Genomic DNA, 140,796 nt, shown 5'->3' on the forward strand with positions numbered 1-140,796 from the left:
CGTTTATATTTAAACGTGTATGTTCTTCAGACAAAAACCTGATACTAATTAGAACTCAAAGTATGATACTGGGAATTGAAAGTGAAATATAAATACTACTTCTGAAAGTGGAAAAGGTACTTCATGTCTTTAGTCCAGAAAGTTTCAAAGGCTGTATGCCAAAACAGGTATAAAGCTAAAAAAAGTCAGAGCACACTGTTTCAGATCAGGACACGTCATGGAGTGCTAGACTACGATATGATAAGTAAATGCTAGATTGCGAAACATCAGTTTCAAACGCTATGATGGACCATATATACCGTGATGAAATATTTCATATGGGCGACAATGCGGTGTCAACGGAACCACGCAACCCGCTACCTAAATTATATTCACCGATACTTTCGTGAAATCATATTGGTCGCTCCACATCCACCGTGCGCGAAGCGCGACAAAAATTCTGAGCTTACTCAACTTTTCTGAAAATTAAATGTTGATACTCCGTGAAAACAGCCCCGAAATTCCTCAGGCTATCTTCCTGATTGGAAGATTAAACTACTTCTACTTGACAAACTGAAAATAGCGAAAAGTAAGTAAGTAGTTACCAAAATATTATGAAGTAGAAGTAGCGAAAATTAGTTCTACTTGAGTAAGTACCAGAAGTAGAGGAAAACTACTTAAGTACTTCAAAAAAGTAGAAGTACTTCGTTACTGACCACCTCTGATTAGGTGTTATATCCCAAAGCGCACATCGTGTGAAAATCGAAGAAGGAGGCACTGTATATTACATTTGATTGAGAGTGAGAGCCCCTTATACATAAAATAAGTTTTGAAGCTTTGTGCACGAAATGAATAACTAAATATACTTGTATTTGAGAGCCACAAAATTAAATCGTCACAATAATTCTTCATCGTATCATAAAGGATGATACTATCTCGTGTTGTGGCTCACAACCTCACATGAACGTTATATAATATGAGTTGCTTCGTTTGGAATACATTCATGTTAAAATTAATAGCTGGGTACAGTAATAAATTCAATGTGAGCAGATATATGCATCCCATCCTCATTTGACTTACTTATAGTTACACAAAGCACTAAGTCAAAATCCAATACCATTAACTTCCCCATATTGCGAATCGTCGATGTGAATTCGGGAGGGTTCGAACCACAGGGTCAGAGAGCGTGCCCGATTGTTGTTATAACAACCTTGATTTGACCCTGAATATACCACACACAATAATTATATGGTTTATTAGAGTCGAACGGTCCTCGAGCGCGCTATTAAAGCGCGAAATATTTTCAATACCGAAGTCCCAAAAAGACCGACTGAACTTTGACCTCTTACCAAGACCGAAACTGCTGCAACCTAAACCCCCAATCGGTTAGCTCGAAGGGTCCCCTAAATTATTTCGGTGAATGAACATAAATTAAACACCATGTTTTGACGACTCCCCCACGGAAGAATACGCATAATTATAGAAATATAAATAGGCATTTCGGAGTCGGCCATTACTACGCCACGATGCACGAAGACATATGAAGTTCCGGGCAAATAACATCCATCAGAGAAAATTATTTGCCAGTAACAAAATACCAATTTTGAATCGTGTGCTTAGTTCAGTTTAATACGTTTATGCGTTTCAATATATTTTGACTATATAGCGGAGGAGAAGTAACAAAATAACATATAATGATTTAATTGTACCAACGGGCACTCCCGAATATGTTCAATTATTAATTACGTGGCCTTCATTTTCTAATACAACAGCTCACTCAACGCTACTGGTAAATCAGATTAAGTGAGCTAAGAGGATAAAAAGTTTATAGGGACATATATACAACCTATTTCATTCATGCATTATAGAAAATTTTGGCTTCTAGAGCGACCAGGCCCCATAAACTTTGCTGACCATCGAAATCACGCGACGGGGTTCTTGGGGGCGAAGCCCCCATGAGTTTGGTTTATCACGCTATGTGTGCCCAAGACAATCGTTTGTTTTAGGGGGGCTGACGAAGTGCTGTTGCTGCCCTCCCTCTCACACATTGTATTTGTTACAGTCCTTACAATATGAGGGGGCGCTGGAGCACGATAATTATTGAAAGGGGGCGCTGGAGGTTAAGAACCACTGGTGTATACCGACAGGAAAACAGACAGTTATGCAAAAAGTGTGTTTGAATTCACACTGTGACGCCATCTGTTCGCGCTCACGCTGTTGTTCACAGCGAACCTTCTGTAAAGTTTCGGTTGATAAAGATTACCGGTTTGGATACGTGATATGTGATTGTAATTTGTCAGAATGTGGAAAATCGGGTTAAAAACGTATTTCTTTTATCGGAGACATGTTGAAATTTTCAATTTTGACTGTATAAGTGATTTGAATTAGTCATTCATAAGACCAGTTGAACAAACATATGCCCATGCCGTTATGGTATTTGATTTTAGGTTATCCCATTAGGTGCCGCTCCTGCACCCCCAAAACTAGTTCTATTCGAGTTTCTGAGCGTATCAGGTTTCCCGAAAGCGCCAATACAGGCAGTTACTCTCTGCAGACTCCATCATGATGGGGAAGTCGTGAAAGTTGGGAGATGACTAAAATATCAGTTCCGACGTATATTTGCGCTGCAGCGTATATAGCCAGGGGCCAGCCACGCATTTTCGTGCGATCTTTGTATATGACCATAGAGTAGAATATTTCGTGGCCGATTTACTTGACCTGATATTTTTCTTAGCACTTCGCGCGATTTAGAGTCACTATATCATTCTTGCTTTTAGTATTGGTAGGCCCCTCCAGAAAATTAAAAATCAAAAATACCCCCATCAATTTACAGAATCGAACTATATTCGCAATTATGAGACAGCGTGTCGTCCAACATGCGACTTCGCATGCACTCACTGAAAGATCGTCGGCGATGAAACCTTTGCACAAAATGATAGACGCATGTTCACCGAAATCTACGATATCGACGATATGTATATAAAATCCATTGTCCAAGCGCCGAATAATCCTGTCCTTGCCAAATGAGCCCAGAGGTATACAGTACAGAGGCGACCCGCAATATATGCAAGAAACATTAATATTTACCTTATTCAATCATTGACTCTAGGAACACCAAGTGGCTTATCCACGCATTTTTATTTTTGAATAGCTGGCATTCAGTCAAATCTTGCGCTGTTCGGCTGAAACTTCCTGACAATTATTTATTTTCAATAGACAACCTTCCGCTGGACTTCCATCACTCGTATATTACAAATAAAAAAGTTATATACAGAACTACCCAGAAATACCGACCGGCTTTTTGACGCAAAACGTTTTTATCACGCAAGGCATCGCTGTTTAATATTCTTACCGCTGGTTATGTAGGCCTATGTGTCAAGCGTAGAAAACTTGTTTGCTACTTGACTATAGAATCGATAACCGTTGTATGTTGTAGGTCGCCCTGTCGCAGATCATACACTTATAAGATATACCATCTCATTATGGTACATTACCCATATCTGCATATCACGTGCCTTCGTCTTTCTTCTCGTTATCACGTGATTCGGCACTTACAAGCCCGTGTATTTCAATTATATAGAGAGCAACAATTCCTCCATATCGTAATGTATATTCAATCCATTCGACCAATATATATCTATGAGGCATAGTCGTCGCATTCTCATTGAGTTATTAGTAGGGCGATTTTTTTTTACCTAAGAGAAGGAAAATTTTGACCAAAAAAATCAAATTTTTGACTTTTTTTGACCTAAACAAACCAAAGTTTGACCTAACGTATGCAAATCAGGTATTTTCCCATATAATGTTAAAATTGTACCACTTATTTCCATTTCTGGTTGGAGCTGGCTGTCCTAACGAAGTAGTTATGGATCTGAAAAAACGTTTTTGGTTTAGAAACAGGCAAATTTTTACACGAAAAAGCTAACGAAATCTGGCCCTATGAAGAATTCCAGTAGTTACGATACGTATTATGGTGAAAATAATTGAAATTTGTTGAAATACAATCAGTGATACTTTCCTACATTCTTGGGTAGAAAGTGCATGTCCTTAACCAGAAGCTTGCCAAGAATGGAGAAAGAACGTTCAAAAAAGAAATTGTTGACTGACAACACTCAAGTTGTGACACACCGTATTGCTTCATTCTGACAATGTTGTCTACATCACAATTTTTCATCATGCACTTCTTAATATAAAAATGATGCAATGCCAAAGAAGGCTTTCTTCAGTTAGGATATTGCCGTACGTTGACCGTAACACTATAGAGCAGTGATTCCCAAGTGCGGCCCCCAGATAGCCTTCTTGCGGCCCCCAAGATATATTAGGAAATCGATTTATGACAAAAAATAAAATTTATATTTATAAAATACTTTTGTATGGCTTGACCTCTGTAGTTTTTAATTATAGAATTGCAGGAAAGTTGTGAGTTTAGACTGCTAACGTTACATCACTGCTGTTTCAATGCAATGTGCCCTAACTTTCCAGTTGAACGAGCAGTAGCTATAGATATAAATAGGTATTGATAACTTTCAAAACCGGAGGAAAATCCTGAAAAATGGTAAATTTTTTTCCACTTCGTGGTCGCTTGACTAAAAAAGAAAAAGAGGCTCAACTCCTGAAAAATACAGTTTTTCTTTTACATTAACAGGTAGTTGACTGAAAAAAAAGGTCAACTTTCCGGTCCAGCTCCCGAAATAGCCGCCGTAGCGTTACTACAGTGCCGACTTAATGTATATGGATCAGTCGAATTTGGCCCTATATGTAATCAAAATCCTCAAAAAAGAAGACATTTGAGCGTCCTCCGAGGTCACTTTAAAAAAAAAATCAAAAAAGAGGACAAATCATCTTAAAAGAGGACGTATGGTAACCGTATGATAACTAGATGTGCAACACGTCACTCACGGTTGAATACGCCGAGAGGCATACTGCTTAGCAGACTAAAAGCAGCATAATTGGTAGTCCTATAGTCAGGGCCATAACTGCCGCAACCCAAACCTCCCATTGAAGGGGCCGAGCTCGAAGGGGACCCAAAATTATTTCTTGAATTAGCATAAATTATAGAGTATTTTTTGAAAATTCATGTAACTTTTTCAAAAAATTTTCGCGCTATACGCGATTTCAATTCGCCACATATCTTGATTATTGGGTACTATTCCCCAAGAAAAAATACGCAAGATTTATAGAAATGCTTTTATGCTGACCAAAAACTTCGAAATACCAAAAACTTTGTTATACATGCAAAATACATATAGGTTTAATTGTCCATAGGCGCCTAAATGACTGGCGCCGAATGTTCTTGTCTTGGCAATATGAACCTCACAAGACAAATAGCACCCCACAGGAAAAAAAATTATATGCCAGTGACGAAATACCAATCTGAAATCGTGTGATCTTTCAGTTTAGTAGGTTTAGGCAATTCTACATTTTTTGATATAGCAGACAGGTGGTCACGAAATACCATCATGTAAAGAAGTCACACCTAGGGGTCCGCCCGCCCGAAGATGTTTAATTTTACGGGGTCTGCAGTTTCAAAGACACCTCTCACTCAGCTCTACCGTTAAATCTGATTACGCGGGCAAAGAGGACAACCATGCAATTCCGGATCTTATTCACCGATTTTATCGTGAATTATCGAAATATTCGCGCGTCGCGCTGCCTCACTAAACAGTCCAACTTTAATTTCGTGGCAAAAGCGAACAACGTGATGCGGGGTCAGTTTATCACCCTATGGGAGCACGGGGTCCTGACGAAGTGCTGCTATGTTCCTGCTAACGGATATATCCCCGGAGATGTTTAATTACTATTGAGGGGGCCCATACCTTTTCAAACACACCTCACTCAGCTCTACCGGCAAATCAGAACACGTGAACAGAGACAGGATGAAAATTGATAGCAATACATGCAATTCCCGATCATATTGACCGATTCAGTCATGAAACTAAAGAAATTTCTCGCGCTTCGCGCGTTTAGGCGAGAAAAGCTGATTCACTCAACTGACACCCAATGCAGCTGATAAGTAGCGGTAAACAGCGTACGGTTTTGAAATCTCGCCAGGGCAATAAAACTACTCCGAAATAGCCATGGTGACTGTTTGGGTCTGTTTCATAGCCGTAGTATTCGTGCGGCCCGACCGTACTCTGAAATTCTAAATTTGGCCCTCACACCGAAAAAGTTTGGGAACCACTGCTATAGAGTATGACTCTATAATACCTCTATAGCAGGGGTGGGCAAACGTTTGAGCTCGCGGGCCGCATTCAACATCTGAATCCATTCGCGGGCCGCACTATATAAAATTGGGATTAAAAACCAAATTGCAATATTGGTGTTTGATTATATAGTGAGGACAGCGAGATAATATATGTGCCGAACATTGCTTTTGATGATATTGTACACGCGTCAGCAACATATTGGCGAGATTTCATAGGCTGGTTGACGTGAATAACCAATTTGTCAAAACTTTCGAGATGAAAGTCGATTGTCCCGATTCTTAGAACAGGATTTAAATTTAAATCTGTGAGCACTGAGCAGCGATCTGTTCATAGATTTACTAATTCCACTTTTAATTCAGTTCCAGGACACACAATACTAGCAGCATCATACCCATCTTCAAACACGCTTTTACTATGTGTAGATAAAATATGAATACCCCAATTCTACGCATACAGAAAACAAATCTACCTAAGACACGCGCTAATCGTTTTTTTATAAGCATATCACTGAAATATTTAAAACTGGATTGACCAATCTGAAATCACACTCGTGAATCGAATTATGTCAATCTCCTATAGGATTTCTGTGATGTTTAGCAGTTGAAACCTTTGAAACTGCGTGGGCCTTGAAATCGGTCTGTTGCGCCACAAATTAAACATAAACAATAATATAGGAAGTATTTTACCTTAGAATAGTGGTTCTCAAACTTCTTAAGACACGCCCGGCCCCCTTATGATGGTGAAAGATTTGGTGCCCCCTTATCGTCATATCACAAAACGCAACCAGGATGCTAGCAAACCTAACGGATAGCTTGGTGGCATGGAAGGTAACGACTGTTGATAATATATTTTTAAATATGATATTCAGACTATATATACAGAGTAGCAACCGTAAATTGGAAGTAAATCGCGCCGAGCGCGAAATTTTTTTTCAGTTGAGCTCAGTTTCGCACCCCCGTCAGATGCTTTCACGCCACCAAGGTAGGCGCGCCCCCACAGTTTGAGAACCACTGCTTTAGAATTGTCATGGTGAAATATACTAAGAAACAGTTTAACTCAAGTCCCTGCATTATTTCGATTTTTAGAACGCATTTATCAATATTTTTAATAAGTTTCATTAGACTCTCGCGGGCCGCACAGAACGGTGTTGCGGGCCGTAGTTTGCCCACCCCTGCTCTATAGTAACACCATGCCTACCTATTTGTTTCATTTGACCAGAGGTGGTCAAAGTAGTCAAGAAAGCTACTCAAGTAGAAGTAGAAGTAGCGACGCAAAAATCTACTCAAGTACGAGTAGAAGTACTTTTTACATGAGCAACCTAAAACTACTTGAAGTAGAAGTAGAATTGACTGACTTAAAACCTACTCAAGTAAGTAAGTAGTTTTGAAAACGGTCATAATACGTTCGCATAGACTCTCAAAAGCTGCAAATTGAGATATGCGGAGGGTGCAGAGAGCTTCATGTCCAACGCATATTGATGCATCCCAGAAGGTATAAATTCCCGACAGCATGAACATTCGACCGAATCATGAGATGCAAAGATAGTTTTGCTATGGAAATGAGATAGTAATCTTTTGTTTACTCGAACATCCCGTTTTAGAAAATGTCATGGCATGTTCCCTCACGCATATTACGGCCTTTAGTTAGTCGAAGAGCGATACGGAGAAGTTGTATGGATACGATGTTAACACTTTGCGCGATTCTTATACGATGATAACAAAATAGGGCATAACGTAAAAATGCCAAAGTGTAATTGTATTTTAGGAAAATACACGGCGATGCTACACTTGCTTTTAAACTTAAACATGTATGTTCGCCAGACAAAAGAACTGAAACCAATTAGAACTCTCAATGATACTATGAATTGAACGATAACTACAAATACTACATCAGAAAAGCGGAAAATGTATTTTATGTCTTTTGTCGAGACAGTATTAACGGTGGTCTGCTAAAACACATTTAACGCTCAAAAAGTCAGAGCCCACATTTCCAGAATTGGACACGCCATGGGCTGCTAGAATACGATATGATGGGTAAATGCTAGATTTCGAAACGGTAGTTTCAAGCGTTATAATGGGCCATATTTACTGTAATGAAATATGTCATATGGGCGAAAATGCGGTGCAACGTGCAACCTAAATAATATTCACTTTCGTGAAAACGTATTTGTAACTCTATTTATGCTTAATGTGAAGCGCGACGGAAATTCTGGGTTTGACTTAAAGTTCCTTAAAATTAAAAGTTAGAACTCCCTGAAAACAGCCCGACAATTCCCCAGTTTCTCTTTCTAATTGGGGGATTAAACTACTTCTACTTGACAAACTGAAAATAGCGAAAAGTAAGTAAGTAGATCACTATATATTACGAAGTAGAAGTAGCGAAGATTCTATCTACTTGAGTAAGTACCAAAAGTAGAGGAAAACTACTTGAGTACTTCGAAAAAGTAGAAGTACTTCGTTACTGATCACCTCTGCATTTGACCGTTTATGATTCACAATGAGCCGACAATAGGCCGTTTACAACGGTACAAGCTGCAAAATATCAAATGATAAGTTTACCGACAGTGCAAGATCTACGATACAAACGAAATGCAGGCTGTAAGAAAATTTTGACTTCGTTAACAATTTTTACCTAACGCTACAATTTTGACTACATCTTTACAAATTTTGACATGTCAAAAAAATCTCCCTAGTTATCAGATCTGGGACTAAACGCAGGAACGTGCCACTGCAAGCTATTAGTATGCTGTATCTACCTGGTCACGACATACGTGGAACTCAAGCTACAACCCAGCATGCCTTCTACAATATGCTTCAAATTAGACCTCTTACCTTCAATTCGCTCTCCCTATCCCGTCCCACACAAAAACAATAGTAACAACGATATTTGTGCCATATGAGTTAAAAAGTGCATATTCAGAGAAGACGCTGTTGAAGATGTTCAAATATAATCTATACATAGTACGGAGGAATCGCACACAAACTAACAAAGGCGTAAATATACCCGATCACCATAAAGGCAAGTGCAAGTAACTAAAAAAACGAGCAACTCTGTTGCCACTCTCTAAATTGTGATGGCATATAGAGGGTAGATATATGCCTCTTGTTGATTTCAAATCCAAATAGCTTAGATGATCGGTCATCAATGAGGGCCAGTGGAAAACAAACTAAAACATATCCCGGATAAATATAATAGATATATCAAGAACAGTACATACTAGGACACACAGTGGTTCACTAAAATTATTAAGGTGTTGAACAGTATTAGGTGAGCACCAGTTAAACAAATTTAATATTACAAATCAAAAAGGTCACAAGTTTGTACCACAGTAACTGATAACATTCATCACACATCATGGATGCACTGACGATAGTCCTTGACTGCAACAGCAGGAACGAGCAGAAGCAACTGCTCACAAGCAATTGAACTTGGCAGTACCATAATAAAACATGATTCCAAGGGTAATCCGTGTATGGCCTGGCATGTGCGCAGCACTAGAGGTGATTCAAAGGCAGGTTTCTGGGCGACTACTAATTACACGTAATTTGTCGATAGTTAAAGATTGTCGAAATTGCTGGGCGGCTCAATTTCACAAAAAGTAGTTTCTGCCCGAAAGTTTTCTGAGGGTGGTTGACTTTGAAAACCTAATCACCGTAGCAGTAATTTACCGCCAATAATAAGCAGGTTCGTATATATACACACATTTCAAGGATGTAATTTTCAATCGAACTAGGGTAAGCACTAGGGAAGCGGGTGAGCCACAGCCTCAATTCGCAATAACGATCGCGAGTAAATCAGAAAAGAGCGAAGCACCATTCACTGTAACACGCAGACTCTGCTGTTTTTGCTCGCGTTGTCAGGCCTAACAGAGCGGTGATTCGGCGACCTCCCGTGCCCATACTCGCGGTCGTTAATCTCTCTCTGCTGCTCGTCCAGTTGCTTCTTCAACATCGCGATCTGATCCTGCAACCAACGCTCCTGCTCCAACTTCTCCTTCTCGTGCCTCACCTGCAGCTCCCGCATCACACTCTCGTTCCTCTCCTGCACCTCCCTCAACCGCCTCTCGGCATCTTGCTTTTCCTCCTGCAGACGAGAAACTTTTTCGCGAAGCGTGGCTGTGTTGTCGGGACGCGCCGGTGAACGGCTTGGAAGCGGCGATTCCCGGCGACCGAAACGTCCGCGACCAGCTACGCCTGGTCTGTTATGGCTGAGATTGGTTTGCCCGGGGCGGGCACGACGAGGAGACGCCGAACGAGGCTTGCGGGTCGCTTTTTCGGGTACCTCCAAAGCAAATTGATCTGCGGGTTGGCGTGCTACGGAACCATTGCTCGAACGCGAACTGGACACGCGGGATGCGCTTTTAGGAGCAACCTTCCTTGCTTCCGCTTTTGATGTCGCAGACGATGGTTTTTGTTTCTGACCGTTTTTCGCCGTGGCTGAACTGCTGGCAACAGCGTCCAGAGACTTTTTCAATTCCTCTCTAATCCACGTGGGTGCGGTACCGAACGAATCCGAATCTGAAACCTCGGAGGTCGCGGCTTCGTCGACCGGGTCGACGAAACCTCCTGCCGATTTTTTGGCGACACGCTTAGGCACCATCAAATTCAAGCAGCTAACCCGCGTATCGAGACGCTGCGCTCTCCCCGCTTTACTCTGCGTGTCAGTCGCTTTTATCGCAGCCGCCGGCGCATTTGTACTCACCGACATCAAAAAATTGCACCCGCACGGACTCAACGAGTCCAAATACACGGCAAACTCGGCGGAAGGCACGTCACTTGCTACATTCGGCCCGTCTTCCAAAAGAGACCTGTTCACGTCCACAAATCCCAACGAACTGTCCGGAGTTGAGTTGGGGGTGGGTGTTGTAGCGTCAGACGATGGTCCATGAACACGAAGAATAGGCAACGGCGAATAAATCACATCGGTAACACGGAGATCGACAGACGACGTACCCGTGGTAGCCGCGCTCATACCGCCTTCTTCGATATCCGCGTCTCCGTCAGTCCGAGAGTTTTGGCGTTCCGTCGCTGTAGATTTAATGTCCAACGCACTCGACGCGTTGCTCTGCTCCTCCGACGTCATCATGTCCTGGCTCACGCTGACTGTGCTTCTACAACTGATCGTGCTCGTGCTGCTAAGAGTACGGCGATGGGGCGGACGCACCGCAAGATTGTTGTTATGTTCAATATTGTTGCTTGCCTCTTCCAAGGACGCTAAGGAAGGGTCTTCCCTTGCTAGCAAAGGTGATAGATACCGTGTACCCCAAAACATCAACGATCCGTCGTTGCACCCGACCACAGTGAAAGTGTCTCCGCAGACCATTGTGTTAATGTCACAGTCATTCAAGGACTTAAACTGGTACGGGGCGCCGATAACCTTAGTGTCGCCTGTTCCAAGTTGCCCTTGTTTATTGTTACCGAACATATACAAATCCCCGTGTTCCGTTAGCACTGCCGTGTGGCTTTTACCCATCGCTACATCCACAACCCCCTTTACCGTACGGACCGGAGTGGGCGTCTTCTTACATTCAACTTCGAATCTCAATCGGTTACCCAACATCGACAGGAAACCACGCCGTTCGTTAAGACCAAGCTTATTGTGTTTGTTATTTCCGCAAGCCAACAACGTCCCGATGTCGGTAATAAACATGGTACCGTCCACACCACACCGTACGTCCCTGATGGTAACGCCTTCCCCTATCGTCACAGGCGTAGGCAGTTCTGTAATCTCAGTATTTCCGAGGCCAAGACGACCGTCTTTACCATCGCCCCACGCGAAAACCTTGCTATCTCTACTCACAGCCACGACGTGTTTGGCACCGCAAGTGACAACAGACACATCAACGCTTAACAAGGACTCGATTAGTCTCGGGCGTTGCGATGACACGAGATCACCATGCCCCAGACAACCATACCGACCATCTCCACACGTCATTAGAATACCGTTGTCGGAAGCAAACACACTGAAAGATGCCCCGGCGGATGCAGATATTACTGATTTGCCTTTCAACGCCTCAACCATTTTCGGTTTGACGACAGGCTCCATATTGCCGTGTCCCAGTTGCCCGTGGTCGTTCTCACCCCACGTAAACACGTTCATCTCGGCAGTCACGGCTACGAAATGATTTTCTCCCACTGCAACCTGCCTGATTTGGATACGCAACGGAAATCCGTCTACAGGTGAGATGGTCATTGTGCCAGTGTCGTAAACGTACAGCACAGAGCGTCTCTCATGCTTTGTCGCCGATGATACGTTTCGATTTTTGGCAGTGACGCCGCCTGAACGATAACTGTCCTCGCTGCCAGCGAATCTATCGAGCAGATCGGGAATCCGGATGAGATCGAGCATCTGCGCCGTGGGTCTCTCCGAAGGCTCCCTGTGCAGCATGTCGTGCACCAGTTGCCGGAATTCCGCACTGTAGCCTCCCTTGATAGGTGCGATATTACCTCTCATGATCTTATTCACGAGAGCCGGTAAGTTTGTGCTTTCAAAAGTTTTCTGCTGCGTGGCCATCTCGTGTAGGATGCATCCCAGGGCCCAGATGTCCGATTTTTCGTTGTAGGGCTTGCCCTCGCAAATCTCCGGCGAGATGTAGTACGGCGTCCCGAGGACGGTGTTGGCGCCTTTCATGTGGGAGTTCATGATTTTGGACACGCCGAAATCGCCGATTTTCAACAGGCCCTCTTTCATCATGAAAATATTGGCGGTTTTCAAGTCGCGATGCATCACCTTCTGCTCGTGCATGTAACGTATCCCGCACGTGATCTGTCCGAACATGCTCAAAATAGCGGTTTCCGACAGTGGAGCGTCCTGTTTCGCCAGAAACTGCGCAAGAGTGCCGTCATCTGCATATTCCATTTCGATCATTAGAACCCCGTTCTCTTCGAAGCTGTCATAACAGCAGATTATATTCGGATGATTCAACATCTTCAGCACCTTGGTCTCGTTCATCGCCAGCTGCCTTTCTTGACTGTTCAACTCCGACATGTTAATTTCCTTCAAAATAACTAGTGAATCGTCATCTTTTTTGCGGTATAGCACCGCTGTGCCAAACGCGCCCTTGCCTACGGTACGTATCTTTTCAAATAAGTCCAACGTTTGGTAAGTCCCGTTGGACCAGTTGCGGATTTTATCGGCAGTAAAATATATATCGCCTAAACTTTGAGTGTCTCCGGTTGTAGAAAAAGTGCGACCGGTGCCAAGTTGTTCTTTTGAATACCCGATTAGTTTAGCACCAGTGATCTCGAGTAGAGTATCAAAATGTTTGTCGAGCTGATTGACTACGGCGCCCCCGAAAAAATCAAGCCTACACTCCCGAGTCTTGTCAGCAAAGTTATTGAATAGAAGTCTGAAAAACTGTCCAATCCCGGCGGTTTTAATGACGGTCGCGTTGGCGCTGAGAACGGAATGGTGGTCTTGCGAGTTGAGCATAAAAAGACCGGCATGCTTGTAGCTGCCGATACATCCGACAGCGACGACTTTTTCGTCGCCATTTAGAGATGCCGACACCAGCGCTAACAGTGAATCGAACGTGTTATTTTCGTAATTGTACAAGATCGCAGTAACATTGGGTTTGACCGCTTTTTCCAGTAACGCGCCGTATTTACAACGGTTTGAAACTAGCAGCAACTTTCTCACAGTAGAGGATGAGTAATTCGTGTCTGAGAGTGTGACTTTACCCTTCGTTTGCTTGCTTTTACCGTTATCATATCCATTAACCAGTGGCTCTTTCTCGGAAGAGTTCTTTTTCGATTTAATAGGACCCACGGCTTTCTTACCGGCGAACCGACTTTTGTTATCATTGATCAACTTGGCCGTGAGTTTGTTGCTCATGCCCGAGTGTAATTCATTGTTGTGTATCGGTCAGAAGTTTTCCGCATATCTGCAAAATCGCCATCGGAGACGTCTTTGCAGCAAAGCATAAAATAAGACTCGTTTTGAGTGCTACATCACTAGAGCTATTGAGAAAATATCTGTAAAACCACAAGTTACAGATCAGGTATTGTATGACGAGTAAACATCAAACATTACGTTTCAGTTGGAAAATTGTCAGATGCTCTCGAAAACACAAAAGGAATTGTAGCATGAATACATGTCATTATTTGTAAGCAGCCATTCACACCAAATTACATACCTTATGTCAAACCATCCTACCAGAACATGAACAATTGAGAGACACTGTATCAGGCATATTTTGGTAGGGATCCGTAACACACAAAACAGAGTGGTTAAGAAGTCTACGTGACTAACAGTGCCTGCAACACCACTCATGAAAATCAGCGCTGGCATGTGATCATTGTTGGCAAAAGAACAATAGAGAGTATATCAAATAACACGGAAACACTGCTTTATCTCAAAGGATTATCTCAAGACATGAAGCCAGTAAATAGCACTGAACTATCCACTTAACCATACCCCTCAATAGCGAACTATAACACATTAAGGTACCACCAATGCAACGCACTGATTGCACAAAAACCTAATAATTACATAGCAGCATACAAGTTTAGCATTATCTTTGACAGTTTGTCTATTCTTTCATTCAGAAAAGTGGCATATACCGCATCCAAGCAAACACATTGACAATGAATGTACTAAGAGCACTGATATTGCACTGCTGCAGTTATATAGCACAAGTTAGCCAAAGATGATGATTCTCCAGCAGAAAAAACCAATTAAATAGCAATATGAATTTCAAGATAAGCTCCTCTCATGGCCAACAAAGGCAGTCAAGGGGCACTTGAGAATTCTTGAACAAACAAAATCATCAGTTTTCACTGATTGATAAAACAACCGAATCGATTTCATCTATAGCCTCTCTAGAAAGCAAATACAAAATCTCCAAATTTGACCTAAAAATACCGTCTGTTTTTATTGTACTTCCAAATCGACAGTTGTGTCACATAAGAGAATTTCTCTCCATTCCAAACACCCAGGTAGGCTAATCATCCCTGTAGCAATACCATTGACAATGCGGATCGTAAAATCTGCATCTCAGATTATGCATTATTCCCAAGTTCAATCAGTATCTTCGTCCTCTGCAGAAGTACGGATGCAAAGTTTCCCGCATCTCGGACAAGATTGCGTCGCCGAAGAGCATCCGGCGCACATAATGCGATACGCGACTTTGACGTTCTTCTTCTCGCATTTCGTGCATTTGCTGGGTTTCGTGAGAGGCTTATACTTGTTGTACTTGATCTTCCAATCGATGAGTTCCGAGCATTTACCACACAGACCGTTGCGATCCACTTTGTTTTGCGTTATCAATGCATTTGCCGTATTGGACTTCCACGCGGTGTGGTTTTGATGCTTTTGCGGTCGGCTCCTTTTACAGTTGCCCTTTTGGCTGCTCATCCTCACAAGAATTTATCAATTACCGATCTATATTATCACAAAACCCTGAAAATATAACGAAGAGCATGGTGAAATAGACACGTTCGAGACATTATGAAAGCAATCTCACATAGTACCCAGTTTGTCCCTGTAAGCTACAACACAAACATACATACAGTACACGCTTGAATATAGAAGATTAGAAAGGGTTTGCTGTAGATTTACACCAACATAGGAGCATTCGCACTTTCGAGACTGGCAAAAATCTCCCCCATTCTAGGTGAATATTGCAACCGTTTGCACATGCAGGCAAATCTAATGTAGCAGCAATATCAAGAAAACTACACCCTTTTATTCCTCTTCATCATGTTCCAGATTGATCTGATCGCCGAATTTCGCTTTTAACTTCACTTTCAAACCGTCCATAACAGATTTGATCTCGGTGGTTGACTTTTCTAATTTTTCGATCTCTCTCTGCAATTTTGATTTCGCATTTTCTATCAGCTCCTCCGTTTCCTCCATGCTGTGACTTATGAACACCTCTCCAATTAGGTACGGCACGGGTCCCGAATCATCGTCAAGCATCATTAAATCATCAGCGGCGTCTTCAAGATTCTGCATTTCTTTCTTTTTCTCTTTAATCTCCTCCATCAGCTCCTCAAGCCTCGCATTTTTCCTTGCAAACATGTTGATCTTTTTCTGATCTTCATAAGTGACCGTGCCGCTGGCTGGGGCGTCTTTGGCCATGATTCGGGCAAATTTAGATTGCTACAAAACTACTCGCTACAAAAATAAATCAATAAATGGTAGGTTATTTGCGGCGCAAACACAAGTATTCTGACGAGGTTGCGGGTTAAACATTCTCCCAGAATGATAAATGAGTAGCCTACATAACCATGGTAGTAAAACGACTAATCTAATATCAATCACATAGAAAGTAGCCGACACATCATCCATTCATCAGGTGAAAATAGAAACAGTTTAATGACCAATTATAATTATATTCATATACTAAGATTTTGAAGACACATTTACAGAGCCAGCGTGTGATTTTGTCAAAATACGTGTAGGCTACCTAACATGGGCAAATTTCCAACTTCAGACAGGCCTTTTTCTAATCAATAAAGCCAAACCAACAATCCCTAAGGTTAAACCAAAGCAACACCTTCTTTACGAACTTGTCAAGACAACATTTAATTTCAAAAGCCGTCTAGCAAGTTACCTTTATGCGTTTTTGTTGGTAGTTTTCTCAAAGGCGGAATGGCGAAAGATTTATTAACAGTGAACACCGAAGAGCTTCTGCATATTTGTAAGGAATAGCAAACAGGAATGATTGTTTTGAGAAAGCCAGACATGGTTGATTGTAAATAAAGTGATAGAAAGTGAAAACCCGCTGACATACAAATACCACAGCAAGGTCCCCGCTCATTACATTAACATTTTGCTGAATACCAAAGCAGCCAATTCCGGGGATTGATCCACCAATGCATATTACTACAAATTCGTTTGGCAGCCTTTTAATCGGCTTGTGTGCAACCAAAATTACCGCAACAGCAACTGAATCAACAATTTTACCAAAAACATTGCTAAATTATCAAAAAACGTTAGACAGAGTAATAGTTTTTTAAACTCAATCACTATCTTAATGGGAATATCCATAACTCAGAGAGGACAATTTCATGAATAATCATACAGATATGTGTTTGGTATTTTGTAAGAATTAGGGGACAAAGCACCATCACAATGACATTTGATGATCTATGGCCATCCTCAGTATAGTCTTACGGAATCATAAATACATTTGAACTCGGAATGAAAATAGGTTGAAATATTTGAGAATGGAATAAACCTATAGTTTACGTCACACACCAGACCTCGCATGAAAATTGATTTATACGTAACAGATGCCAATGTTAAATATACATGCTGAATAACAGCATACAATCCCTGTCCCAAGAACTTGAGCTTATCGATAGCAAATTCAATGTAAATGTGTCCAGAAAGAGAGGGGTTTTATAAAAAATGCAAAAATGGGTCAGACACAGAGGTGGTGAGTAAAGATAACTTTATAAATTTATATCCTAATTATAAGTAGAATTAATAATTGAAGACTTGAAAAGTTCTCATGTTTATAAGCAATTTCACAACATCGACCTGGTCAAAGGGTCGCAAACTTTTCAGAGTTAATCGGAGGCGCGTACTTTCAAAATGACAGATTGAAATATAGATCTGAGCAATTTTCAAAAACATATTCAGCTAATATAGGGTCGATTTTGTCCAGACACCATGACAATTTCACTCGCAGCAGTGACACAAGCCTATCATAAAACTACTTTCTAATTCAAGAAGTCCAAAGTGTAAAATTTATATAGTTTTGCTGTCAAGTAGAAGAGGAAGTAGCCTAATACATAACCAATTGAGCAAGCAGTACGAGTAGGCACATCTACTTGAGTATTCGGAAAAAGCAGTACTTTACCACCACCTCTGGTAAGATACAGCCACACTATTACAATATTTGCCGCCTGATAATTAAAATCAGCATTCAATGCCGTACTTCTCACTAAGATTATCCAACGACGAACAACGCTCCGGCAATGAAGTTCTCAAAACGGAAAACAGCGTTTTAACCTCGGATTTCTCTTCTCCAGACATGAACATAACAGCCATTTCAAAGCGGCGAGTCTTTGAGAATTGCAAAACGTAGTTGAACACTAGATCGTAATCAGTTGACAACGCGAGACATTTTAGAATTGGAACTAATGTTTCAGTTTCCAGTTGCTGTTTCAGCAAAGAAGGAATGCTTTCAGGAGTTATTTGCATGAGATATTCGTACAGCTTATTTAGGTCGCTGCACAACGATTTGACATGGGCCTGAAACTGAAATGATGTAGTCGGGCGTTCTGGAATCGCGGATTTATGGGATACAGGAATGGGACTAGCTACACGACCGTTAATCAATATCTTTTTTTTAGGTTTATCGTTTTTGGAAGGTACTGGCGAGTCACTTTCCGCGCTTTTTGATGAGGTGACGACTTCCTCTATTAAATTGATACTCTTGCTTTGAGCCGTAACTTCGTTTGTTCTGGACTCTTCTGTTGTTTCCTCCACGATGCGTGGCGTCGACACGTGATCTAGATTAGAACGCAGGTCTTCTTCGAATCCAATTTCTTCCACTTCCACTCGCATCAGCGGCTTTGCAGACCTTTCCTTCGGTGGTATAAACACAGGATAAACGTACCGAGATTTGTCCTCGGTTCTTTTCGTAGATTTACAATCGTCTTTCGCCACCTTTTTCAAACCCTTTTCGGCGTCCTTGATTTTTTTCAACTCCGCCTTTGCCTGATTGTTGTACGGCTCCAATTTCAACGCGTCCAAGAAGTCTTTTTCGGCACTGGAAGTTTTACCGAGCGCGACTCTAGCCGCACCGCGTCGCAAGTACGCCTTCACGTAGCACGGATCGAGAGACAGCGCAAGAGTGCAGTCCATCTCGGCCTCGGAATGCTTTTTCGTAAGTAAAAACGCCATTGCTCTGTTTGCGGGAAATACCGGGTTGTTAGGGTCGGCTTCCATTCCTGTGGTGTAACATTCGATCGCAGCTTCGTAGCCTTTATTCTTGAAATGTTCGTTCCCTTTTTCCTTCATTTCTATCGCCACCAGCGCTTTCCTTTTTTGGTCCAACTTCTCAATTTCGACTTGGACTTCGGTATCTTCCGCTGTCTCTTCTTCATCTACCTCCTTGCACATCTTATCAATGTCAAGACGTTCCCACCTTCTGTAATCCGCCGATTTGATCCTTTCTTGTTTCGGTTTCTCCTTGTCAGTGTTTCTTCGGTTTTTTACTTTCTCCGTGACCAGTTTCGTACGGATGGGAGGCATGGAAGAGACGGCTTGTTCGCGAGGTTTCATCGTCTTCAAGGTTTTGTCTTTCTTCTTGATATCTGTCGTCCACGAATCCAGTTCTTGTAGGAAATCGCCAACTTCACGCTGATTCTGACGGACTCCCAGTGTTAACTCTCTCATTTTGTCCATGATTAATTATTGACTGTAACTAGAAGAGATTTTAGAAGAAATCATATACCGGTATACCGTACTAGTCTTACGAAGTTGAGAGAACCAACTGAAACAGATATCTCAAGTTTAAAGGGAATAGCCTGCGATATACGTTCAAGAGTACAGTCAAACCAGTGGTCTACATTTTAATACAGCAGCAATAAGACACATAAATGTCGCAATGCAACGCTGACATATGTGTTCCCGGAGAAGCCATGTTCAGAAATGTATGAAGCTGACAGGACATTAGGTATAAGATAGCCTATGCTATGCCGTAAATTGAAATTGAAACACAAGTTATGTGTAGTCTCCTGAACTGACAAAATATTATTTGACTGATGCAACATGAATAAAGATAGAAGCAAGATTTGCTTTTCTAAGTCCCTGCTTGCACTATATTATATAGAATTTAAGCAAAACGTTAATCACTACAGCTATATCAATGTCAGTGATAACACAAATTCAAAGCATTTGTTGTTATACCTTACCTAGAAGAGCAATTGCACAAAAAGTCAATGCCATCGAGTATTATATGATAGACCAGTGGTTCTCAAACTTTTTTAGACACGCCCCCTTTATGATGGTGAAAAATTCTGTGTCCCCCTTATCGACATATTACAAAATGCAACCAAAATGCTGGCAATCCCAACGGATAGTTTGACGGCATAAAGGTTATAACTGTTGATGAGAGATTTCTCAAATATGAAATTCGGACTACACACAGACACAGAGCAATAACTACGATTAAAAAGTCAATCGCGATGAGCGCTATAAAAAATTTCAGTTGACCGCAGCTTAAGTTCAACCTGTTTGAGAACCACTGTGATAGAGGCTGTGGTGAGGTTAGGACTCAGAAAGAGCACAAAAATGGAGTTTCAAAAGCACACATCATTTCACTCACAGCATATGGGTGGATGGTAAAAAAATTGTAATAACGCTTTAAGTGAACCATAAAAATTCAAGGGCTCACAAGGTAGGACTACTAGTTCATTTTCAATAAAAATTTGATAATGTAGACGAACTTGACACCTCACATTAGTTAAGCCAACACATCATACTTATGATTGAGCAGAACATTCATATAACAACCAGAAAAAGAGCAGCATCAATCTTCCAAGGCCTTTTTATCTTTCAAAAGTTGCGCTTCCGTGTAGACTACCATAGGTTTGGCAGGGTGTATTTTTCTTCCGTGACGCCCATCTTTCCTATGCCATTTCCCAGAACGAGGACGGATTCCATAATCCCTACTTTTTTGTGCACAACCCCAGATTTCGTCGTCATGTTCAACATTGGATACTTGCCCTACAACGGCGACACAGTCGGGGTGAACGCTGACCTCTCTCCCAGATGGTAATTGTAATACGACATTATTTTCCCCTTTACGGATCACAATTGCATAGTTCCCGGCAGACCTTGCTAATTTAGAGCCCGCCCCGGGGAGAAATTCGACGGAGCAAACTTGTGTTCCCTGGGGGATCAATTTTAACGGAAAGGCGTCACCACTTTTCCCGATAAACACTCCCACTTCGGGTTTGGCAGAGTTTTTTATTAAAGCGCCCTCTTTCATTTCTGTGGTCGCAAGAACCCAGCGGCGTAATTCTGGGCCAGCCACTAGCGCGATATATCCAGACCTGTTATCATCCGGCTGCATTTTCAATATTTTCTCGAAAAACAACCTTCCATTCGAGACGTCGTCTTTAGATAATCTGCGATGTTGCACCCAGTAAAATTCTCTGTCCAAACCCCCACCCAGCTTCGCAGTCCATTTAAGACCTGGGGTTTTCTCCGGCCCAGCCGGTAATCTTCCGCCAGTTCTCCATACCTTCAACGGGTCTGTCGTGTAATCTTTTTGCTCCCATAACTTGATTAGTCGGTGTCCATATCTTCCTAAACAGGGCTGCGAAGATGACAAGGCACGTATCGATACAGTAGGATAAGTTAAGAATTCAAGCGTAGCCCTTCTAAAAAAAGTAGCTCCGATCATCTGTAAAATCAAAAGGCATGGTGGTACAACTGAGTTACATGCAGTTCTTAGACCAGAGAGGGCTGTTATGTCTCGTGACCCAAGCAATTCAGATTTGTTAGTGTGTATGGTTTTCTGGAAATACCATGGAATTAAATATCATTAAACAAGACTGGTCTCGACATTTGGTACGGTACTATGATTTCTTGTACAAAATAGTGAGAAAAGCATTTTCTCATCGATTTGCAACCTAGTACCTATACTCAGGCGAATGTATTCATACTTCATTTTCTCTGATGAGTACACAGTAACAAATTAATTTGAGGTTAAATTTTAGAGACGGCAGAGTTGTATATTGTAGCCTATAGATTTTTCCGGGTACGTTATGTGCTCAGCTCTGTCTTGACTATATTCTACTATATTTCCTTCTCCACTGATAGTCTTCTGGTACTGGTACCACTAGTCTTTTTCGGTAACCAGTTTTTCTACATTATCAACAAGTAAATCTATATAGCTTCAATTTTTAAATACCTTACCCCTGCTCGATTCCTAGATCGCGAAAGCCTTTTAACAAATGCGACGTGTATAGTATAGCCCAAAGACGAGACTGAAAACGTGATTGTTTTCGTTTGGCAATAAGTTGCGCGTGACAAAAGGGTTTCTTGCAATAGAATAATTTTAGGTACTGTAATTAAACAGAAAGTGTCACAGGACGTTGCCATTAATTTCACTCTGACGAGTGACCTAGCCTTAAATTCTAAAACGAAATGGTCAAATGAAATCCAAGCACCCTTATATTGAAATAATGGGCTTTGATTTTACACCACAAGATAAACATAATGGTAGTGTAGTGGTGGTAGAGCGTCCAGTGGTGGTAGAGCGTCCAGTTGCTTGTTCAGTATGTCACATGCTCACTCCAAGCGCAGGGTAAATCCTAAGATTTTATTGTATACTGGTACGGTACCTGCGGGTGCGGCTTCCCAGCTATAAGAAATCGGTCCTCTTCGCACCGAGACTATACACTATCTATTAGTAGCTTCAAAACATTACCCATGGGCCATGGCCATATCCCAGGTTGGAATCCCGGTACGCTTAGCGCAATATCTTTGGTGTGCCAAGGCGGTTCTCGGCGTCACACCTGTGTGCAGTCAGTAGAATCTTTGGTGTGCACGAGACACCGATTCCATATTGGGCCATATCACTATATCAGTAAGCACTAAGCGGAACATGGATATTCCGGTACCAATATTAGCTAGATAACCTGGATTCAGAACAACAACAACAACAACGTTTTGTAGTCGTTGGAAGCGAAAAGTATTCCCCGAAAACTATATAACATAACAATCAATCGAGTACAAGCTCTTCACTATTCGAGGTTCGTAGTTCGTTGCTGTTGCTGTTGGTTTGGTACATGAATGATAGGACCTCATTTGTTTTCTATGATTTGTTACGCATGATCGATATGTAACGGTAGGTCGTAGGTTCTTCTATAAAACATATCAAATTGATTATTAGCAATTTCAATATTTTCAGAGTCACAACTCAATCTCACTTCCATAATTTTGACTCGAGTCAAGTCAAGTCATTTTCAATTCACCGCCGAGTCAAGTCCAAGTCCACATAGCGGGTCGAGTCCGAGTTATCGTGTTTTGACTCGAAGTCATCATGTTCACTGTTCAGTTCAGTTTTCAGTTCAATCCGGTCCAATCCACGATATCAACTCTGTTCGAGTGATATAGAATGGCTCGCATTCATAATATAGTAATTTTCCTCAATTTCTGGCCCTATTTTCCACTCAATCAATCAATCAATCAATCAATCAATCAATCAATCAATCGTCAGATTATATTTTCCTCGGCCCAAGACACACACAAATGTACAATGCGATATACAAGACACACAATGTGATGTAATGAACAGATAGGGGGATGGCGAACGACCAATCAGTAGGGGTCTCTTGCAGGGCTGTGGAGTCGGAGTCGGAGTCGGTGGAGTGGGCGTCGGAGTTTGGCTAATTTTCACTTAATGGAGTCGGAGTCGGAGTCGGGGTCGTGAAAACTATCATGGCTGGAGTCGGAGTCGGAGTCGGGGGGAAAATACTGACTGGAGTCGGAGTCGGAGTTTGTGAAAATGACCCTGACTTCGACTCCGACTACGACTCCGACTTCTCTATCATAAAAACAATTGCTTTCAAAGTATTTTCAATATATTTTCCATGTAGGCTACCACCTATCACTGTTATTAATAACCATACAGATCAGGTGCGGCCAACCCGTGGCACGCTGGCCAAATTCTAGACTGCGAGAAGCTTTTGTGTGGCTTGCGAGGTAATTCTCGAAATTATTTATAACATCAGGTAAAATTGCAAGGCCAACCAAAATTTGATTAGCATGACCGCGAAATTTGATGATGACTAAAACATCAGTTCTGACGCATAGGCGTTTCCATGGACCAACCACATTTATCGCAGATCTTCGTGTAGTAGGATATTCCGCAGCAGATTTATTTGACATGAAATTTTTCTCGGCACTTAGCATGATTTATTGTCATTAGATTTCTTACATTCAGTATTCTGAAAATTATAAATGCATGTTATTTACAGAATTGAGTCTAACTATATTCGCAGTAAGGAGATAACGTGTCGTCCAACATGAGGCTTCGCTTGTGCACTCGCAGCGAGATCGTCGACGACGAAACATTTGCACAAAATCATAGAGGCATGTTCACCGAAACATTCGTTATTGCTATGTCTAAACATCGAATAATCCTGTCCTTACCAAATGACCCCAGTGGTATACAGGTGCGACCCCCAATAGATGTTAGTAACATATTTATTGATAGAATTCAGTCATTACCTTTGAAAAAATTTCGCGCTTGGCGCGACCAGGGTGTGACTGCGCACAGCTCAATTGCATGGCATAATTGTTATCAATTTCAGTACGTAGTAATATAAGTATTGTTTGCAATGTTACCTAATTCGGGTCGTTTCTATCGGAGGAATGAAAATGGCAGGGTTGTAATGACTCGAGTCATGACTCTACTCGAGTCCGACTCGAGTCACGATTTTCGGATGACTCGACTCGACTCGAGTCATTTTCTCAAAATACGAAAATGACTCGACTCGACTCGAGTCAATCTGTGTATTGACTCGACTTGGACTCGAGTCATTGCGCAAGACTCGAAGCAAGTCATTGACTCGAGATTCAGACGGCTAAGACCGACATTTCATTGTAATTTGGAAGCCAACACACTATTGGGATTTCGTTTGTTGGTACTGGTGCTTGAAAATGCGACCAGAAACTGCTAAAAGTGAGGAAAATTGATATGTTGTAAATTCGAACCATTGAATATCATCATCATTCATCATTGGTTTATTAGCAATTTTATCAGTTCAATACACCACAAAAATGCGATACAATGAATAGACAGGAAGATGTCGAAGCGACAAGGAGTAGTCTATGGAATCTGACACCCACCTTGGCCTAGGCGATGTAAAGAGGAAGCATGCACACTGAGTGAAAGTAAAGAAGATAGTATAGAAAAAGAATGCGACAAGAAATCGGGCGGCATGTCATGGGAAGCGAGATCGATAGGTCAGTCGTGGTCCGGTAATCTTGAGGATGGACTGTATTTATTTAGTAGTAATTGCTTGTATTTCGACTTGAATGTGGACATGCTCGTCGACTGTCGGATGGCCGGCGGGATACTGTTCCACACATCAGGTCCGGCATATTTGATGGAGCGATGATCACCAAACAGAGTTAAAAAAGTGGGTTTAGGAAGACTTTAACTGGAAACTGAGCAGTCAACACAATGACTTGGGCTCCGACTCGAGTTATAATACCATGACTCGGACTCGATCCTCTGTTCGCTGACTTGGACTCGGACTTGACTCGGTGGGAATTGAAAATGACTCGACTTGACTCGAGTCAAAAATATAAAAGTGAGATTGACTTGTGACTCGGAGCCTTGTGACTTGGTTACAACCCTGGAAAATGGTTATCAACATCCCAGCCCGCGTAATGGTTCCTAAATCTCATGAGCCTTTGGCAGGAAAAGTAGGCCACCCCTTATATCGATCAAATTAGACATAACTTGCAAATTACAATTCGTTGCATAGAGGAAGAAAATCGCAATATGTATTTTTGCCATGCAGTCAAAATTGATGCAATTTTTGGAATGATATATATTTGTGGTGTAGGCTTAGATGTTTGGGTCGAACAAATGATTAAGAAAGACTGCGAGTCCTAGTCCATGAATACTTGACTAAGTACATGTAGACTAGACCAGTGCTCTTCAACCGGGGTTGTCGTACACCCTAGGGTGTACCAGAATTTGCAAAGGGTGTACCACTCGGATGGGGTGTACAGGGGTGTACCAGATCCGAATTACAATGAGCCGATGGCTAGCTATCACAAAGACCGGTTTATGGGTCAGTACAGGTTGACGCACAGGTTAATGAGCAATATGGTACGATGTTATCTCAACCTCAAGTGTAATACTGTACACCGCTTGATTGTGATGTCATAAGCAAATATTTCTCGTATTTATTTAGCCGTCGGCGATAGACCAATGGTTCCGTTTAGTGTTGGAAAGTATGCAGTTAACAAACATGTGTTCACTGAACAGCTAGTCATTTGTCTTTTAGTGATTTTTGAGGAAACCGCCGCGATAGCTCAGACTTCTTGAATCGATACTTCCTACCCGAAGTTAATAAATACCGCAATGCACATAAATGAAGTGACGTAGCCAGCCAGGGTCGAAACAGCTTCCATGTTGAAATCGAAACCCTTTTGTTTTAAAATGCCGATTTTATGTCCAATATTTCGCCATACATTTGCAATTTAGTATTTTATTATTAGTGTGCAAATTAGCGACAATAGACTGTGTATAGCGGCATACGATCTGAGGTTACTGACATCTCTTGCAGCCCATGTGCTACTATCGACTGTGTGTGTGTGTGTGGTGTGAGGCAGGCCTGGTACGCAGTAGGCTGGTGCGCCTGCTATCATCGCTGATCAGAATTACCGCTTCTGCAGCAGTAGCTTTACCTACTCTCTCCCCAATACTGTTACATTTAGGTTGATTATCGTTCGTAATGTCATGCTGTTTTGGGGCTGACACGAAATGAATTCCAATTTGCGTGGCGGGCGACCTAACTGGCTGCGAATAGACTCTGTGACCAAATACTATTTTATTCAAATCCAAATTTTTTGACGGCAATAACTCCGCTTCTACTGGTTGGAATTGAGCCAAATTTGAAAAACATCATTTTTATAGACAACCTAATACTTTCATGGGGTGAACAGAAAAATTTCACATTTTTTGTTATATATTTTTATATTATAAATAGAAACTTTCTTCTTCCGTAGCCATGCGGCTACTGGTTGGAATTGAACCAAATTTGGTGTGTAGGCTTAAGTTAGGTAACCTAACAATTTTATCAAGTAGCCAGTACGATTTGAGGAAAAAAGTCATTTTTGAAGACCCCTAATGAACAGGGGTGTACGAGTTTTGAGCAAACGTTAAAAGGGTGTACCACGTCGAAAAAGGTTGAAGAGCACTGGACTAGACAGACATAGGCTATAGTATTTGACTACTTGCTAAATTTCATTTATGACTAATGTCTATTAGTAGTAAGAGTGTGTGTGCTTGTAATCGGTATAGTGTGTAATGAGAAAATTAGTAAGTTCAATCTCTGTAATAGTTGCTGACTCATACACATATGCAAGAGCTACACTTGGATTTTTTGTCTACATTTTTATGATGCAGGATCGGATATATGTCGTATTTGAATGATTCATACATATTAGGATATTACAGAGTCCATGTTATAAAAACTTATAATATATAAAAAAGAAGGATATTAGCAAATCATTCTGTCATTTTAATTGCATAGTGGATAATTCGCGAGCTGTGCCACAATGAAACAATTTTGCATGCCACCGTTAATCACATGTTTGCGTATGTTTAATGGTTGTATGATAATAGTCATTCAACCGACAGTGTGGCATATAATTTTCGAAGTAAATTGGTAATACTGTTGGAGTCGGAGTCGGAGTCGGGAGTCGGAGTCGGTACGTTTTAAGACTCTGGAGTCAGAGTCGGAGTCGGAGTCGGTACGTTTTAAGACTCAGGAGTTGGAGTCGGAGTCGGTATATTCAAAATGTGTGGAGTCGGAGTCGGAGCCGGAGTCGGTGGTAAAATTTACCGACTCCACAGCCCTGGTCTCTTGAACTGGCATCCACCTCTACCTAGTGCCCGAAGTCACAGTCTTCTTCGATGTTATTCTTTCTTCGTCTGTCCTTTTTTAAGAATCTTGTAGTTGTAGCTCTATGGCGCCACTAGGGGGTGACGACATCGCAGGTGCTTCGGTGCTTCGGTGATCGCGTCTCGATTCCGGACTGCAAATCGCAGGGTGTTGTGGAAAAACTTGACACTGACACTCAACCCAGATCCTTGGTTATCAGAACTGGGCGTGGCACCTTCAGAAGAAATCGCCGAATGGTGCGAAGATACCAGACGGAGAATGCCCCGCAAGAAGGCGTCGACATTACCGCCAGTGAGGCAGCTTAATTCTTCAAATTTCCCAATCAGGGAGGAGATAACAGTTCGAGCGCTACTAGTGTCGATCGCGGTGACCATCATGAGGCGGCGATAGTCCGACGGTCGGATCAGAACAGAACCGCACCTCGCAGATACATCGAGGAGTACTGATGTAGTTATAGGAGTAGTGTGTGCAAATATGTTGTGTTCTTCATTCACCTCTTGCCTGCCAATTCCTTCATACCTTTGTACCGCTAACTGCCTCAATTCGGATTGTTTATTGTCTTCATCCTGTGCTTGCGTTGTATATGTTTGTGCTGCTTATAAGCTTTTGTGCTTGTCCCGAGAAAGGAGAGGTAGTGGTAGCTCTATGGCGCCACTACGGGGTGACGACATCGCAGGTGCTTCGGTGCTTGGTCGTCACTGAATACATGGCTGCTTGAGAACTACACGTCTCGTATATTAGACAGACCGTCAGTCACGCTACTAGAAATCTATTCCTTGCTCTTTTTTCTTTCTTTATCGGTTCTTTTTTTCTAGGCTTTTTCTCGCCGTAAGAACAGCGACAGGGGAAGAGGAGCCCACAATAACTTCCGACGGCGGGAATCGATAGACGGTAAACCAATAATGTGGTAACTTTGCTATTCTTCGAAGTTACAATGAAAAGACTGCCTTGGCCGTCCTAGTCTTGAGTCATATGTCTTGGTTCGATTCATGCACAATGACTCGAGTTTATGCAAGTCGAGTCAATACTAAAATTGACTCGTCGAGTCAAGTCGAGTCATTTTACGCATTTGAAAAATGAGTCGAGTGTAGTCGAGTCACGAAAAAATCGCAAATAGCGTCGGTCTCGAGTCGAGTTGATTTGTAAAATGTTCAAGAAGACCACGAAAGGCGTGAAATTCCGGCCGACGGTTATTTCTAGCGAGTCAGATCTGAAAAATTGCATTTAATTCATTTTTAGTGAACCGAATGATTATATTAAGTGAAAGCAGGTAATTCGGGAGCCGAATCGGCTTTATTGTTACGTACATTGACAGAGCGGAAAAACAATTACCATGAGGCACAGATGAATTTGCCTCACTCATTGTTGGGTAGCAATCCAACCATCGCAGCGCAGTGGTACTAAGCGATATCGACTCGCAAACCGTCACTGTAGTATTAATTGTGAAGTTGCGATGGCCAGAATTTATTGCAGAGCTAACAGATTCTTTTACTGTTGTTCTATAATTTCCATCCACGCCTAACTTCAGTTCTACATATAGTAGTGTTGTTGCCATACGTCCGGAATTTCTCTGTTAAAACTGCGTCCAGGAGGAATTTCTAAAATATGCCTAAATGTCCGGAATTTTGAAGGCTTGAAGTAAGGTCATAATTTTTTCGTAAATCAACATAAACAAGATTATTTTTGGGCAGATTTATGCTACATGAAATTTTTCTTCGCGCAACGCACGATTTAGTACAGGGCTGGCCAACCTTTTTAGCCAAAGGGCCATATTCGACTGACGAACTATTGTGCGGGCCACTAGCCGCGCGAAGCGCGAATTTTTTTTAAAGTTTGATAGGTCAATAATATTGTCACTTGACTATATTGCGGGCCTGTTGTCTATCGCTGGGCTCAGTTTGCGAGGACTGAGCTATTCGGCGCATGGACATATCGATATTGAAAGCTGCGACCAACATGCGTCAATCATTTCGTGCCTAGGTTTCATGGTCGACGGTCTTACTGCGAGCGCAAACGCAATGTCGCATATGTTGAACGACGCTTTGTCTCGTAATCGAGAATATAGTTAGACTCAATCTGATACATCAGGTATTCTTCCATTTTCACAAAAGGGCAACAATATTAAAAACAAGAAATCGAGTGACAACATCTTGCACCAAGCTTGTAGAAAATTTTTACATTTGATAAATCTATCGCAAATTATTTTGCTTTATTGTAGTGTACGAAGATATACCAATATGTGAATGGCTGATGGATCTGTCAATGCGTCGGAACTGATATTTTAGTCATCACATCTCAAGTGTTGCGGCCAGACTAATCAAATTTTTGGTTGGCCTTGCAAGTTCACAATCCATTTTGATGATATTAGTAATTTCGGAAATTATCTCGCGGGCCACATGTGGCCCGCGGGCCACGGGTTGGCCGGCCCTGAATTTTAGTATCATATATTTTGGTTTTAATATGGGTACTACCACCCGCACAAAAACTGCGATCAAAAATGAATGAAAAATAACATTCATTTACAAAAGAAGTCTAATTGTAATCGCAATTACAAGATAACGGTATAGTAATAGAGTCGGTTTAGTCTTAATTCAAAGATGGTGCTTCTAAACCAGGGGGTAGTTTGCCTTTATTCTGCGGTTCGCGAAGATGCTGAAAGTAATTAGCTTCCAGAATAGGCCGTGAGTAAGTCTGGGCAAATGTGCTCCATCACAGGCCTTCATCAAGATGTAAACACGCGAAAAAAGCATAATTATCATAACAGACATGCCTGGCCATGCCCATGCCCGTTTACTCAATAATATTGCAATGTTGCAATCTGCGTTTTGCTTTCAAGGTTATTATCATTTCAGTATAATTTATTGAATCGGGCGACTTTTTGTGTGTGTCTTATCAATAGCAATATCATACCGGGTCTACATTACACAAAATGCTCTTTCCGCTTGCCCCTTGTTCGATAACTGGCAATATAAAACAAACACGGAGCACTGCCGTCGCGGCATTCAAGCAATCACGCGAGAAAAATGTTTTGGAGATGGGCGATGGCCGAATTCGTTGAGATACGCGACCGCTCAATACCAAGAATGCGATCGACGATCGACGGAGATTGTATACAAAAATAACAAAAATTTGGCTTGCAGTGGTCATTTACATCGCATTGTGTCTTATCGCATTGTACATTGTGTGTGACTTGTTCAGATGACAAATATAACCCAACGATTGTTTGTTTGTGACACAATTATCATCATTGGTTTATTAGCAATTTTCATCAGTTCAGTACACCACAAAAATGCGATACAAGGAAACGATAAGAAGATGTCGAAGCGGCTCGGAGTAGTCTATGGAATCAGACACCCACCGTGGCGTAGGGCCTAGGGCTAGGCGATGTAGAGAGGAGGCATGCACCGCACACTAGGCCGATATTGTCAATCGTTTCCCGTGCTTACCGATTTGTAACATGGCCTAATTCTAGGCTGTTGTAAGACACGGATCAGATGGCGAGGAGGAGCCTAGATAAACTTCCAACACTTAGGTAGGAATTCCGGAGTCAACCTCGGTTGTTGTGGACTACGGATTGAGAACACGGAACGTGATCACATGCGGCTTGCGGCTAAACGCCCTAGGACTCACCGATATCTCATTATGCGTCACAATCAATTTGATATTGCAATGTCGTACAGATGTCGCGATTGATACTATTTAGTCTGTCTTCCAACAGCTTGAAATTAACGAAAACTTTCCAAAAAAAGCTATATTGTGAAAGGATAATTATTATTTCATGTGATATACTTTTAGTTTTATTTTAAACACATGAAGAGCCATAGCAGATGCATATGGTTGTTGACTACTCTCCTGGTATACGTTGTTGCTGATCTCCTATCTCGACGGACTGGCCCGACGATTTGTTTTCTACAGTCCCCGCGACGTATTGTCTTTATTGGTAAATTATCTTCATTATTAGATCCAGATATCCGTGATATTTTATTTGGAATAACGCATATCGCGTCACATTCGTGACAATGTAGCCTCACGCTTGTCAAAAAATGATTGGTTGCGAATTCCACCCTGTCTGTGAAATCAAAATATTCCGCTGTTGAATACAATCAAGTTGTGCTGAAAATTCGGTCGTAGGTAAGGACTTGACCATATTGCACTCAAATATATACCATCCTATAGATTTTGTTAGTTTGTGACGTTATTTGAAGTCTGTCCTTCTTTTTACGATCTTCTGCGAAACTTCATCTCAGAGAAGCGCAGGGCGTAGGTGGGATCAGCCCACCAGATTCCCTTCTCGTCTGTTTTGTTGGAGTTTCCATTTAGATTGCTGTAAGCGCAGAAGGTGGTATACCACCAGCCTCCTTCGTATTGAGTAGAGCACTTCGATGGCCCACTATCGTGATCTGCGTCTTTCGATGAGAATTGTGCATTGTTCTGAGCTGAGAAACCATCGTTGGTTGCATTCCCGGAGTATCCGGATAGGTGCAGTCTGTACTTGTCGGATCCGGGTCCGATGCGGAAATTGCTAGAAAATAACATAAGGATAGCTATAACGTCGAGATGTCGATATGGCTACGTATTGAAGATCACTCAGCTTTACGTAATATATTGCTAATAATGTTAAGAGTATTATCGGCGCATACACGTGGACGCGAGGGGCGCAGTTGTTTAAACACTGCAGTCACGAGAGATGTGGAAGTAGGTTCGAACCCCGGTTCTGTCCATCTTCGAAGTGTCGGAGGTTTCTCTGGGCTCCTCGCCGTCGATCTCACCACTACGGTGGTGCATTGAAAAGCCCTGACTGAAAGTGAGCCGCCCCAGAAGTAAGCGGCAGAGGATACGATGGCGTCGCATGTCAGCGACAGAGTATGACGATTGTCTGAGAGAAGTGATTGAACGTCGTCCCCAATATTACGAACATCGAAACCCAATAGCCATTACAAAAATTCATTCCTGGTCCACATAGCCTAAAAAGGCGGTACGCGTCACTGTGTTATGCAAATAGTAATACTAATATCTCAATATGTGTGTTGATTGATGAATAGACACAAAGCTTGCCTGTATTCAGCCACCCAATGTGTCCCGGCGTCTTTCGTGATCATGTCGATTTTCAATTCCATATCTCGCTCCTTCGTCATTTCGTGCAATTTCTCGAGCCCTAGACAAAAATGTTGTGAAATTATAGAAGGCTACGAATCGCAGAATGACCTTTATTATTACTCCGATAAGAAGATCGACAATTTGCAGGAATGAAATGAAATTCAAAACCTTCCTACCGAGCCAAAAATCTCCTTCATGATTTCCGAATCCTTTCTCGTAATCTGTCCAATTCCGGTAGAAATCCACGTCCCTGTTCACTCTTCGTTGGAAAACCTGCAACGAAATTGAAAAGCAAATCTCCTCATATCTCATGAATTATCTTCTCTGAGTCCACGTTCAAGATTTTGATTCAAAATTTATGCTTCCTCGGTCTTATTTTGAAATTCCGTTCATCTTAAATTCAGCTTGCTCACGATGTTGCAACGCTCCAATCCTTGAATTATTTCAAATTCTACTCACAGTCCAACCCTTGTCTGCAACACGCTTCTTCTCATTTTCTGCTCTGAGTTGGAGTTCCTTCTGCATCACCGACATTTTTTTCAGACCCTTCATGAAACGTATACATAATAGAATATTCAGTAGTGATGTAATACCACTTTTATACCAACCCCACAATCTTCATTTGAGATCCATTTACCATTGACGTATCTTTTAAAGCACAATTGCGCTGGAAAAGAGAATTTTGAAACGCATTCAAATTCGAACGCGAATTCCTCATACCTGACGAGCGGAGGAATATCAAAAATCCGATCGTGAAAACAATCCAATTCGTGAGCGACATTTTCAGAAGCAATTTGACGATTCGTATGCTACTAAACTTAATAACATGGTGTTAAAGCTACGAATTCTAGGTGCAGAATATAATGCGACCAACTTCAACTAAGCTACAAACGCATATGGCATAGACCATTTTTTTTGTCACATACCATAATCTTCAATACGTTCGGATCGACGGTTTGCTGCATTTCCGCGTTGATTATTATGACGTGGAAGTCAGCTCATTGATATCGTTTGTGAAATAGGTAGATTCTCACTCCATAAAGCATTAGATCTGCTTGACGCAAACAAGGAAGCGTTAAATTTGCAACAAAATTGAGATGGTATTTTTCACGACCTAAAGTTAAGCGACAACAGTCAATCGTTTCAACAGTGTGACCCGACGTGACATGATTTTTAATGATGCGCGTTTGTTTATTCCAGGGGTCGCCAACTCAAAACGGGTCGCGGGCCACTTTTTAAAATTCGTGGAGGCCGCGGGTCGCATGACTTCAATATCGAGATAAACGCAGTTTACCAACCATGCTTTGAATACAACGCTGTGCTCTCTAACATGGGCGACGGACACAGTTACCATCAAAGAAATTATATTTCATTGAAGAAATACAAATACAACAAAAAATATCATGATCATCACTTTCATTCTAATTTGAACTACATGAGCTGCCCACGGTACCTGACAACATACTTATCAAAACTAAAGCAGGGGTGGCCAATATTTTTGCGGTTCACGGCCGCATTTTGATTGCTTCTGTAGCCTACGGCCGAATTCTAATGTATAATCGTAATGAACTAACTGGAGGCCGAATATTCACGTTAGACTATCCAGTGCCCATGTCCAATTGTCCATTGTCAGTGAACTCTGGTCTAATCTATTTACACATACATGCATACTATGCGCACAGAAATCGTGACTTTTTCATATTCATGAGTTAATTTCTTCGATAATATCAGTGTAGTTTTACATATTACTGTCAAATATTTATCCTTTCCCAGCCCAAGTGATCAGATTCACCGCTAGAGTTGATGCAGGGAGTGTCTTCGAAAATTTAGGGAAGTTATTAGGCCTAAATCTGTGCTGCATCTTTGGGTGGACTAATTGATATTAATCCCCTTTGCTGCATGCTGTTATTTCTAGGTCTCCCATCATGATTGTCGTATACTGAAAAGATACTGGATTCTCCAAAACGTAGGCCTACGTACCAGAAACAAATTTCTTCGGAATTAGGAGAACACGGTTAAAAATTGGTATTTTTATGGGGCGTTTCCTTTTCCTCTGCTATTCGCATCTGTACTCCTGGGGCTCAGATTACAACGGGCACTGCTATATTAAAATCAAAAATCAACTCGCATTGAACCACGCGTAGCGCGAAGAAATTGAAAGAATAATTCAAACCTCTCATTAATTAGGGAGGCAATTCCTTAATTTAGTTTGCATATTGACGGCCGCCAACATATCCTAATTGACTAAAGTGTCGACGGCCGCAGAATTTTCCTTCGACTGCCGGAGATTGGCCGCCACTAAGCTAAAGAATCGATATCGGGGTTAGCTAGACACGGTACTTGCTGGAAAACTATCTCCTCGCCAAGCTTGGTCTTCTGGTGAGCCCGAAGTCGTTTTCTAAGCGTCGACGGTCTTGGCAGTGGTGGGTCATTGCACGCCAAGGCAATTATGCCCATTCATATCAGCAAATTCTTCCTCCAGGGAATGATATTATTATCGGCGAAGCCGTATCAGCTAGTGAAGTGATCGAATAGTGATATTGAGCGATTTCAGCATTTCAAAATGATTTATTAGGCTTTCTTCCGAAATTTAAAATCAGGCCGCGCGCCGCAAAACATGAACCCGCGGGCCGCGTGTTGGTGACCCCTGGTTTATTCGCTGGGTATCATCACGTTATACACGAAAGCGATTTATATCCTTAGATATGTACTGCAAAATAACGTGATTCGAAAATGGAATTTTGCGCGAGTGGTCTATTAATCATTAAGGTACATATTAGCACCTAAAATCGCGCCGATAATATTGAGAGTTATCATGTAATTTAAATAAGTCATAATATAACGGCGCAGAGGGCTCTATTCACGCTGCTACATCCCGTGAGATAAATATTCAACAGCATATAAATTCGACCACATCACGTGAGCCAAATGATGGTTTCGCTGTCAATCGTGTGTGTGTGTATCATTTGATACCACGCCATCATCCGTGTTGGAATATACCCTGTACTTATAATATAGAGCAGTGGTGCTCAATCTTTTTTAGACACGTCCCCCCTTATGACAGTGAAAAACTTGTCGCTCCTCTTATCGTCATATCTAAAAATGCGACCAGAATGCTGGCCATCTCCACGGATAGTTTGATGGCATGGAAACTTATGACTGCATGAGACAATTCTCAAATATGAAATTAGGACTATGCGCAGAGCTTCACGTCCCCTTGAGATGTGTTCATGCTGTCAGTTTGAGAACCACTGATATATACATGACACGGAGAAGTTATATCGGATACTAATGTAAATTAACGCTATGCCGGACTGGTAAGATAGCTAAAACATGACAGGCCGCAAAAAGACATTTACGTATAATTCTATGAATCGTAGCTCAGCCTCTTTCTCACCGGAACAACAAAATACTTTTACTTTACAAATTGCAAATGGCGAAAATTTGGTAATTGGGCTACAACAAAAAATGTTATAAAGTAGCATCAGAGTAAGCGGAAGATTGGATTTACTTGAGTATTAACTACATGTGGGGTGAACCTACTTGATAACTTTGATAAAGTAGAACTTTGTTAGCCTACTGACTATACCTCTACAAGTAATCCATAATGCGAGGCAGTGGTTCTGAGCCGGGGTAGCATTTGGAACACGGAAGGACGTCCACAAGATAATGACGTTTTGAAAGACCATTATCTATTCATCTGTTTAGCATTTAGCTCGAAACTGTTCTGCTCGGATTTTATGCGTGCGATGTTAAATTTCGATACGGAATTTTGCTAAACGATATAATGCTATCATCTGTTGAATCACTGCATTTCCTGCTAAATTAATTGCTCCTTAAAAGCAGCTAAACACGAATGATGAAAGACATTTGCCAGACGGTTGAAAAGTTGACAACGCTGCCAGCACTCGGTATTAACTGACTTTTGTGTCACTTTGCCACATAGCCAAAAGGTTCGAGAATTATTATAGCGTCAGATTTCATGTATTGCGAGCGAAATATATGATCCCTAACCAGAGTTGCCACTAGTGGTTGCCGATATAGAACGTTTGTCGTGTCCAATAGCCTGTGAGGGTATGCAGCGAGTCCGTTGTCTACGGATAGCGACTTTCAAAAATACTCCCCTGCGGCCGCATAGCTGATACGAACGTCCTGGCGAGTTCTTCACTAGCAGTTCAACAGACGACCATTTGCCTTTTCCAGATATATTGTACGGATAAATCAACAGTAGGTTTCGTATTCACGTCTCATGTTCTTAATGAATCCAATATATACGACATGCACTTGGTTTTATACCAACGGCGAATATAACCCACGTGATGTGGGAATATTCCATAACGGATAGGAGAGAGAGAGAGAGAGAGAGAGAGAGAGAGAGAGAGAGCAGGGCTCTGCACCGATAAAACAATAGATGATAACACGAGAATAGTTTTGAACTTTGGTGGTAACACTATGGATTGAATCATAAACCACGATTCAAATTCGGTGACTAATAAGACCAATAAAGTTACGGGAAGACATCATACAATATTGCTGACTGTTTCATTTACCCGTTACTCCAGCGTGAAATCGAAAGAAGATCTTGCCAATATATCATCCGTTACATTTAAGCCTTGCGTATGTGAGATTGTGAGTCGACGGAACTTCAGACGGTCAATTAGCATCCACCGAGCGTAACACTCCTGTAATGACAATATGCTGCAATGCTTAGTTTACTGTAATTTTGAGGAAGTCAGATCATTGCTATCGATTATGAAAATATGAAGTACATGGAATCGGGCTTGCCGGTAAGATCGCTTGATAAAGCATCAGATCTGATACTTCGACCTAAACAAGGGAACAATGACATTAGAACAAATATTTGATAATTTGATGAATTTGACGACATATTATTTTTCACCAACATCACAAAACCGACATCAATCAATCGTATCAATAGGCTAGGGCTATAGTACCTTTTAAAGTCACGAATCCTTTAGAATTATATACATGTGAAGCGTACACATTATGAATATTGTTGCATGAAGTGTTCGCAATAACACACATAAGACCATGTATTTACACTTTCATACATCATTTCACTGTGATGGACGATAAATCTACTCTTGGAAGTGTTTTGAAATAGGCACATAGCCTACGTAACTGCCTCCTAAGTCTTATTCAACTGAAAATTCACAATACTCACATATCCCAGTTTGTGAACCCAGGCAAAAGGGCGACTTGACATATTGTTAGTTTGTTTAGTCATTGGGTATGATCGACCATTTTTTCAGTGGCGAACCAGGAAACTCACTCGATGTAGCTCGGAACTGTCGAATTACGTGGAAGGGTATCAACAACACACTGGATACCAGCTAATTTTAGTGGTGCACGTTAGGTTATTCGTTGGGTATCATCATAGTGTCCTATATGGTGTCGACACAAGCAAATCTCACGGCTCAGTGAAATTGTATCACGTCACAATTTCCATTTGTCTACAGGCAATTTGACGGTCATTTTTGACCGGCTTGCCGAGCATTAAATTTGGTAAAACGGGTATCAATCGAAAGCTGACTCTGCACTGATTACGAAAATATAAATTTTATTCCGCTCGTGGCCCTGGAACTCCCACAATCAGCCTCGAATTTTCCATTGTTATGGAGATTGGCATTGGGACGCAACAATGCTGTCTGGCGAAACGAGAGAGTACCTCGAGAGAAAAAGAGCAAGAAAGCATTGTTGCGTCACAATGCCAACCTCCATAACAATGAAAAATTCGATGCTGATTATTGGGGTTTCAGGGCCGCGAGCGGAATAAAATTTATATTTTCGTCAGCAGTGCAGAGTCAGCTTTTGATTGATACCCGTTTTACCAAATTTAATGCTCGGCAAGCCGGTCAAAAATGACCGTCAAATTGCCTGTAGCCAAATGGAAATTGTGACGTGATACAATTTCACTGAGCCGGGAGATTTGCTTGTGTCGACACCATATAGGACACTATGGTATCATTACGTAATACACGGAACCGACGTATTTACCTGAATATTCACTGGCTGTAAAATTTGCTATTATGTAGTAATAAATGACAATTAACACAAGTGAACGTTCATCCCGCATATTAAGTTTACATTAGCACAGGGGTGACCAACTCTTCGGCCAAAGGGTTACATGAGATTTACGAATCATTGCGCGGGCCACTTGAATGTTGATCACGTCGTTTTAGTATTGAGAGGAGCGAACCGGATTGGGTAACAGTGAAAACAATACCTATAATAATACGCATCAAAATCAGCAACAATTATATTATGAAATGAAGACTCGTCACTCAGACACGATGTAGCGGCGCGCAGCGAGAAAATTTTTCAAAGGTACTGAATGATTTCGGTCAATAATAATGTTACTTGTATATATTACGGGTCGTCTTCGCATACCGCAGGGCTTATTATACAAGGACAGGATTATACGGCGCTTGGACTTATAAATATCGAAGACTTCGGCTAATCTGCGAAATATTGTATACTTTATGGCAGGGGTGGGCAAACTTTTGGGCTCTCGGGCCGCATTCAACATCTAAATCCATTCGCGGGCCGCACTATATTAAATTGGAATTAATAGCGAAAAGGCAATATTGGTAATTAATCATATAGCAGTGGTCCCTAAACTTAGACACGTCATCCTTTATGGTAGTGAAATATCCCGCGCGCCCCTTTATCGTGATATCACAAAATATCCAAGAGAGGAATCAGAATGCTAGCAATCCCAACGGATATTTTTGATGGTATTCAAGGTTATGGCGGTAGACGAGAGAAATATCAAATATGAAATCCGGACAAATCGGAGGCAAATCGCGCCGAGCGCGAAAAATTTTCAGTTTACTGCGGCTACGCGCCTCCTTTCAGATGCTTCTACGCCCCCCAATTTGAGAACCACTGTCATATAGTGAACGAAGAAATATGGAGATAGTATATAAGTGGATCGTCAGTAACCAGTTTGTAGAGAAAAACACTCGTGGACCGAGCATTCAACATCTAAATCCATTCGCCTGCCGCACTATACAAAATTGGGATTATAAACCAAAACGCAATATTGGTATTTGGTTATATGGTGAAGATGTGGAAAATATATATTTTATTTAAAACAAACCAACCAACCAACCAACCAACCAACCCACCAACCAACCATTGATTTGAGGATATGGTACACACGTCAGAAAAATTGGTGAGATTTCAAAAGCTACTGGTCAACCTTAATATAACCAATTTTCAAAACTTGAGATGAAAGTCGGTTGTCCCGAATCTTAGAATAGGATGGAGATTTGAATCTATGAGCAGCGATCTATAGAGATTTGCTGATTCTACTTTTGGTTCATCTCCAGGACACACAATGCCGGCAGCGTCATAATCATGTTTGCTTCAAATAGGCTATATATAGATTTTATAAATATAAATACTTCTGCACTAACAGAGAACGAATCTACCTACCACACGCGCGAATCGGTTTTTTCAAGAACAACACTAAACGTAATAAACTTTCTGGAGTGGCCAATGTAAAATTACATCGTGATCCGAAAGTCATTCTTATTTTAACTTTCTGGAATATTTTAAATTGCGGGGGCCTGGCCCATCGCACAAGCAATGAAATAAATATATACTAGTCAGAATATCACTTATAATTATCATGGTCAAATATAATGAGAAAAAGTTTAATCGAGTCTCTGCAGAAATTTAATTTTTACTGCGCATTTCCTCAATATTTTAAATTCGATTCTTGAGCCTTTCGCGGGCCGCACAAAACGGTGTCGCGGGCCGCATGTGGCCCGCGGGCCGTAGTTTGCCCACCCCTGCTTTATGGTGATATACGACGATCTGCGAAAAATGTGACTGACCCCTGGCTACACCAATGCGGCGGAACTGATATTTCAGTCATCAAATTCCCAAATTTCAGGCCAGGCTAATCAACTTTTGGTTATTTGGTTTTGGTAATTTATTTTCTGATAATATCACTAACATCGGCAATTACCCGGCGAACCACTCAAAACCTTTTCGCGGGCCGCGGGTTGGCCGCTCCTGCATTAGCTCCTAACATCACGTCGATAGTGTGATAATTATGTAATTTAATTTAATAGTTTATACTTCATATGATAGCAGATTCTATAACAGGGGTCACCAACCTTTTTGCAACCAAGAGCTACTTCTTGGGTAGTGAATGAAGCAGCGGGCTACCATTCACACCCGCTGTTTACCCGGACCAGACTGCATTTCCACTTTTCTATTCATGGCACTGGGCAGGAATCAGATTGTGGGAAGACGTCTAAGACAGTCTTGTAAAATAAAAACATATTTATTCAACTAAGATAGCTACAAACATTTTTAATAAACCATGAATTATTTCGCACCATGTTTGTATAATTTATGCAACAACAGTCAACTCACATTTTTAAGAAACCATGAATTATTTCGCACCATGTTTGTATAATTTAGGCAACGACAGTCAACTCACATTTTCGAATAAATCATGTCACACTTTGGACTGGACATCTTGTTATCCGTTTCTATATCAGTCCATGGGAAGCCTGGCATTGCATGCTATCAACTAGTGTGCTGCACTCTGATATGTAACTTTGCACTGCAACTTTGAGTGAGTATTCCAGATGTGTGTAATGTGTATGCATGAGTGAGGCTTGTTCTGTGTTTGTTTTTTGAAGAAGCGCGGTTGATTAACAACCATAAGTTGTACCAAACATGCTTGCAACCTTCATAGCTGCTGCGCATACACCACTGTACTTTTCCGTGTCCACAAGGAACCAAAAGTTTCGTGCAGCCTGGTGGGCTATGAGGTGGAGGTCGTTCTGCAGTGTTGCAATTTCAATCTCTGACTGTTCAGCAATCAGGATACACGCTCAATAGATTTCGTTATATCTGACAGCAGCAACGATTACAGAACGATAGAAACATGGTACAAAACTGCGTTGAGTGTAAGAGAATCAAGCTGTGTCAAAAGATACAATACGTAATGGGCATACATATATTGAAAATATGCTAGTGCTTCACGGCTGTCTGCTACCGAATAGCGATGTTGTTTACTCATTTGGCATTGTCCTGGACATCGACCTACCATAACGTAACCCCCCGCCCTTTCAATAAGACCGTGAAGAGCATTCCGTAATGTCGCATGTATAGGCAGTGTGCCATAACCTCAGTCTTGTGATTCGATTGGATCAGGGGCGGGCAACATACGGCCCGCGGGCCGGATCCAGCCCGCGACGGGATTTTGTGCGACCCGCCGACCGTTTACCGTCTTACGTGATGATGTGGCCCGCGTTGACGTCTACAGGCAATTAGGCGCAAACACTTTCAATCATGACCGTTAGCAAGACAAAGTGACGTTCCAATGCAACTGATGTTCGTAGCATTGACGTGGTTAGGGGCGAATGGAGCCATGCCATTCTCAGATTTTTCGAAAATATTCGTAATATCTGTAAATGGTGGAATATTTTCTGGCAGATGGATTCAAACTAAAAAAATCGCGAGTTTCGCGCGATTCAGGGTCTTTACGTAAATGTTTTGATTATGAAAATACAGTATCTTAGATACACTATAATAGCACGAGGCCGTTGGGTTGCAGGAGTTTTCAACAAAGTAATTATCAAGAATGAACCCGCCCGAAGTGAATAATCTGCGATAAGCTCATGAATGTATGTATATTCTGATGCCATGATAAATGTTCAAAATTATAATTATACGTGCTGTAAATTTTGAAAAAAACACTTGCTCAGACACTACCAATATCATTGATCAAATTCATTCATTTATGCAAAACAATTTCGCGCCTCGCGCGACTAGAAGCCGAATGCACTCTGATTTTTTTATCGCATTCATATCACCGATTTGGGCTCCCCCGTGAATCGGTCTCCCAATCCAGATATAGTTCGCAATTGCAGGAATCTGTGCTTATCTGAATTGTATGTACAAAGGGTAATGCCGGGTAGGATGGTCGGATCTGTGGATCTTTCCCACGGGGGGGATTTGCCCTAAAATCATCAAAAAATATCAGGAATCTGGCCCGTCTTATGTTCATGTTCTCCTATCCGGCCCGCCGGATGGAAAAGTTGCCCGCCCCAGGATTAGATGTTGGTATATTATAGGGTCACCATATTTTGAAAATCTGAAAAGAGGCCACTTTTTCAAAATTTTCAGGGTTATAATACTGAAGTAAAATTTGAAAAAAATTGGGAACTTTTCCCGACTTTGTGGTTGGTTGACTAAAAAAGTAACTTTTCCCGGCTCCAGAAACACACTTTTGTTGAATTCTCCGTTGGTTGAATAAAAAAAGGTCAACTTTCCGGCTCTTTTTCGTAATGCGAACTACACCATTTAGGATTAGAAACACTTTCCTGTTCTTCGACCTATGATCTCAGGCCGAGTCCAGATCGTTGAGGCATAGGCCTGTATAAAATTAATTGGTGATGCCACTAAGCATGCTAATCCATGAGAAAAATCTGCCTAGTTCGTATTCTTATGGCCTTTGTTTGAACTACAAACTTTGTAATATTGCGAACTCCAGAGGTGGTCAAAGTAGTCAAGAAAACTACTCAAGTAGAACTAGAAGTAGCGACGAAAAAATCTACTCAAGTACGAGTCGAAGTACTTCTTCCATAAGCTACCTAAATTTCTTGAAGTAGAAGTAGAATTGACTTACTTTAAATCCACTCAAGTAAGTAAGTAGTTTTGAAAACAGTCTTAATTCGATCACATGGACTGTCAAAAGCTGCAAATTGAACTATGCAAAGTTGCAGAAAGCTTGATTCGTATTGATGCATCCCAGGAGGTATCAATTTTCGACAGAATAAGCATTATTTCGCATCATGGGTGCAAATTATAGTATTGATATGAAAATGCGATACTAACCCTTTGCTTACTGAAAGACCTCGTTTTAGAGAATTTGATGGCATGGCGCCCTACCCCATATTATAAGGCCCAAAATTTAGGCGAAGAGCAATACGAAAAAGTTGAATCGGATACGGTTTCAACACTTTGCGCGATTAGTATACGTTAATAACAAATATTTTTGATCGTACAATTTATATTTAGTTTACCTTTATTTTCGGAAAATAGAGACATTTCTACACTTACTTTTATGCTTCAACCTGTATGTTCTGCAGACAAAAGAACTGAAAGTAAATCGAACTCAATGCATGATACTAGGAATTGAAAGTGAAATACAAATACCCCACTTCTAAAAAGCGGAAAATATATTTCATCTCTTTTGTCCAAAGGTGATCTGCTAAAACAGGGGTAACGTTGAAAAAACCCGGATTTTCCAGATTATCAGGGCACGTCATGGGCTGCCAGATTACGATATGAGAGGTAATTGCTAGATTGCGAAACGGTAGTTTCAAACGTTATGGTGAACCATAATTAATGTGATGAAATATTTGATATGGGTGTGTGAATGTGCAGTGAGAGGAACCAAGCAATCCAGTACCTAAATTATATTCACTGATACTTTCGTGAAAACATATTTGTCACTCCATAACTACTGTGCACAAAGCGCAACAAAATTTCTCTACTTTACTTGACTTTTATGAATATTAAATGTTGGTCTTGGTACTCCATGAAAACAGCCCCGAAATTAATCAGGCTATCTTTCGCATTGTGGGATTAAACTACTTATACTTGACAAACTGAAAATAGCGAAAAGTAAGTAAGTAGATCACAAAATATTACGAAGTAGAAGTAGAGAAAATCAGATATAATTGAGTAAGTACCCGAAGTAGAGAAAAAGTACTTGAGTACTTCCAAAAAGTACTTGAGTACTTCCAAAAAGTATAAATACTTCGTTACTGACCACCTCTGACGAACTCTACGGATTTAACTTGAGCAATGAGCACGCTCTGCAGAGCAAAATCAAATCCACCAAGACATATGTCCTACGATATTCCTTCTGCGGCCTAATTTAAGTTTAATTAGACTGTTGCAACTTATTCCTTTTTATGTATAAGGATATGTCGGATATTAAGAAGGTGTCAGTATTGGCTTTGACAACCACAAGGACACCGTGCGTTGTTCTTGAAAGATATGTTGATTTTTGTACTGCATAGATGAGAAGTGAATGAAGCCTAAGCATGTCCATAAATAACCGCCATCAATTACTCTGATTGTGTGGGAATAAACAATGAACATATATGTTGTTGACTCGGCAAGGTATAATGACCGAAAAAAAAAACAGAAAAAAAAAAACACCAGCCTGCGTCATGTCACTGTAGAGCACCGGGTTTGATGAGAGTGAATAGAAAAAGGTGAGAAGGTGAGCACCTTCGATCGATCCGATCTAATTGCCCGAGCGAGTGATGACCGTATGTTTAGTCATCACTAGGGCGATTCTTTTACCTAAAAACGGAAGATTTTGACCTAGAAAAATAAACATTTTGACACAATGTTAGAATTCTACTACTTACCTTCATTTCTGGTTGGAACTGTCCGTCCTTACGAAGTAGTTTGGCCTGAATAAAACTTTTTTGACTTGAAAACTGACAAATTTTTAAACGAAAACACTTCATTTTAACGAAGACCGATAGCTACATCACGCATTATGGTGGAAATAATAGAAATTTATTGTAAGGAACGAACGTTACTTTCCTACATTATCGGTGTTTATTCTGCTCATGGCCCTGGAACCCCTCAAAGATCAGGTTGGTATTGAGTCAAATTTGGTGTGCAGCGTTTTTTAGGTAGGCTAATCCAACAAATCAATCAGTGAATCCCCGCAACCCGAAAAAAAGGTTATTGTTGAACAATCCTACAGTTCAGTCATGATCAACCATAGCATATCCTTACGAAAGTTCCATTAAATAGGCATATTAGAAAAATAGCCAATTATATTGATGAAGTGTAGAATGGCCATTATTTTCACGTGGTCGCGTAAACGGTAGGCTTACATATTTGAACTTTTCACATCATACATGACGTCACATGAGTGGCACTCCAATCCATGATTTGGTTCGGAATCAAATCAAATATGTACGCGATTTGTCCAGGCGCAGTAATAAACCGGCTACTGTCATTACTATGTATTCATAGTCCCTGACATCGATAATAAAATCCAAGAATTTACGTAAATGCTTCGACGTTTCACTTAACTTCCAGTAGGTGTCGCTCGGAAACTTTCATTAACAATCATTGCTTCGCGCGAGGTCATTTCAAATGCAACGTGGCTTCGTTAAGATCCACGAATATTGCTGTCTGACGCATAGGTATAATCGCGATTGCGAACGAAGAGGAAGAAAGCTTGATAGCGAAGAAAGCTTGATAGCGAAGTTGATTGGTGAAGATACCGAGTATGTCATTCACAATGACATGACTATTATCGGACGAAACAACGAAACCCACCGGGTCCTCTTCGCACGTATCAAGAACGCATTTGATCATTTCATGGGATGAGGGGAGATATTTTTGCAATGCCCAGGAAAGAACGGCATCTTGGTAAGCAACAAGTTGAAAAGGTCTGGAGGCGACCTCTATCCACTCAAATCAGGGTAAGTATCATCGCCATACTTGTTGACAGTCGGGTGTGATGAAAATCAGTATCGATCCGTCATAGGCTAACACCAGTTACGTTGCTACGCCGTTTTTAAAAACGAGTGTGTCCCACGTCTCAACGTTTTATTGGTAATTCTCCTCAGACTAAATCCTCCATTGCAAAGAGTTATGCGATTAGAAAGGACAATCGTAATTTTGAGTGGGTTTGCGGAATCGTGTGACGTCGCAATCACTCCGTGTCGATGCAGTGCACTAGAACGTAGCCTACTGCCTGCACTGCCACCGGTGTACCGATGTACGTGCAACGTTAATTCACGAATGTGGACTGCTAATATCGGCCCTACACTCATCAATATAAATCCATACGGACGAATTATTGAATTGAATCTTAAATCATTCTAATATGTAGCTGCGTTATCAGGCATTCGGACGGCGATCGATTTATAGGAATATATAAGGTTCGCCGCACAGACATGGAATAAAATCAGAATTTATGCCAATGAGATGTCCGGAATACATCAATATAACGCAAAATGCGACATGTGAGTAACAAATTGAACGACGGGCTGGCAAAGCGCTACAAGTCTGGGATACGAATATGTCACGCAGACAATAATGATCATTACAATCGCGCAACCAATCAGTAATTGTCCTGCTCGCATCGCGGCAATTGGTTGGTGATTGAACTGCGATTTTGGCTACATTGCTGCATTCCCCGATTACATTTAGAAATCTTCATTGGAGTAACGATTATGGACAGGAATACATTGCAATTCGTTGGCATACACAATAATACACCGATCAACTTCGCGCTCCGATTCAAAAGTGTTATATGCCAAAAGTAGCTCAAGTTATCTTGAACGGCGGTTATCGATGCTAACGCAATTGAACTTAGAAAAGGAGAACCTATGTTTGGTCGTCGAATCGTGATAGCTAGGAGATAGTTTTCTCAGCGCGCGTGCCAGTCTTCTCAGCGCACGAGCGGAAATCGTCGTCTCTAACGACGTCGCGTTATTGTCCTAATGCGTAGCTTCGTTTGGATAATAGTTATAGTGATGTACATCACCGTTTGTCCATATAATAAGGATCATTATTTTGCTAAAATAAGCAGGGTATGCACGAGCGCATACCTAACGTACCAAGGTCTAGCGCCAATGGCTGATACATTACCAAATAGCGGTAACATTAAATAATTGATATTGTGTAATATTTGTATGGCCGGCCACTACGCATTGTGCATAATAACATAAAGCATGCTAGTCCCGAGATGGGGTAGTCGGGCCAGCTATGATATCTATCGTACGAGGCCTATTGCAGATACGTGTCGTTTGTGTAGGCCAGCGATAATATTGTGCGCACTGGGGCAATGCAGATGCGATTGTGCAGGCCAGTGACGGTACAGTGCCGTAAGTGCGCATCGGCCGGGCCTATTGCAGATGCCATTCTTGAAGCTAGCAGAACTAGGCTTGTTGGAGACGCGTCATATCAGGCCAGCGACGATCGCCGAGCGCGCTGCAATTAGTGACCTAATTTGGCGATTATGTCAGCGAGAGATCGCGTTGCATTACTTAGTGCACGGACGAATCTCGCTAATTAGCAGCACGCTTCTCGGTAGTTGACCGCGCCCAACACTGATAATGCGACCTATTGAATTGCAAAGTAATATTAGCGTCAGAATGGTCATTTCAAAAGGACGGGGTTTCGCGTCGGGCATTAGACCCCCCTTTCCCGAAACCCCCTGGCTACAGGCCTGACTCCCGAGACTTGAATCGTCAAGAATTGAAACTTCATTCAGATTCGTTCAGACTCGAATCGTTGTTCTCGAGCCGTATTTATTAAGAGAAAACAAATTCACTAGGACAGTGTCAGCATATTTGTCGGCTATGAACTTCCCTAAATTTAATTTATAACATTTGTGGTTGGTTAGCTGGCCTGTTTGTTGAGTTGCTACATCTCACTCTGTGCAATAGTAGATGCATTGCTCATGATTGTGCATTGTGCAATGTGCATGTCACAGACACTGATACGATACTATGGAGGGATATGTAGATATACAAGCAACCGATGTGTTATGAGTTTAGGGCGGTGTTTTTACCTAAAAGGAAAATTTTGACCTAAAAATCAAAAGTTTGGCTTTTTTTAACCTTAACAAACTGAGTTTTGAATAAATTTTTGAGTTTTAACCAAATTTTGACCTAACGTATGCAAATTCGGTGTTTTCCCACATAAAGTTAAATTGTACAACTTACCTTCCTTTCTGGTTGGAATTGGCTGTCCTAACGAAGTAGTTTGGCATGAAAAAACACTTTGGCTTAGAAACAGGCAACTTTTTGCATGGAAAAAACAATATTTTAACGGCATCTGGCCCTATGAAGAATTCTAGTGATTACAATACGTATTATGGTAGAAATATTTAATTTTTTTTGTAGAACGAGATATATTTTCCTCCTACTTTCTTGGGTAGAAAGTGCATGTCCTTACTAAGAAGCTTGACAAGGACGTTCAACAGCAGCAGTTGTTGGCTGACAGCACTCAAGTTGTGCCTACACTGCTTGTGACACACCGTGTTGCTTCATTCTGACAATGTTGTCTACATCGGTTGTTCTCAAACTTTTCCACCTCGCAAACCGGAAAAATTTCAAAAAATATATAGCGGACCCGTGGACCTTCGAAAATTGAAATCAACCTAAAATGTAAAGTATGAAACCGTTTATTTGCACGTATGGTACTAGAGTGACATGTTGAGAGTTTTGTTAATGATAGTGTTCATGTGATTTTACGGTAGTTAGTCTGCTGATTCGAGGTAAAATTCTTTTGCCCATAAATACCTGCTAGCGCCGAGAGTCGATTAGTCTTTCGGACATGGACAGTTTACCATAGGTATTTGGCGCCCAGTTAGTTAATTAAGACTATGCCCTGGAATGCGGTCGTAGGCTATTACATAAGTAATCGAAATGTGGCCGGGAATAGTAAAAAGGTGGGAGGCGCCCCTGGACTACGCCAACTAGAATAATATTCCTATGTTCGACAAAATCTGGAGAAGAACTGTTTTGGAGTCGGACCAAGTCAGTGTTGGGATGACTCGAGTCATGACTCGAGTCAACTTCTTCAGATGGCTTTATTTGACTCGAGTCACATTGGAAAAATGACTTGACTTGACTCGGCATCTCAAAAACGTGGATTTACTCGTGACTCGAAGGAAGATTTTCGAGTCAATTTCAAGTCATCCATTAATCCGTGTCGACTAACTCGCTGCACCTGTCCGACATATGTACAAGTACATGCTCTCGACAGTCAACACGATGATATGATATGTGAGCAACCAGTAGTTCAACAAGTGTGCAACCTGGTTTAACTCAGCCTGCAAACGTAGTGATTAGAGCTTACATTGTCGTAGAATTCTATCTGTAGCGTAGCAGTATCTTTCTGCTCACTACTAATTATAACAAACCTCTCGCATAATTAATTTAAATCGGACTTAGCCTAAATATTTGTCAATACATTTATATTGCTCCTCAACATTGGTTCAGGCTTCAATTGTTTCATATGGATATAGGTGTAGAATGATTAGATTTCCGGCATTTTACTCGAAATAGTCTCAAGTAGACAACTAGATAAAGCTAATATTGTCGACTTCATCTAATACTTTTGGGTCACTGCGAGCCCAACGTAGAAGGTCTCGGATATGTTGTTGGCAAACACTCTGTTGTTTGAACTGTGATCATGCTGCCGTACCGGAAATACTAGACTTTTCACATGGACCTATGAACTAAACTTCATTTTCATTGTATTTCCTTCTAGTTCTTTGTATTTCTTTATGTAGTTTTGACTTAAATTCACTTTGCTGTTATTGAATCGAATTTAATTCACTTCACCCAATTCTTGCACTAACTACAATCAATTGATGCCACTGTGAAAAACATACTTTGGTACGATTATTATGTTCCCGCTCTACTCACTTTGGAAATGAACATGTTCCTTCAAACAGGAGACGGAGACGGTCGGTCGACGGCCGAAAAGACGCTATTATGACCGGGAGGACAATCAATCTGTTAGACTCAGCAAAACCTAAGCGTGTCTGTACCTCTGGCGGTATGGTAATGGTAAGTGTTGTTCAGCACTATCATTCGTGGCCTCGACTATGATGTGGATGTCGACTGAGACTGGGTTACATTGATTACTACTGATTATCACATCACGCGTTTTGACTCCGGCAGTTCAAAGTGGACTTGTATGGATTACGGATCTAGTTAGTTGACGATCCACTAACTTATTTTTATAGTTCCACTCCTTGTTGCGCAATTTGAAAGGCAAACAGTTCTAATTGCAGACTTTGAATAGTGTGTCGTTTTAGTTTTAGAGAGATGTTCAAAAATAGTTGTCTCTCAACTAAAGAACACGTGTCATCGTTTGCCGTGATTTGCGATACAGGTTTTTTTTCTGTTGTGTGTTTTACTTGGCAGCCATTGCTAGCTCTGAATTTGATTATTTGTGTTCTAGTTGCAATAGCACATTGTGATAATCCAGTAGATTGTACAATACGGCTGTTCAAAAATAACTTTTTTTCCTGAATCTTGCGGGTTACGTGATTAAATCGTTAGGATGCCTTGAAAAACGACGCACACCAAATTTGAATTCATTCCAACCAATATTCGCGGATTTCGTAGAGTTTGAAAATTTCGAATTTGCCTATGAATGCAAAAAAAAAAATTTCAAATTTTTCTTCCAACCCCATAAAATTGTTACGCTGTCTTCAAAGATGATGCAAAACAAATTTGACTCAATTCCAAGCCGTAGAAGCGGAGTTATTTGAGCTTTTCGATGACAATTCTGGGATTATCCCCCAATCAAGGATAATCCAAGAATTATCATCGAAAAAGTCAAATAACTCCGCTTCTACGGCTTGGAATTGAGTCAAATTTGTTTCGCATGATCTTTGAAGACAGCGTAACAATTTTATAGGGTTGGAAGAAAAATTTGAAATTTTTTTTTTGCATTCATAGGCAAATTCGAAATTTTCAAACTCTACGAAATCCGCGAATATTGGTTGGAATGAAATCAAATTTGGTGTGCGTCGTTTTTCAAGGCATCCTAACGATTTAATCACGTAACCCGCAAGATTCAGGAAAAAAAGTTATTTTTGAACAGCCCTATTGTACAAGTCTGGTTACGTTATGTGTGGGTAGCCTACCTGATGATTCGAATCTGTTGTGAACTTGATTTATTTGTTCCGAATTAACATGATCCGTGATCGCAAATTTTCTTTTTACAGACCTGCCCAGTTAAGGAGGGAGCTGTGGAGCTCATGCTCCAGGGGCCTCTACTATGAAGATGCTAAAGGGATTCCAGTTTCAGATGCCGTCCATGAACTCGTACGCCCCTACACAACGGCACCGCTGGAAACGCTGTGCTATTTTATACGATGACTGTTGCTCCGAATCCCGCAGCCCGCAACCGAATCGATTCCGACAGTAAATTGGCCTCATAGGAAGACATACCAGAAAGGAATTACGACCAGCTCTAAAAGAAGGAACACGTACCCTTGGCGCAGCAGGAACATAATCACATCTACGAAATTTCAACAGCACCCTGAGACAACTTTTTGTTGCATCATGGTGGCTGACGAATTCTGCCAACATTCAAGGATCGTTGATGTAACCATTTGTACGTAAGCATTAACATTTAATACGGTATATTCAGCCCTCTACTGCTCTTCAGCGTCATTTGATTTCATGAACTGTAAAGTTGTTGTGACGAACTCCCGCACCTCTGGATCGTGTTCAGCTGTTCACTCATGGCATAAAAGTATTATGTAACCTTCATAAGTATTTATATATTTGACGAGTTTGCAGACAAATTCGCAACGAGACAATATGACAGTCTGCTATTGTCATATTAAAAGATGGGTATTGTGACAAACTCGTGCACCTGACTCGTGCACCTGTGGACTATGTTCACTCTCGGCATAGAACTAATATGTAGCCCACGTGAAGATTTTTAAATTTGGCAACCAGTTGGCGGACAAATTCGTACGAGACAAAATGACCGTCTGCTATTGCAATATTAAATGCTGAGTATTCGATTCTATATGACGTGCACAACCAAATTACCGGCACACAGATCACAATACTAATATTTTGACCTAGCATTGGGCTTTATTAAACTTGTTCTGCGACAAAGTACAAATGGTAATATGTACAGATTGTACACACAGTTGAAAGACGACGACATTGAAGCCAGATTAGGGATACAATTTTTAGATAATCCGACAACAATTCCACAAAATGAATATTATCTGCCTTCTCGAGACTAGAACCCCGCTTCTTTTATCTCACTGGTGAGTGAAATGAAATTAAATGCAGTTGTTAAGTATATCGATTCCGTGTGCCAGATCTTCGATAAATTTTCGAACCGGCTCAATTGTTAGATCGATGTCTGGCACGATAGTCAGTGTCATCTTTTGATTTCGGTGTGATTAGTTGGGCACTCCTATTATGTTCAAGGTTGTAAGAGCTCCATAGTAGGTTTTTCCAATAGCCTATAACATTCTTGATTTGACATACCTTGCACTCAGGAGTGTGATGTGATTCAGACATCAGGTTTGGCAATATGTGGAGCTATTCCTCGGACTGTGATGTGATTTGAACATCTGATCTTATGTATTTTTGTATAATGATTTGAACATCAGGTCTGATCATATGTGGGCCTGTCGTACTATCTAATTCGAGCCGGATGTGAAACTTTACGTAGCCTACGTATGATTCGGTAATATGAAGATATATTTGAGTGAATAACATAACAGATAACGGAACTCTCACTAATTCTACAATTTTCCAAGCTCTGTGTCTGTATCACTTCCAATTTGGTATTGAATTTTATGTGCAAGGTATTGCGATCCGTAAAACGCGCAAGTGAACTTACGAGTAGATAAATCCGAAACATGCGTTCATGCTAACGGGCAGCTGAATTCAGCTGCTCCTCCTGAGCCCACTTGGAGTGGGAGTGACGCGCGGTACTAACAAAAAAAAAGCGAGTTGAATTCCAAAATCCAAAATGTCTAGGAGCTTTTGCTTGGATCAGCAGTTGAAACACTCTTGTCCTTGGATCTACGAAAACAGTAGCCAGGAGCAGATCGTTCTCGAAATGTTTTTGCAACGGACGATATGATGCCATTTGCAACTGACCCTCCTATTTGAGCAAGTTGTAAGGCAAGGTTTTTCCATTCATATATGAAATCACCTGCTGTCAAATCTTCAGTTTGATGTTTCTTTGTGACTAAAGAGTGAAGTGAAAGCACACTTTAACTTTTCAACTTCACTTCGTTGCGCTGTGCTAAGCAATACATTAGGATCATCTAAAACAGCGGTAATTTAAATTATAATCTAAGTTGGTAACATCCGTGTAGCTCTAATTCTTTTTATTATCTACGCGCAAAAATCTGAAAAATTTCTAGTTTTATACTCTCTGTTTTCCTTTCAAATTGTGCAACAAGGTCTAGAACTCCTAAAACAACAATAATTAGTTGACCGCCAACTAACTAGATGGGTAGTTTGTACAAGTCCGGTTTGAAGTTTCGAAGTCAAATGTACTGTCACGTGATGATGAGCATGCTGTTGAAATTTCTCTTCCGTTGATTGTGTTCTTGTTGTGCCAAGCGTACACGTTCATTCTTGTTGCGCTGGTCGTAATTTCTTTCCGGTATTTCTTCCTATGAGGCGAATTTACCCTTGGAATCCATTCGGTATGTACGGCACACAGTTTAATTCGAATAGCCACTGATGGCCTGCGAAATCGCTCGAATTCTCAACTAGCAGGGCTGCGGGTTTTGCGGCAAGGGACATCGTGTAAAATAGTGTGCCAACGTTCCCAGCTGCGCTGTTGTGTAGGGCGTACGAGTTCATGTGCAGTAACCTTTTTCCTAAATCTTGCTGGCTACGTGATTAAATCGTTAGGTTGCCTTAAAAATCGACGCACACCAAATTTGAATTCATTCCAACCAATATTCGCGGGTTACGTACAGTTTGAAAATTTTGAATTTGCCCAAAATTGCAAAAAAAAATTCAAATTTTTCTGCCAACCCCATGAAATTGTTTCGCTGTCTTCAAAAACTATGCAAAACAAATCTGACTCAATTCCAAGCCGTAGAAGCGGAGTTATTTCAGTGGTTTGTTCTGTCGTCGATATTGCCCCATGGTCTAAAATCGAAATGAACTAACCAAAAATCCTGATACCAGTATTTTGTTTGATATCTGGCGCCATATACAGGACACTTTGAAATTCATTTTTGTAATATTTTTCACTTCACCCGTATCTCTGCGTGGACTTTGGCCATTACAATTTTTCAAGGGCAACAATCGTCACCTGGATTTTACTGGTCTCTTCTTCGCCTCGGTCACTGTGCTTGTGTCATATTGTCCCATAACAGTATAATTCAACATCACTTTTCTAGGCCTAAATCTTAGCTATCGCCCATTTCTACAATGCTACAGAGATAGTGAACGCGTCTTGATTATTATAGATGCGAAACATGAATATTGATGCCCAGATAGTGTAATGGTTATGCGTCCGGCTTCTCGAGCGGTAGGTCGTGGGTTCGATCCCCGGCCGGGTCATACCAAAGACTCGAAAATCCGCAGCTATCCTCCTAGGCGCTCAGCAATTACGGATAGCGTGGAGGAGAAAAAAAAACGAGGGCGCAGACTAGATGACCTCATAGGGCCGTATCGCAACTCCGTAGTCGAAGCATCTCGATTGTGCAGGCGAAAAAGAATATCATATCTCTCTCTCTCAACATTATTCTTCCTTTTCCACTCTCCACCTAAGATGTGAATGCTATCCGGGACACTCCTGGACCTTTGGCGTGGAATTTAAGCGAGTTGAGATCTAGTCCCAGTTTTCGGCGCATTCCGTCAGGAAAAGGAAATACTTGGCAGGCCGGATTTCCGGGATACTCTTGGACCTTTGGCGTGGAATTTAACTAGAGTTGGCATTTAGTCCCAGTTTTTGACGCATTCCGTCAGGAAAATTGTGATATTATTCGAACATCAGGTCTTGCAATTATGGTGCATTCTTCAGTTATTGCTTGACGTTTACTTCACTTTACTTTGAGGCCTTGTATATGTCTCGTGTCTCACGAACACAATTCGCAAGCTCAGTTTGGATCATTTGTTTTCCTAAATAGGTTTATTGCTGATGTCGAAACCTTTATCCCCATCCGTTCCGCCATAGCTTTGTCAAATTTCAGCTTGCATTTTTGTTTAAAAAGCTTGATAGTGTAAAGAAGAGCGTCTCCGTGTTTTGGAGGTCGTGGGTTCAATCCCCATCGGGATACTCCCATGGATACAAATGTAACACTGGTATCTGCGGTACCCCGTTGGTCTTGCTGACTCTATGACCTCAACTGGAGGTTCTATCATATCGTTCTATAACCAAAGCACCTCGTGCATCATGCAACCGAAAATGAATCGGGTATGTATCTCCTCTCTCCTGGAAAAGCTCTAAAATAGGCAGTTGACGTGAATGCGTTTGAAAGTTCGTGTCGCCATCCTTAGTGAGTAGTTGAAATTTCGCCGAGCGGTTCGCTTTCTTGCTGCATCAAGCTTGCTCGAATCTCTCTCGTACAGCTGATGCAGCTCAGCGTACATCATGAATTCTCAGTTTGAAATTCGACCAAAAGGGCGGATGATAAATTTATTGATCAGCTCCAGCTGCCTAGTAATATATTTGTCGTTCAATTTTTGCTTGTGCTTACAATCATCGATTCCATTTTACCCGTAATTTACGTAATCCCGGGCAGTGTTTCTTTGAATGTTGATGAATCTATTTTAGTTCTTGCTCACCATCATTTTCATCTAGCTCAGTGGTTCCCAAACCCGTTTCGATTCATCGCCCGATCGACACAAATTTTGCCCCCAAAATATATGGATCTGAAACAGGTCATATAATCTGGAAATTTATACACCTATCTCTGAGATCGCTGGTGAATTGACTAAAAAATGGGTCATTTTTTTGAGTAGGTGTTCAGAAAACTGGTTTCTGCGTCTACTTGAGTTGACCTTTTTATCGTGTCATATGCAGAATAAGCTGCCTTCATGTGCATTTTTTGGCCATGATAGTTGAATATATCTCACTGCACGTTCGAACATTCTCGCCCTCGGTTGCCCCCACTGATCTAGCTGTTCAGGAAAACACGAAAAACATGGCATTTAACTGTATTTTGCATACTGTCGAATGGATTTTCATTTCGGGATTCGCATTTTTGTGTGTTAATGAATCTATTTTGGCTTAGAATCAATTTTTGCTTCATCTAGCTAACGTATGAGATACTGAAAATATTGTATTTTACATGTGTGTTGCACAACGGATGGCCTTTCATTTCATTATTCCCATTTTTGGTGTGCTGTTATGTCGATTTTTGTTTATGCTATAACCGTCATCAATTTTGTGTAACCGTGTTCACATGTGGTAAGCTAACATGTAATTTTGAACTAGGTTCAAATACTTTTGTATGCTTACATATAAATCGCTACTTTTGCTTGTATTTGAGTAGAAATATTGAAAGTTGCTGCTACTTTCACTTTAGTACAAACGTTGACTACTTTGACCACTTCTGAATGTGTTAGAAAATAGTGAAAATAATGAATGTTCACAATGTTGGCGGGATATTGGACGCTGTTTCATTGTAAAAACGTGTTGAACATGACTAGAGTAGAACAGTAATATTACCTTTTGACTAAGAACCTGTTGACTTGGCTGCGACACTGTTCCTTAACCTCACTATCATGGATAAATTTGATTGTGAAAAACTTATCTGTTAATTGAATTCCAGAGGTTGGCTACATTCTAAATATAAACCTACGGTATATATTCAGTATTGCAAGCAAAGAAACATGACGACAAAAACTCAGGTACGACTCCATAATCCAGCCTTTTGATTTACCGAAAGAAATGTCGGTATCAACCATTAGAGGTGAAAAATATCGGCAATTTTCATGACGTCAAGATACAGTATGGTAGTTAGAAATCGGCGAATTCTAATCCGGGACTGGTTTCAAACTGCTCTATGTCTACTTTGAAGTTTTTGGTCTGTTTGCTGAAACTGGAACTAAAATATATACTTTTTTACTTTGAAATCACTACTTTTGTAAGTAAAAATGTGCGATAGTTCTATTTGTACTTTAGTACCAACGATGACTACCTTGACCATTCCTGCTTGTAAGCAATAAGATTGCATCAGTATTCCCTGTCTAGTAGTAGCAGATTATATTCCTTTAACTACGCTACGATGTTGTGATGTAGTAAAAATGGCCGATATTTTTGTACCTCTGAGAATAATCGATGGCGATAATAATCTTAGAAGTGTGATATCGATTTGATATTATCAGCTAACGGGTAATCTGTCGGGCTTTAGTTTACTGTAACAAATTTAACTACTGTGCCATAGCAAAAACGTGTTTTCCTATTTAAGAGCTCTGGCGACAGTACAAGCAGCAGAAGAATATCTGCAAGGATTGCTTCAAGTAAGAATAAAACTCTTTCGCTCGTGGCTTAACACAAATGTATAATATTCTGGACATGATTCGGAACTCGGGAGTGCTGCAGTAATAGCCACTCAGTCAGTGACGTATTCAAGGGTGGATTTTCAGGTGCTCGGCACCCCCCTTTCGAAATTTGTCTGGTATTGATTGTTTTCAGGTTTGTTCATAAATAACTTGAGGGTGGTTGATGAAAAAATCTCTACGTTGGCAAAAAATAGCTGCAATTCGAATATGGCTGATTTACAACCTGTCTAAGCGAAGCTACGATAATTAGAGTGACAAAATTTCGAATAAATTTGAATTCTCAAATTTTACTGACTACTGCATGAAATTGTTACATTGTCTGAAAAAACAATGCAAATTCGAATCAATTTGAACCTGTTGAAGCGAAATTGTAGAAATAGAAGATTTTTGATTTGGAAAAATAGTATGTACTGTTATAATTTCTATCATTTAGCTATTATATTCTAATCGCTTCCATTTTATGGGTTAGAATTGCGTTAAGGGGGGAGACTACCCCTCGAATTAAAAATTCAGTGAAATGCCTATAACTTGAACACTAATACAGGTATCTATCTGAAATTTGGGCACAAGGTGTTTTGTTGGATATTCTAATTTCGATATAAATTTGACGCAATTTCGTCGAAGAATTTTTGATTTGTATCGAATTTTGTTATTTTTCAGACTAATTTCTAGGAAAAATTTTCACATCAACATTTTTTAACTAATTTGTTTCCTAATGCTCTTTATGGATTAAAATAGATCGAAGGCACGGGATAGTACTTTTTTACAGCCCAACTATGGGTAAGATATGAAAAAAATCTTATTTTTTCGAAAAAAATTGAAAAAATGGCATTTTCTGACTTTATCGAACAAATACGGATGGACTCCTTCCGAGTACCCCGAAAACAAAAGTACTATCCCATTCAGCATCCCAGGATATGTCTATCTTCAAATTTTCAAGTTGATTGGATGTTTTTTTCTGCCTCAAAAATGGTTACTAGTACTCAACTTATGAAAATCAAAATCTCGAGAAAAAGCCATTTTAATTCCGCAACACAAAAAAGTAACAGTTATACCTTGAAAACTTCAATTTTGACATTGTTTGTACACTGAAACGCCCCAGGAGTATCTGCTTTCGTTCAGCAGCTTCAGGTTTTTTTGTTTTGATAGCCATATTCATTGTTTCGCTGATCTGAGCGAGTTGATTTCCATTCTTTGAAATCCGTTTTTCCCTCTTGATTTCACACTATTTGCTGCAGTTGCTCCGATAGTCGACAATAAAACGTGAGTGGCTAGTTCCAAACTGGATAGGATCATAAAATGTTAAATTTTACACACTTAGGCTTATCCAATCATTGCAAAACTTCAGTATATGAAGGATAACATCTAATAGTACAAACATCAACAAAAATGAAAAATTTTTCGTTTCCAGGGGTAGTCTCCCCCCTTAACATATATAATGTGTGTGTGTGTGTATAGTGTGAACTGTAAAATTGAAGAAAATTTGAATGCCCGCCTTTAGTCCGTATTGTTTCAAATGGCAGCCAATCGTTAGCCTTCGCCTTGTCATTACCTGTTTCACTGCATGTTTGACGTTACTTTTTATCACCTGTAGTTAGCATTACCATATGTGGAGTTTTTGTTAATATCTCTGTCTTACAGGGCCAAAGGTATCATACAACATGTCGCGCCGCTCACAAAAAAACAGGGACGAGCTGGAACTTCCGCCCGCGCCCACAGGAGTAACAACTAGTAGCCGGAAAAGACCCACCACGGTCACGTCTTCATCGAAAGCTAAAAAGGGCTGTAAAGACTCAGGTTTGAAAAGCGAGTGCGCCTGTATTAGTAGGGCCGGACTAAATCGAGAACCTTGGTGGTTTGATACGGAATCGAGTGCAAGCCCGAAGTCTGGTATTGACGTATCACTCGAGTGCGTGGGCTGTGTAAAATGACTTGAGTTGAGTCGGAATCAAGTGTTAATTCCAATGATTCCAGTCGAGAAGTGACAATCCATTTTTTGGAGTGGGCCTACTGAAATTAAACGTTCCTTGTCACTAAGAGTTATGTTATCTATGAGATGAGAATCATAGTTTCGATGCATTTTGGATCGATGTATTTTCCGTAATACAGCATACAAATCATGTGGTGCAAAGTTACGTACGTTAGCGTTAGTAGTGATCAACCCACAGCGTTGTCATTGTCACACGGGGTAATTTATTTTCAATTCCCGGCCGCTTCATCTAGTGAGGAATAGAGGTTTTTGGCACAGAAGAATTAGCTTATTTTGAATCGTGTGTTGGTGACCCTTGCTTTAGGCGATGATAAAGAAAACAAATAGGCTGTTTGGATTATGTATCTGAAGTTTTTAAGATCTCAGCAAAAAAGTGCCGGAATGATACAGGTTTGAAACGCAAGTGGCACTACATATTAGGCAATGACAAAATTCAGAACATTAGTGATTCAATTCTGAATCAAGTATTAACCATCACTAACTATGGCCGAGGTAGCGATCAACTTACATCATTGTCACGAAAAGTAATGGAATAGGGATGGTCAAAAGCTAACAAATTATCTTAAATTGCGATTTAGAAATGACATTATATTCCTTGTGTTCTTGTAAAAGGTAGGGGATATGTGGTACCGATGGATGGATCAGAAATTGAAATATGCTCCCTGTCCCCCAAATCTTCTGCAGAGAACAGCATACTTTTTGCTGGCTTAACACTTTGATTGATCCAAGCTCTACCTGCAGTGAATGTATACGTGAATATCTAATAACTAATCTTCTGAAACTAAATCACGCGAAGTACAAACAAAATTTTATAGTGGTAGAAATCTGTTCAGTATTATCATATTTCATGTTGATTTTCAAATCAATTTTCCCAAAATTTATGTCAAACATTGTCTGTTATTGCTTGTTAGGATTGTTCATAAAACCTTCTTTTCATTGACTAGTTGGTGACTAGTCTAAGAAAACACATGCATAACAAATTCAGCTTAATGCCGACACATAAAACTGAAGTTATTGGAGTAGGGTAGCTGAATGACAGAAATTCCTAAAGTATGTATGTAGTGCCGCGAAATCTTTCACTATCATAAATGGGTTTGAGATCACTGGTCTGGGAATAAAAGATAACAACATAATACCTAAACCACAATATAAAAATGCCAAATAATCTGAAATGTGATATTACATTCGTTGTGGTCGCATAAAATGTACATTTTGAGCTTTCCGCATCAGTCATACTGGTGTGACGTCATGACGACTTATACTCATACTTGAATACTCGGCTCAAAGTATAATACTCCATTCAACATTGAATCACTTGGGCACTCGATTTTCCCCAGTCCGAGTCATGACTCAACATGAGTCTCACTCGAGTCGCCATTTGACGGTGACTCGAGTCATTTTTGATATACGAGATAATGATCCTAGTCAATTTTAGTCGCTCTCTGTAATGACTTGAGACTAACCGGGCCTGAAACTGTCATTTATCTGCATGAAAAAGCTTGTTAGAAGTAGAGGAACAAAGTAGTTGTCGTCTAGGACTGTTTTTGCCTAAAATACTGAAACGGAAGTTTAAGAAGTAGTCTGATATCATAACCAATTGAAGTAGTTAAAGTAAGAGGAATATGTCCGAGTACTTTAAGACTTGGACTCGGATGTTACTTGGGTGTAAATTAAATATTCCCAGAGTAGAAACTATGTGAGATTGATTTGTTGACTCGGAACTTTTGTGTCTTAGTTACAATCTTGGTCTTCGGGACTCAGGGTTATGGCCCGTTTTACGATCTTGGTCGGACAGTAACACGTGTTTTGTTTCAGCGGATGATGCGAGTTCAGTCAGCTCCGCGTCCTCCTATCAGAGTTATAGCCTCGGCAATGCGCCTACATTGACCGAGACAAAGATACCGGCCAAACTCAGGTGATGTGTTGTTCTCGTTAAGTTGTAATGTTGCAATTAGACTTAGAGAAAGGGTTTTGCCGAAAATTATTGAAAAAATATTTTGAAATGTGTCCTTGGTGTATGGTGCCTGATATCAAACAAGATACTTGTATCATGATTTTGAGTTCGTGCACCATCTCATGGCCGTGCAATTTGGTGTAATGCCCAGCAAGTTTCCATTTCCTTGTCACCCTTTGCTTGCAGTGGTCCAGCATTAAGCCGCTTTCCCATCAACATCAATTTCTTTTATTAGATCCTGTAAAGTAGTGGTTCCCAACCTTTTTGTCTTCATTCCCCACTTCAGATTTATTCCAAGCCTGCATTCCCCGCCAGAACCGTAGCAGCACTTCGTCAGCCCCCCCCCCCACAAAAAAAAAACAAGGTTGGCTTGGGCCCGCCACAGGGTGATAAAACTAACTTTATTTTTTATATGCTTCATGTTTGAATCGGTCAATATATTCGGGGATTGCATATATTTTGCTACCTGCAGAGCTGAGGGAGATGTGTTGGAAAAGGTAGGACCCCTAAATAACAATTAGGCATCTTCGGGCGGATCCGTTGGTATATTGACTTCGCTACATTATGCTCGCCAAAACTAAAAGGCACACACTATTTCAAGTTGGTATTGCTTTACTGGCAAATAAATTTTGCATTTGTCCTGTGGGGTTCAGATTGCCAGGACATGAACATTTGGCGCCATACATTTAGCAGCCTATGGAAATTAAACACATATTTATATTGTATCTATAACAAAGTTTTTGGTCACCAAAGGGGAATTCCTTCTCATCCAAGGCCGTCTCGCTGCTGATCGTTCTGGCACACTGCTCGGAGTCACATGATACGTAGCCTGTAAATTAATCTGCCTTGGTGCGTCGTGGCGCAGTAATGGCCGACGCCGAAGTCGCCATTTCTATAAATTCTACGCATTTAAGTGTGGGAAGGGGATCAATAATCAAGATATTCGGCAATGCTATATCGCGCAAGCAGCGCGAATTTTTTTGAAAAAGTGGCATCAATTTCCAAAAAAGACTCGATAATTGATGTTAATTCACGAAATAATTTTAAGCCCCTTCGAGCTCGCCTCCCCCCAAATTGGGGGGTTGGGGTGCGGCAGTTACGTTCCTGTTCCCCACTACCCAACACTTTTGTCATCACAGAGCAGCTATGTGCTGGTTTGACTACACAAGACACAGAACCACACCAGTACGCAAGACAATCGCTTATAACTGCAACATAAAACGTATATTGTGAACCGATACCAGTAACGCTCACAATTTCGTGAAAGCGTTATTTCACGTCAAACTTGTCGTGCTTGATGCGTTTGTGACGCCATGATTGGCCATCCAGAGTTAAAAACGAGGTTTTGTGATCAACACGCAATAAAATTTTCGATACATACATTCCATAGCAGTTAACTGGTAACGGTAATTGCGCATGTGTCACCGTGAATATGTAGACTGTCCTGTATATAATTTTGAGCAAATGCGTCTATTCCCCACCAGTAACCATTGAATTCCCCACCAGTGGGAGAATTCCCCACCGTTTGGGAACCACTGCTGTAAAGAAACAATACTGGTATTTAAAATGAACGTTCTAGTATTTTCTTTATCCTTCCACATTGTTCATTTCGATTTTTGACAAGGGGGCAATATCGACGACATAAGGAATCACTGACACGTCACATTTGCACATTGACAGTAGTAGGTCAGAGTCGGGGTCAATCGTAATGCTTCCTGCTTCATTATTTCATTGACAATCTCATGAGATTCAAGTAGAACTGCATGTAGAACCAGAATCAATACTAGTTAGCCCTCTAGTTTACCAGACCACGAACTGACATATGGATCTTGCTTTCCGGGACACATGCCACCTTTATTGTCACATGTCCTTTTATATTATCTATTTTACTTCTCATTCTGTGTGCAGAGTGCACGCGTCCTTCTTTACATTGCCTAGGCCAGGTGGGTGTCTGATTTCGAAGACTACTTCTTCCTATCTTTTATTGTATTGCAGTCTTGTGATGTATTAAAAAGATGAAAATCTTACCAATAAACTGGATTGAATTGAATACTCTGAAATCCGGTAGTTGGATGACCATCGACTTGCTAGATTGTTTGTCGGAACGAGTCTTGTGTCCCAATTTGCCATAGTCTGTAAATTGCAAATCAAAGCAGAAAGGTTGCTGACTGTCGACATTACAGATCCAACACCAGCAGCAAATCGAACCGGCCCCACATGTCTTCACCGAGGACCCCACTCGCGGAATGGGAAAGCGAAGGTCTGTGTCAGGGTTATAAAGGACTCTAGTCGTGACTTCGGCTGACAATGACGATTCTAGTTTTAAGTCTAATCATTCCAGTGGAGTGGTGAGAGATAGGTTTTTGAGTGCTTGAGCATCAACGGGAATTTTAGTTTTGGTACTATTTTCTACTTTGAAAAGGCTGTATCCACAATTGGTGGCATGGCATATCTGAAATTGTGATCAACCATATGAGCATTAATGTGGCATTATTATCCTTGTGGTTGCATAGAATGTACATATTTGAGCTTTCCTTATCATTCGTACCGTTGTGATGTCGTAAAAAGTGAAACTGGAATCACTCAAGATCTCGATTTTTCCCAGCCTGAGACTCATTCATATTGCTATTTGTCAGTGACTCGAGTCGTTTTTATATTCACTCCGAGTATTGGCTCGAGGCTAATTAGACCAGGAACTGTCCTTTATCTGTAGGAATAAGCCTGTTAAGAGTAGGTTTGATGAAAGTAGTCGTCATAGAAGTAACTACATGAATTTGATTCGCACTTGAGTACTTGCTGAAATAGCGACTTCCAATATGGTTGCAAGAATAGCGACTTCCAATATGAAATATTCTGGGACTGGTTTCGACTAAAACACCGCAAACTGATATAAAAGAAGTATAAAAAACTGTTCATTTTGATGTAGAGGCGGTCTGAAATTATAACCAATTAACAATTGAAGTAGTGCAAGTAGAAGTATGTCTGAGTACTTTTGAGTCATTACTACAAACAGTGTTGTAGCCTGGGGTGGGTTTGGGATCCGGAACCCCTTCCATTTCAAACAACAAACCATGTCATTTTGAAATGCCAATTCTTCGTCCAATATTTCCTAGCTTATTTCCAATTCGGTAATTTGTATCATCAGTTAGTAGTTGAATGCGTTATTGTTAGTTCCGGAGTTTTAAAGATCGTTGGATCAGGTTCTAGTTGCAAGTTTCCGAAAAATGCAAGTTTCCGAAAAATGGGTACTGTAGCTACAGATTTACATGAGCCTCAAAAAATCTAGTGCTTTGTACAAGTCTGACTTGTACTCGATGTTGATTCTGCTGCGAATTAAAAATGGCTTTAGTCAAAACTCTAAAAGGAAGATGAGTTGTGACTTTTTGTCTTCGTTGCAATCCTGGTCTGTGCGACTTTGACTTTACCATGCCATTTAAGTTCTTGTTTGGTAATACGAGTTTTTTTCTTCAGGCAACGATGTGTGGTCGGTAAGTTCTATCGACTCCCATCAGAGCTACAGCCTCGGCAATGCGCCCACCGTTGCCGGGGCGAAGAAACCGATCATATGCAGGTGATGGTGTTGTCTTTGAAAAGTTGTAATGGCTAAAGTCCGAGCAGAGATAAGATTAAAGTGAAAAATATTGCTAAAATGAATTTTCAAAAGTGTTCTCAGTGGATATAGCGCCAAATATAAAGCTTTTGTTTACTTGTGTTAGGATTTTGGGTTTGTTAACCAAGTTGTGGCGTGCAAGTTGGCACAATTCTCAACAAATCTCCCCTTCTCTGTCACTGAGTGCTTGTAGGGATCTGGCATTAAGCCGCTTCATCAACTCATCAACACTTGACAATTCTAATAGAACCTGAAGAAACAACACAGTTAATCAAAACAAACTTTATAATTTCTTATCCTCTCACAATGTCAATTCCGATTTTTGCCTGAGGGACAATATCGAGTACATAGGGAACCACAACCGACAATGGTTAAGCGTCCGTCTTCTTGACCTGTGGCTCGTAGGTTGGAAACCCGGCCGGGTCAGACCAAAGACCTGATTAGAAACACTGGTATCCGTGGCTTCCCTGCTTTGCGCTCGTGCATTACTTGGATAGCATGGAGGGGTGGTGCATGACTTGAAAAGCCGTAAACCTATCTGCACTTTCTTGTCCAGCGGCATATGCACGTCATGCACTCGTGGTATGCATATGCGCAGATCGTGTGTATGTGTATCATGAGTTGGTGTATATGCCCAAAAAACAACTTCAAGGACAAAAATAAACTACGTCCGTCCGTTCACTGACACTTCACAATTGAACATTGTTAGGTCATAGTCAGCCACACCTAAATCTCATGAGATGGTCAATGAAGTATTGCAGTAGAACTGCAGGAAGAAATAGAACTATGCTGAAATACAGTAGTTAGTTAAGCATCAACTAACTAGAATGTTGGTTGGAAACAAGTCTAATCTCCAAAGTTACCAACAGTCTGTAGATTACAAATCGTGGCCCACGGTTCCCAGACTGTTAACATTACAGGTCCAACGCTCGCAGCCGATTTGACCAGCCCCAGACTTCTTCACGGAGGACCTCACCCACGGAAGAGGAAGGCGAAGGTCAGTGTCAGGGTTTTAAGTACTTGAGTCGTGACTGGGGCTGGGCTCAATTAGAGTTTTAATTCCTAACATTCCAGTTGAGGTACGAGATATGATTTTTGAGTGCTTTGTATCAATAGGAATTATCCATACTTTTGTGACGCCAAAACGACTCATACACAAATACTTGACTTGAAATATAATATATTATACTCATTTCATTTCAAAATGCCGATTCCAGCTCTTTGCTCATTTAAAATTCAGAATTTCGTATCATCAGTTAGTAGTAGTTAGTAGTTGGTTGTGTTTCAATTATATTCATATTTTCAAAGATAGTTGGTTGTGGTTCTAAGTGAAAATTTCGAATAGTGGGTACCGTAGCTCTACTTCTTGTTACATTTTGAAAATTCAGTAGCTTGTATAAGTCATCTTCTCACCATGAATTAGACTTGAACTTGACTTCGCTGTGAAATGAAAATAGCTCGAGTCAAGACTCTAAAATGAAGATTGAGTGACTCGGAACTTTGTGTCTTGATTGCAACCCTGGCCTGTGCGACTTGACGTTACCATGCCTTTTACGATCTTGTTTGGACATACGCGATTTTATTTTCAGTTGACAATGTGGAATCGGCAAGCTCCATCGAGTCCTACCAGAGCTACAGCCTCGGCAATGCGCCCACAGCTGCCGAGGCAAAGAAGCCGGCGATATGCAGGTGATGGTTTTGTCTTTAGAAAGTTGTAATGGCTAAAGTCCATGCAGAGATAATGTCGAAGCGAAAAATATTACTAAATTGAATTTTCAAAAGTGTTCTCAGTGGATATGGCGCCAAATATAAAGCTTTTGTTTACTTGTATTAGGATTTTGGGCTCATTACCATTTTGCAGCGTGGAAGTTGGCACAATTCTCAACAAATCTCCCCTTCTCTGTCACTGAGTGCTTGTACGGATGTGTCATTAAGCCGCTTTCTCAACTCATCAACATTTGACAATTTTAGTATAACATGGAAAGGAACAACACAGGTAATCAAACCAAACTTCATAATTTCTTATCCCCTCACGTTGTCAATTTCGATTTTTTCCCGAGGGACAATATCGAGTAAATAGAGAACCACTGACGCGTCATAATTGCACATTATAAGGTCATAGTCGGCCACTCGTAATATTCCACACTTAAATCTCATGAAATGGTCAATGAAGTATTGAAGTACAACTGCAGGAGGAAATAGAACTACGCTACAAATCGTGGCCGACAGTTCGCAGACTGTTGACATTACAGGTCCAACGCTCCTAGCCGATCTGACCAGCCCCAGACTTCTTCACGGAGGACCCCACCCATGGAAGAGAGAGGCGAAGGTCAGTTTCAGGGTTTTAAGTACCCAAGTCGTGACTGGAGTTGGGCACAATGATTAGAGTTTTAATGCTAAGCATTCCAGTCGAGTTACCAGATATGATTTTTTGAGTGCTCTGTATCAATGGACCAGATATGATTTTTTGAGTGCTCTGTATCAATGGGAATTTTGCTATTGTGCATCCATACTTTTGTGATGCCAAAACGACTCCTACCCGAATACTTGACTCGAAGTGTAATATATTATACTCGATTTTGCATGGGAATCGATGAGGAATTTGACTTTTCCCAGTCCGAGTCATGAGTCTCACCCGAGTCGGTGACTCGAGTCATTTATGATATTCAAGAAAATGATTCTTCCTCGACTCAGTCTCAAGTATCTGGCCAGAAACTGACACTTACTACTGGGGAAATGACTGTTGAGAGTATAGTGATCAAGTAGTCTTGGTAGAAGTTACTACATAATTCACACTAGTAATAAGGACTTCCAAGCAAGTACAATCGAAAATTTTTCTAGGACATGTTTTGGCTAACGTACTGAAAACTGTAAATTGGAAGTAGTCTTAAATTATGGCTAATTGAGGTAGTGCTAGTAGGCGAAACGTGTCTGAGTACTTTTTAGTCGGGAGTACCAAGTTCTGTAGCCGGTGCGTTGGGGTTTGATTGTTAGAACCCCTTCCAATTCAAACACATTTCATTTCAAAATGCTGATTCCAGCTCCAATATGTCTTTGCTCATTCAAAATTCAGAAATTCGTCAATATGTCTTTGCTCATTCAAAATTCAGAAATTCGTATTCAAAATTCAGAAATTCGTATCATCAGTTAGTAGTTGGTTGTGCTTCAATTATATTCATATTTTCAAAGATAGTTGGTTGTGGTTCTAAGTGAAAATTTCGAATAGTGGGTACCGTAGCTCTACTTCTTGTTACATTTTGAAAATTCAAGAGCTTGTATAAGTCATCTTCTCACCATGAATTAGACTTGAACTTGACTTCGCTGTGAAATGAAAATAGCTCGAGTCAAGACTCTAAAATGAAGATTGAGTGACTCGGAACTTTGTGTCTTGATTGCAACCCTGTCCTGTGCGACTTGACGTTACCATGTCTTTTACGATCTTGTTTGGACATACGCGTTTTTATTTTCAGTTGACAATGTGGAATCGGCAAGCTCCATCGAGTCCTACCAGAGCTACAGCCTAGGCAATGCGCCCATAGTTGCCGAGGCAAAGAAGCCGGCCATATGCAGGTGATGGTTTTGTCTTTAGAAAGTTGTAATGGCCAAAGTCCTTGCAGAGATAATATTGAAGCGATAACACTTTACTAAATTGAATTTTCAAAAGTGTTCTCAGTGGATATGGCGCCAAATATAAAGCTTTTGTTTACTTGTATTAGGATTTTGGGCTCATTACCATTTTGCAGCGTGGAAGTTGGCACAATTCTCAACAAATCTCCCCTTCTCTGTCACTGAGTGCTTGTAGGGATGTGTCATTAAGCCGCTTTCTCAACTCATCAACATTTGACAATTTTAGTATAACATGGAAAGGAACAACACAGGTAATCAAACCAAACTTCATAATTTCTTATCCCCTCACGTTGTCAATTTCGATTTTTTCCCGAGGGACAATATCGAGTACATAGAGAACCACTGACGCGTCATAATTGCACATTGTAAGGTCATAGTCGGCCACTCGTAATATTCCACACTTAAATCTCATGAGATGGTCAATGAAGTATTGAAGTACAACTGTAGGAGGAAATAGAACTATGCTACAAATCGTGGCCGACTGTTCGCAGACTGTTGACATTACAGGTCCAACGCTCCTAGCCGATCTGACTAGCCCCAGACTTCTTCACGGAGGACCCCACCCACGGAAGGGAGAGGCGAAGGTCAGTTTCAGGGTTTTAAGTACTCAAGTCGTGACTGGGGCTGGGCACAATGATTAGAGTTTTAATTCTAAGCATTCCAGTCGAGTTACCAAATGATTTGTTGAGTGCTTTGTGTCAATGGGAATTATAGTTTTGCTATTGTGCATCCATACTTTTGTGACGCCAAAGCGACTCCTACCCGAATACTTGACTCGAAGTGTAATATATTATACTCGATTTTGCATGGGAATCGCTGAGGAATTTGACTTTCCCCAGTCCGAGTCATGAGTCTCACCTGAGTCGGTGACTCGAGTCATTTATGATATTCAAGATAATGATTCTTCCTCGACTAAGTCTCTCCGCATGTTGACTTGAGACTATCTGGCCAGAAACTGACACTTACTTCTGGGGAAATGACTGTTGAGAGTATAGTGATCAAGTAGTCTTGGTAGAAGTTACTACATAATTCACACTAGTAATAAGGACTTCCAAGCAAGTACAATCGAAAATTTTTCTAGGACATGTTTTGGCTAACATACTGAAAACTGTGAATTGGAAGTAGTCTTAAATTATGGCTAATTGAGGTAGTGCTAGTAGGCGAAACGTGTCTGAGTACTTTTTAGTCGGGAGTACCAAGTTCTGTAGCCGGTGCGTTGGGGTTTGATTGTTAGAACCCCTTCCAATTCAAACACATTTCATTTGAAAATGCCGATTCCAGCTCCAATATGTCTTTGCTCATTGAAAATTCAGAAATTCGTATTCAAAATTCAGAAATTCGTATCTTCAGTTAGTAGTTGGTTGTGTTTCAATTATATTCATATTTTCAAAGATAGTTGGTTGTGGTTGTGGTTCTAAGTGAAAATTTCGAATAGTGGGTACCGTAGCTCTACTTCTTGTTACATTTTGAAAATTCAGTAGCTTGTATAAGTCATCTTCTCACCATGAATTAGACTTGAACTTGACTTCGCTGTGAAATGAAAATAGCTCGAGTCAAGACTCTAAAATGAAGATTGAGTGACTCGGAACTTTGTGTCTTGATTGCAACCCTGGCCTGTGCGACTTGACTAGCCAGTCTTCAGGATTACCGGACCACGACCTAACATCGACCTCGCCCTCCGCCACATGCCACCCCATTTTGTCGCTTGCGTCTTATATTTCCCTGCATTACTTTTCATTCAGTGTGCATGCCTCTTATTTACTTCGCCTAGGCTAAGGTGGGTGTCTGATCTTAATGGCTACTCCAAGTTGTTTCGACACCCTCCTATCTTTTCATTGTATCGCAGTCTTGTGATGTTTTGAAACGATTAAAATATTAATAAACCTGACTGACTGACTGACTGTTACCATGCCTTTTACGATCTTGTTTGGACATACGCGTTTTTATTTTCAGTTGACAATGTGGATTCGGCAAGCTCCATCGAGTCCTACCAGAGCTACAGCCTCGGCAATGCGCCCACAGCTGCCGAGGCAAAGAAGCCGGCGATATGCAGGTGATGGTTTTGTCTTTAGAAAGTTGTAATGGCTAAAGTCCATGCAGAGATAATGTCGAAGCGAAAAATATTACTAAATTGAATTTTCAAAAGTGTTCTCAGTGGATATGGCGCCAAATATAAAGCTTTTGTTTACTTGTATCAGGATTTTTGGCTCATTACCATGTTGCAGCGTGGAAGTTGGCACAATTCTCAACAAATCTCCCCTACTCTGTCACTGAGTGCTTGTAGGGATGTGTCATTAAGCCGCTTTCTCAACTCATCAACATTTGACAATTTTAGTATAACATGGAAAGGAACAACACCGGTAATCAAACCAAACTTCATAATTTCTTATCCCCTCACGTTGTCAATTTCGATTTTTTCCCGAGGTACAATATCGAGTACATAGAGAACCACTGACGCGTCATAATTGCACATTGTAAGGTCATAGTCGGCCACTCGTAATATTCCACACTTAAATCTCATGAGATGGTCAATGAAGTATTGAAGTACAACTGCAGGAGGAAATAGAACTATGCTACAGATCGTGGCCGACAGTTCGCAGACTGTTGACATTACAGGTCCAACGCTCCTAGCCGATCTGACCAGCCCCAGACTTCTTCACGGAGGACCCCACCCACGGAAGAGAGAGGCGAAGGTCAGTTTCAGGGTTTTAAGTACTCAAGTCGTGACTGGGGCTGGGCACAATGATTAGAGTTTTAATTCTAAGCATTCCAGTCGAGTTACCAAATGATTTGTTGAGTGCTTTGTGTCAATGGGAATTATAGTTTTGCTATTGTGCATCCATACTTTTGTGACGCCAAAACGACTCCTACCCGAATACTTGACTCGAAGTGTAATATATTATACTCGATTTTGCATGGGAATCGCTGAGGAATTTGACTTTTCCCAGTCCGAGTCATGAGTCTCACCTGAGTCGGTGACTCGAGTCATTTATGATATTCAAGAAAAATGATTCTTCCTCGACTAAGTCTCTCCGCATGTTGAATTGAGACTATCTGGCCAGAAACTGACACTTACTTCTGGGGAAATGACTGTTGAGAGTATAGTGATCAAGTAGTCTTGGTAGAAGTTACTACATAATTCACACTAGTAATAAGGACTTTCAAGCAAGTACAATCGAAAATTTTTCTAGGACATGGTTTGGCTAACGTACTGAAAACTTTGAATTGGAAGTATTCTTAAATTATGGCTAATTGAAGTAGTGCTAGTAGGCGAAACGTGTCTGAGTACTTTTTAGTCGGGAGTACCAAGTTCTGTAGCCGGTGCGATGGGGTTTGATTGTTAGAACCCCTTCCAATTCAAACACATTTCATTTCAAAATGCCGATTCCAGCTCCAATATGTCTTTGCTCATTCAAAATTCAGAAATTCGTATTCAAAATTCAGAAATTCGTATCTTCAGTTAGTAGTTGGTTGTGTTTCAATTATATTCATATTTTCAAAGATAGTTGGTTGTGGTTCTAAGTGAAAATTTCGAATAGTGGGTACCGTAGCTCTACTTCTTGTTACATTTTGAAAATTCAGTAGCTTGTATAAGTCATCTTCTCACCATGAATTAGACTTGAACTTGACTTCGCTGTGAAATGAAAATAGCTCGAGTCAAGACTCTAAAATGAAGATTGAGTGACTCGGAACTTTGTGTCTTGATTGCAACCCTGGCCTGTGCGACTTGACGTTACCATGCCTTTTACGATCTTGTTAGGACATACGCGTTTTTATTTTCAGTTGACAATGTGGAATCTGCAAGCTCCATCGAGTCCTACCAGAGCTACAGCCTCGGCAATGCGCCCACAGTTGCCGAGGCAAAGAAGCCGGCCATATGCAGGTGATGGTTTTGTCTTTAGAAAGTTGTAATGGCTAAAGTCCACGCAGAGATAATGTCGAAGCGAAAAATATTACTAAATTGAATTTTCAAAAGTGTTCTCAGTGGATATGGCGCCAAATATAAAGCTTTTGTTTACTTGTATTAGGATTTTGGGCTCATTACCATGTTGCAGCGTGGAAGTTGGCACAATTCTCAACAAATCTCCCCTTCTCTGTCACCGAGTGCTTGTAGGGATGTGTCATTAAGCCGCTTTCTCAACTCATCAACATTTGACAATTTTAGTATAACATGGAGAGGAACAACACAGGTAATGAAACCAAACTTCATAATTTCTTATCCTGTCACATTGTCAATTTCGATTTTTTCCCGAGAGACAATATCCAGTACATAGAGAACCACTGACGCGTCACAATTAATTGCACATTGTTAGGTCATAGTTGGTTACTCGTAATATTCCACACTTGAATCTCATGCGATGGTCAATGAAGTATTCGAATAGAACTGCAGGAAGAAATAGAACTATGCTAGAAATCGTGGCCGACTGTTCGCAGACTGTTGACATTACAGGTCCATCGCTCCTAGCCGATCTAACCAGCCCCAGACTTCTTCCCGGAGGAGCCCACCCACGGAAGGGAAAGGCGAAGGTCAGTTTCAGGGTTTCAAGTACTCGAGTCGTGACTGGGGCTGGGCACAATGATTAGAGTTTTAATTCTAAACATTTTAGTCGAGTTACCAGATATGATTTTTTTGAGTGCTTTGTATCAATGGGAATTATAGTTTTGCCATTGTGCGTCCATACTTTTGTGACGCCAAAACGACTTATACCCAAATACTTGACTCGAAGTATAATATGTTACACTCGATTTTGCATGGAGTCTCTCAGGAATTCGATTTTTCCAGTCCTAGTCATGAGTCTCACCCAAGTCGGTGACTCGAGTCATTTTTCATATTCAAGAAAATGATCCTACTCGACTCGACTCCCTCTGTGTTTTGACTTGAGACTATCTGGCCACAAACTGACACTTATCTGTGAAATGCACATTTTATAATAGCCCAAAAATATCCTACTCGTATTCTCAAATCGCTATCGCTGATTCGAACCTCCGGATGTTGCAAGTTTGGTTTTGGTATCGCCTAAAATTCGTTTGGTCTGCAGAACTGTATATTGCAAAACGAGCCAATGATTGGTGCACAGCTACTTTTTAAGATTGAGAATGTAGATTTGACCGATGAACTACACTTGATTTTCATTTTATTTCTACAATCAATCGATGATGCCACTTTGAGACGATTATATGCTCCAACGCTACCCACTTTGGATATAAACATGTACCTTCAAACAGGAGTCGGCATGTCTGTTGAAGAGCAGGATGGTGCGATTATGGCCGGGCGAACGGTCAATCTGTTGGACTTCAATTTAAATAAATTTTATACCTACAGTGAGTATCGGTTTAGCGAATATACTTCGTTTAGTTATGATTGTGCGATTGTTAAATGTAATGATGCTTATCAAGTAGCGAGATATGAATTTTTCATCTGCTGATATCATAGACTCGGTACTTTTTTTTCCACTGTGGGGCCCTCGAATCTCGAATCCTTGATCGAACATGTAGAACAAAGATACACACGTTAGTAGAAACCAACTTTATGTGAAATAGTAGTTGAAGCGCTGCATTGCCTCTAGGCACAATGAAATTTTAGTACGGTCTACACACCACCAAATCTAATGTGAGCATATACCTTGTGATTTTAATGTGGTTGCATAAAAGGTAGCCTACATATTAGAACTTTCAAAATCATCCTCACTGGTATTACGCTACGATGGGCGATACCTGAATACTTGACTCGACCGGAAGCAAGGCTGGACGCAATGATTTGGGTGCTCAGATGCAAATCGTATGTTGCGTGTGATGTAGTCGAAGCAATCACTGAATCTAGATATCTATAGAGATTTGATTCATTGATTTTGTAATAATTTCAAAGAGGGCCACTGTGTCAGAGTTTGGGAGCCAGTGATTGGAATTAACGGAATCATTTGAAATTTTGATAAAGCCAGGAGATAAATACCTTTACTAGAAAAACCTTTGTTAATGTATCTGGCTGGTCGTCACCCGGTCTTGTACTGCATTGGCTCTCCTTCCAGGAATACAGTATGCTGTAGTAATGGTGTGAACGCAAGGTTCACGTTCGCGTTTTGTGTGTGAACCTCAGAAATTTCGAGGTTCACGTTCATAAACGAACCGCGGTGGGTTCTGCACTTTGAACTTTTTTCATATATTAGAATTTTTCAGGTCATTATAACACCTTTGGTTGAAATCTATTGCATTTCAACTGCGGGCGATTCTATGAATGGCACTGGCAGCATAAAAAAAATCAACACTAAACGAGCATTCCCCTTGACAATCTCAAAAATTTTACCCATTTCTTACAAATGCTTGCTCAAATTAACCAGCTTTTTGTTTGTGAATATTTAGTGAGACTCTGCTGTGAGCTTGACCTGCAATCACACAACATCGAGAACGAAATACACTAGTGAAAAGTCAGCGCATGTTGCTTATTCAAGTAATGAGTGAAATTGATATGAAGAATACATCGTTGTCTGATGTGAAAATCTAGCAAGCGTATGGGATCCTTGTTGATTTGATATGATTGTTGTATCATGAAAACCAAATCCGCATGATTGGGGTGTTGGTTACTGTAAAACTTATTTCTGGAGTAATATCGGTCACGACTGTAGAAACCAGTCTTTTATATACTGCGCAATATCAATGTAGCAATGAATCGAAAGTTATTGTCCGGTCTGGCCTTGACTGTTGAGTAGGGTCACCTCCTTTTTCAGGTTTTTGAAAATGTCCTCCGAGGACGCCTGAATGAACTTCTTTCAATTTGTTCTCCATAAGAGCTATTAGAGCTAAGACTCGAGCAAATATGGGCATAAATTACACGAAACCGGAAATTTGTGGTTCAAATGAGCAACCACAAAGTTGGGAGAAGTTAACCATTTTTTCCGAATTTTACTCCACAATTCTAAGTGTCAAAATTTTGAAAAAAGGGTCCTTCTTTCCCGATTCCGTAAAGGCATGAGCTTGTATCGCCTTCCAAGTCCTTGTCAAAATTGTTGGCAAAGCGACGTAGGATATTGATTTTATAATAGCATTTGATTGCTCTAGTGAATACATTATACATTTAATTCGGCAATATGGCACAATGGCTTGATTCGTCGCTATAGGTACGTGTACTGTACATGTATAATGTACAATAATATATCACTTCACTCAAATGTAGGGTTGGAATTAGCAATATGACGTCATGTGATGTCATAGGTTCACGTTCACACAGGACCTTTTGAAATGGTTCACGTTCACACAAACCTGAACCGTTTCGTGGTTTGCACCATCCCTAGTATGTCACAATTCCTGTTCTTTTCACAGATCTGTCGGATTTGGTGATCCATGCTCAGGAAAGTGGTGATCCACCTAAACCCTCGGAAGTCCGCCCAGGGTTGTCGATAACCAAAGCTATACATTTGCCCGGGTTAACCAGGCAAATTCAGGGCCGACTTACTTTGGCTCCGAACTCCACAAAAACTACGTGTCATTGCACCTATGGCACTATGGTAAGTGTTGTTGGGTACTATCTCTCGTTGCCTTGACTTCGTATTTACGTTATGGACGCAACTGATTGTCGCGTGACAGCGCATTTGACTGTCTAAGTACGAACCGGTCAACCAGCTATTGTTTTCTTTGAAAGTTTCAGTCCTTGTTAGGCATTTTGAAATTTAAATAGTGCTAGATCTAGTTCTAGTTGCAGACATTGAATAGCGAGTAGTTTTCGTTGAAAAAATAACTTGAAAAATAGCTGATCAACTAGAAAACATGTGTGATCAATTGGCCATGAATCGCGATACCGGTGTTCGATCGTGTGATGTTCATGCGGCCATTGCGAGCTCTGAGGCTACACTAAGAACAGTAGTATAGCTGAATGGTGGATTTTGGGCGTCGTAACCCTCCCATTTCAGGCAATCCGATTCCGATAAGATGAAAATTGACGACTAGCTTTGAAATTGAATCTAGTTTTAGTTAGTTGAGTATTTTTGAAGGTTGTTTTACGTCTAGTTCTAGCTGCAATCGCAAATAGTGAAAATCCAGTAGTTCGTACGTAGCTGTTGACTTGAATCGATTTTTGTGTTACTTTTCGGTTGCGAACTTGCTCCGTGATCGCAAATTTTCTTTCTACAGACCTGCCTAGTTGAGGAGGGAGCTGTGGAGTTCACGCTCGAGGGACATACTATGGACATGCCGAAGCGTTCCCAGTTCCAGGTGCCGTACATGAACTCGTACGCCCTACACAACGGCACTGCTGAGAACGCTGTACTATTCTACACTATGTCCCTTGCCCCGAACCCCGCAACCCCGCCTAGTTGAACGCAACTTATTACACAGGCCCGGCAGTGGCTATTCGAATGGAACTGTGTGCTGTAAACACCGAATGGATTCCGCCAGGGAATTCGCCTCGTAGAAATAAACATCAGGAAGAAATTAGGACATGCTCTACAAGGAGGAACGGGTACGCTTGGTGCTGCAAGACCATAAATCAAATAAGCGAAATTTCCATCGCAAAACGATGCACGGCGAGACTACTTTTCGACGCATACATGGTGGCCACATGGTTCTGACGTCATTCAAGAGTCAGTTGACCTAACCATTTTCACGTAAGCGTTCACATTTAATACTATATATTCAGCTCTCTACTGCTCTTTTGCCTTGTTTGATTTCATGAGCTGTAAACGTTGTTGTGACGAACTCATGTACCTCACTCTCGGCATGGAAGTAATATGTAGCCCAAATAAATATCTATACATTTGGCGACGAGTTTGCATACAAATTTGCACAAATCAAAATCACGTTTCCTATTGCAATATCAAACATCGGAATGCGCAAATTACCGGCATACAGATCAAAGCACTAATATTCTGACGTATCAGTACCCTAGGCTTTAATGAACTTGTTCTACAAGAAATTATAAGCGGTAACATAGAGCATACTGTTAACAACCGACAATAATGAAGCATCACTAAAGGACAAACATTTTTGAACAATCCGACAATTCTACAAATGAATATTAATATTATCAACCTTCCCTAGCGTAGAACCTCGCTTTGGGCCTGGCAATATGAGTGATTCGAACATCAGGTCTGGAATATTTCTGTCCAATTCAGGAATGTGATGTAATTTTAACGTCAGGTCCGGCAATATGTACTCTATTATTGGACTGTAATCTGATTCGAACGTCAAATCTTGTGTATTTCTGGCTAATTTAGGACTATCGCTTGATTTGAATATTTGTTCTGGCAATGTGTGGGCTATTGTCGGACAGCGATGTGATTGGAACATCAAGTCTGGTTTATTTCTGGCCAATCTAAGACTGATGTGATTTGAACATCAGGTATGACTATATGAGCTACTGTCGGACTGTGATGGCTGACTACTTTTTGGCCTTTACCTAAGTGGGTCTAAAGTTACGTGCAATCTACCTCGAAATATCCACTTTTCTGCAAGCTAGCGATACAGTTGTTTCTAGAATAATGATCCTTTGGTACACAGAACTATCAATTTGAGAAGCATCCTGTAGACCCAGTTGCTGAAATTTTGTTCACCTAGAAATAGTTTCACGGCGCAGTGAAGAAATTACCACCATTGACTTAAAGGTACATCACGAATGGGCCTTCTGAAGCATTTCATGCCATTTATCAGTTAAGAAATATTCAGTATCATTGTGTCAGATTTTCCGATAGAGCGATAGATGATTCCATGTTAAAAAAAAACATCTCGGTGAGGAGAAATCCATCTTTGCCAAGATTTCAATGGGATATGCCCAGTATAATATATCATGATATCCACTGTTGACGTGATGCAAATGCTGGAACATCACGTTTGTTTTTCTAGAATCTGCAACAAAAATGAACAAATGATGTATTTAGAGACACAAATTAACCTTAAAAATATATAAAGATGTATGCAGAGGTAGTAAGTAGTGATGAACTTCTACTTCATTGCAGTACTCAAGTAGGTGTTGCCTATTTTCGAAGATACATCTGGTAATTTTGAAGTAGCCATCTCCAAACTTACGTACCTTGCTGGCATTTCACTTTCTACTGCTACTTGAGGAAGATTAAATGCCAGTACGCCCTGGGAATTCAACTGTTACTTGAGTAGCAATGCTGACTACTTTAACCACATCAGGATTAATGTAAATCCCTCATTTAATACTGTATCACTAGAATAAGCCAAACTTATCTTAAGCCGACTGAGGAGAGGTCCATGCTTCATTGCGACGATTTGACAAAACCTTGCAAATTGAAAGCAATCTTCAGAGTTTTCTCTTCCTTCACCGTATAGGCCTATAGCCTATTGGCTATAAGTGTTTATATGGTAAAGACAGGCCATATCTCAGGGTCGTATCCTGTCCTCACGATTGTGTTTGCTTATCCATTCAAGGGAGTGGGTGTCTTCAAGGCTTCAGTAAGAGCAAATGGTCAACAAATGCTGTGGCCATATTCCGGGAGTCAGCCATTGACAGTTCACAACAGTGCACTTCTGTTGAAGTATAATTCCAGTATTGTAGCATTAAGGTGCCGTTCATTAACAAACATATGCCTGCCTTGTTTTATCAGACATGTAACTGATGAATACTATCTATAACAAAATATTGGATTGAACAGTTATAACAGTTGTTATGGACACTTACAACTGCAACGACCTTGACGTGTTGTGTTTGTATTAGATTTAAATGTTTGGTTATCCTTAATTGAAATGCCTCTTTAATCTTGCATACCGGTAGTCTACTCAGTGGCTCCAATTCTTACTAGGAGTAATCCAACAATGATCTGGAATATGCCTGCAGTACCAGCACAACCTGCATATTCACATATTAACCTATAGCACAAGATATTAACAGACGAAGTCCCTCCTAACGGTCGCCTTCATAGTCGACACGGGCACACGGCACAGTGTAAATGTACACTTGTACTTACAGTGTACAGCCTTGGATGGTGACATACATTATATCGCATAAGATGAGTAATGAAAAACATACCGCAAGGCGTAATCAAAATCGTACTGCTGATATCATTGAACATCAGGTCGGGTGTTTTCTATCTAATTGAGGACTGTGATGTGATTTGAACATCAGGTCTGGCAATATGTGGGCTATTGTTGCATTGTGACGTAATTCGTACATGAGGTCTTTCATTTTACTGGCTAATTTAGGCCTGGGGTGTTATTCGAATATAAGGTTGGGTGTATTTCTATCAAATTGACGACTGTGATGTGATTTGAACATCTTATCCAGCAATCTGTGGGCTATTGTTGGACTGTGATGTAATTGGTAAGTCAGGACGGGTTTATTTCTGGCCAACTTAAGATTGTGATGGGATTTGGACTTTGTATCTGGCAATATGTTGCCTATTGTTGGATTGTGACGTCATTCGTACATCTGGTCTTGCATTTTTCTGGCTTATTTAGTACAGGGGTGTTTTGTGGACTTCAGGTCTGACAATATGTGGGCTATTGTCGGATTGCGATGTGATTCGAACATCAGGTGTGGTATATTTCTGTCCAATTCAGGAATGTGATGTCATTTGAACGTCGTGTCTGGCAATATGTAGGCTGTTGTTGGACTGTGATGTGAATCGAACGTCAAATATTTGTGTATTTCTGGCTAATTTAGGATTATGGTTTTATTTGAACATTGGTTCTGAAAATGTGTACTCTATTGTCAGACTGTGATGTGCTTCGAACTTCCGGTCTAGTTTATTTCCCAATAATTAAGGACTGTGTCATTTCAACATTAGGTCTGGTAACATATGGGGCTATTGTCGGACTGCCAAATGATTGGAACATGAGGTCGGGTTTCTTTCTGGCTAATTTAGGTCTGGGGCATGATTTGAACATCATTTCTATCAACGTGTGGGCTATTGTTGGACTATGATGTGATTTGAACATCAGGGCTGTCAATATGTGGGCAATTTGTTGGATTGTGACATAATTCGTAAGTCAGGTCTTGCATTTTTCTGGCTAATTCAGGACTCCGATATTGTGTGAATATCAGGTCTGACAATATGTGGCTATTGTTGGATTGTGACGTAATTCCTACATCTGGTCTTGCATTTTTCTGGCTAATTTAGGACTAGAATATTTTGTGAATATCAGGTTTGGCAATGTGTGGTCTATTGTCGGACAGCGATGTGATTTGAACATCTAGTCTTGCAATAATTTGGAAAATTGTCCAACTGGGGTGTGATTCGAACATCGGGTCGGGTAGTGTGGGTGTGATGCCGGGTTGCTGTGGGACGCTGATGTGATTTGAACGTCAGGCCTGGTTATGTGGCTATGTGTTGGTTTATTGTCAGACTGCGATGTGCTTTTATTCGAACATCGGTCGCATGTCTTTCTATCTAATGTAGGACGGTGATATGTTTTGAATGTCTGATCTGGCAATATTATGTGCCATTTCCCGCCTGCGATGTGATTCGAACATCAGGTCGTGTGTATTTCTATCTAATTGAGGACTGCGATATGATTTCAATATCTTCTCTGGCGATGTGTGGGGAACTGTTTGACTATGATGTAATTAGGACATCTAGTCGGGTTTATTTCTGGCCAATCTACGACTCTGATGTGATTTAAACATCAGTTTTGGCAATGTGCGGGCTACTGCTGGACTGTGATGTAATTTGAACGTCAGATCTTAGGTATTTCTTGGTAATTTGGGACTGGGCATGATTTGAACATCATTTCTGATAATGTGTGGGCTATTGTTGGACAGCGATGTGATTGGAACATCAGGTCTGGTATATTTCTAGCCAATTTAAAACAGGTATGTTATTTGAACATCGGGTTGGGGTTTATTTAGAAATGAATTAGGAATTTGATGTGATTTGAACATCAGGTCTGGCAATATGTGGGCTATATTGCCCAATTGCGATGTGATTCCAACGTCAAATCTTCTGTATTTCTTCCTAATTTAGGACTGGAACGGTGCTTGCACATCACTTCTGGCAATGTGTGGGCTATTGTCGGACAGCGATGTGATTGGAACATCAGGTCTGGTTTATTTCAGGCCAATTTAAGACTGTGATGTGATTTGAACATCAGATCTGACAATATGTGGGCTATTGTTCGATTGTGACGAAATTCGTATATCAGGTCTTGCATTTTTCTGGATAATTTAGGACTGGGAAGTTGTGTAAACATTAGGTCTGGCAATATGTGGGCTATTGTCGGACTGTGATGTGATTCGAACTTCGGGTCTGGTCTTTTTCTGTTCAATTCAGGAGCGTGATGTAATTCGAACGCTAGGTTCGGCAATATATATGTAGGCTATTGTTGGGCTGTGATGTTATTCGAACTGTAATATATGTGACTTCAGTCGAAACCCTAGCATGCAGACAAGTGATTGTGAGCCAAAGTCCTTTATTACTCGGATGACGTGAACCTAAATACGAACGAGAACACAAGACACAATTGTTAGGACTACGTTTATCACATCCTTTTCACCCAAGATGCTTAAGTTACGTAGTCCTCCAGGTATTTAGGTTTTCTTCGGATACGCTCCGATCATCGCGGTATGGGTTTTGGTGTAGTGGGGATAGGCGTACTGGTTGCTTCATCAGCAACCACGAAGGGTGCTACATCATCGAAGCACGACAGTTGTGGCGACGTCGATGTCTTCTCGGGTATAGTCTTTTCTACAAACGGATCCAGCTTCAGTTCTACATCAGTTACAGGTTCCCGCAGGTGTCTCCGGTTTCTTTTTATAAGCATGCCGGAATCGAGTCGGATGAGGTATCTTCTTTCGTCATAGAAACATTCCAAGATCCATCCGCTTCTGTCCCATTTTCTTGTGATCGCATTCTGAATAGAGACATAGTCACCAACATGCATTTTAGGTAAATACTTAACTCTCTGGTTATAGTATCTAGCAGACATATGCTTTCTCTTGGCAGCTTCCCTGTCAACACGAAGTTTCTCGTCGTGCCAACTTCGCATGAGTGATCGTTTGTGACAAGGTATTGCATCCTCTACAGAGTGACCATACAGCATCATTGCGGGGGACAATCCTGTGCTTTTGTGGGGTGTATTTTTCCATTGTAGTACACCTTTGGTCCATTCATCAGTTGCCTTAAATGGGAATTTTGCATTCGGTCTCCAACACTTACGTAGCAAGTTTTTCGCCCATTTCACAGCGGACTCTGCTATGGAGTTACCTTGCGGACACCATGGTGACGAAGGGGACCATTTCACTTTCCACCTTTGAAAAAAATTGTTCAACTCTTTCGATCCAAATGGAGGACCGCCATCACTCCCAAAGTAATCACAAACCGCACCATTAATGAACCACTCTCGTAAGTATCTAATCACTGTGGTGGCATCTGGGTTCATAACAGGGCCTTTAACTTCAAAAAGGCCAGAGTACCAATCGGCAAATTACCAGGAACTTCGCATTATTCAGATCGAACCATTCAGCAGAGATAAATTCGAATGCGTAATTTGGTATTGGGAGATGCTTAATTGGCTCTTTAGGGTGGCTTGGACGATCTTTGATGCATAATTCACATGTCTTAACATGACATCTCAATTTCATTATTCATGTTTGGCCAATACACGATGAGCTGTGCTCGGGCTTTTGAACTTTCAATGCCTCTGTGGCCCGCGTGAAGGTCATTCAGGATGCCTTTTCTCATCGCTTTGGGAATCACTAATCTGACTCCTCTCATCACAAAGCCATCGTCACTAACCTTGCCGTACATTCCAGTATGGGCCAATAATTTCGTTCAGTTTCTGTTTCTTTTCTGGAATCCGGTTTGTTACCTGATTGTTCAGCAACTGATATTCTAAATCTTCGTTTGCTGACCGGCGAACATCTTCCAACCTGAGAGAATAATCTACTTCCTCAGCGTTTGCGTGGCGAATCGTACTCGCATAAAATTTGCCGAAGTCATTAATATGTTCGTCTTCTTCTTCAGGAGCGTCTACTGGGTTCCTCGAAGACGCGTCAGCAGCTTTGTTATGGGCTCCTGGTATATATTCAACTGTGAAATTGAAATCCATCAATTTAATCAGCGATCTGGCGTGGCGACTGTGTACTAAGGCCTTGCGGCCCCTCGTCGTCATCCTGGTCCGTACCGGATTTTCACTGGTGTGACACTGATTGATTGATTGATAATCAGCGATCTGAGAATTCTTACATTCTCGACTTCATCGAGTCGCTTCCTATTGCATATGGCAACAAGAGGTCTGTGGTCAGTGAATACTTTAAATTCTTTGAACAAGTGATTTGTGGTACAGAACTTCAGAATAACGCGAAACAATAACTTCATATTGTTAATTTATTCGCTAAAAGCTTTTCGACTAACTCTCATCAGTAGCGAACGTTAGTGATGGGGTGAATCAAATTCGAAATGTAAGAACTATTTTGTCTGTATGACGTAATAATAACAAAAACAAACAACTAGTAGACGGGCTAGATACGGTAGTAACGGTACAAAACAAACGTTACGAGTACATATTTGGTTATAAATAACCGAAAACACAACACATAACAATAATGAAATATTCCAAGAATGTAGAGGCGTTCCTTCTGGCGACAGAGAATCGGCTTTCGTAGCTTTATGATCGTAGATTCCAGACCTTTAAATGAAAAAGAGAACGGCCACGAGCAAGTATAGAAAATTGACTGTCGTTGTAATGATCACCACATTCTGGATGGGATAAGAGATGCTGTCCAATAGCCGAATTACAAGCAGTAACTTGATCATAATCACGCAGTGTGTCAACAGACTGCGATGAAGGAGTTGGAGAAACATTATTTATTCTAATTTGCCGTGGGACATGCTGGCGAATTCTTTGCTGTAAGCGCTGAGACGTGCGACCTACATACCGACTGTCACATCGGCACGTGTATTCATATATTATATTGCTTTGATTTGTCGCAGGTTGCAGGTTGCAGGCATCAGAGATTTCGTCGTGAAGATTATCTGAGGTTCTACTTGTGAAAAACAATGGCTCACTGACGATTTAATTTGTTTTTCAAACCTGTTGGACACTTTCCCAATCGTTGGACACTTTCCCAATCCAAGGAAGATGCAAATAAACAGGACATTTTCTAGGTCCGAACGGTTTAACTTTTCTGAAATCTTTGAGTTTACGATCTATGGTCATTTTAATGATATGATCAGGATAACCATTTGACTGAAAGAGTGACCGAATGTTCTCCAATTCAGAATCAAGTTTGACTTTACTACAAATCATCAGAGCCCTGTGTACCAGAGTTCTTATCAAATTTACTTTACGTTTTACTGGACAGAAAGAATCCCACGAAATGTATTGCCCACTGAATGTAGGCTTACGGTAAACTGATGTAACAAAATTAGCAACCGTCTTTTCCACTACAACATCAAGGAATGCTAATGAATTATTAACCTCTTTTTCCATGGTGAATTTCAGTGATGGGTGAAGACCATTCAATTTGCTCAGAAACAAATCACACTGGGATTCATTTTCAAATATGGTGAAGGTGTCATCAACATATCTTTGATACATTAATGGTCGATCAATATCTTCGAATAACCGTTTTTCGTAATACCCCACAAAAATGTTAGCCAGAATGGGACCAAGCGGCGATCCCATTGCAACACCATCGATCTGTGTATATATGGTGTTATTGAAACTAAATTCGACATCACAAGTGATCAATCGCATTAATTTGACCTTGAGAATGGAGGAGATGGAAGGACACCACCATAGAGTTCATTGGCACAAATCTCTATAGTCTCTTGAACTGGCACGTTCGTGAATAAACTAGATATATCAAACGAACACATAGAGATTTCGGACTCATCGAGATCAACATTACGAATGGTATCAGAAAATGTGAACGAGTCACGAAAGCAGTTACCACCATAGAACAAACTCACCGGCTCAAGATATCTCGCAATCCACTTCGCGACTTTGTGATACGCTGATCCAACCATCGATAGTATCGGACGTAAGGGTACATTCGATTTATGGGTCTTCGGAAGACCATACATACGTGGTCGAATGGAGCCAGTGGGTCTGATATCGTCGTATTCAGCAGAAGAGATTTTTCCCGCCTTCTTGAGGGTCAATAGTAGACGCTGAATACGAGCTTCTATCTTGGAGGTGTTGTCATTGTCACACGCAGGGCCAAGGATTTCAAATTTAGACTTGTCGCCGAGAATTAAATCCATTTTAGAAATGTAGTCACACTTATTCAAAATGACTACACCAGAACCTTTATCAGGTTTGGTTATGTGAATTGACTTATTGGATTTCAGGGATCTGATGCTCCTGTAGCAATCGGACGTCATCGTGAAATCACTTCTGTCGATCGGAGTTCCACAAAAACCATGCGCTAAGCTACTTAGTTTGGCTTTAAGGCCCACAATTTTCTCACTGTGTTCCTTTGCTCTGCTTTCATCATCAAATTTCTGGTGATGATGTGACAATTGTCCAAGTAATACCTCAAATTCAGCAAAGACTTCCTCACGCTTGATTTCTGTCGGTGGCACAGAAAAATCAAGACCAAGAGATAGTACCAACTCTTCTGTGCCACTCAGCTCATAGTCCGATAAGTTGGTAATAACCTTACTACCAGCAACTGCCTTGGTACCGTATCGTGTCTTGAGAAGCAAGCTGATGTTACGCTCATTCTGCCGTACCTTCTCATCCTCTCTACGTGCATCAATTTTGGCCATATAACGACAAAACCGTATCAGGTCAAAATAAGATAAAAACTGCACTGCCTGCTGCTTAAGCTTGGCACAACGTTGCGTTACGGTACTCATCTCTTTTATGCTGTTCTCGATCTCATCATGTAAAAATGCACTCTCAATCCTGGAGTTGATGCGAGCACGCGATTTCTCTATCCTCGTCTTCAGAAACTTTGGTACAACTCTTTTCTTTATACAAGCCTTAAGAAAGGCTACGATCTACGATCTACGATATACGATCATGAAGCTACGAAAGCCGATTCTCTGTCGCCAGAAGGAACGCCTCTACACTCTTGGAATATTTCATTAATGTTATGTGTTGTGTTTTCGGTTATTTATAACCGTATATGTACTCGTAACGTTTGTTTTGTACCGTTACTACCGTATCTAGCCCGTCTACTAGTTGTTTGTTTTTGTTATTATTACGTCATACAGACAAAATAGTTCTTACATTTCGAATTTGATTCACCCCATCACTAACGTTCGCTACTGATGAGAGTTAGTCGAAAAGCTTTTAGCGAATAAATTAACAATATGAAGTTATTGTTTCGCGTTACTTTAAATTCTGTGCCCGCCAAAAATGTTTTACACTTTCTCGTAGCGTACACAACAGCAAAAAGTTCCAATTCGATTGCTGCATAACGCGTCTCGGCGTCCTGCAATGACAGTGATCCTGTCTGGATTACCTTCCACGTGCCATCTTTCTGCTTCTGTTTTGAATGGAAGCCAATTCCATTTTTCAAGCTCGCATCCGTATATAGATGTAGAGGAGAACCGGGCGTGCAGTACGCAACTACCTGTTCGCTTACCAGCATGTCTTTGGCTTTCTGAAATGCAGCTTTGTGCAAATCATTCATTTCAAACTTATCACTCTTTTTGAGCAACGGTCGCAGCGGTTCCATCGCTGTCGCCAAGTCTCGGTTGAACGGCGCTAATTGGTTGGCCATACCTAGAAATGATTTTAGGTCAGTTAATGATTCGGGTGTCTTAAATTCGCGAATGGCCTTCAAGATCTTGTCTTGAATTCTGTTGCCATCCCCATTCAATACTACCCCTGCAATGTTAATTTCACTTTGCGCAAGTTTGCACTTCTCTTTATTCAAACGAATCTCTGCAGGAAAGCGCGCACTAACGAAACATGCGATGTGAGATCGTCTCCCGAATATATGAGATTATCATCAACAACAACCTTAACGTGATTACGCAAGCCATTCAATTCCTCTGTCATCCTTCGATTGAAGTGCTCACTAATCGAGTTGATTCCATACGGAGCTCTATCGTAGGGGAAGCGCCCAAATGGTGTAATGAAACTCTTCAGATTCTTACTTGATTCATCCAGTTGTATCTGGTGGTATCCCTTCCATGCGTCAAGTACACTGAAGATCTTTCCTGATATCTGCTGAACGATTTCCAAAGCACTTGGAAATGAGTAAATCTCTCTGTGGCAAAATTTGTTCAGGTGGCGAAAATCAACACATAGTCTCACCTTTCCACTGAACTTTCCATTGGCGTCCTTCTTCGGCTCCACTACGATCGGGTTGACCCACTCGGTCGGTGCTGTAACTGCTGATATTGCACACGTTCTTCCAGCACCAAATCCAATTCATTTCGCAAAGGACCTTTGAATGCTAGCGGAACATTCCTCGCTGTCCTTACGCAACATGGTACAGCGTCGTTAGTCGGGCTAATTTTAAATTTCTCACCTTTCAAAGGTTGCTTTGAATCGAACACATCTTGGAATTCGTGCAATAGCTTCATCCTCCCAACTTCTATCGTTGGTAGCGGATTCGTTTGTGGGGTCATGTCGTAGCTTCGGATTATTTCGATTGACTTCATCGGAGAACTTTACAAGACCAAGGTTTTCAGACGCATCAAGCGATAACAATGGCATCTTAATTCCTGTCTCGATGCAATGGTAACGCGTGCGTAGAAATGACCGAGTGGCTCCATGGGTGTTTCTGACGCTGTTCTGGTTTTGCACAATCATCGGTCGGATTGAGTAGGGCGGATTGTTTCACTCACACTTTCATATCTTCAACCCCGACTGCGATCCAGTCGGCACCAGTATCAATCGTAAATGTCATCACGATCTTCAAACGTCCAGTGTCTTCTGTGGCTTGAATCGTCTACGTTCTGGTACCTGCTTTCTTTGCAACTGTACCAGACGAGCACGTGGATTTACCACCTTTTCGCTTCCTTTTGACACAAAGTTCAGCGAAATGACCCATTCGTTCGCAAAAATAACATTCCACGTTCTCTACGGGACATGTTTCTTGCTTGCTGTGCTTTCTTCCACATGATTGGTATGGTTTGCTCTTATTTACCTTGTACGTCGACTGCAGTGTCTTATTTTGTGGAGCAGCGATCTTGCTAATGCCGGGCTGAGTCGAAATTCCAGCGAAAGCATCTTTGGTTTTCTGAACTGATTCGAATGCTTCGAAAATTCGCCTCGCGCGATCTAATGTCTGCTTCGTTTCTTCATACAGTTCCTTCTTCGCTTCTTGATTGTTTGTGTGGAACACCAATTTTCAGAGTAACCACATGTCGAGAACTTCTGCTTGTCTGCGTTGCAGATCCCATCGTCAAATTTGCATGGTGAGATCAAGCTTAGAATTTCCACATAGTATTGTTGGAACGATTGTCCAGTTTGTTGCTTGCATTCCTAAAACTTATGTCGTCTGATCCAAACGTTCTCCGCGGCATCGGCGATACTATTAACAGCTTTCAATATCTCGTCAAGAGTTTCCTGATTGTCGATCGGAAGTTGCAATCGCAACGCTTCTATCTTCAAGAACGTGTCTTCGGTGACACAAGCTTCAAAAGCAGCCCATTTAGCGACCCAATCTACGCCTACAGCTGTCACTCCAGATTCTCTTACAAAATTCTGGAACTGCCGTTTCCATGTTAAGAAGTGTGAATAGAAAGATCGAAATCTTGCTTCACAAGAACTTTCTTCAGCGACCAATCTATCTTCGGCGGCATCGTATGTTCATTCTATGCTCGCAGCGCAATGTAAAATATCTGTCTTCAGTCGAAACCCTAACATGCAGACAAGTGATTGTGAGCGAAAGTCCTTTATTTACTCGGAACTTGAATACGAACGTGGACACAAGGCACCAATTATTAGGACCACGTATATCACACGAAGAGACGCTTAGGAGTACAGAACTTCATAACACATTTGAATAAAATATTGAATAAAATATTCATATTTATTCCCGAAGCTTTTCGGCTGACGCTCGTCAGGTATATCACACGAACGTCAAATCTTGTGTCATCCTGCCTAATTTAAAATTATGGCTTGATTTGAACATTTGTTCTGGCAATGTGTGGGCTATTGTCAGACAGCGATGTGATTGGAACATCAGATCCGGTTTATTTCTGACCAATACAGGAATGTGATGTGATTTGAAGATCACGTCTGGATGCGGGTTGTGATATGTGGATATTGTAGGACTATGATTTGATTTGAACATATCATCGTCTGGCAAATATTTGGGCAATTGTCGAACTGTGGTGTGATTCTAACATCTTAACGTGTGATGTGGGGGTGATGTAGGGTTCTTGTTGGACGCAATATGTCTGGTCTGGCAATATGTGGGCTATTGCTGGACTGTGATATGATTTGAACATCAGATCTTGCTTATTTCTGGCTAATTTGGGACTGGGACATGATTTGAAATTCATTTCGACAATATGTGGGCTATATGTTGGATTGTGACGTAGTTCGTACATCAGGTCTTGTGTTTTTCTGGCTAATTCAGGACTGGGATTTTGTGTGAATGTCATGTCTGGCAATGTGTGGTCTATTGTCGGACAGCGATGTGATTTGAACAATCTAGTCTTGCAATAATTTGGGCACTTGTCCAACTGGAGTGTGATTCGAACTTCGGGTCAGGTGATGTGGGTATGATGTCGGGTTGTGTGGGACGCTGATGTGATTTGAACGTCAGACCTGGTTATGCGGCTATGTGTTGGGTTATTGTCAGACTGTGATGTGCTTTTATTCGAACATCAGGTCGCGTTTGTTTCTATCTGATGTAGGATGGTGATATGTTTTGAATGTCTGATCTGGCAATATTATGTGCTATTTTCTTCTTGCGATGTGATTCGAACATCAGGTCGGGTGATTCGAACATCAGGTCGGGTGTATCTCTATCTAATTGAGCACTGTGATGTGATTTGAACAACTTCTCTGGCAATATGTGGGCTATTGCTGGACTGTGATGTGATTTGAACATCTGGTTGGGGTTTCTTTCGGACCAATTTAGGAATGTAATGTGATTTGAACATCGGGTCTAACAATATGTGGGCGATTGTTGGACTATGACGTAATTCGTTCATCAGGTCAGGCAATATCTGGGCTATTGTCTAACTGGAGTGTGATTCGAACATCCAATCTTGTGAATTTCTGACTGATTTAGGACTGGAACAGCGTTTGAACATCAGTTCTGGCAATGTGTTGGCTATTGTCGGACAGCGATGTGATTGGAACATCAGGGTCATTTTATTTCAGGCAAATTTTAGACTGTGATGTGAGTTGAACATCAGGTCTGGCAATATGTGGGCTATTGTTGGATTGTGACATAATTCTTACATCAGGTCTGGTATATTTCTGTCCAATTCAGGAATGTGATATAATTTGGAATGTCTGGTCCGGCAATATGTAGGCCATTGTCGGCCTGAGATGTGATTCGAACATCAGGTCGGGTGTGCTTCTGTCTAATTGAGGACTGTGATATGATTTCAATATCTTTTCTGGAACTGTGTGGGCTGTTGTCAGACCAGGATGTAATTGGTAGGCCTACGTCAGGTCAGGTTCATTTCTGGCCAATTTAGGACTCGGATATGATTTGAACATTAGTTTTTCCAATGTGTGGGCTACTGCTGGACTGTTACGTGATTTGAACGTCAGATCTTGCGTATTTCGGGCTAATTTTCAGACAAGTACATGATTTGAACATCATTTCTGACAATGTGTGGGCTATTGTTAGACTCTGATGTGATCTGAACATCTGGCTGGGGTTTATTTCTGACCAATTTAAGACTGACGTGATTTGACTGTAATGTGATTTGAACATCAGGTCTGGCGATGTGTGGGCTATTGTCGAACTCTGATGTTATTTGAATATCAGGTTGGGGTTTATTTCGAACCAATTCAGGAATGTGATCTGATTTGAACATCAGGTCTTGCTAATTTGGGACTGGAACGGTGCCACTTCTGGCAATGTGTCGGCTATTGTCGATTTGATTGGAACATCAGGTCAGGTTTATTTCAGGCCAATTTAATGACTGCGATGTGATTTGAACATCAGATCTGGCAATATGTGGGCTATTGTTGGATTGTGACGTATTTCGTACATCAGGTCTTGCACTTGCACACTGGCTAATTTATGACTGGGATATTGCGTAAACATCTGGTCTGGCAATATGTGGGCTATTGTCGGACAGCGATATGATTGGAACTTCAGGTCTGGTTTATTACTGGCCAATTTAGGACTGTGATGTGATTTAAACATCAGGTCTTGCACTTTTCTGGCTAATTTAGGACTGTGATATTATGTAAACATCTGGTCTGGCAATATGTGGGCTATTGTCGGACTGCGATGTCATTAGAGCTTCAGGTCTGGTATATTTCTGTCCAATTCTTGAAGGTGATGTAATTTGAACGTCAGGTCCGGCAATATATATGTAGGCTATTGTTGGACTGTGATGTGATTCGAATGTCAAGTCTTGTGTATTTCTGCCTAATTAAAAACGATGGCTTGATTTGAGGATTTGTTCTGGCAGTGTGTGGGCTATTGCCGGACAGCGATATGATTGGAACTTCAGGTCTGATTTATGTTTGGCCAATTTAGGACTGTGATGTGATTTAAACATCAGGTCTGGCAATATTGGGCTACTGTCGGACTGTGGTGTAAATCGAACAACAGGTCAGGAGATGTGGGGTTGTGATATGTGGCTACTGCAGGACTATATGATTTGAACATCTAGTCTGGTGATAATATGGGCAATTGTCCAACCGTGGTGTGATTTGAACATCTGGTCGGGTGATGTGGGTGTGATGTCGGGTTTTTGTTGGATGCTGATTTGGTTTGAACGTCAGACCTGGCTATGCATTGGGTTATTGTAAGACTGCGATGCGATGTGATTCGAACATCAGATCCGGTGTGTTTCAATCTAATGTAGGACGGTGATATGTTTTGAACATCTGATCTGGCAATATCATGTGCTATGGTCGGCCTGCGATGTGATTTGAACATCAGGTCGGGTGTATTTCTATCTAATTTAGGACTGTGATATGATTTCAAGGTATCTTATCTGGCAGTATGTGAGCTTTGTTCGACTATTATGTAATTAGTACGTCAGGTCAGGTTCATTTCTGGCCAATTTGAGACTCTGATGTGCTATGAACATCAGGTTTAGCAATATTATGTGCTATGGTCGGCCTGCGATGTGATTTTAACGTCAGATCTTGATCATTCCTGGCTAATTCAGGACTGGGACGTGCTTTGAACATCATTTCTGACAATGTGTGGGCTATTGTTGGACTGTGATATGATCTGAACATAAGGTTGGTTTATTTCTGACCAATTTAAGACTGTGATGTAGTTTGAACATCGGGTCTGGCAATGTGTGGGCTATTGTTGGACTCTGATGTGATCTGAATAACAGGTTGAGGTTTATATCCGGCCAATTTAAGATTGATGTGATTTGAACATCAGATCCGGCAATTTTTGCAATTGTCCAACTGTGGTGTGATTCGAATATCCGGTCTGGCAATGTGTGGGCTATTGTTGGACTGTGATGTGATTTGAACGTCAGGTTGGGGTTTATTTTGGACCGATTTAGGAATGTGCTGTGATTTGAACATCAGGTGTGGCAATATGTGGGCCATAAAGTCTGACCTGCGATGTGATGCGACTTTGTCCAACTGGGCAGTTAGCACTCTCTGACACCCTCAGCTGGGCAGTCAGCTCTCTCTGATGTTGCTAGTTTCACCATAAATGTTCATCATCATCAAGTAAAGTTTTTGGCTGTAGCGGTCGATGTAACGACTTGTTGCAAGACACGCTGGTTTAGTGCTCGACCTGAGTCGATGCTACAGTTCACACACGCAGATCCAAGGAGCTTTCATTAATAACACAGAACAGCCAAATAGTAGTCCGAAACTTGTAGATTTTCCAAGATCAAATCGGGAGACGCATCAACATCAGGTCGGTGATTTGTGAGGTATTGTTTGACTGCGACCTGATTCGGCACTATATGAGGCTATTGTCGGGCTGTGATGTGATTCGAACATCAGGTCGGGTGTATTTTTATCTGAGGAGTGTGATATGATTTGAATATGTGGGGCTGTTTTCAGACCGTGATGTGATTCGAACGTCAGTTCTGGTCATGCCTGGGGTCATATGTGGGACTATGATGTGATGCGGAACATCATAGATATTGCGTATTGCTATCTAATTTAGGACTTCGTGGCAATATGTGGGGATATTGTTGAACTGCGATGTGATTATGACGCACATCAGTAGTTCTATCTAATTGGGAACTGTGATATGATTTAGGCATCTGGTCTGGCAATATTTTAAGCTATTGTCGGACTGCGATGGGAATCGAACTTTGGGTCGGGTGATGTGTTGGGTGGTGATATGTACGGGTTATTGTTGGGTGATGTGATGGGAACATCACATGTTGCCCATTTCTATCTGATTTAGGACTGTGATATGATTTAAACATCTGGTTTGCCGATATGTTGGGCTATTATCGGACTGCGATGTGTTTCTAACATGTGGTTGAGTCAGTACAATGTACATTAGGGCTGTTCAAAAGTTGTACTTGTACATAGTATGTATTGTACCTACTGATGTTGTGATGTCTGAAATTTAATCTAATGAAACAATCAATTCATGTGACTCTTACATTATGTACAATGATATCAATCCTGGGCATTTTGAACTGCTTGAAAGATTAGTCTGCTGGGCTACATCCTCAATCCAATACAATATGTTGCAGTGTTGCCACCTACCTCCGCAGGCTGTGGAAGGCAGGAACTATATAATTGATGATAAATTGCAATAATGGCTATTTTAATGTTACAATAATACGACGTGCCAAAGTACCTTAAATCTATACATCAAATGCAATTCAGTCCGAGTTAGTGGAAACCCTTTTCAGCGGACAACGGCATACGGTTTCCAGTAGGGCTCGGCAAAATGATTCGAGTACTCGAATCTGAATCGAGTATTATCTTTAATGATTCGAGTCGAGTAGTAAAGATGATTTTTCGAGTACTGAAATTATGCGCTCCTTGCAACTTTAGCAATAACTAAATACACTTCGAGCGGGAGGGGGACGATCCGTGAAAGTCACAAGTACACATACGAATAGATAAACCCGTACCGCACATTCATGCTAATGGGCAACTGAATTCTGCCGCTCCTCCCGAGCCCATTTGGATTGTGAGTATCTAGCGGTACTGACAAAAAATGAGTGAGTCAAATTCAGAAACTGTATTATCTGGAGCTCGACATATTACTATCAGCTGGTCAAAAACATCAAGTCGGTATCACAGCTTTGAAGGAAATAATATAGGAATCGGCCTAATTTAGGACTGTGATACATCAGGTCTGGCAATATGTGGGATTATTGCCGGACTGTGATGTGATTAGAACATGAGATCTGTCGTATTTTTAGCTAATTTCAGATTGTGATATCATTCGTACATCAGGTCTTGCAATTATGGTGCATACTTCAGTTCTTGCTTGAAGTTTACTCTACTTTGAGGCTTTGTATAAGTCTCGTGTCTCACAAACACAATTTCTAAGCTCAGTTTGGCCCGTTTGTTTTTTAAATATCTTCACTGTTTATGTCGAAACCCTAATCCATGAAGGGAAATATCGTACTTTGTCTGCTTCAGTCAGCTCATGCCATGTAACACGTGCCACTACAATCCAAAACACTACTTCATTCACCCAGCTGTCGCTTTATACTTTATAGGGGATGTATATTCAAATTCTGACAGACATGATGATATGAATAGTTTTTGATATCGCCTTAATGCCTTTAATCTATTGCACGAGCTCATCACAACAAGTTGCAGGTTCACCAGACCAAAACTGGTTGAAGAGCAGTGGGCTGACAATAGGGTAATAGATTTACAAGTTTACGTACTATTGGTTCCAGGTCTATGACTAGGGCTGGGCACCATGATTCGAGTACTCTGTTTCGAATCCAGCACCAATTCTAATGATCTTAGTCGAGTAGTGAGATACTATTATTTCCTACAGAAATTATATGAATTTTGCCACTGAGATTTGTAGAATCAACGATAACTATAATTCCTTACTATTTTCCATCGCGAAATCCTGAGAATTTGATTGGTCCTATTGACATGTCATATCTACGAATTCGTGATCGAGTCACAGCACAAAGTGCGATGAAATAGGTATGGTCAAATCAATATCAAATTGCCTTTAATGCGATTATATTCTTAGTGATCGCATTAACGGTACGGTACCTAAATTTTGTACTTCTGATTCGAATCACTCGACGTACTCGATATTGCCCAGCCCCATCGACAACCCCAAGCTAGATACTGTAAGGTAAAGTGTCCCATTGTGTAGGCCGTGAGCTCAAGCCCCGTCAGCATAAGACCACGGTTACAAATGTGAAACTAGTATAACTGGTCTTGCCGACTCGATGACCTCAACTGGAGGTTCTATCGTATCGTATCGTTCCATCACCAAAGCACCTCGATCTTGCTAACGAAATTAAATCTGATGTCTCCTCCACTCTCTCCTGGATACGATCAGAAATAGGCAGCCGACGTGAATGCATTCAAAGGTTATCTTGCCATACTTTAGCGTGTTGCTGAAATTTTGCCGAGAGGCTCGTTTTCTTGCTGCATCAAAATTACTGAAATCTCCCTCATACAGCTGGACGTAATAAGTTCTTTGTATTTGAGCATAGCAATTTCAATTTTTGTACAATGCGAATGTAGGTATCGGAATCCATTCTCCAGTTACCAGCGATGAGCGGGTTTATTATTTTAAAATCTAAATTTTGCACTGGGATGGGGATTCGAATTCAACTCGAAATCCAGCATTAATTTAGTAGTGTTCATGCCCAGGTTCAAATCTGGTAACTCAATAAATCAGTCATTCCAAATCAACGCGCCACACAGTTCCAGACGTAAAGCCACTGCCAGCCTGAGACATTATTCGCCAGTGCCTTTGATTATATTATTTGCTCAATTGTTGCTTGTGCTGACTATCATCAAATCCATTTACCCGTAATTTCCATAATGTCGGACAGTGTTTCTTTGTATGTTTTAGCTTTGCTAACCGTCATTGCTACTCACCGCCATCACCACCATAATGTTCAGCTAGCTGACCCAGAAAATGGCTGAAAATATGGTATTTTACCCGTATTGTGCAGCATCAATTTGATATATAAATCTTCGGACTGGAGATTCAAATTCAAATCGAAGTCCAGCATTAATTTAGTATTGCATCCATACCCAGGTCTAAATCTTGTAATGGCTAATATACTTCATCGATTCGGTCGGATGAGAAATTTCATGTTCAACACCAAATCTGTCTTGAAATTAAATTCAACTCCATATCCGGCAAAAATCCCTAAATCCGTTATTCCAAGTCAACGCTCATCTCCATGGCACACAGTTGAAGACGAGTAGCTACTGTCAGCCTGACACATTATTCGCTCAATGCCACTGTTTGTATTTTTCGCTCAATTTTTGCCTGTACTGACTATACCAATTCCATTTTACCCGTAATTTACATAATGTCAGACAGTGTATTCTGCATTTTGATGAATCTATTTTCGCTTTGGTAACCATCATTGCTACTCACCGCCATCATCATCATCATTTTCCTCTAGCTGCCCCAGAAAATAGCTGACGTACGGAAACCATTGTCAATTCCATCAACAAATTTTGTTCCTAACTTAAGATTCAAATTCAAATCAAAATCTAGCATTAATTTAGTATAGTGTCGATACACACTACCCAGGTCATCTAGCATTAATTTAGTATAGTGTCGATACCCACTACCCTGGTCTGAATCTGGTAATGGCTGAAATTCGATCGAAAGGCTCGATAGGAATTTCATGTTCAACACCAAATCTGTCTTCAAATTAATCTCAACTCCATATCACTCAAAATTCATTAAATTAGTTACGGTATGCCATTAAATTAGGTACGGTATTCCAAATCAATGCTCATCCCCACAAAACACAGTTCCAGACGAATAGCCACTGTCAGCCTGGCACATTATTCGCCCAATGCCACTGTTTCTATTTTTTGCTTAGTTTTTGCCTGTACCGACTATCATTTAAGTCCATTTTACCCGTGATTGACATAATGTCAGACAGTGACAGTGATAACGTCACCATCACCATCATTTTCGTCTATAGCTGCCCCAGAAAAAAAATCGAAATACGGTATTTTACATATATTGTGCATGCTATCGGGGATTTTCATTTGGGGAGTCGCATCCTTTTGTGTTTTGGCATCAATTCCATGAACAAGTTTTGTTACAGAATTGAAATTCAATTTGAATCGAAAGCTAGCAATAATTAGGTAATGCGTCCATACCCAGGTCCAAATCTGGTAATGACTGATATTCGATCGAAATTTCGGATGAGAAATTTCATGTTCAATACAAATCTGTCTTCAAATTAATCTTAAATCCATATCCGGAAAAAATCATTGAATCCGTTATTCAGACAGAATCAATGCTCATCTCCACGGCACAATTTCAGACGAATAGCCCCTGCCAGCCTGACACCATATTCGCCAGTGCCTTTGATTGTATTTTTCGCTTAGTTTTTGCTTGTGCTGACTATCATAATTACATTTTACTCGTAATTTACATAGTGTCAGACAGTGTTGTTTGTATTTTGATGAATCAATTTCAGCTTTTGCTAACCATCATTGCTAATCGCCTCAAACCATCATTTTCATCTAGCTGCCCCAGAAAATAGATGAAAATACGGCATTTTACCCGTATTGTGCATACTGTAGGACGGTTTTTCATTTCGTGATTCGCAATTTTTTGTGTTTGAGAATCAATTTTAGCTTTTGGAAACCATCATCAATTCCATCAACAAATTTTGTGCCGAGATTCAAATTCGATTCAAAATCTAGCAATTTAGTACAGTATTGTGTCCCCATACCCAGGTCCAAATCTGATAATGGCTGATATCAGATCGAAAGTTCGAAGTTTCATGTTCAATACCAAATCTATCTTCAAATTAATCTTAACTCTATTTCCGGCAAGAATCATTAAATTCGTTATTCCAAATCAATTCTCATCTCCACGGCACACAGTTCCGGACGGATAGCCACTGCCAGCCCGACACATTTTTTGCCCGATGCCACTGATTATATAGTTTTGCCTGTACTGACTATCATCATTTCCATTTCACCCATCATTTACATAATGCCGGACAGTGTTTTCTGTATTTTCATGAATCCATTTTAGCTTTTGCTAGCCATTATTGCTATTCACCGCCATTACCATCATTTTCTTCTAGCTGCCTCAGAAAATAGATGAAAATGCGGTACTACCCGTAATGTGCATACTTTCGGACGGTTTTTTATTTCGTGATTCGCAATTTTTTGTGTTCAGGAATCAATTTTTACTTTGAAACCATCAATTTCATCTACCTATCGTAGAAAATACTCAAATATTGTATTTTACATGTGTATTGCATAATAACTGATGGTCTTTCATTTCATTGTCTCCTGTTTTTAGGTGTTGTTGATAATTATTGTCTTTGCTAACCATCATCAATTTCGTGTAGCTGTGGTTACTTTTCGAAAGTACTTCAAGTAGTTTTCGCCCGCTTCCACTTCTCAAGTGGTCTTAATTTTATATTTCTACCTGTTTGAGTTGAAATATTCCTAGTTACTGCTACTGCTGCGATAGTACCGACTGTGACTACTTTGACCACTTCTGAATGCGTTGAAAATACTGAAAGGAATTCATTTGTGTCAATTCATTTGTTTAAATTCATTTCATCTGTATTTCGGCATAATTTTGGACTGCGTTTCGTTTCTTAATTCCCCGGTTTTTTACTGTGTCAGGCTCTTTTTAAAAGTCAAGTCCAATACAAGCGTAATGCGTTTTACACGTATTGTACTAAGTTTCGTGCCCTGTTTCACTTTGTATTTCCTTGCAAATTTTCATGCCCTATAAAAATAAATTAGTTGCCGAACATTTCATGCCCTATAAAAATAAATTAGTTGCAGAACAAATGCAAAACACGTGTCGTTGTGATACCGGTGATCCATTGTGTGATGTTCAGAGGCGGTCAAAGTGGTCATCGTCGGTACTATAGCAGTAAGTAAAAAGACAATATACTGTTTTGCCCAAAACACTGAAAGCTGAAGTAGAAAAAGGATTGTAATCACTCGAGTAAGTAGTTCAAGCATGCAAAATCTACTTCAGCATGACGATAGTAGAAAAGTGATGCATACGGCAGAAGTGATTTGTAAAGAGTTCTAGACCTAGATTTGCCTAGAAACCTGAAGTGTTAAATTGAAGTGGGAACTGACTTGAGTACATATTTTTAGTAAAGTACAAACACGAAAATCATATTAGGGCTGCCATATTTTGGAATTGAAAAAGGACACTCTTACCATGTCCGAAAAGTTGGTTGATCAGAACTGAACGAAAAGTTGGTTGATCAGAACTGAAAACTGCCGGTTTTGCTAATTTTTGCTGTAAAATTTGGTGTGTTGACTATGACTAAAAAAGGTCATCACTTTCGATCGGACTAAAAAAGGTCATCATTTTCGATCGAACCCCGTATATCCCGCTCGAACGTCCGTCTTTGCTGTTTAGCGTCGTTTATGCCTGTTTTCACTCGAATCTGTCTATTATCCTAGTTGTAAAGGGCATTTAGACGTCCTGAAATAGGGGGATTCCTCCTAAAAGAGGACGTCTGATGGAGGACGTCGGGCAACAGAAGCAAATGACAGTACTCGCAGGTTTGTGTTGAACTACAGATAACTAACAACCTACGGATGGATACGGGACATAGCGTAGTGGTGACGATAAGCGCCTAAAAATCTGTCGGACCCGATTCGATTTCCGTCGGAAGCTTATCTGGGCTTCTCTTCCCCCGCCGTTTCCGTTCTTACGGCGACAAAATAGCCAAGAAAAAGACCCGACGAAAGAAAGCACTCGCAAGCAGACTTGAACAACGTCGTCTAATTTCACTAAAATAGAGCGAAATGCCAGTAATCTAATTTGTGAAATGTTTCTATGCTCTAATTCTAATCTAATTTGTAAATTGCTCCTATGCTGTAACTCTAATTCTACTCTGATTTGTTGTTTTCCTTAAATCCCTTGTCCGCGCCATTTTGCAGCTAGTTAACAAGAATATCCGTCTCATACAGGAAAATCCAGTGCCAAGCAGCCAACGGATTATTTACATACACCGTATAGTCATATTAGTTATTGTGACGAATAATAGCCATGCTGGCATGGTAGCGTGTAGTCTGCGAACAACATTCTAGTTTAGATCACAAACAGAACAGCAGCGAAGGAAAAGAGAACACAGGCTTGTTCACGTTCATGCTCTTAACTACATCACGAAAAAAGAGGATGATTGCTTTGGATCTAACCAATGAAGATATATTAGACTAGGGTTGCCATACGTCCGGAATTTCCAAAATATGCCAAATGTCCGGATTCTGAAAACTTGATGTAGGCTCATAATTTTTTCGTAAATCAGCATAAAATCGATATTTTTAGGGATATTTAAGCTGATGCATGATATTTTTCTTCGCGCTGCGCGCGATTTACTATCACATTTATTGATTTTATTACGGAGACTACCACCATCGCAAAAACTGCAATTAAATATAAATATAAACAACTTTCATTTACTGGAATAAGCCTAATTGTAATCGCAATTATATGAGAACGGTATATTCCTAGAGACGGTTAAAACCGTTAAAATGCTTTATTCAAAGATAGTGGTCCCAAAGGGGGGGGGGGGGGAGGAATCGTCTGCCTTTACTCTGGGGTTTTAGAATATGTTTATTCAAAGATAGTGGTCCCGAAGGGGGGGGGGACCATTGCCTGGAAATATACTTTTATTGCGGAATCAGTGCGACACTAGCTTCCGATTAGGACCATACATATCAAATTTCGACGCTTTGATCGCCAGCTACGGGACTATCAATTCTGCTGCTTTTAGCCGGCTCAGCAGTTCGCTTCTTGGCGTATTCAATCGTGAGTCACGTGTTGAGAATCCATCCGTTGGTTAGTAAGCTAATAATTGTATACAATGGCAGCCGAGGCCAGCATAGCGGTAAAAATAAAAAAAACTTCGCCCGTAAGGGCGCAGTCAAGGGCTTCCGCAAATGGATCCATCAAATTCCTTGCCGACATTTAAAGAGAATGCAATATAAGTCAACTATTTTATGTTGTGCTTGTCAGGTCTCAATAGCAATTTAATGTAATTGAAATTGTAATTGAGCAAAATTTTTGTCAAATTACAATTACACAAAATATAAATGCTTCAATTACAATTACATTACAATTACATTGAAAAATGTAATTATTACATTCAATTACAATTACAAATTACAATTGATCCAACTCTGCTCACCACACAATTAGCTACCTGTAGAGCTGGGGACACGTAATTCATAATTATAATCGCTGGTATCTTGTCATAAATACTTTAGTGTATGTTGTTAATTCGTGACCTTCGGTTTGTTATATAACCAAAAGATATTGTAGTGGCTCAAACGCAGCAGAATAAACGAAAAACTTTCGTGAGACGCACGAACTAATTGTCATGTAAATTACTAGGGTCAGTGGCCAGGCCACATTAACTACATTAGGACTTGAAAACTATTTCATCATGGGCAGAAAAGCATTCATTCCGTCAATGCGGCCGTTGAACTTAACAATCAAGTCAAATGATCCATTGGTTTGATGGTCATATAGCGTTGTAAAACGTGTTGTAACACCAACTGCACTTAATTAAATATGTAACTGAGCAGACTTGGATTTGAGTGCCGATCCAAACGCATTCGAGTGTGAGGATACTTTTTGACGTGAGTTGAGTAACGAAATCGTTGCTGAGTAGAGAATCGCTACTCGACAGCCAAGGAATTGGTCTCCACCCTTATTCATAAACTCCAGATTCCAAGCCAAGCAAGTGTAATTTTTGAATATCATTTTTTTTATCGATATCGTCTGCTATCGGTTCAACGAATTACTTAATTTTTTTGTTTGTTATAGATTAATTTTTTATTATTTTGTTGGATTTTCCAACGTCAATGGGAGCCGCGGTTGGAAATTACTGATCTAGAGAGGATTTTCAAGTTAATTAGATCTCTCGAAAATACGCTATAACTTATGTTTGTTTACGAAATACTTTTTGAGTCCCCTTTGATCTCGCTCTCCACCCTGTTGGGAAATTTGGGGTGCAGCAGTTATGGCCTTGAAAAGAATGCAAATCGTTGGGCGCGATAAATTGAGCTCTATAAAAATGGGCAATGGGTGGATTATGACGTAACAAGCAAATGACGCATCTTCTTTGAACGGAGTTTGTTATCTCATTAGGCCTTTTCAGCGCAATCCATATATTGTCTTCCAGCATAGCTCCTAAGATGCAAAATAAATGTAATTGTGATTACTTTTCCAATGTAATCGTGATCGCATCATTAAGAAGTAATCGTAATCGCAATCGATTACATTAATGAACTATGAAGCAATCACCCCATGTCAGCTCTAGGCTAGCTAGGGTTACCATATTTTGCGGAGTAAATTCCGGACGCTCTTTAGCGCCGACTAGAGGATTTTAAAATGAGATATGATACATTTATTTCAATTTGCCTATCGACCAGAGAGAGAGAAAGATGATCTTTTTCATGCCTATACCATCGAGATGCTTTGATGATGGAGAGGCGATACGGCCTTAATAAGTAGTGTCTGCACTCTCATGTTTTTTCTCCTCCATGCTACCCGTTTTTGCTGGGCGCTTAGCAGGATAGCCGCGGACACCAGTTTTCAAGTTTTTGGTCTGGGCCAGGAATCTAACCTACGACCTACGCGATCAAGAAGCCACATCACCATTACACTATCTCGCTCGGTGGTCACGATCCGGATCAGGAGACGTCATAATGGTAGGTCGGTGCATTTATGTGGTTGTGTGTTGCAACCAGGACCGGAACAACATTTTTCAGCCCCCTCCCGTCCGAATAAACACAGATCTTGAGTTTTTATATGCATCTGGTGGTTAAATGTTGTGAATGAAATCAGGTTATAATATTGTTGCCTCCGTTCTTACTATAAAATTTTCCTACTTTCTCCTCCCACATGATAATAGTTAGCGGTGGAGCTGGTGGAGGACGATGACTTCGAAAATGCAGGGAACGGAATTATACAAGTTTGCTGCTACCTGGTGGGCTTAGAGGTGGAGGTTATTTGCAGTGTTACAATTTCAATCTCCAACTGTTCAGCATCTAGACATGACAGATTTCGTTATACCGGGCGGCAGAAACGATTACAGAAAGTTAGAGAAACAAGCTTTGTCAAAAGATGCAATACGTAATGTAGCCAACATACAGAATTACAGATTTCTATTCGGTAGCAGCAGGTTTTCATTATCTGTATCCCCATTACCTATTGCATCTTTTGACACAGCTTGTTTCTCTTACACTCAACCACTGAGCTATATAAACACTGGAGTGCGCTACTCGCGATATTTACGTTGTCACTAGAAACAGTTGCATTGTGGGGGATAGGCTGGACGATTTAGTGCAGGAGCTTATGGAAAAACGTCCAGTTCTAAAATATATTTGATTCGTATTGGGTTTGTAGTATTTTATACGAATGGAGCTTTGAATGAATAATCATCGTAACATTCAGGATTTGTTTCAGACCAATATCTCGTGTTTATATCTGTGTTATCTGTGTATTTCGACATGTCGAAGATATAAGTGGTTTCGACTGTTCGTGGTAAAATAAGGTTGTCTATGTGTCATCTTATGTATTTTTTGTGGTTATATTCCTGATGTAGATTGCTCTACTCGCCGATCAAGATAGCGTAATGGTTAAGCGTCCGGCTTCTTGATCGGTAGGTCGTGGGTTCGATTCCCGGCCGGGTCAGACCAAAGACCTGATTAGTAACACTGGTATCCATAGCTTCCCTGCTTGGCGCTCATGCATTACTGGGATAGCATGGAGGGGTGGTGCATGACTTAGAAAGTCGTAAAGGCTATATCTGCACTTCCTTGTCCAGCGGCATATGCACATCATGCACTCATGGTACGCATATGCGCAGATCGTGTGTATGTATATCATGAGTCGGTGTATATGCCGCAAAAACATCAAGGACAAAAATAAACTACGTCCTTTCCTTTCGTTGTATCCAGCATATTTTACGTGTACAGAAATAACCAAGCTGTCAAAAGATGTATAATACCAGTTCAGTTATCTTTCAGATATATGTATCTATAGGAAGTAAAAGCATCTACGATTGTCAGCTTGAAGTTATATTATCGGAGCGTGCCTCGGAATTACCTATCCTGGATTCAAAATCTTCATACTTCAATGGAGCTGATGTGAATGCTATAACTGCCAGCTGTGAATATTGCTGATGGAGAAAATTCAGCATCATGGGACATATCAAAAGGCACTGCTGAAATCAACTGAATGCCATTGTGGTTATTCTACATATTTATTGGTTCAGCGTATTTAAATAAATCCAAAAAAGATAAAGTAAAGATATGTCTGCTATGTGTGGCGATGGGGTAGTGATTTCTGTAGAAGTGACTGAATGAGTTCATTGAATGAGAGAAACAAGAAACGCATGGGTCCTTATTCAGATGTAGCTAGAATTGCCCAATTCACAGTGAAATTGGGGCTATGTTGGTTGTAACAGCAATCTGTGCACTTTGGGAGTTCATAATAAATATTAATTTTATCGAATCAAAACGGCACAAGATACAATCTAAATGGCGTATATGTATTTTATCATAATTACACCGTATTTTATCTTAATTACACCTATAGCTACCCATATACGTGTGTACATGAAGCTTGGCTCGTTTTGCACTTTCATGAAACCAGAAATTAGTTTAGATTCAAAACCAACTGGAGATGTGAACATTCCAACTCAGTTTTTCTGCCCACGATACTTGCCTACCCTACTAGATGAAGCACTCGAGCCTGGCTTTAGATCAACCATTTCTGTGGTCACAATAACGCGCTGTACTGTCTCCTACCAAAATGCTGAACTCTCGTTTTCAGAAACACCAGCTTCGGTTATGAGAAACGAATTTTTCTATTAAAACAACAACATAAAAAATAAAAACAGATAAATTAATTGTTATCGACTTAACGTCGCCTTCGGCGTAATTAACGGTGATCTGAAAGTCAAATGTGGGATAAGTTAGGGCTTAATATCTGCGAACGAGGTATAATAAACGAACCGATTCTGATCTTAGTTCCAATTTATTGGAATTTCTTCTCTTCTTACGCGGCACAGGCACAGTCACATTGAAGGCCACCCCACTACGGGTCCTACGACGACGACATCGTTTTGGGGCACTGTTCAAGATAAATGAACTAACATATGAGAAATTGTTCACTTGAAAACACATTGATCGACATACCTTGATGTCACGACAACGTTTTTATACCAAAATGCGTATAAAATAGTAAAGAAAGTGTGTTAGCCGGTGTCTTCTACGGGTTTGAAGTATGTGTTGGCTAGACTTGCTCCCTTCTTTGTTTTCTTATTATCTGTACAGATACCAAAAACTGTGAGTACAGAATTACAATAATGAAAATTCAACGGCATGCGAAGAAAGTGGCCTCACCTCATTCAGTGGGTTAGCCGGTGTCTTCCGTGGGTTTAAAGTAAGAGTTAGGTATGTAAATATTCTCTCTGGCGACGCAGGGTTGGCTTTACAGCTTAACGATGGTCGATTCCAGAACCTTTGAATGGAAAAGAAAACAGCCACGAGCAAGTATGGAATAAAGCGATAGTTACATCTGTGTACCAGAGCACATATCATATAAATTATATATTGACAGTTAACCGCTAAAGGTATTGGACACTGAATGCAGCCTAATGATAAAAGGATGACAGATGTAACAAAATTGTTATCCACCTTCTTAACGACAACATCGGAAAGCGGTAACGAATTGTCATTTTCTTTTTCAACGGAAGGGTGAAGGTAATTCAACAATTGAATCACCTTGAGCCTCATTATTGAACATATGGCAAAGGTGTCAATCGCCGTAACAGAACCAGCTTAATGAAATAACATTAATGCCCAATCTGTGCTAGTAGAGAATATATTTTAATGGAAGCCTATAAAATACGCATGATCGAAAAAACACCTAAATACGTTCTATAGCCTAGATAGAACCAACTCTTGGAATTTTTTCAAACATAAAGATTTGAGAGCTTTCCACATAATTTATATTATCATGACATTACGACTCTGGAGACACAACTATAAGCCCTAGCAATGACCAGAGGTGGTCAGTTAAGAAGTACTTCTCTTGCGATACTTCTTCAAGTTTTTAAACTACCTCTGCTTGAGTAGAATCAATAAATACGATGGCCATGGAGCGAACTCACCGGCTTCAGGAATCCTCACATCCAAGTTGCGGTACGTCGATCCGACCATCGATTGTGTAGCATGTCCAAATTGCGACTCTTTTAATTACAAAAATATCAAATAAAACCGCTGAGGGTTACTGAACCACAATAACTTACAAAGCCGTATGCGGATGAAAGGATCGTTCCTTTTTCTTCGCGTGTGCGCCATGTCCTTACTCCCTCAGTGTCGATGCACTACTGTGTAGCAACCACGCCAGGGGACTTGGTCGATTTGAATCGGCCGCCTGGATTTCCTTTCCTATACATCGGTTCTGAATGTGATTGCTCAATTGCTTGTCCTATGGGAGAAAGTCGTTCCACAATGTTATGATATGAGCTGCCACCGCTTCACTCAAACAGTAAGTACAATCTCTGTGAGTTAGCAGGCAGTCGGCCAACGCTGAAACCTTTTCATATCCGGGAACGTTATTCGATCCCACTGAACCGTCGACTCTGGTTTGAATATCATAGCGTCAGGTTCAGAAGATCCTCTAGCACAGCGGTTGACTGACAATGTGACCCCCCCCCCTTTCACGGGGGTGCCAGTCTGGGTAAACAACGACACATTTCCTGAATCTTTAAAGCAGCGGGAACTTTGAGCGTGTCGTTGCCCTCGAGCTGGCGAAGATCATCAGCAAATTGTAAACAAGCAGCCTGAAAGTTGACTGACCAACTGTGGCAGTTACTGATTTTTGAAGAGAATCAGCTTTGTTAACACTCTGCGGACGTTCTTGTCTGATGTCCTTTGATTATATTCTACTCCTAGATGTTTGAATTTAATCTTGCAATAGGTCTTGGCGATGTCTTTTGTCAGAGTGATTATATGATTGTCACCAACTGAGGTGTCATAAATATGGTCTTCAAGTTCTGGGAAAGCTGGTGATTTACCAGACATGTTCGAAAGAATAGCAGTGGCAAAGGCGTTGATCAAGCCCTTGCAATGAGGTAACTTTCCAGAAGTAACATGAATCATTCGCTGGAAGCATTTTTCAGCCTCATCACATATTGCAATAACACCAGTAGATGGTTTAGTTAGGCCACCCCTGTTCTTGAATTGCAGGAAACTGCCACTGGTTGCCGAAGCCACCATGAGCGACCCTTTACACGTTGGGCAAAGACATCGCTCAGCCACTGACTTGGCAACATAGCCAGCAATATATGATATGGCTTGACTTTTGTACTCAGACAAAGTTGTTATTTTAGGAACATCGGAGTAGTCATGCTCATCTTGCATAGGTCGTTTCGCTTCCAAGTCGTATTTTCTGATCAAGGTCGCGGAAGAAAGAGAGAGTCCACTTTCTTGAATCCTGAAATCATCCAAGAGGTCCAACATGGCGGTTGCGTCTCTTTCTTCGCAATTTCCTGATGATGCACGGATTCCCAACTTCATCAATAGCCTTTTATACGCAGCAGTAAATTGCAGACAAGTAGGATTATTGTTGAAGCCTCCTGCTTTACGGACAGCACAAAAAAATAGCTCAAGATGATCTTGACTGAACTTGTACATCAGCAAGTACCTCACCATTTTTGTAGCCACTAGGCGATCAAAAAGGCTCAGCGTGCTCTTTATGCAAACCAGAAATCCAAGGAATCCTGTTTTCCTGCGAGATTCAACAATAGGCTTTCCCGAGGGGTCCTGTAATTTGGCAATATAATCCATCATTTCATACATGAATGGACGCCACAAGTGCTGGTTTGATTCCTTTAAAGGAGATTTATACCCTTTTGCAAACGGGTTTCTCGAATTGAGTATGTCGAAAAGGCGATCAAAACTACGCAAAAACTTGACGGTAGCAGCACTACCCCGAAAGCATCTCATTTTGAGGTTTTTATCACAATATTCGATTGCATCAGCAACACTGCTGCTGATTGTTTGAGCAGCCAAATTGACTTTCATCTTTTGCTGCTGCCATTCCACATGACACTTCTTCAGCTTATTGCCAAGTCTCAGGCCTTCTGATGCCTGGAGTTTTTGCAGTAAAATGATGAAATTCCAAGAAATTTGGTGCCCACTACCATCTTGCAAAGTACCCCATTCTGCTAGGCAGTTTCTGATTAGTTTGAGCATGTGACAAGGATCTAGAATTACTTGGATTTGATGATCGGGTAAATACGGATTAGTAAAACTAGACACAATGTTCCTGGAGGATATATTTGCCCCTAATGCAGAAAGCATTGCGAAGTGACATGAAGGTCCGTCACATGTCAATGAAGCAACAGTTGCACCCGCTTCATTAAGCTTGTTTATGCAAATTCTGACCAAATTTGCTCGTTCCGATCCTGTTAAACCATTAATGAAAAAGTATCCAAGCGGGATTTTCCAGGATGAATTGATACAAACAGCCATAAAAACTAATGCATCTTTAGCAAGAGGCAAAGAATCATCATCCTCACAGTCAGTACCCATGTCTACATATCCTCGGTATCGTTTTCCATCCCAAAAAACCTGTTTGCGGATCGACATTTCATCCATCATTATGGAGCATATTACAGGATTTGCTGATGCCTCTACTTTTCCTCTGATAGCAGAAAAGGCAATACTAGTAAAGCCAGGCTCAGCGGGAAGTTTTCCATACCAGCGTCTTATCACACTTGGATGGGGAAGAGCCAGTTGAAAATTCTGACGCACAAAATTGTATGCCTTAGTGGAATAATACTGAAGCGTCATTGCAAATGATTGCAATTCCTTAGAGTATTTGACTCCTCTTCCACCAGCTTGTAGCTTCATACGTTGCAAGAGCTCACTTGGTAGACCACTGAATTTTTGTGACATTACCTCTACACACGAATCGCTTATCAAATTGTTCTTCTTAAGAGATGCAATGACCTCATCCAGAGTTTTCACTTTTTTTTGCAGACGGTATGTTCTCATTCTGGCTGCAACCAACCTCTTTTTAATTTCTGCCACCCTACGGCGTTGCTGTTGAACGACTTTTCGAGGAGACGTGTGCGCACAGTAGCTGTGGTCGTGAAGAACTACTTCAGGTTCAGCGGTTTGTGCTTCATAATGCCGTTTCTTATCTGGAACTGCAGAAGGTCTCACTCGTCGGTTGTTCGAAGCCTGAAATTTGTGAATTTCATGTTAACTAGGGCTAAAATAAAGGTATAGTAATTGGAGCTCAAACTTCATAAATATATAGTCACTGTCTAGTGTCTACCGTACCTTTGGCCTCATATATTTTGGAAAATTCAGAAATCTTGTCGGCACCGCATTCGTCCTTAAACGAATTCTCCCGCCAACACGGTAAATATCACTTTCTGAAAAATGATCAGAGCAGATGACCGACGATCTTGCTGGCTCCCAGTCTTTTCTTCTAATACATTCTATCCATCTTTCTTTCAGGGAATCATTGGTAGGAAAGCTGCGTTGTAGAGAACATTGTATCAGTTCACAAGTAATTCTATGATACAAAGCACACCAAATTGACCATTCTTTGTTATGAACATTGATAAAAGTAGCAGGAACATATGTGAAATTATCTTGTTTGATTTAGATATATCTGTTACTTTCTACCCCAGTCTACCCCAGAAGGATAAACTATTAGGTAACCTTTTAAATCTAAAGCCAAAGGTAAACCTAAAAAAACATCTTACGAGACAAATCGAACGTCTCGCACGCACAAAGCTATAAGGAACTCGACCACGGAATTAGCAATTTGAACTTTAGTGTGAGCATCTGGCACCAGAAATATAGAATTATTACTCGACTATGCTGGACAAAACCGTGTGGCCCTCAATTATACCTTTCCTTCTAGTCCTACCTCCAACCTTCACGACAATTTTAAGCAAGGATTGAGTACTAAGCAAGTTATTGGCTGAACTGCCCATACAGAATACAAACAGTGACCTGGCTGGTCATGGTATACTGATGAACTGATATGGTGCTGAGACTGCTGATATAGTCTGCTCTGATCATACCAACATCCATATACTTGTGACAAAATGTTCTGGTATAATGACACTTTAACATGGCCTATTCATTAATGCTGTGGCTTATCTGGACATTGATTGACTGTGATGGTCAGGAGATATTAAAAATAGAAACTGATTCTTCAAAGATAGTCTTGCTGCCCTGCATATTCTGCCATTCACTCACCGGTGAAATGTTCTTGGATGCCGACGCTTTACCAAAGACTCTTCATCGCTACTACCATCGCTATTACTTCTCATATATGACTCCATGGATATCTTTTTCTGCCTTTTACTGCACCCATAGGCGCAACAAACACTACCACCAAAACGAGATGTCTTCGACATGTCGAAATACACAGATAACACAGATATAAACACGAGATATTGGTCTGAAACAAATCCTGAATGTTACGATGATTATTCATTCAAAGCTCCATTCGTATAAAATACTACAAACCCAATACGAATCAAATATATTTTAAATCTGGACGTTTTTCCATAAGCGCCTGTACTAAGTCGTCCAGCCTATCCCCCACAATGCAACTGTAACATGGTGACAACGCAAATTTGCTTAGCCGGAGATGGCAGTAGTTCGGGGCTTGCACTCAACACAGTTTAGTACCATGCTTCTAACTTTCTGTAATCGTTGCTTTTACGGTATAATGAAATCCCCGGATAGCCGTCAAGTATAGCCTACTAGCAGATTTTCAGTGTTGTTTATTACTTTGGCGCCGTATCCTACGTCTTCGGTATCTTGTGATTCTATTACATGTTGGACGTTGATATATTACTAATTGTAATTGAGGATATTTGATATCCTCATTATAAGTGTTGTACATATATGCATTGTCATTTGTAAGTTACATGTTAGCATGATTTAAGCAAGATTTAAAAGCTCACTGGTAATATTCTGACGAATTTTGGTAAAAGATGCTATTCGACCTATTTTTAGAACAGGCTCGCGGGCTACTCATCTGGTCCTCGCGGGCCACCTTGTCCCCTTCTATATACTATCAAGTATCTCCGTCCAATCCTTTTTCTTTCATCTCTTTATTCCAGTGGAATAGCCACCTTAGCGATTCAGGAGTGCATACAATGATAAGAGTCAACGACGCGGGCACCGCTATTGATAATGATACCTTATGATAAGCGGCTTTGTAGAAGACAATACGAAAATGCACGGAGACATTTATATCAAACAACCCTACCTTTCGCAATAATATACGGTTTGTAATTTTGATTTAATGGATATATGTTTTAGGCATTGACCCGGATTCTTATCAATTTCCATGCGCGAACCGTTATGCAATTAGGATAATGTCAATTCCATGAGCTTTGGCCAGCTTTCACCTACTGACTGTCGTAAATGTGTGGAAGCTGTCGCAAATAAAATGTCTCCATGCACTGTCACTATCATTTGCATTTGCGAACTCCCGCGTCGATTGACGGTGAGTGGGAGACCTATCTTCATTTCTAACCAGGAGTCAGCGCGTCATATTCTAATTGACATGATTCGCACGCGATACTTCGCATGGACTTTGCTAGGGTATTCGTATGACGAAATTCACGAACTTATGCAGGTATGAAAACAATTTGGCTTCCAGCTGCTTAGATATAGTTATATTACCCGCAGCAGACGTCGACAGAACCCGCGGATCTTGTTTTTGTTTGCGTTATTCGTGGCGTTTATCGACTACAATGGTCATTTACATCATGTCTATATTTCTTATTTTTGATTCCGTAGCTTAGCTACCGATGTTTAGCACGGCCCACTTCTAGGCTTTTCAAGACACTGCTTACGCTGATGAGATGGCAAGGAGGAGCCTAGGTAAACCTCGTGTCTTCGTGTTGATTCATTGCATGTTAGTCAGCAACTTGTTGGAACAGCTGTTTAGCTCATTAGCATCCATAAGCTCAGGCTATTACCTAAATCACCGATTTTTGGTTCTTTCGTGTTACTTAAAGTATCACAAGTATATTTAAATCCTCAATCTTCATTCAGCTCAAACAAGATCTGCACGACAATGAATTCTTACCAAAATCGCACAAACGATCATGGGAGGAATACATCACCTTTGTTATGAAGGAGGTGACGAATTTTGGGGAAGTCTTCCTCTATTATAATTACGGAATGACCCGCATTTGCCGGATGCTTCTTGCAGAGGTATACAAGTTCTAATGTAAATTTCAAGTTTATATTTGACCTGTTAAAGCTTAAAATGGCAGTTGCAGCTGTACTTGGTTGTCGTATTCAGGAGGCAAAAAAATGATCCACATATCGCATTGTAGCTCTTATCTTCTCGCCTCTAGCACTCGGATACATGCATAGTTTTTCATCAAGACTATTTTTCTCCGCACCAATCGATCCAACGAGTATCAATCCAAACGGGCACGAATTGGAAACGTGGGCATTGGTAGAGGTTTTCGCCCACCCCGGAGTGAAACATTACCTCGCCATGCTGACGCAACCAGCTATTGAGATGAGCACAATCAGTGTTGCCACTCTAGGTTCCTAAAAAAAAACAAGATTATGTCGTGAAAAAACACTAGATTGGCGAAAAAAACACAAACTAGTAAATTGCTGGAAAATTTGCCGTTGCCAAGTAGTCATGATGACCAAGGTACAAATCCATAGATAAGAAGTGTTCCACACATGAATTCGATAAATGTGTATGATATACTGCATGATTATTCAACGAAAATTAATGAAACAAATTGATATACTGCATGATTATTCAACGAAAATTAATAAAACGAATTCAACAGAGTAAGAAAAAATCAAATATTAACTTAAAAATTAACTTTCGATTGTACACCATCCATCAAACATAAGTATCTTTTGTGTGGAATCTTGCTCACTACCGTACATCTTCAACCAAACAACGGGGAGGTGTCCATGTGCAGCATATACTTCATTTCCACGCATGCAGTGGAATGTGGCAATGCCAAGAGATTCGTCATGAACTTCCCCAGTAAAGGGAATTTTGATTCACCGAATTCTTAGTGCACAGATTTCAATTTTTGTTAAAATTCTGTTAGAGGACATTGACTGAAAACCTACAGCTCATTTGCGAATTTGATAAAGCAGCCCCTTCTTCCGACAAATCATCAAGTTCATCAAATCATATCACAGAGGGAAATTGCACAGCTTGAGGAATGATTGATTTTACTTTTCTTTGTGTAGAACAGATTCAATTAAACTCAACTACGAAAGTATGCCGTCCTTGGCAAATGAAAATCTTGCCCGAATCTGCAGAGTGAATTCAACAAGAAACGACAGAGCATCATATCGAATTCGCTCTTCATTTTTTCCGAGACTTTCGCTTATAAGTACGGATTCCCAGCGCACCCTGTTACGTAATAATTACTTGTTACTGCACCACCACATAGAATTGTTGAAAACAAACACAGATAAGAGACACCCAATCGCATCATTAGCGTTTAATTTAGTAGTCTAATGTTGGAATATTCATTGTTCGCACAATTGCAGAAAAACACTAGATTAGCTAAATTGAGCGTAAAAAAACACTAGAATACTAGGACGACCGAAAAAACACTAGATCTAGTGTTAAAACACTAGGAGTGGCACCACTGAGCACAATATATCACGCCAGGTCGATGTGAATAATACCAACCATAGAGTGATTATCCTCAATGTAATTCTAGTGCTTTGTTTTGCCGATGCAATATAATAGGAACAATTAATGCCGATTTTCATCATTGCTGGGGATTCAACGTTCCTAACCGGAAAAAAGCTATATATATATATTAGCATTTAGGCAACCAGTAGCCTACAATGATAGTTTTTTGGTTAGTTCTGATTTTATATCATGAGGGTACTATCGCTATATTGATATACTATATTATATAAAAGTGCTTGGGTTGATTACGAACCCTTCTCTTTTAATAAATCAGGGGACGTAAATGATGCCAGTAAATTTTCAAATCCTCTTTTAACAATCCCTTCCAGGTTCTGCACATCTATTTTGACGCTCACTCGTAGCCCGTATTATTTTTTAGGCTGTGCCGTATATGCATGTATTCCACCGATGCTAAAACCCCTAGTAGCTAGTCGCTACTTTGATAAATGTGCATCGGTAAAAGTTATGTTACATCTTAGTATGCAGTACTGCCTCACTATGCTCACGAAACCAACTAAAACCAAACCAATTAGGGAAAATCGGTGAAATAGGCCAATTACGCGGGGAAGCTCGATTGTAGCAGTCCACCACAGTCGCCATAACGCAATTCCGTACCTCCGCTCAAGCATATCCCGCGACGGACGAGCATGTCCGAATTCAAGTCGAAATACAAGCAATTTCTTCTAAATCAATACTAGCCAGTCTTCATGATTACCGGACCACGACCTAACATCGACCTCGCCCTCCGCCACATGCCACCCCATTTTGTCGCTTGCGTCTTATATTCTCTGCCAGTGGCGGCTCGTCCTATAGGGCAACTGGGGCATTGCCCCACCTAAAATTCTGTTCAATAACAATTTAACCATTTATAGACGCACAGCAATCAGTATATACCGAGATCACGGCGAAACCCGCATTATTCTTGTGCTTTCGCTAACAAATGCCCATACATTGCGAAGTCTCTGCGAAAATCGAATTCTCTTCTGTGTGTTCGCTTTGTGAATGCCTAGCCGGGGCTTGCCCCGGTAGCGCTCATAACAAGCTTTCACTATCTATTCTCTCAAAGCCGCGCACAATAAAGAAACGGTGATTTACTCTCTCCTATTCGTAAAATGGCCGAGCAAGTGGGGCAACTATGCCTGTCGCCCTTAAGGTGTGATGTAACAATCGTATCTATATCTGAACTCGGTTACCGTGATATGCGTTGACTCGACCTTTGCTGGTATATGTCGATTTTGACGGTGTTTCGCACCATGATAATTCTTGAAACTTGGTACGATATGTCGTGAAGGTAGTATTTAGCACTGCTCCAAGTTTCAGGCTTGCTACTCAAAGATAAGGGTGGTAATTTCGTTTCCGAAGTTCAGTGTGTGCTGATCTATCATGTACATTGTACAGCAAACAGATTTTACTCAAAAGCCGGTATTGGTCTCCATTGATTTTGACGATGTTCCATACCGAGATCGGTCATGATATTTGACACAGTAAGTCTTAATGTTAGTATCGACCGCTGTAATAAGTTTTAAGTTTGTCACTGAACTATGTGGGTGGTAATTTCGTTTCCAAAGTCGAGTGAGAGCTGACTCTTCATTTATCGCTAACAGATTTACGCAAAAGCCGTTATTGGTCTCTATTGATTTTAACGATGTTCCATACCTAGATCTGTCATGAGCTTTTGCACGGTATGTCTTGATTTTAGTATCGAACGCGGTGCCAAGTCTTAAAGTTGACGCTCAATGATTGAGGCAGTTATTTCGTTTTCGAGGTCGAGTATGGTAGAGATGCGCGCTGATCTGATACTTAGCCTACCTACATCATTGCGGATCTCACGGAAAAGCCGGTGTCTGTCTGTGCTAATCTAGTCTGCGTTCCATAACGAGATCGGTGATGATATTTCCAATGGTATATCTCGATGATCGCATGAAACAGCTAACTAAGATTCTCGGTTTGCATTCAAATATTCACATAATTTTATGTTCGCCAATGTGCATTTCACTGTGAAATTGTGGCCTTCAAACCATTTGCTTACAATCCCCTGTCAAATGTGATAGCTATTTCATTTTCGATGTCGGCTAACAGCTGATCATTCGATCAGCCTATTCCTCGATCTATTTTACTCAAAGTTCGGTGTTCGTCTGTTTGTATTGATTTTGACAGTGTACCATGCCGGAATGGGTTATGAGATTGCGAATGCTACTTCTCGATGATTTCATGTAACAGTATGCTAAGTTTACGGCTTTCATTCATGTAATTATTGATTAATATATTTTCCAACGGCGATTTGGCAGCAGACAGTAAACCGTATGTGTTGCGTCACAATCTCCAGTTTCAAGGCCAAAATGTACTATGTTGTTCCGAGACCGAAGTTCCGAGGCTGCTGTCCTTAGTTCTTCAAAGACCATTCAAATTGATGTTCTGGATTCAATATGACAGGCCCAATCTATGAGATAACAATTGCGTATGTGTCCGAAGTCGTTGACCTTTGCAGTTAGGCTTACGCAATCTCTCGTATTCTAGTCATTGGAATTAGTCTGGTCAAGTCAAGTGCGAACATGAATCGTATTGAATCTTTGCTCCGTACGTAGGCTAGTTTACGCAGTTGCCTTTAGAGCGAAAATTAAAGGTCTAGAAGACTACTCCTTGTCGCTTCGACATATTCCTGTCTTTTCATTGTATCGCATTTTTGTGGTGTATTGAACTGATAAAATTGCTAATAAACCAATGATGATGATGATAGAAATTGTCCAGTCCATTGATCCAATCGTACGCCGGGTACCTCCGCTTTGGTTGCCTATCACCTGGTCGTAACTCGTAACCACCAGCTCAGTGGTCGTAACACACCAGGATCGTGTACGAAACACTTTCGGACGGCCTATCTACCATGAAATCATAACGCATGCTACTAAGGATGACCTGATAATTGATTCGTGGCATAGGGACGATTCTTAGTTCACGTACATTATGTAAAATAATCCTTTGATTAAAAAAAAAATGAATAAAACATTTGTTACCACACTTCAAGTCACGGCTCACCGGCAAACCTCTCGCGGCACCTACGTTAAAATCACTGTTGTCGGGAAATTCATGTGACCATCATATTAAAGTTACTTTTTTACGTTGGAAAACGCCATTGTGACGTCATGTTGATAAAAGTCGCTCGCAGCCCTTGCCCCACCACCCGATATTGTCACGAGCCGCCACTGTTCTCTGCATTACTTTTCATTCAGTGTGCATGCCTCTTATTTACTTCGCCTAGGCTAAGGTGGGTGTCTGATCTTAATGGCTACTCCAAGTTGTTTCGACACCTTCCTATCTTTTCATTGTATCGCAGTCTTGTGATGTTTTGAAACGATGAAAATATTAATAAACCTGACTGGACTGATTTCGCCGCGGACATATCTTATAGCGTTAAGGGGCGTGGCAGTTTCCAATAATTGTATATATATCATTGATGTGGATCGACGAGCCGGCAGCGATCATCATGCAAGTTTCATTACGATTCCAAACTTCGGAATGTAAACTCAAACTGGTCTTGGACACCTGCTGATCCATCATTTTCTTCAACTGTTCACAGTTTCTTGCTAACTGAAGAGGTGGTAATTTTTTTAGTACTGTCCGACTTATCCAACCGCTTGATCCATTGCGTCCCGCCTATGGGGCACATGGGGCAAAAAAGGTAGGCTACGGTTTTCCAATATAGGCCCGGGCCGGATGAACTGCACATAAAACGCGTATTTCCAACGCAAAATGATTTCAAAATACGAACAAATAATGAAAGCACAGCCATTTTAAAAACCAATGATATATCGTTGGAAAAAGTGCTCACCTACGCTGTCTGCAGATGTTCATTGTTATGTTTTAGGTACCAAACAGCGGGTATAGACTAATTATTAGGGATGGCGTGAACCTCTGAAAGGTTCAGGTTCGCGTGAATGCGAACCTTTTCAAAAGGTTCTGTGTGAACGTCAACGTGAACCTCATCATGACGTCACCAACATCATATTGCTAATTCCTACCGCACATTTCAGTGAAGTGATAGCCTATATTAATGTACTGTACATCGTAGCCTACACAACACCTAGCGACGATTCGGGCCACATAATGCCACAATGCTGAAGTATATATTGACGTTTTTAACGTCGCCATATGTATCAACTGGAGCAATCAAATGATATAATAATCCCATTTGCCAACAATTACGACGAGGACTTGCAATGGAATATATGCTTACGCCTTAACGGTCTAGGCCAGACCGGACAATAGGCGGCGTCTATGCGTATTTCTACGTTGATATTGAACATAGACGGTTCTCTATGTATACTTGCTACCTATATTACCTCATTAACAAGTTAGCAGCAGTAGCCAACACTCCGATCGCACGGATTTGTTTTTATGGTACATTAAACATATGAAGTCAAGATTGACCCCGTATTCCTGCTAGAATTTTTCATCAGACGACGATACCATCAATTTCATTGATTGGTTGAATAAGCATCATACACTGACTACATGTAATGTAATTTGCTCTTGATGTTGAGTGATTGCGGGTCAAGTTCATAGCAGAGAGTCACTGAATACTCACAAACGGAAAGCTGGATATTTCGAGCAAATTTCTGTAACAGAGCAAATAAAATTTCTGATATCGTCAAGGTGCATGCTCGTTTGATGTTGAATTTTTTTTATGCCACCAGCGTCAAGCATAGAGCGGCCCGCAGTTGAAATGCAATAAATTTCAACCAAAGTAGTTTTAATGACGTGAAAATTGTAACATATGAAAAAGGTTCACGGTGCAGAACCTACCAAGGTTCGTTTGTGAACGTGAACCTCTAAATTTCCGAGGTTCAGACATAGAACGCGAACGTGAACCTCACGTTCACACCATCCCTACTAATTATTCAGTGCTACTTATAGACCGAAAGTTATGAGCACACATTCAAACACATGCACAACTATAGGACACTGAAGTTTTAAGCGCATATGACACCAAAACGAAATATGATCATTTGGAAGAGAAATTGGCTTCTACGATTGTTTTCACTGATTGTGTTTGTCATAGAATTCGTACAAAATGTTCTGACATAGCATAGCCTATATAACGTATATCGGGCTGCCAATATATTAGATCACCACAAAAAAAGTCAACGCTATAATGAAGTGACTGAGGAATGAACCAAATAACTTTTTATCGGGAGTAAGAGGAGGTTATGGGGGTGTTCGATACCTGATATCCGGCTCATAGATGCGTTGTGGAAAAAAGTTTGGAAAAACTGCTGGTTTCACGTATACTAATCGCGCAAAGCGTCAATACAGTACCCGATACAACACCTCCATATCGCTTTGCGGCTATAGGAGCTGGCCTTAAAATAAGCGGGACGATGCCTCTGGCTTTTTCTGAAACGGGAAGTCCACGAGAACGTAGCCTATTTATCACTGCTTTTCGCAACTACATAGCCTACTTACTAAGTGAGGGTTACCATAGGTCAGGGGTGTCAAACTCAATTTGCGTCGCTGGCTGGATTCAAACCGTCAGGTCGCTCGCGGCCCGCACCAGTCAAATGATTCCAAAATCACCTCGGAGTCCATATGACCTTGTTTTTCACTCGAATACTTCATTATCCAGCATCAGGCCTATATGTTATTGCGAATCAAGATCGCTATTCTAGCAACACCGTTATTCACAAACAACGGATTGTGGTAAAATTACGGTGATTGGCTGGTTTAACAGTTGCTCTAATGGCGATATAAGTTGGCGTATGCTTCCTTTGTTTTAGTTGTAATCTGGCGTTAACCCTGCGTATGCGTTGTGAGCAATACCAGAGATTAACCGTAAACGTGAACGTCGTAATTTGTTTCATTATCAAATATCGATACGGGGTTATTCTCTCCACGTATATTTGAATTATATATTTGTGGAACTATTACGTACGTTCTCCATGTAACCTGCAGCGGTGTCGTCCGAAACATTACAAAAGCCTGATGGACTGAAATTACTGACCGTATAGGCCAGGGGCGGGCAACTTCTCCAGCCGGCGGGCCGTATATAGGAAAACGGAGTACTTGGCGGGCCGGATTCCTAAATCGATACAGTTATTGTGTATTTATCCACTTATACAAGGACTAAATCGTGTAATTCGTATATAATGTGAATATTAAGTTGAAAGCTAGGGGCCTTTCCTCTCCTAACGTCCTTTCCTAAAACAGCATTTAATGAATTTATCAACGTAATTTACTTAAATAGCTGTTGAAGTCAATGCCATCGGTGGTCGATCAAATCTGTCGACAAGCTCTTCGAAAACATTGGTGAAGACTGCCCGTGAGCATCAGTTCGATTGGAAGGCAGCTTTGTCTGTTCATTTTCATGGCCGAAAATGATTGCCCGCAATTGTATGTAGACCCGAATAAAGCACGTAGTTTCATGGCCACCTTTCTCCGGCCGCGGGTCACATTACCACATTTTACGTAAACTCTCTGCGGGCCGCCTAGAATCCCTTCGCGAGCCGGATCTGGCCCGTGCGCCGTATGTTGCCCACCCCTGGTATAGGCGATAAGCGCCACTGTGTGTGTGAGTGTGTGTGTGTGTGTGTGTGTGTGTGTGTGTGTGTGTGTGTGTGTGTGTGTGTGTGTGTGTGTGTGCGTGTGTGCGTGTATGTGTGTGTATGTGTATATGTGTGCTTGTTCATGTGTATGTGTGTGTGTGTATGTGTGTGTGTGTGCTTGTTCGTGTGTGTGTGTGTAGCTGTATAAATTTAAAAGTCACATATTTAGTTCAATCCCCCAATAAGAAAGATAGCCTTAGGAATTTCGGGGCTGTTTCACGTAGTACCAACATTTAATTTTCATAAAAGTCATGTAATACCTAGAATTTTCGTTACGCTTCGAGCACAGTAGATATGGAGTGACAAACGAAAGTATCGCTGAATATAATTTAGATACGGGTTGCGTGGTTCCGTTCACACCACATTATCGCCTATATCAAATATTTCATCACAGTGAGCATGGCCCCCATAACGTTTGAAACTACCGTTTCGCAATCTAGCAATTACCTATTATACCTAGCAGCCCATGACGTGTCCTAATCTGTCCTAATCCGGAAAAGTGGACTTTGACTTTTTTTAACGTTAAACCCGTTTCAGCAGACCACCGTTGAAACTTTCTGGACAAAAGACATGAAAAATAGTTTCCGCTTTTTAAAAGTAGTATTTGTATTTTTCTTTCAATTACGAGTATTATACGTTGAGTTCTAATTATAGTTTCAGTTCTTTTGTCTGGAGAACATACATGCGGAAGTATAAAAGCAAGTGTAATAATGCCTTATATTTTCGGAAAATAAAGCTATACACTATATGGCATTTCTACGATCTGCCACATTTTTAATTAACGTATACTAATCACGCAAAGTGCTAAAGCCGTATCCGACACAGCTTCCCCGTATTGCTCTTCGACTGATCTAGGGGCCTTATAATATGGGGGATGGCGCCATCCCATGATATTCTCTAAATCGGGGTGTTCGAGTAAATAAAGAATTAGTATCACATTTCCATATCAACACTATCATTTATATTCCATGATGTGGACGACTGCTTATTCTGTCAAAAATTGACACCTCCCTGGATGCATCAATACGAATCAAGTTCTCTATACCTTCCGCATAGCTCAATTTGCAGCTTTTGACAGTCCATGCGAACGAATCACAACGAACACAACGAATCTTCACAACTACTTACTTACTTGAGTAGATTTAAAGTCAGTCAATTCTACTTCTACTACAAGTAGTTTTAGGTTGCTTATGAAAGAAGTACTTCTAGTCGTACTTCAGTAGATTTTTTTCGTCGCTACGTCTACTTCTACTTGAGTAGTTTTCTTGACTACTTTGACAACCTCTGATAATAACTCGCTTTATGCCGCGCGTTCAGCTATCTAGTACGAGATGTCACGTTCCCTCTAGCGTATGCGTAACAGAGAGTCGTCATTGTCGGCCTGAGCTCTATTCCTCAGCATAAACACACCGACAGTTCTAAAGTAAGGCAATCGAAGCCCATGTAACTTTTTTAACAATTACGATGGTATTTTCTCATTTTCAATGTTTGGCGAGAATTCGGTATGTCTCACTTTGGTTTGCTTGTATGTCGACTTTTCGTTTTAGGTTAGTAGCTCTGGCCACATATAGCTTTCCAACCCGAAGAATTACTAGAGATTCAAGAGCTAGAAATATACATGATATGTATTACCTCAATTAGTAACAAATGCAATACAATAATATTATAATATTAGGAACATAGGAAATTTTGATCAGCCGTGCACGACAGAACAGACCCCAGGACTGCCGAAAAGGTTTCAATCGATTTTGTTCCGAATCCGAACCGCACATTGCGGGCGACAAGCTCACCTGCTCAAATCTGAAAATAGATTCACCAAATTGCTCAACCAGTCTTCAAGAAGACAGAGTCAGCCATTAGTTATTGACTTGCCGCAAATATAAACATTAGGGAAGAGTCATCCTCACCAGAGTGAACTTGCTGTTATAGAATTTGTCTTAATGATGAACACGTACATTAATGTGCCTCTGGATATGCAAAAGAATACTTGAATATAGAGAATAAAACCAGTTGCGTTATAATTGCAAAACAATCATAGCCAACAACAATGCATTGATATTACTCAAACTCTGAAGTATGGCCACGTCATGCGACACATACCGATAGACCCCAGAACGGATGAAATAAGAGAGAGTGCGGATAGAATGTATATTTCAGCATACACGCAAAAGAAATTCGACAGTACGTAAACAATCGTTATCCCGAGAGCCGATGATGCTGTTTGTATGATAAACGACGAGTCTAGGTCATCAAATTCGCTAGCAACCCATAGGGACGTCATTTTGCGTATAATGTAAGCCATGCCTCCAATTGCAGCTAGCATATAAATGACGAAAATGGATGTCAGTGACGGATTCCAGAAAAGTGCTACAAGATATAGTACTAGCTCGGTAAGACACGAAAACCAAATCATTCCCGACAATTTAATCAAACCGCGAAGTCGATCACAAACCATGCTCATGATAAAAGCTGCTCCGTACGAAATGGAGATGAAAATCCCGAGTTTATGAACTCCAACTGTGCACGAAACGAAAGCTCTACTAAACTCAGACCACACAAAACCTACAACCAATCCCTCTTGCATATGTATTGGGACCATCAGTATTCTATAATCCGAAGCAATGTGACTGATCGTTTGGTAAAATGATTTTCTTAATTTCGATGCGGCCTTTTTGCCAGCGTCGATCAATCGTCCATTTCCTGAATCAGCCCTTCCCGACAACAGCTTCCTTTCACTCGGAATAACTGCCCAGTGTAGCAGAATCCCAATAATTTGAGTAGCACAAAACACTCCTAAATAAAGTAGACGAGAGTATTCAGTTGGTATTAATTTTCCATACAGCTTCGGGTGGTATGTAAATGCGTCCGTTTTCGAACAGTCTGATGATCCGCATGAGGATACGTTAGCAGAGAAATGATTTGTCGACAAATTTCCATTCTCGAGCTCGTTTTCGCTGTCTTTCAGAATCAGTGACGGTATTGCGCTGATTATTGTCTGTACAAAAGCGCAGATGGACACAAACGCCGCAACTGCAGATGACTTGCTCATATTTCCCTTGTTTACTTTCATATTGACATAAAGAGAACTCACTATAGAACCGATTGCACCTCCCACGATACTCTCTCCAACTCCTATCAGCATCCCAGCCGCTGTAACTGACCATAGGCGCGGATAAAACAGAGTCATGGTGAATACAACTGACGGAATTTCGCCAACTATAATACACAGGTTACGGCCCAGTATATGAACGACAGGAACATAGACAAGTACTGTGACCACACATAATATCTCATAAGACAAGACACCCGCCGGCCCCAGTCCATGTTTTACGCCAATACTCGTTTGCGTATTCAGTAAGATGCTTTGTGTGCCAATTACTAATGCATATCCAACAGACAATGCATACAATCTCAATTTTTTATCCATCTCGACGTTGCCTCATTTTAAATACAGCGCACGTGAAAGGCGAGGCCGCCCTTCACCGCGTAATACACTGGATCAATGAACTATAGTCGATCATTCAAGGAAGATATCTGACAAGTGATTTCCGATTCTTACATCTGTCTTGCACACTGTGCAAGTATTGAAAATGTCAAACAGATGTCAGAAGTATGGCAACTTCGTATTGTTTGTCGTATTCGAAGTAAAAGAGATATATCATAGTACGAAATGGTGAACAAAATAATTAAATTGATTACTGCTGTTAATTGAGCATAACACTTTTGTCAACCTATTTGTTTCATTTGAATGTTTATGATTCACAATGAGCAGACAATGGGTAATCTATAACGGTAGACCTATAAAGAAGGATACAAGCTGTAAATTGTCAAATGATAAGTTCATCGACAGTGCAAAATCGACGATACAAACGTAATGCAGGTTGCGAAAAAATTTCGACTTTGTAAACAATTTTGACAATTTTTTGACCGAAAGCTACAATTTTGTCAAAATATTGTCAAATAAAAATCACCCGAATGATAAGGATTAGTATAGCGTCGAGATGTCGGTATGGTTACGTAATGAACATCACTCAGCTCAGAGATCGCATTATTACATGATATATTGGTAATAATTTTAATGGTATTATCTGCGAATACACGGGGTGAATGGCGCAGTTGTTTTTAAACACTGCAGTCACGAGAGAAATGGAAGTAGGTTTCAATCCCGATTCTGACCATCTTCAAAGTGTCGGAGGTTTCTCAGCGCTATTCATCGTCGATTTCACTACTACGGTGGTGCATTGAAAAGCCCAGACTGAAAGTGAACCGCGCCACAAGCTGGCAGCAGAGGGACGCATGTCAGCGAGAGAGAATGACGATTGTCTGAGAGAAGAAAATGAAAGTCGTCCCCAATAATACGAAAATCGTAGCCCAATAGACAATACAAAAAATTCATTCCTGATGCATATAGCCTGAAAAGGGCGATGGTCGTCAATGTGTTATGCAAATAATAATAGTAATATCTGAATATGTGTGTTGACTAGTGTTGATTGATGAATAGAAATAATAAAGCTTGCCTGTATTTAGCCACCCAATGTGTCCAGGCGTCTTTCCTGATCATGTTGATTTCCAATTCAATATTTCGTCCCGTGGTCATTTCGTGCAATTTCTCGAGCCCTGGACACAAATGTTGTGAAATTATAGAAGGCTACGAATCGCAGAATGAGCTTTATTACTCCGATAAGAATATGGACAATTTGAAGGAATGAAATGAAATTCAAAACCTTCCTACCGAGCCAAAAATCTCCTTCACGATTGCCGAATCCTTTCTCGTAATCTGTCCAATTTCCGGTAGAAATCCACGTCTCTGTTCACTCTGCGTTGGAAAACGTGAAACGGAATTGAAAACAAACGATCAAATCTTCTCATATCTCATCAATTATCTTCTCTGAGTCCGCGTTCAAGGTTCTGATTCAAAATTTTGCCTCGTCGATCTTATTTTGAACTTCTGTACATCTTGAAGTAAGATTGCTCAAAATGTTGTCACGCTCCAATCTTTGAAATATCTCAAATTCTACTCACAGTCCAATCCTTGCCTGCAACACGCTTCTTCTCATTTTGTGCTCTGAGTTGAAGTTCCTTCTGCATCATCGACATTTTCGGACCCTTCATGGAACGTATACATAACAGAATCTCCAGTAGTGATGTAATACTATACTTTTATACCAACCCCACAATCGTCCCCTGAAATCCACATACCATTGACGTATCTTTTAAAGCACAGTTGCGCTGGAAGGGAGAATTTTAAAACTTATTGAAATTCGAACGTGAATTCCTCATACCTGACGAGCGGAGGAAGATAAAAAATCTGATCATGAAAACAATCCAATTCGTGAGCAACATTTTCAGAAGCAATTTGATGATTGGTATGCTACTAAACTTAATAATGAATTTTTAGGTGCATAATATGATGCGACCAACTTCAATAAGCCACCAACGCATATGCCATATAGAATTTTTATGACACAATCAACACCATCAACTTCAATACTTTCGGAGCGACGGTTTGTTGCATTTCCGCGTTGATTATTATCTCATGTTTATCGATTGTGAAATAGGTAGATTGGCGTTTGCTAGCAAACTCACTCGATAAAGCATTAGATCTGCTTGACGCAAACAAGGAAACGATGAATTTGCAACAAAATTGAGAAGGCATTTATCACGAACTTAAGTTAACCGACAGGCGACAGTCAATCGTTTCAACAGTGTGACCCGACGTGACATGATTTTTAGTGATACGCGAGTAGTATGATGGTCTGGGTTATACGCAGACAAATCCCAGAAGGCCACGTCGCCTTAATTGCCACGCCTACATTGTCACATCATCCGCTCATTGCTGCACCTATGTCACTCATTGCCACATCAAAACTTACCTAAGCTAGAATCGAACCTGGTTTGGTTGGGTATAATTTCACGTCGCTCACCACCAGGCTATTGAGCAAACTAGCCGTATTGAGCTGTTTTGAGAATATAACCGCCGATTCTCTCTTAAATTCCGAGACAACACCTTTTTCGAGTTATTACACATAAATGTAAGACTATATTCGTGTGTACTATAACAGCTGTGTCATCATTAATTAGTCAACGATTTTGGGGAATTCTGCAAATGCAACTTAATAATACTGATATCGCAAGCATAAAGGCCTACGATCACGCAAAGCTCATGCGGCGCGCATATTGCTGAATACTATTCCAAGAAATTGACGCGTGTAAATGTGCTACGAATATAGTTGCTTACGATTCCAAGAAGTCGGGTCACATCGACAATATGAATTAGAACATTCTAATATAGTTGCGATTCCAAGAAGTCGGGCCACATCGATAATGGGAATTAGAACATTCTAAATATATAGCTGCGTTTCCTATGTCGACTATGTCGGCTATATCGGCTATCAATACCGGTTTTCCATGTATATTTAGCAATATGTATTGAATAACTTGAAATGTATCATCACTAATTAATTAATATAAAATGCGATTTTAAGCGCTGCGACTTGAAAATATTAATAAAATAACTTACTTTTTTGGATATAAATAACATTCAGATTACACATAAATTTCGAAAACTATGACGTCAATAGAATACTATATTTGCCAGATATTCACAGATAACACTCATCAACGTTGAACTAGGCGCGGGGTTCTATGATGATATATCAAAATTCTACACATCATCACTAATTAATTAATTCATATAAAATGCGATTTTGAGCGCAGACAGATCGCGGTTTCGATTGCCGAGGTCTCCGCATTTCATGACCTAATATGAGCGCACACTACAACTGAATTCATTCCAATACCTGCAAATTTACTTTGCATGTCGAGTATAAGGATAATTTAATCAGCGCTAAACGCCAACGGACTAGCCGTAGGCGCACAATTCTCGGCGTTACAATTAAACAAACTTTTCGCGGCAGGTACGCGATTCCCGACGTTATAATGATAGTGACAAATTAGCCGCATGAAAGCGAGTCTAATGAATATAACGACAGACAACAAGTTAGTTGAAAAGTAAAACTAATCGTGACCGATGCAAGAAGACGTAAAACAGCGCTTTCGCTCGATTCTTGTAGTGACCACATTTCATACGATTCAGTCCTTTTCATGTCACTAGAATAAGGGAAACGCCGCCGACGTCTTATAACGTAATAATGTAAGCTGCGTCGGGTGCTGCTATAATGTTAGGAGCGAATATAGTAGAAAGTCCACGTCTGGACACCTGTAAGCAAGTGCGCATACTACCGTAGTAAACGCATAACAGAATTCATGCAAAAGTCTATATTGCTTTGTGATGATTTTGATGTTGTTCCATACCGATTGGGAAGATAGGACTCCTAATTTCCTTATCCCGGAACGTAGCAAGAAAAATCGTATAAATTTTGTAAAGTAGATAGAAAACTACACTATTCCGATGCAGTAAAGACTCTTACACGCTGGATTTTGTGCAGTATATACTAATTTTACATTGCGGAGTATTCCATAAACGTTAATCCAGTGATCCTCCTTCTATTTTCAATCACGATCCGCTTATTATTCTAGGCTTCGAACCCCACACCCAGTACGTTTTATGGGGATTAATATTTTTAGATTAAATATAGCGTATCGAGACTTCGTGAAACTTACTCGGAAATAGTTATTTCTACCCTAATTTAATAGATTTCTCAGATATCGTAGCAACGGAACTGGCTTCAGCGAGCGGTTAAGGCGTTGGACTTAAGTTTCAATGAACAAGTGTTCACATAGGTTCGAATCCCACACCCACTACGTTTACGAGAATTAATATTTTTAGATTCAAATTTAGCGTATTGAGTACTTTTTCTGCCTTTTTCAGCGCATTAGAGACGTCTACACTATTGATTTCATGAGCTTTACTTAAGTTTTATAAATTAACGTAAAAGTAGTCATTTCCGAGTAAGTAAAACGTTCGTATTGTAGGTTCATTTCTGCTTAATACTATAATTATCATGGAGTTGAAGCAGTCCAATATCAAAAACACCCGAAAGTATTTGTTGCATATAGCTAAAAACCTAATTGAGTACTCTGAAGAAGTACAAGTAGCACAGTTTGTGGTATTTCTATGACATCGAAATTTAGCTAACCAGAACTTATACTTGAGTACTCCGAAATGTACAAGTACTTTACCTTTACACGACGTTTCTGTAAAATGAATACTGATTTTATTAAAAAATAAAAAAGCACGAAAAATTACATTTTATCCCAAACCATCAGAATACTAAAGTAGCTTATCGCGTATATGGAGCTAATACTAAAGTGTTTATGATTTCAGTTCGCTTCAACTTCATGACATTTTCAGTATTAAACAGAAGTATAGGCCTAGAATGCTAACTTTCTTCGTAAATTGCTACTTCTGCCTTAATTTAACGGATTTATCTGAGATCATTGCTTTACTTAATCTCTCCAAAATGTGCATTATACTAGTACGTCACCATCGAATCCCTCTGGCTATAACTACCCGATAGTATAATTGAGCCAAATACTCGAGTACTAATTTTAAAGTAGCTTAGATATCTAAATGAACCGACGGTCAGTAAACCATTTCGAAGTGCAAGTACAGGAATATCATACTTCTTGAACCGTGCTCAATGCTCAATAGACCAAACTTTATATTGTATTATGTGTATTTAGGGCTAATGCGTCATCACTATGTTGGCGACAGGCCTGATTTGAACACACTAATTTTGCGAATTAAACTTATCGCCCAACACGGACACTCAATGAAGAGACCCACATAAATGCTCCACAATTCTTGACATATAATATACTGAGCATATAATAAGCTGACAAAACCTATAGTTGAGTACTCCGAAATGTACAAGTACTTTACCTTTGCATGACGTTTTTGTAAAATGAATACTAATTTTATCGAAAAATAAAAATTATGTACTCAAGTAGGTTTTTGTCTACACACACCAACTACTCAAGTGTTTATGACACAGGAATGATTCATTAAGTACAGCGAGAGCAGGCCAAACGTATACTTGAGTACTCCAAAATGTACAAGTACTTCGCTATGTACTCCCTCCACGTACAAATTGAGTAGGTTTTGGACTACTTTATCGATTTTCGATGTTGCGCAAATACCACAAACTTTGCTTGCTTTCGGGGCTGGCAACTAAATGCAAGTCAGACTTTACGCAAAAGTCTCTATTCTGAAAATTTTATCAAGGTAATAGTTTAAAAACTTATACTTGAGCACTACGAAATGTGCAAGTACTTTACCTTTACACGACGTTTTTTGTAAAATGAATACTAATTTTATTGACTAGTTGCATCGAGTTATCGAATGATTTTTTTCCTTACATCAAAACAACTAGAATGTGTAACTATACATTAAAATCGTTCCTAACCCTTTACACACCAGCGATAACTCGTACAAGCAACAAGTTTCGAGTATCGAGTTTTAAATAACGTGAAAGTATCACACCACAAACTGCGCTAACCTTCAAAGTTGATAAGTAAACAAGTACTTGCACTCCATCAGAATACCAAAGTAGCAGAAGTATAGACCTAGAATGCTAACTTTCTTCGTAAATACCTACTTCTAGCTTAATTTAATGGATTTATCTAACATCATTGCTTTACTTAATCTCTCCAAAATGTGCATTATACAAGTACGTCACCATCGAATCCCTCTGGCTGTATCTATATGGCAGTATAATTGCGGCAAATACTCGAGCACTAATTTTAAAGTAGCTTAGGTATCTAAATGAGCTCCAGGACATTGTGATTATGCAGCATACCAAATTTCATCACACATTTCATGATGGAACAACTTTAAAACTAACGCAGTTCTTTAGCAACTTTTGCAAGTTTTAGAAAATATTATACCGACATCACGACATCTTTCAAAAACAAAACCATGATCAAAGCTTGAGAGATCATTTTTGCTATTTTTCATTGACATAAGTCATTCTGGAGCGCGAAAACGCATTGTACGATATAGATGAAACTTGAGCAAATCCTAGGATCCTCATTTTCAAAGTAGCTCAGATCTCAAAATAAGCCGGGATTTACAAATTATCTTTAGCATGAGATATATAGTGTATCTGCTCTCTAGAGTCCATATCACCTCTCGATGATAAAATTCAGCTTTACCATCTAATTCGCTTCCCAATTTATATTCTACGACACGATAACTTTCCTCCGTATGATCATTAAGGCTTCTATCTTTATTGCAGGACGGCTTTGTAGAATTCTTTGATAATACCGCTTTATACTACAATAAAGTATGGAAGGGCCTCATGTTTTTCGGAATCGGACTGACATCTATTGTAATAGCATTATCAAGATAATGGATGTTCGCATGTTTTGTCTCATGTAATATTTTAAGAATATAATTCTTCATCGTTTAATCGCGTCCATTTTTCTGTAGGATGTATACAGTTTTTCTGAGAATACTCGAAAGATTGCCCCATAAGAAAACCTTCTTTGTACTTTTAATTTGTCAAATTTCTACAGCTACGTAAGTGAATTTTTAGGGTTACCCAGAATGACGATTTTTTCAATATATTTGAGAAATGACATAACGCACCTTTAGGGCAGTGCAATCTGTTCCATCATTATACGCTTGTAAGTCGCCCCGAGCATTCGTGTGTCAACGAGTATGCAGTAATCATTTTCTTCGCTACCTGAAATGGAACGATTTAGCTTCAAACTCAACGCATTAGCATAGCGAATTTAAGTATAGACGATAAATAATATACAGTATAGCTCTACCTAATTAATTCATAATATTGTAACCACAGCGAGATTCGAGTAATAAGCGGGGCTAGATAGTCTACCCTTAACAGAGAACTTGCATATACATTCGAATTTATGCGACTTCGGCTATATTGCCGGTTAACATTATAGCCGCGCACAGGACTGATTATTACGTTATAGCTATTTAAATGGTACGATATAGGAGAAATCTCGGTACGCTGGCGATTTTTTCATAATAGTTGAGAAATGATATAACGCACCTTTAGGGCTGTGCAATTTGCTCCATCATCATACGCTTGTAACTCGTCCCGGGCTTGAATGTGTCCGCGAATATATGCCGTGATCATTTTCTTCGCTACATGAAATGAGACGATGTAGCTTCAAACTCAACGCATTAGCATGCTAAATTAAAAAAAAAATAGGTCGTAAATAATATAGCGAAGCTCTACTTAATTAAATCTTAATATTGTAATAGCACAAATTATGACGTAGCGTGATCTAGGTATTACTATAGATGTAATATATGATTATTCAGCATTCGAAATGATAAAGCTTCAGCCATGAAACTCTGGTGATTTTTTCAATATAATTGAGAAATGATATAACGCACCCTTAGGACTGTGCCATCTGCTCCATCATTATACGTTTGTAAGTCGTCCTGGGCTTGCGTGTGTCAACGAGTATGCAGTAATCATTTTCTTCGCTACCTGAAATGGAGCGATTTAGCTTCAAACTCAACGCATTAGCATACCGAATTTAAATATAGACGATAAGTAATATACAGTATAGCTCCACTCAATTAATTCACAATATTGTAACCACCGCGAGATTCGAGTAATAAGCGAGGCTAGAGAGTCTACCCTTAACGGAGAACTTGCATATACATTCGAATTTATGCGACTTCGGCTATATTGCCGGTTAATATTATATCTGCGCACAGAACTAATTATTACGTTATTAGCTATTGGAGAAATCTCAACGTAATTCAATCTGCGTGCACAATCCACGTAAGCTAATACCGCATCGAGAAATTATAGCTAAATTTAGTTTAAATCGATACAAAAATACATGGATCCTACCTTACCTGTGATGCCTGCCTCGTTCGCTGTGCACATGACAATACTTGGAACAGAAATGTGAAGTTTTCAGAATGCGAATTACTTTACGTCGGAAGTAAACATTCTAATTCGTATCGCCAACGCAACTTTATTTATAATGTTCTAATTCGCATTGTCGATGTGGCCCGACTTCTTGGAATCGTAATCAACTATATTCGTGGCACATTTACACGCGTCAATTTCTTGGAATAGTATTCGGCAACATGCGCGGCCCCAACAATAATCGCGCAGACCTTAATGTTTTTGAGCTGCATAGCAATGAAATCTTTTGACTGCAAGCGCGAGTTCACAACTGACAAATATGTTAGATCGCACGAAATAATAGTCCCGAGTTGAGTAAAGTTAATGTTCTCCGCGTAGCTGAGATCGAGGTTTTTCAAGATTTCATCATCACACATCTAATGATGGAACACCTTTGAAACTATCGCAGTCGAATACCGACTTTTACGCATATCTGCTTTTCGTGAACACAGCATATACCCATACATAGTCAATTTTAATAACAGAATTAGTATGCTAAACATCAAATTCTCACCTTGAACGTTGGTACGCAGTTGTAGGACATAATAAGAATGAACCATACCAAATTTCGTCACACATTTCATGATGTAACACCTTTAAAACCAACGCAGTTCTATACAGACTTTTGGCTAAGTCCGTTTTTTCGTAGCGTAGCACGTACCTATGCATAGTCAACTTTAATAACGGAATTACCATGTTAATAATCGACTCCCAACCTTGAAACTCGCTACACCGTTGTAAGACATTATGACAATGCACCATGTCAAATTTTGTTACGCATTTCATGATTGAACAACTTTAAAACTAATCCAGTTCCATGCCGACTTTTGCGGGGGCGTAGCACGTACCTATGCATACTCAACTTTAATAACGGAATTACCGAGCTTAACATTGAATGCGCAACTTGAAGATCGGTTCACAGGTGTAGGACATTATGACAATGGAACATACCACTGCGCTAACTTTCAGAATTGTTAAGTATAGTACTCGCACTTTGTGAGAATACCCAAGTAGGTTTTTTGCCTACATGCACCAAATACTCTCAAGTCCTTATGATATTGGAGTACATCAACTTCATGATAGCTAGAGTATTGAACAGAAATGGACCTAGAGTACTAACGTTTTACTTACTCGGAAATGACTACTTCTACCCTATTTTAAAGGATACCTCGTTCGAAGCGAAATTTATGTGGTTTTGGATAATATCCAAGATGTAGGCTCACTTTGAAGGGTACTTCCTAAAACTCAAATATTGCGCAAAAGTACAATTAGGGATCTAAAAGTAACTAATATAGATGGTTATTTCCGTAGATAACTTACCCTCTACTCAAGAGGTTTTTCAGGTGGAACTACCTACTTTTAGGACTGTGTATGTCAAAGTAGTTTGAGCTTACGTTTATATCACCTTGACAAGTGACATTATCAGACATGAAAATGATATTATCACGTAATACCAGAAGTTAACACACGTCAATGTGTTTCGGAATTCACGAGAAATTGGTACTAAGAGAAGTATATTCTTGTGTACACAATAGCGGAGAGAATATTTAAAATGTAGTAAGCAGGCCGATGGGTATTCATTGAGTTGTATAAGCATAAAAAACATTCCCGCGCGCGCGTCTTAGGATTAGATGGTAGGGTTAGGCAGGGTTTAGGAGCGCGCGGAATGTTTTTTATGCTTATACAACTCAATGAATACCCATCGGCCTGCTTACTACATTTTAAATATTCTCTCCGCTATTGTGTACACAAGAATATACTTCTCTTAGTACCAATTTCTCGTGAATTCCGAAACACATTGACGTGTGTTAACTTCTGGTATTACGTGATAATATCATTTTCATGTCTGATAATGTCACTTGTCAAGGTGATATAAACGTAAGCTCAAACTACTTTGACATACACAGTCCTAAAAGTAGGTAGTTCCACCTGAAAAACCTCTTGAGTAGAGGGTAAGTTATCTACGGAAATAACCATCTATATTAGTTACTTTTAGATCCCTAATTGTACTTTTGCGCAATATTTGAGTTTTAGGAAGTACCCTTCAAAGTGAGCCTACATCTTGGATATTATCCAAAACCACATAAATTTCGCTTCGAACGAGGTATCCTTTAAAATAAGGTAGAAGTAGTCATTTCCGAGTAAGTAAAACGTTAGTACTCTAGGTCCATTTCTGTTCAATACTCTAGCTATCATGAAGTTGATGTACTCCAATATCATAAGGACTTGAGAGTATTTGGTGCATGTAGGCAAAAAACCTACTTGGGTATTCTCACAAAGTGCGAGTACTATACTTAACAATTCTGAAAGTTAGCGCAGTGGTATGTTCCATTGTCATAATGTCCTACACCTGTGAACCGATCTTCAAGTTGCGCATTCAATGTTAAGCTCGGTAATTCCGTTATTAAAGTTGAGTATGCATAGGTACGTGCTACGCCCCCGCAAAAGTCGGCATGGAACTGGATTAGTTTTAAAGTTGTTCAATCATGAAATGCGTAACAAAATTTGACATGGTGCATTGTCATAATGTCTTACAACGGTGTAGCGAGTTTCAAGGTTGGGAGTCGATTATTAACATGGTAATTCCGTTATTAAAGTTGACTATGCATAGGTACGTGCTACGCTACGGAAAAACAGACTTAGCCAAAAGTCTGTATAGAACTGCGTTGGTTTTAAAGGTGTTACATCATGAAATGTGTGACGAAATTTGGTATGGTTCATTCTTATTATGTCCTACAACTGCGTACCAACGTTCAAGGTGAGAATTTGATGTTTAGCATACTAATTCTGTTATTAAAATTGACTATGTATGGGTATATGCTGTGTTCACGAAAAGCAGATATGCGTAAAAGTCGGTATTCGACTGCGATAGTTTCAAAGGTGTTCCATCATTAGATGTGTGATGATGAAATCTTGAAAAACCTCGATCTCAGCTACGCGGAGAACATTAACTTTACTCAACTCGGGACTATTATTTCGTGCGATCTAACATATTTGTCAGTTGTGAACTCGCGCTTGCAGTCAAAAGATTTCATTGCTATGCAGCTCAAAAACATTAAGGTCTGCGCGATTATTGTTGGGGCCGCGCATGTTGCCGAATACTATTCCAAGAAATTGACGCGTGTAAATGTGCCACGAATATAGTTGATTACGATTCCAAGAAGTCGGGCCACATCGACAATGCGAATTAGAACATTATAAATAAAGTTGCGTTGGCGATACGAATTAGAATGTTTACTTCCGACGTAAAGTAATTCGCATTCTGAAAACTTCACATTTCTGTTCCAAGTATTGTCATGTGCACAGCGAACGAGGCAGGCATCACAGGTAAGGTAGGATCCATGTATTTTTGTATCGATTTAAACTAAATTTAGCTATAATTTCTCGATGCGGTATTAGCTTACGTGGATTGTGCACGCAGATTGAATTACGTTGAGATTTCTCCAATAGCTAATAACGTAATAATTAGTTCTGTGCGCAGATATAATATTAACCGGCAATATAGCCGAAGTCGCATAAATTCGAATGTATATGCAAGTTCTCCGTTAAGGGTAGACTCTCTAGCCTCGCTTATTACTCGAATCTCGCGGTGGTTACAATATTGTGAATTAATTGAGTGGAGCTATACTGTATATTACTTATCGTCTATATTTAAATTCGGTATGCTAATGCGTTGAGTTTGAAGCTAAATCGCTCCATTTCAGGTAGCGAAGAAAATGATTACTGCATACTCGTTGACACACGCAAGCCCAGGACGACTTACAAACGTATAATGATGGAGCAGATGGCACAGTCCTAAGGGTGCGTTATATCATTTCTCAATTATATTGAAAAAATCACCAGAGTTTCATGGCTGAAGCTTTATCATTTCGAATGCTGAATAATCATATATTACATCTATAGTAATACCTAGATCACGCTACGTCATAATTTGTGCTATTACAATATTAAGATTTAATTAAGTAGAGCTTCGCTATATTATTTACGACCTATTTTTTTTTAAATTTAGCATGCTAATGCGTTGAGTTTGAAGCTACATCGTCTCATTTCATGTAGCGAAGAAAATGATCACGGCATATATTCGCGGACACATTCAAGCCCGGGACGAGTTACAAGCGTATGATGATGGAGCAAATTGCACAGCCCTAAAGGTGCGTTATATCATTTCTCAACTATTATGAAAAAATCGCCAGCGTACCGAGATTTCTCCTATATCGTACCATTTAAATAGCTATAACGTAATAATCAGTCCTGTGCGCGGCTATAATGTTAACCGGCAATATAGCCGAAGTCGCATAAATTCGAATGTATATGCAAGTTCTCTGTTAAGGGTAGACTATCTAGCCCTCTTATTACTCGAATCTCGCTGTGGTTACAATATTATGAATTAATTAGGTAGAGCTATACTGTATATTATTTATCGTCTATACTTAAATTCGCTATGCTAATGCGTTGAGTTTGAAGCTAAATCGTTCCATTTCAGGTAGCGAAGAAAATGATTACTGCATACTCGTTGACACACGAATGCTCGGGGCGACTTACAAGCGTATAATGATGAAACAGATTGCACTGCCCTAAAGGTGCGTTATGTCATTTCTCAAATATATTGAAAAAATCGTCATTCTGGGTAACCCTAAAAATTCACTTACGTAGCTGTAGAAATTTGACAAATTAAAAGTACAAAGAAGGTTTTCTTATGGGGCAATCTTTCGAGTATTCTCAGAAAAACTGTATACATCCTACAGAAAAATGGACGCGATTAAACGATGAAGAATTATATTCTTAAAATATTACATGAGACAAAACATGCGAACATCCATTATCTTGATAATGCTATTACAATAGATGTCAGTCCGATTCCGAAAAACATGAGGCCCTTCCATACTTTATTGTAGTATAAAGCGGTATTATCAAAGAATTCTACAAAGCCGTCCTGCAATAAAGATAGAAGCCTTAATGATCATACGGAGGAAAGTTATCGTGTCGTAGAATATAAATTGGGAAGCGAATTAGATGGTAAAGCTGAATTTTATCATCGAGAGGTGATATGGACTCTAGAGAGCAGATACACTATATATCTCATGCTAAAGATAATTTGTAAATCCCGGCTTATTTTGAGATCTGAGCTACTTTGAAAATGAGGATCCTAGGATTTGCTCAAGTTTCATCTATATCGTACAATGCGTTTTCGCGCTCCAGAATGACTTATGTCAATGAAAAATAGCAAAAATGATCTCTCAAGCTTTGATCATGGTTTTGTTTTTGAAAGATGTCGTGATGTCGGTATAATATTTTCTAAAACTTGCAAAAGTTGCTAAAGAACTGCGTTAGTTTTAAAGTTGTTCCATCATGAAATGTGTGATGAAATTTGGTATGCTGCATAATCACAATGTCCTGGAGCTCATTTAGATACCTAAGCTACTTTAAAATTAGTGCTCGAGTATTTGCCGCAATTATACTGCCATATAGATACAGCCAGAGGGATTCGATGGTGACGTACTTGTATAATGCACATTTTGGAGAGATTAAGTAAAGCAATGATGTTAGATAAATCCATTAAATTAAGCTAGAAGTAGGTATTTACGAAGAAAGTTAGCATTCTAGGTCTATACTTCTGCTACTTTGGTATTCTGATGGAGTGCAAGTACTTGTTTACTTATCAACTTTGAAGGTTAGCGCAGTTTGTGGTGTGATACTTTCACGTTATTTAAAACTCGATACTCGAAACTTGTTGCTTGTACGAGTTATCGCTGGTGTGTAAAGGGTTAGGAACGATTTTAATGTATAGTTACACATTCTAGTTGTTTTGATGTAAGGAAAAAAATCATTCGATAACTCGATGCAACTAGTCAATAAAATTAGTATTCATTTTACAAAAAACGTCGTGTAAAGGTAAAGTACTTGCACATTTCGTAGTGCTCAAGTATAAGTTTTTAAACTATTACCTTGATAAAATTTTCAGAATAGAGACTTTTGCGTAAAGTCTGACTTGCATTTAGTTGCCAGCCCCGAAAGCAAGCAAAGTTTGTGGTATTTGCGCAACATCGAAAATCGATAAAGTAGTCCAAAACCTACTCAATTTGTACGTGGAGGGAGTACATAGCGAAGTACTTGTACATTTTGGAGTACTCAAGTATACGTTTGGCCTGCTCTCGCTGTACTTAATGAATCATTCCTGTGTCATAAACACTTGAGTAGTTGGTGTGTGTAGACAAAAACCTACTTGAGTACATAATTTTTATTTTTCGATAAAATTAGTATTCATTTTACAAAAACGTCATGCAAAGGTAAAGTACTTGTACATTTCGGAGTACTCAACTATAGGTTTTGTCAGCTTATTATATGCTCAGTATATTATATGTCAAGAATTGTGGAGCATTTATGTGGGTCTCTTCATTGAGTGTCCGTGTTGGGCGATAAGTTTAATTCGCAAAATTAGTGTGTTCAAATCAGGCCTGTCGCCAACATAGTGATGACGCATTAGCCCTAAATACACATAATAGAATATCAAGTTTGGTCTATTGAGCATTGAGCACGGTTCAAGAAGTATGATATTCCTGTACTTGCACTTCGAAATGGTTTACTGACCGTCGGTTCATTTAGATATCTAAGCTACTTTAAAATTAGTACTCGAGTATTTGGCTCAATTATACTATCGGGTAGTTATAGCCAGAGGGATTCGATGGTGACGTACTAGTATAATGCACATTTTGGAGAGATTAAGTAAAGCAATGATCTCAGATAAATCCGTTAAATTAAGGCAGAAGTAGCAATTTACGAAGAAAGTTAGCATTCTAGGCCTATACTTCTGTTTAATACTGAAAATGTCATGAAGTTGAAGCGAACTGAAATCATAAACACTTTAGTATTAGCTCCATATACGCGATAAGCTACTTTAGTATTCTGATGGTTTGGGATAAAATGTAATTTTTCGTGCTTTTTTATTTTTTAATAAAATCAGTATTCATTTTACAGAAACGTCGTGTAAAGGTAAAGTACTTGTACATTTCGGAGTACTCAAGTATAAGTTCTGGTTAGCTAAATTTCGATGTCATAGAAATACCACAAACTGTGCTACTTGTACTTCTTCAGAGTACTCAATTAGGTTTTTAGCTATATGCAACAAATACTTTCGGGTGTTTTTGATATTGGACTGCTTCAACTCCATGATAATTATAGTATTAAGCAGAAATGAACCTACAATACGAACGTTTTACTTACTCGGAAATGACTACTTTTACGTTAATTTATAAAACTTAAGTAAAGCTCATGAAATCAATAGTGT

General features: G+C 40.4%; 10 protein-coding genes across 17 annotated transcripts; 3 read left to right on the top strand and 7 right to left on the bottom strand.

Moving 5' to 3' along the window:
* Window positions 1-9,070: 9,070 nt before the first annotated feature.
* Window positions 9,071-14,018, bottom strand: LOC145445589 (uncharacterized). The gene has a single exon (XM_080323779.1). It carries the CDS (start codon window positions 14,016-14,018, stop codon window positions 10,002-10,004), a length of 4,017 nt encoding a protein of 1,338 aa, XP_080179905.1. The 3' UTR covers window positions 9,071-10,001.
* A 139-nt stretch (window positions 14,019-14,157) lies between these two features.
* Window positions 14,158-15,539, bottom strand: LOC145445593 (uncharacterized protein C9orf85 homolog). The gene has a single exon (XM_080323783.1). It carries the CDS (start codon window positions 15,537-15,539, stop codon window positions 15,204-15,206), a length of 336 nt encoding a protein of 111 aa, XP_080179909.1. The 3' UTR covers window positions 14,158-15,203.
* Window positions 15,540-15,584: 45 nt separating this feature from the next.
* On the bottom strand, window positions 15,585-16,412 carry LOC145445592 (prefoldin subunit 4-like). Its single transcript, XM_080323782.1, has one exon. It carries the CDS (start codon window positions 16,263-16,265, stop codon window positions 15,870-15,872), a length of 396 nt encoding a protein of 131 aa, XP_080179908.1. The 5' UTR covers window positions 16,266-16,412; the 3' UTR covers window positions 15,585-15,869.
* On the bottom strand, window positions 16,302-19,547 carry LOC145445590 (RNA polymerase II-associated protein 3-like). The gene has a single exon (XM_080323780.1). The coding sequence runs from the start codon at window positions 19,545-19,547 to the stop codon at window positions 18,054-18,056; it is 1,494 nt and encodes a 497-aa protein (XP_080179906.1). The 3' UTR covers window positions 16,302-18,053.
* Window positions 19,548-19,566: 19 nt separating this feature from the next.
* Window positions 19,567-22,920, bottom strand: LOC145445591 (large ribosomal subunit protein uL2m-like). Its single transcript, XM_080323781.1, has one exon. It carries the CDS (start codon window positions 21,550-21,552, stop codon window positions 20,674-20,676), a length of 879 nt encoding a protein of 292 aa, XP_080179907.1. The 5' UTR covers window positions 21,553-22,920; the 3' UTR covers window positions 19,567-20,673.
* Window positions 22,921-31,747: 8,827 nt separating this feature from the next.
* Window positions 31,748-34,204, bottom strand: LOC145444173 (ficolin-2-like). The gene is made up of 6 exons (XM_080322096.1): window positions 33,620-34,204; window positions 33,508-33,566; window positions 33,359-33,445; window positions 33,076-33,172; window positions 32,858-32,957; window positions 31,748-32,324 (listed from the first exon to the last, which is right to left on the bottom strand). Exons 1-6 carry the CDS (start codon window positions 33,678-33,680, stop codon window positions 32,021-32,023), a joined length of 708 nt encoding a protein of 235 aa, XP_080178222.1. The 5' UTR covers window positions 33,681-34,204; the 3' UTR covers window positions 31,748-32,020.
* Window positions 34,205-45,762: 11,558 nt separating this feature from the next.
* LOC145445278 (uncharacterized) lies at window positions 45,763-66,877 on the top strand. 2 transcript variants are annotated; one of them, XM_080323456.1, is made up of 8 exons: window positions 45,763-46,413; window positions 50,406-50,520; window positions 51,690-57,324; window positions 57,885-57,936; window positions 59,620-59,775; window positions 61,784-61,883; window positions 64,106-64,182; window positions 65,394-66,877. In XM_080323456.1, the coding sequence occupies exons 3-8, from the start codon at window positions 57,307-57,309 to the stop codon at window positions 65,495-65,497; spliced, it is 507 nt and encodes a 168-aa protein (XP_080179582.1). In that variant the 5' UTR covers window positions 45,763-46,413; window positions 50,406-50,520; window positions 51,690-57,306; the 3' UTR covers window positions 65,498-66,877. The 2 variants fall into 2 exon arrangements, with proteins under 2 accessions (XP_080179582.1, XP_080179581.1); XM_080323455.1 differs by lacking the exon at window positions 45,763-46,413 and adding an exon at window positions 48,284-50,346.
* A 3,079-nt stretch (window positions 66,878-69,956) lies between these two features.
* LOC145444525 (uncharacterized) lies at window positions 69,957-74,106 on the top strand. Its single transcript, XM_080322512.1, has 3 exons — window positions 69,957-71,212; window positions 71,776-71,852; window positions 72,943-74,106. The coding sequence occupies exons 1-3, from the start codon at window positions 71,068-71,070 to the stop codon at window positions 73,069-73,071; spliced, it is 351 nt and encodes a 116-aa protein (XP_080178638.1). The 5' UTR covers window positions 69,957-71,067; the 3' UTR covers window positions 73,072-74,106.
* Window positions 74,107-74,127: 21 nt separating this feature from the next.
* LOC145444524 (uncharacterized) lies at window positions 74,128-84,356 on the top strand. Its single transcript, XM_080322511.1, has 3 exons — window positions 74,128-74,481; window positions 76,474-76,658; window positions 77,281-84,356. The coding sequence occupies exons 1-3, from the start codon at window positions 74,223-74,225 to the stop codon at window positions 77,464-77,466; spliced, it is 630 nt and encodes a 209-aa protein (XP_080178637.1). The 5' UTR covers window positions 74,128-74,222; the 3' UTR covers window positions 77,467-84,356.
* A 38,892-nt stretch (window positions 84,357-123,248) lies between these two features.
* LOC145445099 (protein unc-93 homolog A-like) lies at window positions 123,249-133,702 on the bottom strand. Of its 7 annotated transcripts, none has more exons than XM_080323233.1 (8): window positions 133,457-133,702; window positions 132,983-133,079; window positions 132,633-132,727; window positions 132,203-132,299; window positions 126,821-126,879; window positions 126,673-126,756; window positions 126,383-126,606; window positions 123,249-126,267 (listed from the first exon to the last, which is right to left on the bottom strand). In XM_080323233.1, the coding sequence occupies exon 8, from the start codon at window positions 125,075-125,077 to the stop codon at window positions 123,713-123,715; it is 1,365 nt and encodes a 454-aa protein (XP_080179359.1). In that variant the 5' UTR covers window positions 125,078-126,267; window positions 126,383-126,606; window positions 126,673-126,756; window positions 126,821-126,879; window positions 132,203-132,299; window positions 132,633-132,727; window positions 132,983-133,079; window positions 133,457-133,702; the 3' UTR covers window positions 123,249-123,712. The 7 variants fall into 7 exon arrangements, with proteins under 7 accessions (XP_080179359.1, XP_080179356.1, XP_080179358.1 ...); XM_080323230.1 differs by having other exon boundaries at window positions 132,633-132,774; XM_080323232.1 differs by having other exon boundaries at window positions 133,452-133,556.
* Window positions 133,703-140,796: the final 7,094 nt, after the last annotated feature.

Source organism: Botryllus schlosseri, chromosome 8 (assembly GCF_051294905.1).
Source record: "Botryllus schlosseri isolate E-star chromosome 8, Bs_hap1, whole genome shotgun sequence".
In the NCBI taxonomy this organism is placed as follows: Eukaryota; Metazoa; Chordata; class Ascidiacea; order Stolidobranchia; family Styelidae; genus Botryllus; species Botryllus schlosseri.

What these genes read in the sequence shown, in the direction of transcription:
- LOC145445589 (XM_080323779.1), bottom strand. Translation starts at nt 14,018, where the DNA reads ATGAGCAACAAACTCACGGCCAAGTTGATCAATGATAACAAAAGTCGG.
- LOC145444524 (XM_080322511.1), top strand. Translation starts at nt 74,223, where the DNA reads ATGATTGGTGCACAGCTACTTTTTAAGATTGAGAATGTAGATTTGACC. An exon ending in AAATAAATTTTATACCTACA is followed by an intron (nt 74,482 to 76,473) that starts GTGAGTATCGGT and finishes TTCTTTTCACAG; the next exon opens with ATCTGTCGGATTTGGTGATC. An exon ending in ATTGCACCTATGGCACTATG is followed by an intron (nt 76,659 to 77,280) that starts GTAAGTGTTGTT and finishes TTCTTTCTACAG; the next exon opens with ACCTGCCTAGTTGAGGAGGG.
- LOC145445099 (XM_080323233.1), bottom strand. Translation starts at nt 125,077, where the DNA reads ATGGATAAAAAATTGAGATTGTATGCATTGTCTGTTGGATATGCATTA.
- LOC145445278 (XM_080323456.1), top strand. An exon ending in ATCTGCAAGGATTGCTTCAA is followed by an intron (nt 57,937 to 59,619) that starts GTAAGAATAAAA and finishes TCTGTCTTACAG; the next exon opens with GGCCAAAGGTATCATACAAC. An exon ending in AAGATACCGGCCAAACTCAG is followed by an intron (nt 61,884 to 64,105) that starts GTGATGTGTTGT and finishes TCGACATTACAG; the next exon opens with ATCCAACACCAGCAGCAAAT.
- LOC145445592 (XM_080323782.1), bottom strand. Translation starts at nt 16,265, where the DNA reads ATGGCCAAAGACGCCCCAGCCAGCGGCACGGTCACTTATGAAGATCAG.
- LOC145444173 (XM_080322096.1), bottom strand. Translation starts at nt 33,680, where the DNA reads ATGTCGCTCACGAATTGGATTGTTTTCACGATCGGATTTTTGATATTC. An exon ending in TTGCAGACAAGGGTTGGACT is followed by an intron (nt 33,173 to 33,358) that starts GTGAGTAGAATT and finishes ATTTCGTTGCAG; the next exon opens with GTTTTCCAACGAAGAGTGAA. An exon ending in CATTGGGTGGCTGAATACAG is followed by an intron (nt 32,325 to 32,857) that starts GCAAGCTTTGTG and finishes GTTATTTTCTAG; the next exon opens with CAATTTCCGCATCGGACCCG.
- LOC145444525 (XM_080322512.1), top strand. Translation starts at nt 71,068, where the DNA reads ATGCCTTTTACGATCTTGTTTGGACATACGCGTTTTTATTTTCAGTTG. An exon ending in AAGAAGCCGGCGATATGCAG is followed by an intron (nt 71,213 to 71,775) that starts GTGATGGTTTTG and finishes TTGACATTACAG; the next exon opens with GTCCAACGCTCCTAGCCGAT. An exon ending in CACGGAAGAGAGAGGCGAAG is followed by an intron (nt 71,853 to 72,942) that starts GTCAGTTTCAGG and finishes TTTTATTTTCAG; the next exon opens with TTGACAATGTGGAATCTGCA.
- LOC145445590 (XM_080323780.1), bottom strand. Translation starts at nt 19,547, where the DNA reads ATGGACAAAATGAGAGAGTTAACACTGGGAGTCCGTCAGAATCAGCGT.
- LOC145445591 (XM_080323781.1), bottom strand. Translation starts at nt 21,552, where the DNA reads ATGATCGGAGCTACTTTTTTTAGAAGGGCTACGCTTGAATTCTTAACT.
- LOC145445593 (XM_080323783.1), bottom strand. Translation starts at nt 15,539, where the DNA reads ATGAGCAGCCAAAAGGGCAACTGTAAAAGGAGCCGACCGCAAAAGCAT.